Source organism: Mangifera indica, chromosome 17 (genome assembly GCF_011075055.1).
Source record: "Mangifera indica cultivar Alphonso chromosome 17, CATAS_Mindica_2.1, whole genome shotgun sequence".
NCBI classification, from domain to species: Eukaryota; Viridiplantae; Streptophyta; class Magnoliopsida; order Sapindales; family Anacardiaceae; genus Mangifera; species Mangifera indica.
Genome location: NC_058153.1, coordinates 5938796 through 6043693, shown reverse-complemented (window position 1 = coordinate 6043693; position 104898 = coordinate 5938796). Strand labels below are relative to the sequence as shown.

Below are 104898 nucleotides of genomic sequence, written 5' to 3'. Positions count from 1 at the left end.
CTAAAAGGTTAAAATCTTGCTCTTATAACTTGAAAATCTTATTCCTTCACTTTGAATATAGGAAGGTAATTGATAAATATATAAATTAAGTGTTTAACTGTAATTTTTCAAGTCAAGCTCAAGTCAACGACATCTATCTCAAGCCTCCAAGTCTCGAGCTCAAACTTGGCATATACCTAATTGACCCGAGTTAAAGTCTTACACTACTTTACTTGGTTTGGCTTGATCATCTTGTTTAGTACTGATTATATGATATTCAAGCAATTATAACTTTATAACTATCCCCTTGAATCTAATCTAGTAAATAGCATTATACCCATCCTTTTGAATCCAATCTGTTAGTATATAAAGGTGAAAGTGCAAGTTTGTCAAACTTGTTACACTAAAGTGTTATCTTATAAATGAAGTGACCTTAGCTAATATTTAATGGGAACTGAAGGACTAGTTAGATATTTTACCACATATTTATATAAGCGGTGGTTTATGTAATTTTTTAATTACAATTTAATAAAAATGTCTCTATTAGTTTTCTTTCTCATCTCATTCCAAAGAGTTTTTCACTCTTTTTTTGTCTCTTTCATTCATTCACCTCACTAATTAGGGTTAGGTCTATGTGTTTTGGCCTTTATCTTACCTCGCATATCCTATCATGGTATCAAAGCACTCGACTTGCATCATGTATCTTAGAGCTGTAGTGTAAATCTTTGATGAGGTATCTCCAAGAATTCATTGTGGTAACAATCTCTATCTCAGACTCTCTGATGATGAATGTTTTATATTTGGTTGTTGTTTGACTGCTTTATGAATCTTTTACTTAGATTTGTGTCTTTTGTGATTTTTTTTTTTTTGTTCTCTTTTGATGAAGTATGTTGTAAATATGTTACTAAATGCATATATACCATTGTTATCTGATTGATATGTGAAAAGTTTAGTTAGATCCATGATTTCTTTGTAATATTTTTGGAGATCTTTTTTTTGTTGTTGTAGATCTATGTCTGCTGGTATCTGTTGTTGAGATAGATTGTAGATTTGTACCTGCTATGTGATTTTCTTGTGTTCTTGGTTGTATAAATTCTTTTTCTTTAAAGCTTGATGGTTGTTATTCGATTTTAAATGCATCTGCTACTATTGATTTTAGATCTACATATTTTTTAGTATGTTTAACCTAGATCTATATTGTTGGGGGCGTATTATTTGATGATGCAAATATATCACATGTGGATAACAATTTGTTGATAACTAAGTCTTTGTTGTTTATCAGATCTTTATGATTTAGTCCTTGTAATTTTTTTTATCCTGTAAATCTCACTTACCTTGGTTCTTTTGATGTTTACTTGAAGTCTCTTAAACACTGAATGTTTTTTTTGGTATTTCTTATAAGTAGTATGTTTTAAGCCTGAAGTGTATGATAGATCTATTTGTTTCATGTATAAATCTGTGAAGTTGAGTTGTGTTCGTTGATGCACATGTTGTTGATGATTTTTTTTTTTTGTGTAAATCTGTTAGTTGAATAATTCTTCTACATTTGTCAATAACATAAACTTTATCTAGTGGTATTCTATAAATTTTGTTGCTTTGCATAGTCTTGTAGACTTGAGTTTTCTTTTTCATATAAATGTTCTTTTTGTTTCTCTGTTGTCAATATTTTTTTTTTGTGATTTATCTTAGATGTATGATCAATGTGTGACTTGCAATGACTTGCATTATAGTTACATAAACTGGAAACCTAAAGGTGTAGTGTTACTGGTGCGAGAAAGGAGGTTTATTTAAAACCTTGTACTTGAAGTGTAACAAGGTCTTGTAACTTTGATGCATGTTATAACAAATATTGTAACAGTCTTGTGTTTGCAATATTATGTGGTTATTTTATGTAGTTATTCCGGTAATAATTCAAGTGATTTTACTGTAGTTATTTATGTAGTTGATCTTTTAATAATTCAAGTGTTTTACTATTGTTTGTTGGTGCATTAAGTTGTCATTCTGGTTTTGAGCTGAATTACGTTCCAAAAATCCTTTTCTTGAGCCTGTATAACTCTATTCTTAAGGAAAACTCAACCAATTCTGTTGCAGAATGTACCTCTACTAGTTTAGGAACCTTTAGTTACTCATCTTATTTGCAATCCATTAACCCTAAACTTGATAGGACTAATTTCAACTTTTTAATATCTTAAGTCTTGCTTACTATTGATGTCTATGGCCTAGATAGTTATATTTTAAGTTTCTCAAACTATTTTTCTCCTTACATACAAATGTAAATCATTAAGAAACTAAATCTTGAGTACTCACTTTGACAAAAGATTGATAAACAACTCATGAGTTGGCTTTTGTCCTCTATATCTGTATGTATGTTTAGGGTCATATCTAAGTGTTAACATGCACATGATCTATGGGTCACTCTTGAAAATGAGTTCTTGTTAAAGTTTAAGTCTCAAGTCCTGCATGTTAAAAACATACTGCAAAGCACAAAAAAGAATAATATGAACATTACTAAATACTTTGAGAAGATAAAGAAGTATGTTAAGATTCTTATGTCTGAAGGGTATAACGTTACAGATGATGAAGTCTTGAGTCTTATTTTAGATAGACTAGATTTTAATTATAACTCAATTGTAATTACTCTCAATTCTAGAATTGTGTTTAGATATGATAAACCTATTCTCCAATATGTTCAATACCTGTTTTAAAAAGATGAGCTTAGGCTTGTTAAAGCTTAGAAGCTTAGTAGTCTCTCACATCTAGTGTGTCTATTGAGTTTCATGGTACCTATTTTATTGATCTTGTTACACTTTTTGATAAACTGTCTAATCATATAGAAAGTACTCACAAAGCTCCTCATATTAAAGTTATTACTCATCAATATCCTGAAAAATCTGTCTCACCTGTTCTCTTAAACTATTCTCAACATCCTACCAATAATCAAACTCTACCATCCTACTATAATCAAACTCAATTTTTTGGTCCTTTTAACTATATTCAACCCCCTAGTTATATGTCTTTCCTTATCAACCTTATAGTGGTCTTACTAAAGGTAGAGGTAGAAATAATAGAAGAGGTCATGTTATAAATATGGGCACACTACTATTCAGTGTTATCACAGGTATAGTCATAACGACGGTACTTAAAATGTCATACTTTAATTCTATCCTGGACTTGTCCTTGTATCTCATTGTCAGTATTCTCATGATGTTTCTAATCAATCTTTATCTCATGATCCTTATCAACACTCAAGGTAACCTTATCTAATGTCAGTTCCACACACACCCTAGTATAGTATAAACACCTTATCAACTCAATACACTATCCTTGGCCCTACACAAACATCTTCCAATAGACATTAAACTTATCTTAGAGTTACTATTAGCCCAATATCAGTCCTCATAATTCTGTCAGAGCTTCTTCTATTACTGCTATAAGTGTCCCCCATACACCTATTGTTAGTCTTACTGTCCTTTAAAATGGTGTTTGGTTATGGACTCAAGAGCTACTGATTATATGACTACTAATCCTTCTCAAATTACAACAACTTTTACCTATCAAAGTATTGATCAATTTCAAGTGGGAAGTGGTGAGAATCTCATTTCTCCTATCTTTAGTTTCTAGTCATCCTTTTAGTTATTGTTTCACATAAGTCCTAACTATCTTACTCTCAAAGTGTTTGGGTGTGTTGTCTTCCCTTATATAAGACCCTATCAGTCACATAAGTTTAGTTTTCACACTGAAAACTATGTCCTTGTTGGTTATAGTCTAGCTCACAAAAGATACAAATGTATGTCCTCCTTAGGAAAACTTTATATAACTAAGAATGTCAAATTTAATGAAATTGTCTTTCTTTTTTTGTATGATCCAGATTTCATACAAACAGGTTTTCCTTTTAGAATGGTTTCTCATAAATATGAAGATAGGTATACTACAACCTATAGGTTCCTTTTTCCTCAAATAGGTAAGTCATGTGATCTTAGTTCCCTAGTAAATTATTCTTCAGAGACAAATACACCAGGTTTAAATATTTTTAGTGTTGACCTATTAGCTTGTGCATTTGATAATGTTCAGTATTCCTCTAAAAACTACATTACTTCTCTTGTTATATTAACATTTCTTCAAGGTCAACCTGAGTCTACTAATTCCATATCTCATTCTACTAAATCCAACTCTACTCAATTTCAGTCATCTATTCCCGATTCTACTCAATCCAATCCACTTGTTTTTGCTCCTACTAGTCAAAGCCAACAATCTAAACCTCTTATTACCAATGCTCATCTCATGTTAACTAGAACTAAGATAAGAAAACCTCTTAAATCCAAACAATGCATTGTCTCTACTGTCACAAGATGTTTTGCACCTGTGTCTCTTACTTTCTTTATTGTCAAAACTAAACGTCAAATTGTTACTAAAGCTTTACTTGATTTAAACTAGAAGCAAGCAAGTTGAATATGATGCCTTGGTTGCTAATAACACCTAGACCTTGGTTCTTTTTTTTGATGGCATGCATGTGATTGGGTGTAAATAAGTGTTTAAAGTTAAACACAATTCTGATGGTTCTATTCAAAGGTATAAAGCTAGGTTAGTTGTCAAAGGGTTTCAACAAACACCTGAGGCGGATTATTTCAAAACTTTTAGTCATGTTGTTAAATTTGTCACTATTAGAGTGATCTTGAGTGTTGTTATAAATTGCAATTGGAAAATTAGACAAATTAATATGAACAATGGTTTTTTAAATGGTGATCTTACTAAGGTTGTGTTCATAAGTCAACTAGAAGGTTTTTTTGGGTGTTCTATGAATGGAAAATAGGTGTGCAAGTTAAATAAAGCTTTGTATAGACTCAAGAAAACTCGAAAAGGTTGGTTTGAAAAGCTTAGAAATGTATTGATTCCATTGCTAATACAAGTTTATTCATCTATAAGTATACTCATGTTATTGTGTATATACTTGTGTATGTGGATGGCATTCTATTAACTAGTAATGATAGTTCTATGGTATCTCATATAATTGTTCAATTAAATCAAGAGTTTGCATTAAAAGATTTAGGTACATTGCATTATTTATTGGGGTTTGAAGCTTTTCGAAATCATACTAATCTACATTTGAGTCAAACTAAGCATGCAAAAGATCTTTTGTCTAAAGCACATATTTTTTAGTCCAAGCCTTGTATCACTCCTTTTACAACTGAAACCAAGCTATATCCAAAAAACAGTGAAAAATTTGAACATCCATCTTTGTACAGGAGTCTGATAGGAGTCTTCCAGTATTTAACTGTCACTAAACCTAATATTGCAGACTATGTTAATAAGCTTAATCAGTTTCTTCAAGCTCCCACTCAATTAAAATGGAAAGCTTGTAAAAATGTGTTGAGATACATCAGAGGAACACTTGATTATGGTATCTTATTTCATAATGCCTCTAATCTTCAATTGAAATGTTATTTTGACTCTGATTGGGTTAGTAGTTTGCATGATAAAAGATCCACTACTGGTTATTGTGTTTCTCTTGGCAAAAACTTGATTCAATAGAGTTCAAAAAAACATAAAGTTGTTGTTTTGTCCCTCACAGAAGTTAAGTATCATGTACTCACTTATACTGCCACTTAAATTGCATGGTTAAAGTTTTTGTTTAGTAAACTGCATTTAGAGCTTTCAAAACCTCCTATCATCTTGTGTGACAACTAAAGTGTAAATGCACTTTCTACAATTCTTATTTTTCATGTTCACACTTAACATATAAAAATTGATAGTCATTATATAAAAGACAAAGTAACTACCAAAAAGGTTGTGGTTCAGTATGTTCCTACTAAATAGCAAAGGGCAGATAGTCTTGCCAAAACTATGTCAGTTATTAAATTTGAGAATCTTCGTACCACTTTAAATGTGTGTAGTGTGGGTTAGTTGGTGAACTCTAGGAAAACGATTGATTTTATGTTTTTTGCAAATCTATGATTTTTTTGTTATTTGCAACTCTGAATTGTGCATATCCTATGTTGTGTTGAAAATATATGAGTTTATGATGTGCTTTTGAAGTTTTTTTTTTTTTTGTCTAGGGTATTATCGGTTATTTGAGCTGCTTGATGAGATTATATGTGTTGTCTTGGAAGTGTATGACTTGCTAATATACTTGTGAGGTTTGTGGTTGATTGCAAAATTTGGGCATGAGTGTGTCTTTGTTCTCAATTTTCTACCTCTTTTGTCTCAATTTTTAATTTTGTTTTTCTACTTTTGATTTATCAATTGTGTTGAATGCATTTGGTTGGGTAATCAGTTTGAGAACAGTAACTTGTCTCTATGTGTGTTATATTGATGTAGAATGACAGTTTGTGGTGTTACATGGAATGGTTATATTTCTGAAGGTTTATTAGTGGTTTTTTCTACTAAGAAGAGTACATGTAATAGGTTATTTTTGTGATAAAGTTTTTTTTTTTGTTTAGTAAATTATTTATATGTTGTGATGTTATGGTTGCATAAAAGTTTATTGTATATTGACCTGGTGTGATAAAAGTAGTTTGGTACAAATTGGTTATATGTTCAAAGAATTGGAGAAATCTACAGAAACTGCTAATCAAAAGGTATAAACAGGGAAGTCCTTTTATTCTCAGTTTGTTTCAATTTCTCATTTGTTTGTCTGGTATGTTGTTTTGAACACTAACACTGAAAGGAAATTGTAAGCCAATGGACAAAACTACACATCTGAATATCTGAGACAGGTATAAACAGATAGTTCTTTATTATTCTCTAATATAACTTGAGTAACTCTTGTTATCATTGCCATTGCGTATACTTCTTATGTAAGCTGTGAGAAGTGAAAAGAAAAAGGAAGAGAGAGTTAATGAAAAAAATAGAGGATGAGGAAAAAAAAGAGAAAAAAGGAAGAAATGAAATGAAAAGAATGAAAAAAGCAAATTAAAAAAGAAAAAGAGAAGTAAGACGTGAAAAAAAAAAGTAAAATGAAAAAGAAAAAGAAAGAGAAAGAAAATGATGAAAAACAAAGAAAGAAAAAAAAAAGGAAAAAATGAAAAAAAAAAAAAAGAGAAATAAAAGAGTCAATGCCTAGTTTGTTCTCTTATACTCTTTCTAAACCTATACTATTTTGCATTGTCAACATGATGATCCAAGGCTCACAACCTATCTGGGAATGAACAGTAACTAGTAGCCCTTACTTTCCTCAAACTACCAGTCTTCAAATTGAGGTACACTTTAGGATGAAGAAAGAATGCTGGTAAAAGACAGACTTATAAAGAGGGTCAAGCTTAAAGGGGGATATTAGTATGCAAAGGTGAAAATACAAGTTTGTCAACCCTGTTACAACAAAGTGTTATCTTGTAAATGAAGTGGTTTTACTTGCCATTTGATGAGAATTGAAGCACTAGTTAGATATATTACCACACTTGTATATAAGTAGTGATTTATGTATTTTTTTAATTACAGTTTAATAAAAATATCTCCCTTAGTTTTCTTTCTCATTTTGTTTCAAAGAGTTCTTCGCTCTCTCTTTGTCCCCTTCGTTCATTCACCTCACTGATTAGGGTTAGGTCTGTGTGCTTTGGCCTTTATCTTACCTTGCATATCCTATCACATTCCAATATTGGATTTCAAACACAATGATAGAAAACAACAAGTTTCCTAATACTATTTCCTAACAAATTCATGAGATAAAGATGAATGAATGAGCTAGGCTAGGAAACTTGTTATATCATGTAATATTTTGTTATGAATTTGATGTAAGACATAAATTAAATCTCTATCTATGTACAAAAACAAAATGCACAAAATAGAATCTAAAATAAAATTTTGCAGAATATTAAAACCAACCTCCCACCATTGCTAGTATTGATTTGTTGCAAAATATTAGTTGCTTCATCCTTGAATGTAATGTCTTCCAGGTTTTTCAAATTCACAAAAAATGGTGTATGTATGTTTAAATTTGTTAAACTAGGGACCTCTCACATGAAAACTTCGATACATTTTACCATCAAGGATATAACTGAAGTGTCAGTAGGGGAGTTACATACCACTCAACCACTTCATTAACTGTTTAGAGCAATTACACGAATAAAAAAACCATCATTCTTTTACTTGGTCTATAATATATAAATCTACAAACTGAAGTAAAGATATAAAATACATGAATTATATTGTTAAGTCCTCTAAAAATGAGTATGATCTTCTATCAATAATAGCTTATTTCATTTCCTTATAATTTAATAAATAAACCTTATGTTTATTCACATAAAATGAGAAAAACAAGTCAACTAAAAAACTGAATAAGAGTTTCATTATACAAATATGTATGTACATCAAATCACATGAAGAATGAACTTTTAGCACAATTACAACATAAGACCAACTTCCATTTGCACACATATCCTTAAAATTCTTTAATGGTACATCTTTTATCAAAGGATTAACAATCATTAATTCAATGTTAACATATTTTATTATCACTCTCTTTTTTACATGTTCTTTACTTAATGTCAGTATATTTACTTTGACCACTATTTTTGTTATTTTTAATCAAGAGAACAACATTGGAAGTGTCATAATAAATCTTCAGTGGCTTAGTATAGAATCTAGAATCCTAAACCTAGACATAAAGCTTTTTAACCATGTATCATGTAACATTGCCTCAAAATAAGAAACGAACTCAACCTCCATGATAGTTGTATCAATTAATGATTGTTTGACACTTCTCCAAGAGATGACTTTGCTAGCAAACACAAAAATGTATCCAAAAATTGATTTTCTTGATAATTATACACAACTAACAAGATCCAAATTGGAGTAACTAATTACTTTCAAATTATTAGTCCGTTTATACCTAAGCATTTATTTTTTGGTTCTTTGAATGTAATACATCACTTTTTATGAAGCTCTCTAATGGTCTATACTTAGGTTACTCTAATATCTGTTTAACATCCTAATGGCAAATACAATGTTAGGATTTGTATAAACTTAAGCATACATCAAGATTTTAATAGCTAAAACATAATAAATGTTATGCATTTGTTCTTTTTCAAGTTCATTTTTGGGCATTGATTCAAATTAAACTTGTTACCCTTTACAATAAGTGTTATACTTGGTGAACAATCCTTCATCCAAAATCTCTCTAAAACCTTATTAATATAGGTTTTTTGAGATGGACCTAGAAAATCTAGAGTTATGCTCATGTAAATCTAAATGCTAATGACATAATATGTCTCACCCATGTCCTTCATATCAAAAATTTTAGAGAGATTATTTTATCTCATGAAGCAACCCTTTGTCGTTTGTTTCAAGTAAAACACCACGTACATATTAAACAAAGAAACAATTCTTATCTATTGATATATGTCTTGATTCATGATATTTTCTATGGAACCAAATGAAGAGATGACATCATGAAATTTCAAATACAGTTAATGGGAGACTTGTTTAGTCCATGTATAAATTTTTTATGCTTGCATACCAAATACTTACCATCATTATAGGAGAATCCTTTTGATTTTTTCATATACACCTCTTCCTCTAGATCCCCATTGAGGAACCTGTTTTCAAATCCATTTGATATAGTTCACAAAGTCAAAATTAGCAACCAATATCATAATAATACGGAAAGAATCTTTTTTAATTTCAAGAAAAAAAGTCTTTGTTAATCGATTCCTTCATTTTGAATGAAACTTTTAACAACGAGTTTTATTTTATATCTTTCAATATTACTTAATGAGTCTTTATTTGTTTTAAATACCTATTTACACGTAATAACCTTTGACTCATTAGGTAACTCGACAAGATTCAACATTTCATTACTCTTCATATATTTTATCTCATCTTTTTTATGGAATTGTACTATAAAATAGATTTGTTGTAATCTATTACTTGTGAAAAAGCTACAGTATCATCTTTGACTTTAAAATTATAGTTAGCTTCTTGTAAATACATTATGTAATCACTAGAAATTATTAATTTCTTTATTCTAGTTGATTTTCTTAATATTATACTAACGTCCTCCAGCAAAGCAAATTGTACAACTGATTGCTTAACAATGTCTAGAAATTGTTGAATAACTAGATCTACTAGACTGTTATTAATAGCTTGTGGAACTTGAATAATTGTCTATTCAAAATCCATTTGAACTTGAGAAGTGTTATGAATTATGATCTATCTATTACTTAAATTGAGAGATTGAGTATTTGAATTATCCTTCTCAAAAACTAAGTTGAGTATTTAAATGATCCTTCTCAAAAACTAAGTTATAAGACTGATCACTTCCACTGATCAAATCATTCTCAAGAGATTTAGCATTTCTTGATTCTATAATTCTAGTTTTATGTGATAGACAATAATTAAAATCCATAACCCCTAAAATGTTTAGCATATCCAATGAAATGCCCACTTATAGTCTTTAGGTTTAATTTATTTCATATAGATTATAAACTCTTACTTCAAAAGGGTATCTCCAAATTTGTATATGATGCAAACTTAGTTTCCAACCTTTGAATAATTTAAATGGTGTTTTAGAACAACCTTGATTAGAATTTGGTTTAATATATATATTTCCATTTTAAGAGCTTCAATCCTAAGTGATTCAAGAAGTTTGTAGTTGTTGAACATACTTTGCACCATTTCAATAAAGTTTAGTTTCTTTGGTATGGGGAACCAAATATAATGTATTGGACAACAATTTTATGCTCTTTAATTAATCTTCCAAATAAACTAGGTGTTTGTCTATCCTAAGTGTATCTATCATAGTATTTTTATCTCTATCGAATCTCATGAGCTTAATTTGTTTTTCACATTGTTTCTCTACTTCTGTCTTGAAAACTTTAAGGGCATTTAATATTTCGTTCTTGTTATGAAACATGTAAAAATATATGTATCGTGAATAATCATTAATGAAACAGATAAAATATTCCTTACGATAAGCGTTGATACCTAAACAACAAATATTTGTATGTATATTCACAAATATGTCTGAACTCTTCTTAGCACCTATCTTTGACTTCTTGGTTTGCTATCCTTTTATGCAATTTATACAAATATCAAAGTCAATAATATCCTGAGTATTAAATACTCTATTATTCATTAACCTTTTAATTCTCTCTGTAGAAATATGTCACAATCTATGATGCCATAACAGATAGGAATTTTTATTCATAATATTTTAATGCCAACATTATTTTAAACATTTGTTAAATTAAATAAACGTTGGTTTGTAAATGAATTTGAAACAAACCATCAAATAATATATCATTTCCTATAACTGTAGATTTATAAAATAAACTGAATATAGTTTCAAAAAATGTAAAAGAATATCTAAAGGGTACAAATCTTGAAACTAAAATTAAGTTTTCAGGAAAACTTGGAATATAAATGTTTGTTCCAAATCTAATACAAATTCAATATCTAAAATTAATTTACATGTGTCCATTGCTTTCACATGTGAATACATTTTGTTTCCTAACTTTATGTATTGTTTACTAGCCATTGGTTTCCTTTGGTTGAAAAAACCTTGCAAGATATTTGAAATATAGATAGTAAAACTATAATCAATCTACCAGTGTTATGAAAAACATCAACCATATTAGATTTATAACATATGAATGAGATTGAATTATCTTTTTTTTTTTCAAGCCAAGCTTTTAAAACTTATAGTAGTTTTGGATTCCTTCTTGTATTCAATTTGAATGGATATTTTATCCCTTCTTTGTGCTTAGCTTGTGTTTTCTTCATCTTTCATTATGTTGTCATATGTGTATTTTCATCTATTTCCATTAACAACCTTCTTTTCTCTTGTACACTTTGACATGTATAGGCAAATCTCACGTCAGCAAAATATAAAATAGTGGTTAAGTTTATATGTGTATCTCACATCATTTGAGGATGTTAAGTAAGATTGGTTAAATAATGTATAATCTTCTTAAGTTATCAAGATATGTTTTGGGTTACGGAATCCAAAAGTAAAACCATGAAATAATATGTGTCTAAAATAGACAATATCTTGATAATGAGTCATGTTATTAGACCAGAATGTTACAAATGATATCAGAGTCACTTCACGTGTCCTCTTTAATAATAGTATAGTAAATCCCAGCGAAGATGTAAAGTTGTATAAAGAGGGTAAATGTGACACTTATATCTATAAAACATGAAAGAGTTGTTAAATTTGTATATGTATCCTATATTGGTTAGGGATACTAAAATAAAACTGGTAATTCCTTTGTCGTTGGAAATTTTGTTAAAATTCCTCCACAATTCCTCCACAAGTGCTGGAAAAACAGATATTCCTCCCTAGTTACAGTCACAAAAGTTTAACATAGAATTTTAGTATATTTTAGTTTGGACCCATCGAGTCCAGTCCAATCCAATCCAACCTTTGAATTAGGCTACAACTCCAACAACACATCCCAACCGAAGCTTCGGGAAGATCCAACCCAAATTCAATATAACAGATGGGTCAATCGTCAACGCACGCAGGCACTTCCCATTAATTTTCTATTTCTTTCTTGTTTTTCTGCAACCTACGCGAAACTTCGCACCTCGAAGGAACAACTCTCAGGACTCTGGCATTCCAACTGCCCTGCCCTTTTCCTCTTCTGCATTCTCTCTGTAATTTCAATAAACACTTCTTGTGCAATGGAGGATGGAGGAGAAAAAGTGTCCTCTCAACAACCACAGGGAGCTTCTTATACTTACTGGGTCAGAGAAGCCACGCCCGACGCCGTGCCTCTCCCTGTCCCTAAAATGCTTTCCCAAAATGATATTGTTTCTCAAAATTCAGACCCCGCAACCCTCGGCTCTGTTTGGAACCGGGTATTTTATTTTCTGTTGCTTATACTATCTGGTTCTTTATATAAGCGGTTTGTTCAGTGATTGTACGGAAAGATATTATCTGTTTATCTGTTTTGTTATGTGGGGTTTGCTTGTTGTTTCAGTTACTTGTGAAAATGCAGTTGTTAGATCCAAGATTTCGGCTAAGGAAAGAAACTTGATTGTCGTGTTCCTATATTTGTTCGTTCTTAGGCAATAAATGGTGTGATGCCTGATCTTGATGCTCGGTGCGCTGTTGAATTGATTTTGGTTGGTTTTTCAGTTTCTCAATTTCTAGTACAGTTTTTGGATTGCTATTAAATTAATCTTGATGTGGAATGCGTTGGTTTCGGCTGGAGATTTGTTGAACTATGAAATATCTTGGGTAAAAATGACATATCTGTTGGTTTTGTTTCTTTTTGAGTTTTTGTAATTTTAAACTTTTAGTAAGCTGGGCAATATCCTCTGCTGATGGTTAGCAGTTGATAATCTTATCAACTTTTTGAAGTATATGAGCACAAATTCTTTGCTTTGTATACTCGGAGCTTAACATCGATAACTTATGAATTTAAATTTTCATTCTATGAAAGTTTTATGTGTGTGAATGTTGCCATTATTCTTGGTTGAATTTTTATATGAATTGATTGCGTATTTCTGTTTGTGTGGTTTGTATCTGCTATAGGCAGGGACCTGGGAGGAGAAAAGTCTTAATAAGTGGGCAAGCGACAGAATTAAGGTTTGTATATTAACATCTGGTAATTGTTTTAACCTTTTCTTCTTTTTCTAACTTAAAATTTGTTAGAACTTATTTTTAGATTTTGTTGTGAGGTATTACCTGAGTATTTGTCATGGTTAAGCTATAACGTATTGTGTCTTCTAGTTGTTACTTCTAGAACCTATTTTGCTCTCTCCACATGTTTTGGAACACTGACTTAACTTTTCTTTGTTTCTTTACTTTGAGCAGGAGTTGCTTATCACAGTGGGCACCCTTGAGTTCACTGGCGGCAAGGCGGAAATAAAAGAAGTGTCAAATTGCATAGGCGATGTAAGTTCTTGCAGCATGGATCCAATATTTTTGGATTAGAGATTTATGAAGCTTCCAGTTTTTTTTCCTTAACTTATTGTGTTGCTGAATTTTATATGTTATCATAATCATATTATATTTATTGCTTTTTCTCTTAGTATTCCGGTAGCTCAACTTGTTTTTGAATAAATGGAGTTTTGGGCATGCTAGATCACACTGAAACAAGAAAATAGTCTATGATTGTAGAATGTTGGTGTAGAAAGCATTAACTTTCCTTTATTCTTCTCTTATCTCTCAAGTAAAAGGACTTGAGCTATATAAAATTTAGGTTTGTTTATTACACTTGTTGCTAACTCTTCTTGAATATCAGCCTCTTGTATAGCTTAAATTACTTTATGGTTCCTTAGTTGTTTTGAGTAATTGTAGTAGCTTGTGTTTTCTTCTTGGACTGCTATAAATAGCGGAGGACCTCAATGATGTTTATGATTGTGTAATTTATTATTGTTTTGTGATAGCTTAATCAGTTATTATTATTATTATTGTGAAAAGAAATCCCCTTTTTACTAAGATTTGACAGTCTTTTTCTTTTTTCTTTTTTGGTAATATTACCGAATGTACACTTTTTTATTGAGCAGGCATTTTTGGTGACTGTTCGAAACAAGAAACGTGTTGGCTACACTTATGAGTTGACGCTGAAAGTCAAAGGTAAAGATGTGTGCATATCGGTCTTCATTCTTTTTTTCAGTATATATATTGTGTTTATTTAACTAAAATGAAATTTTCATTAGGAGAATGGATTATTCAAGAGGAGAAAAAGATGGTCAAGGGCCGTATAGAGATCCCAGAGTTCTCATTTGGTGAGCTGGACGATTTGCAGGTACATTCCCTATATATAGATTTTACTTTGTTGACTTAGTTATAATGTTGAAAAACACTTTGTTTTATCTACTATGTCATAGTCACTGACATGTGATTGGTTGCATTAAATTGAGCCTCGGAAACGTGTTTGGTGGACTAAGCCCTTGCCTTTGCATTATGCTCTGTGCATGCTTTTAGGTTGTAAGACTAATAAATGTCCATGAAGTTATCAAATCAATTTGTGTGTAACATATCCTAGCAAAAGTAGATAGTGCTCGTAGAATCTGGAATTTACACTAGATTTTAACATAGTTCTTCTTAATGGTTTATAAAATGGTTTTGGGGTGTTATTAAAATTAAAACGCTAAAAAGTTCTTTTAAAACTTTGAAGAAGATGTTTTCTTTAAACCCTTAGTTCTTTGAGAGAAGATAAAACAAAACCCTTTTGCTTACAGTATTAGATGATTTTTACTAGACACAAACAAAATAAAATCTAATTCTCATTATATATAGAAAAGATTGCAAAATTTGTTGAACTCAGTAATATCATGATTGTAGATGTAGAACTCTGTGTTTGTTAATCTGTAGTATAACGTTAGAATACTTGTATTGTTTATTTTCATTTTATCGGAAAACATAGTGTGTTCTTTAGAGGAGATACAGAACTTAAAAGAATTTTTAGAATTGCATTAGATCCCCTATTGAAATTTGAATAATAATTAAAAGAAGTTAATCTGGTCTGACAATGTGACCATGTGTGTCCTTGGAGCTCAAGGACTCCATTAGTCTCGCCATATACCATAAAGATCAATTGATTGAGTTACAGGTTGTAACTGAGCCTTTATGTCAAGTCATGTTTTCCAGCCAATTGGCATTTGAGCAACAATTAGACCCTTAACAACCAATTTATCTTGCTTTGGTTTCAATTTTTCTTTTTACTTGACTTCACCTTTGCACCCCATATGCTCATGATTGTGAGCATTGAATTTGTCCAAGGAATAATTCTCTTACTATAATATACAATATAAGTAAAGACTCTAGAAAATAGTTAGACAATATTGCAAATCTAGGCTTGAGATTTCTAAAATACTTTTAAGTAACGTGTGTGTGGATGGGTATAATCAACAGCCTTATGTTTTAGATAAAATATAACACTTATATTGAAGAGTTATGGATGGTATTGTTTGAGTGATATGGGCAAACCTTCATTTGTGAACATATGAATAATGAGAGGACTGTTAAATGAGGAAGGGGGAAGAAAACTAAATTTTTCACCGTTACATCTCTACTGCTGTAAATAGGAATGAGAAATGCACGTTTCAATGTAATAATAATCATAGGATGCTAATTACTCAATCAGATAAAAGGAGATGATGTGTTTAGCCGTAACCGTTGGTGTTTAGTCAGTTGTTTGATTATGGCTTTAGTAACTAGTTTATTTAAATTAAAAAAAATAAAAACAATAAATGTGTTGTAATAAATTTGCAGTACTGATGTAAATGTGTTCTTTTGACTGTTAGTTTTTTAGGGTTTGAGAAGTTTGTAGGAAGCTTGAATTTAAATAGAGCTAGTTAGTGCATAATTGAGTGAAGGTGTGACTTACTTTTACTTCATTATGTAAATGAAAATTACAAACTCAATTTTTCAGGTAATATTGTTGTTCACCAGAGATATTATGTTAGCAAAGCTAAGTGGTGATTGTGATCTTGTAAAGCTCTTGGTTTGTTATGAGATTGAGGAGAGAGGAGAGAGATTACACATCACTGAAGGCTGAACTTAATGTTTATCAATAGTGCTGTTCCCTATTTGTGGACAAATAAATATTTGTCAATATTATTGATCGATATTGTCCTTATCTTTTCAATCTGATGGTTGAAATAAGTTAAGATAAAAGAGCTGTTGATCCTATTTCACTGGTGAAATTGGAAACTTAAATGGAACCCTTTTTCTAAGGTACGAGGCTTTCAATTAAACAAATCCAAAAACTATGCTTTGCCAATCTGTCCTCTCTTTAGATTCAATCAATTTTTGTGCTATCCATGAATTTGCACATTCTGCAATCTAATTGTGGTAGTTGTTGACCTTATGAGTTAGGATTGGCCTAACTTTGACATCATTCACAGGAGCTTTTTAATATGAGAGTTTGAATTGTACTCTGAGATTGGTCAGTCTGGTCCAATTGACAAACATGCTTACTGTATTCTAGACTTCCATTATAGTCTACTTGGACTAGTTTAATTTCATTGTTTCCTATCCAGAAAAATTAAGCTCCTAAGCAATTTTTGAACTAACATTTTAGCAGCTCTTTAAACCCTAGTTAATCTTCTTTGCAGCATCTCCCTTTCAAGTTATTTATGTTTGACTTAATGTTGTTTTATTTCTGAGCTTCAATCTCTACATGGTGTTTTATTCATGGAAAAAAAAATGAAAAAAATAAAAAATAAAAAGTTGGGTGGATTTCAAGTATTGTTCTGTGCGGAATTATAAATACCACTTAAGAAGGGCACTTGAATTCTGTACCTATAGTATGTTTAGGGCATCTGACCTTAGTAGATTGTGTGGGTCTACAATTATAATTTTAGTTGGTTGCTTTTGAATCTCAAGCCCTTCTAGACTGAAAACAAGTTTGTGATGCAAATCTAAATTTCAGCCAAGTTTAGCCAGACCCATCCTTGGATGTCATGTTCCTGCATTTGTTACTTGGACTTGTCTTTTAGTTATAGGTTGAGCTTTCATGCTGGCCATAAAACAATTGTAGGATAGAATACTTATTTATAAACACTGGAATGAGAAAAAATTTTAAATGTTTTAGGTGTGACAGGTTTGTAGAGCAGAGATGGACTAACTTTACCAGATTAACAGTTATTCTTTTTTCACTTTCTCACATGCAGATGGAAGTAAAGCTTAGTGATGAAAAAGATCTTTTGCACCAAGATAAGAAGCAAATCTGCCAGGATTTAAAGAAGTTTTTGCAGCCTGTTCGTGAGAAGTTGCTTCAATTTGAGCAGGAACTCAAAGATAGATAGGAGTCAGGTCTTAATGGGGTCATATTAATTGGAAACCCTGCTTTTGAACACAATTGTTAGACTGTAACTCTGTTATATAACTTGATTTTCCTCCCAATTCTTGCAAGGGAACACTAGATAATCAAGTTACATTTTTCATGTAATCCTTGGAATTTACTCCCACTGATAAGGGATTGATATAACTTCATATCAGGTTTGCGTGGGCTGTTTCTTACATTTGATATTGGATAATATTTTTGATCCTTGAATCTAAAAATTTTCGTTTCATTTAAATGTTCAGAAAAACTAGTAAAATGAGCTACTTTTTGGTCCATGGAGAAGGGAGATTGTCTTTGCAGTTTATTTTAGTGGAGTCATGAATTTTGCGGCCGATAGGGCGACCTTGAACATCAATCACAACTTTTCCAAGTCTATACCCAGAAATGGTATCCGAGCCTCAATTATGATTTCTAGAATTCTAGTCATCGAGCTCTTGCAGTTTATCGCTAATCCTTCTAATCATTTTTTATAATTATTTTTGCAAAACTAAATTATTTTTTTCAACAACCTTAAGTTAGCAAAATTAACAAAATATTAAAATTTTTAAGATGAAAGTTTAAATTTAAATATCTCTATTATATTTGTAAAATCTTAACTTATATAATAGAGTAGTTGTGAATTCAATCATTATGTTTTAAATTTACTTATTCAACAAATACGCCAAACTTCCCAATTACCAAAAAAAAAAAAAATTTGCTACAACATTTCTACAACTTCATAAACATTCTGCTGGAAGAATGTGATTAAGTACATGGTCTTTTATGAGTACATGATGAAAACTAGGGCTGGATTCGAGCCGAGCCGAGCTCGGCTCGCAGCCAGCTCGGGCTCGGCTTGCTTTATTTAGGGGCGGCTCGAGTTCGGCTCGAGCTCGACTCGAGCTGAACTCGGCTCGGCTCAAGTTCGGCTTGTTTTTTGCTCGACTCGACTCGTTTTTCATATCAAAACGACATCGTTTTGTGTATATATATGGATCAAAACGACGTCGTTTTGTATAAAAAAATTTTTAAAAATTTTTTAAAAAATTTGTCTTGCCAAGCCGAGCCAGCTCGAGCTCGATCGAGCCGAGCGAGAGCCGGCTCGTTTCGGGCTCGAGCCGAGCCGAACCCGAGCTCGAGCTGGCTCGGCTCGAATCCAGCCCTAATGAAAACTTAACTGGCTGCAATACCTGAAACTATAAGCTATAGTTACAAGTAAGCAAGCCACTCAAACATGGAGATAAAATAACACAACCCAATTTGAGAAGGCATAAGAAGATGAAGTTGGATTGATCATGGCGCCAACTTAAAGATGTGGAAGTGTTTCTCAAGGGTGTTGCAACAGCAAATACACTGGAGTAAAACTCATAATCTATGATAATTTCACTACATATGCTCATGTAACTGTTATCTGTTAATAACAGGAAACAAGAAGCAACCAAAAACTGAATTTTCAACCACGAACAATTAGGACTCATCAGATACAAATCCACTATATTTTCACAATTGCAGTCCTTTCTTCTCAAATCTCGTTAAAAGATAAATTACATAACTCACATTCTAGTAAAAAGAGCAACTATCCAAGAATCTTTTTTTTCTTCACTAACTCACATTATTGCTGTATTTCTAGAGAAAGCATCCTTGAACTTAGAAGAAGGTATGGAAGCTTTACTCAGCCAACTGCAGTACATATAAATTACGGTCACCTGATAAACAAAAATTCCCAAGAAGGGTCTTTAAGGCTTTTCCTTATGATGGGATGACAGCAGGTGACTTCTGCCTTTTTGGTGGTGGATTTCCCCCAGAAAGCACCACATATGAGTAGAAACACAACATGGCAGCACTGTTTTAGACCAAAAAAATAAATGTTTATTCATGTTCCAGTGAAAACTTTATATCGGTTACCAAGAACAGTAGAACATAAGAATTACCTTATGGCAGCATATAAAGCAGTTGGAATTAGCTTCTTTGTCTGCATCCAAATGCCATAAATAGTTAGAACAAAAGAAATAAACTACCGAATAGGCGAATAGCAATATTGCAATGATGTGAATACTACCAATGTGTAGGTCTCGAAGTTCTTCCACAAGAGGATTGCTGAAAGAACTGCAAGGCCACAAAGATGAGGTACCATCAGATATGTACTGAAAAATGTTCATGCTTCTATAAAAAATGTGAAACCAAACTATATGGTTGCATTTCAATATTGAAAGCCTTTTTGCATATACATAAATTTTAGGCAAATATACGACACCTTCTTCAGTAGATATATAGCATTTTAATTACAAATCATAAATCACCACTATTGAGCTATCACAATTGAAAAAATTCATTGTAAATTACATTGCATTGTGTAAAATCTCAACTTATGGACCAATCTAATCTGTTCCTCAAAAGTGAAAACTGCTATTTGAATATCATTTAAAGTATGTCTTTAGCCTCTTTGATAAATGTTGGCATCCACTTTAAGAGTGATAAGGCTGTTGAGAAAGGCAAGCACTCGTAAGTACATTAAATACTGTGATAGAACCACAGTTTGAAAGGCATATGATAGGATCCTGCAGAATCAATCACTTCCAATCCAATATCTCAAACACACAACTGATATTAACAACACCCAACTTTATGGAATGAACACAATCTAATTATATTATCAACACTTTAAGGCAAAAGGAAATACAAATATTAATTAGAGAGCAGCTACACCCTCCCCAGGCCTGGTATTTGACAGACAAGATTCTATCCCCAAATGTTTTCCACAACCACAATAATTTCATGCTTGATTTCTGCTTCTCACCCAACCCTCTCTCCTATCCTTTACTCCCCCCATAACTGCCCACAGAATTTGTTGCCAAGTGGGCTTGTTGTCCCAAGTGATTCCTCCTCCCCTTCGTGTGCCATCTGTGCTCCCAATTTTCTTGTCTCTCGTAGGAACGTATATCTGAGTCCTAACTGTACACAAAATATGTGGTCCCAAAACCAACCAAATGGTGCAGGAAAGGAATGTGGTCGAAGGAGAGATTCTAATGATAAAAAAGATGCCTAATGGACCAATAAGGTGATAGAAGCGATGAAGTTTGTTATGGGAAAAAAATATAGGCTGGAAAAAAAGAAAAAAGGAAGACAAGGAAATAGTTGTAAAAGGTTTGGGCAGCAGATAGCTGATGAGAGGTCACGGCTCCTTGAACTGTCAGATTCAACTAGTTGATTAGGTTTTACTAAAGTTAATTTTCTTGGGTAGATTGTATAAACAATACTGTGTCTAGAAATATAACTTCTCATTGGAGTTGTTTTCATCTTTGGTTCTGTATTGTGGATTGAGGTTTGTGTGTTGGTTATTCCATTGACTTTGTGTGTGAAATTGGTGTGTATTGTGGAATTTGGAGTAGCATGTTCAGGTATTCATCATACCCTTTTAGTCCTTAGTGCTCCCAAAGTTTCAATGCTCAGGCAAACCTATTGCCTATCTACAAAAACTAATTACAAGTTGTCCATATCCGCAGAAACTAATCGCAAGTAGTCCTCAACCTTCATTGTGCAATCTCTCATTGGTGTACAAGGTTTATTTAAACTATCATGATCCTTTCTAACCTCCCCATATCCTCCTTTTTGTCATTAGCTCAAAGCTTAGCAAGGTAAGGACCAAAAAAAGTGCATTTATATAAACTCCATCCATTTGTGTGATCTCCAAAACATGATATACCCGATTCTTGCTTCTAATTTTAGAGAAGATTGTTAGAGCTCAAATGCTATTTTGGGCCTTAACTATTGACTTAAACCTTCTAGAATTAATGGTAACTCAACATAGGAACAAGGATTTTTGACCAGTAAGTCTTATCTATAGAAACTGGCAGATATGACTATTTTATAACACAAGGTCTCTACAAATATCCATTAAAAATAAACGGGAACAAGTACTACCAAATATAGATTTTTCTCCTTCCCATTCATTTGTTTCCAGTGTGTTTCTAGTGACAAATAGCTCCACGATCTCAAATATAAACTTTAACTTAAAAAAAATGGTGTTATGTCACAGAAAGTCATAACCTGCTTGTCCTAGTATGTGTGGTAAACTTGATTTTCCTTGCCTCCAAGTCTTTAAGCTGAAAGTGCTGAGAGTTAGCAAAGCCCCTCCAATTATGATATTTCTAAATGTTGCAGGATTTCTTGAGAATATAAGACCAATAAGGCCCCCACTTAGAACAAGACCACCTGTGACAAAGTAGAAATTAAGGGTTTGCACAAGACCAACTGCCTTATTTCATAAAAAATTAAAGAAAGCAGCATAACTAAAATAAACAAATATATGTCAACATTATTTTCAGTTGTGGCTGTTTGGAGATATTGAAAAGCAAAAGATAGTGAAAAAGCAAACTTCAGTAGAACAAAAAAGAGAAAAAAAACTTTCTGTTGTGAATTCTGCATATTCTTCAGTTTACACAAGACACCAATTCAGAAATGAAAATCAATTCTAGATATTAAATGATAATTCCAGCTCAATTTGGATTAGTACATCTTTCCAAGTTCCTTCACCACTGAAGAGTACATGATCAAACTTTTCAAGAAATAAAGTTGACTCACCATAAGGAATTCCAAAACAGAAATCATGGATTTTTGCTCCCCCTTGCTGCTTCGAGACTCCATCTTCTTGTACCTGCTCATTTGTTCCCACTACCACAGCAGCATGTTCTTCTTCTACCGTTGGATACGACTTAGTTGTCCCTTCAACATATGGTTTTGATTCATCAGCTGTGCAACTATGAGTAGTTTTAATCTGAGAACTTGTAGTATTCCCGCCTCTCCCATCGACACTCATTAAAACCCATGACTGAGAAGTAAGGACAATTACCATCATTTCCATGCAATTACCAAAATAATCAGTTTCCTTAAAACACATTCAGAAAGGAAAACCCAAAAATCATTCCACAAGCACGTGAACACTAGAGGAGTTCAACTCCAACATAGCCGACATCAAAAAACAGGTTTCAACCATCTCACAGATTGTGTCATTGCACAAATCAAAAGCCTTTACATGAGATAAAGTGCATTTTGTAATGGTAAAAGCACTTCCAAAAAGCCAAAATCCTTTCTGTATTTTTCAGCTAAATAGACAGAAGTGCTTCTTATCAAAATTAAAACAATGAATGCGATCTCTAAGTTATCAAATGAAACAAACCCAATTAAAAAATGATGCAAAATCAGAAAGTACTAATGAATATATAAGCATTCAAATTATCATAAAAACTGAAGTTTGAAACAATGATAAAAGAAATACCTTTTGAGGTCGAAAAGTTGGGTACAAAAGAGAGCGCTGTTGAAGGCTAAATTTGCGGTGGATTGCTGAGAAAGAGGAAAGCTGAGAGCTTGTGACTGCCATGAGTGTGAAATATGCGTTCGCTTCCGATCCAATGAAGATGTTAAATTTTTAAGTGCCTCATTTTTCATATTATTGTGCTAATAATATGTATCTGAGTGTATGACCCAAGGTCACATTTCAGTCTTTGACTTCCACACCAGCATTCATACTGCCTTGAAAAAGTTCAATGGGTTAGAGTTAGGGTGCTGGGGTCTAAAAAGGGTCAATCCGGTCATGACACATAAATAGGTTTGGAATGAGCGGGGTTGGTTCGGTGTAACTTGATTCGAATTCATTTTATACAAACTTAAGCTGAATTCAAATCATAAAATATAACTTGTTTAAAAAATAAATCAAACTCAAACCAAATTAAATTCGATTTAATTGAACTCGCGAGCTAATAATTAGCTCGATTTGGATCAAATTGAATCATAGTTCATACGAACCAACTCAGATTTTTATTACGTATACAACAATGAATGTGTTGCAATCTCACCAATTTTCAGTGTGATTTACAACTTTTTTACCTATTTAGTTTGTCCTTTTAACTTTTTAAAAAAGAAATGTCTCTACAACAATATAACATTTCTCGCCTTCTCTTCCCCATTTTCCTTCAACACTCTCTCTCTTCTCGACCATCTTCTTCCTTCCTCTTTATCACTTTCTCTCTTCTCTACCATTTTCTTCCCATCATTTTCTTCCTTCGTCTTTATCACTTTCTCATACTTTTTTTGCTTCTCTTTTTCACACAAACAAGAAACAACCAAAAGAATATAGCAATAACTTTGATGTCTTGACGAAAGAGACAGAAAATGTGAGAAAGAAATCTAGTTGGTCGAGAGTATGAGAGAACCATTTTCTCTTCACATCTCTCCAACCACTTTCTCTTGTGCTCTATGAACTTTGGTGTGGCTATCATCTGTAGGTATTTAATATTTGGCAAATTTGGAATAAAAGATAGAGCCACTAATTTGACTACTAAATTCAAGTTACAAATTCAAATTATAGATTCGAGCTATAAATCTCAAAATTTTCTCTCACGCCAAACTAAAACCTTCATTTTGATTAGCTTGTCGAACTCTAATTATCTCTAAATCATTCGAATCGAATTTAAGCTAACCTATGTTCAAGTTTGATTCAATTCGAATCCATCTTTACACATAAAGTGTGTTTTAGACAGGTAATTTTGCACAACTCATTTACACATAATAACCCATTTAATTAAGGCCAAACAACTCATTCCCATCCCAAGTTTAGTCCATAGTCAAACTCTCATATGCTAAGTTTCAAAAATTCAAATACCCACCTAAATCAAATTATGTTTTTTAGAAAAAAAATTATGGTGTAAAAGTGAAATAATAATTTTAACATTTAGCAATTTTAAAAAAATTTTAAAATAACGTTTTTACATATAAAAGCCAAATATTTTATACATGACAATTTAACCATAAAAAAAGTTTGAAAACTCACATATTAAACCCTAGAATTTTTTTTAAAACACTAACTATGGCGCTGCTCCTTCAAAAATCATCCATTCACCTTCATATATTTTGAAAATAATATTATTACCTCCATATTTTGTAATATAACATTCACACCCCTCATATAGTTTGAAAATTTTTAATGGTCCCAATAATTTGTAACATGACAATTACACCCTTAATTTGTTATGCTCTATTAAGTTCTTTTCGGGTGTAAATGTAATTTTTGACACTATTAAGGGCATATCAAAATTTTAAAAAAATTAGAAACACCCTTAATTTTGAATTTCCAAAACCACATAAAATTATCATATTCACCCATATATTTTAAAATTACATTATGACCTTTATAGTTTGTAATTTGACATTTACACTATTAAATTATTGTATTCTATTTAGATATTTAGAGTGTTAATGTTATTTTGAAACTATAGAAAGGCATTAAAATTTTAAGATTTTAAAAACACCTTTAAATTTTTTTGAACCTCCAAAAAAGCCCTAAATTTTTTCATTCACGCCTTTAATATTTTTAAAAATTACAGTTTGCCCTCAACCATATAATCATACGTCATTGAAACCTCTATCTATACTTTTACTAATATAATTATTACTATCACTTATCATCATTTCCAACTTAACCGAGAAGAGGTGATAGGAAGAAAAATAAGTGGATTTTTATGTAATTTGGATATTTCAAAAGTTTATTTTTAATTTTTGTTAATTCAAAATTATATAATAATTTTAAAAAATAAAATAGTAGGGATGAACTGATAATTTCACTTTCTAACATTTTTTCCCGAGTTTGATTTTGGATAAAATAATGTTATTTATGTCAATTAGAGATGTAAAAGGAAAATGTAATTTACTCCTATCATAATTATATTGTTAAATAATGTAAAATTGTGTGATATTGTGATTCAAAGTTTTAGTGTTAGACTATAAGTCAACAATATAATTAATTTCTCTTTTTGGGTATTCAGATTTGTTTATCTTTTTAAGGTAAATAATTATGAAGTTAATGCATTGTATAAAGAACAAAAATCTTCTAGCGTTGTCTCCTAATGCATTAACACTACACTATTTGCTTCTGCTATACAAAAATCCCAGATTGAGCAATATTTGGATGAGTTGGACCATAGGATTTTTATCTTATTGGAAAGCAAATCAACTTCGGTATCTTGACCTTGCTTTCATGACTCTGATATTTTTGAGTATTCTTGTATCTACAGTTAAATCTAAGTCTATACCCGATGGGTTGGGTTACATTGCCTGTAATAGCCAAACAATAAGCCTGCATGTTGTGGTGACTTGTGATTATTGTCCACTTGACAAGAAACATGTCATGTTGTTTGACAGACATTATCGACTAGAGTGCATTAGATGGTTGTGTACAAGTGGTCTCAAGGTTAGGCAACTATCTCGTTATCAACCGGTGCCATGTTGTTGTTAGGCATATTAGCATCTAAGGATGCAACTATAGGCTCAAGGCATCGGTTTTGTAGAACAGGGTGTCACATCTTTTGCTTTGAATTGTTTTATTGTCTTCCTTGTTGGGTTTCCATTGAGAGTCAACAAGTTCAAGGCGCATGGTGTGTTGGGAAGGATTAGAGATTCTTTGATAATTTGTATTTCATTGTTTCTATTGCCAACCGGAGCTATTAATGTCTACAGGTGGTATGGAGACTTCCACAGTTGTTCCCCTCTTGGGAACAGGTCCTATTGGTGAAAAGGATGCTACTGGATAACATTACGTAGTTTTTGGGCAATGGCAAAGGAATTGCCTTCAGTTAATTGTATTTGGGAAGCCAAATTATGATATGGCTGTTGGGTGTCAACTGTTGAGGTTGGTCGAGTAGGAACCATAGAATGGGATAATTTCGAGTCATTATCGGAATGCTTAGTGTCTGAGTATCCAAGGCTTTCCTATGCCACTTACTACAAGCCATTAGAGAAGGCTAGCATCTTGAACAATTAAAGTCCATAATGGATATATCTAGAGATAAGGGCCCCTTTTAGTGCTAATTTATTGATAAGATTTCTCTGTCACCAACTACAACATGCAATTCTTAACTTTGCACAAGTGAGACTATGGTAACAATACTGAGGATTTAATAAAAGATCTTAATGTCTATTATAGTGTGATAAGACATAACAAAAAAAAAAGATAAACAAGGAATTTTTACGTAGTTTGACCCAATGATTGGAAACATGCATCTATAATATAATTATTAGTTTATGTTACAAAATATTTTGAAAATGATGAGTATAGGAGGAAGTTTATATGGTTATTAGTTATACAACACATCAATGTGTCTATATATTCCTAAGGGGATATGTATGTGTCTCTCCTTCTACTCATATTGGTTATTTATATTTATAAAACGAGGGATGAGAAGTTATATTTAAGTGTGAATATTCAAAAGTTGCTAAGTATAATTTTAAAGATTTATTCTTATTTTAATTGAACTAAAAATGAATATTTACAACGATTAAATTATCATAGTTAGAAATGAAAATATGACTTTCTTGTGTTGACACTGAAGAGAACCGGAAAATCATCTTGTAGTTATTAAATAAATTTATTACTAAGCGAAAATCTTCTCTATTGCAAAATACAAGATCTATTTACGTTTGTAGATATACAGTGGACAAGGGTTGTACTTAATTGATGGTGTTGCAACTTGTCACCAAACATGGTTGCTCTGACAGCATCAAGGGAAGGCTTGTCCAATCTTGCTATTGTTATCCGACGTCAAATATCTTCTATGTCAGGGAGTGGAAGACGAACTCCTTTGGCGGCGAGAGCAAGAGGAAATGTTGTGGTGGGAGTGAGTTGAGGAAGATGATCTGTTGTGTTGTGGGGAAGAAGAAAATCTGATGTCATAGGGAGAGTTAAGTGGTCATGGGAAGCCAAGCATCTTCAAATCCACCACCTCCTGTGTCTGGAGAATCTTATTTGTTACAAGGATCAAAGCTTTTTTCAAGATAGCCTCTTTTAAAGGGTTTCGCTATTATTACAATCCACAAGCAATGCAATATGCACACAATTGGGTAAACATTTACTATTTATAATCGCAGATTGTTCTAAGATGACCAGAAAATTGTTTGCAAAAGAAGAGTAACTTAGTTTTGTACAGACTTGAAATGACTATCCGCTGCACTGAAATCTAGAAGACTGAAAGATATTGAGTAAAGTCCTTTACTTTGTTAAGTAATTGGTATGGACAAATATCCTTTTTGTTAATACTCAGTGTGTCAAAAGTAAGCTCCCTATTCTTGTGTCTCATAATTTGATGAAGAAGCATCATCAGTGACCTTCAAAATCTGTTCAGATTCATCTTTGTCTTCCCCTACTTTTGTCACCTTGTAATCCTTTGGAAGCACATTACAATTAATGGTGTGCCATACCGATCTCTGTTCTTGGAACAAACTGCAGAAAGAAGGCTAATCATCAGAACAGGTACTGCAGCACAGAAATTGGTATGCCAATGTAAAATAATATGCATGATTCCTTTTGTGTAAATTGTAATGTTTACTTTCACTTTCTTTTCCATTCAAAGTGGGAGGTGATTACAGTACAGGTGAACTGCCAGAGGGTGCGATGCATGATGAGATTGAGCTTAAACAACAGACAAGCAAAAGTACGTTGCAAGCACACATGCCTCTACAATCTAAAATTTTTCCTCAACTAGAAAACAAAAAGAACTTTCAGCTAGAATGATAAACCGAAAGAAGCAATCAGAAATATATTTGACAGAGCAACAATTATTATAATTAAAATGTTCAAGTGGCATGTCAAGTGTATGCAAACAACTTTTGCGAAAGCATCATTAGGCAAAACTATCTGCTTGAAGAGCAACAAGCATTTGGATATGCTTCATGTATTCAACTTCCTCCACATATGGAAATAAATTATTTCAGGAAAAGAGAGAGTACTTACAGATGCTTGCAAAGCATTGGGCACTGTATGGTAATTGCATACTTGCATGTGGATAGCTCTGTAATGGAACTAATCATAGCTCTTGGTTCTGAGCACACAAATCTCACCTGAACATAATAATAAAAAGGCAAAACAGATGAGAAAGGACAAGGAGAGAAAGACCAAAACCAAGGAAGACTTGATCACTCATACCTCAGTCTCTCGGGGCTGATTTGTGAGATCACAGATTGTTCCATTTGTGAACTGATGAGCATGGTACCTAGATGAAGCATTTAGCATGATAAACAAATCTCCCATTTTGTTTAAAGATTATTTATCTAATTCACCCTTTCGATGAAATTATACCTTTGTGATGCATCTTTCGAGCGAGGGTCTTTCAGCGTGGAAATGTCAGAGAGATTCTGGTTGAAAGCAGCTGTTGCCTCTTCATCATACACACCCAAGACAAATTCCTGAACCACCTGTAGCAAGTGAATTCATGAAAGAACACGCTGTTAGGCCTTTATTACTCCTTTTAAATCCAGAAAAGAAATGAAAAGTACTGAAAATGAAACTGAATATAACAGCTACTTCAACTGCAAAATGTCCTTGATCTTTATTACCACTAGTTCTTCTATTACACAACAAGCAGTGCAGAAATGAAAACAGCATAGCGACAAAAAGTTGAAAACAACAAATTGGATCAAGTGAGTGGGATCCACTAATGTCGATTCCCAAAATATCATTTGAAACCCAAAAGTCAGTAAATGAAATTCATATTGGCTGTATGCATTAAGCATATCCAAATGGTTGTTGTGCAGGACATTCTACAACAGAAAATATCGAGCAGAAACTTCAAACGCAGTGAAACCAGCATAGCAAAAATGGTGCTAGAGAAAAGCAGGAAAAGATCATTTAAGGAATTACCCTTTCATCTTCCAAATGAACTTGTCTAAACCTTTTCTGGTAGCAAAATTCATATGACCACCAACCTTCTTGCTGCATTTATGTACGACCAATGCATTAAGTATAAAAAAGGCCCATATACAATGATAGGAAGGAAAAAGAATATTTCAAAATATTTCTTAAAAAGATTCAGAAAATATTTGACACATGGTTCAATATTAGAAACAAAAAAGAATAAAAAACTTTCAGGTGACAGATGCTAACTCTGATAAAGCACCGGTCCTTCAATGGTTCAAGCAGTTCATCAGGTGTCTTCAATTTAACATGTTTCTCAGTTTCTACAATCATGCTGCTTGTGTTATGCTGTGATACTGGCTTCCCAATGTTGGTTTTCTCCACCTTAGGCAAGTAGCACAAGTAATTATGCCCATTTTGATTGGGCATAACCACTGACTCCTGGCCATCCTCCTGCAATATTTTCAAGGCTGCACATTAGATTATGATACCTACTATTTTTCTGCAGCAAAATTCAGATAATAAACTCACATATGGACTTAGGAAGGATTTAGAATAAAGATTCTACATCAGTGCACCTGACAGTAAATAATGGATAATTCTATAACAGAAATCATCAGGCCAAACAGCTAGTTTCAGTAAAAATGAATGCAGGATAATTGTACTGAAAAAATTAAAGAAGAGCCTGGCTCATCAGAGATAAGTTTCTGTCAACCTTCTTGTCTAATCATGCATTGTGAATATCATAATTTAGAAAAATTCTAGCAACAGGATTGGGTCCTATCTCTAAAATGTTGATTTCCATCTACATTGAAAAGATTGTATTTGTGAATATATGTGTGTCAAGACGCTTAACATGACATATTTTTTTGTTCCACAGCAGAAAATAACTAGCATTTAACATTTTTTGGACTTTCCTAATGTATTGGAAATTATTTCCAAGGGTACAGAAAATTAAGTTATGTAGCATACCGGAAAATCAAACTTTGTGAAGCCCATAAGTAATTTTCCAAAATCTTCCAGAAACATCAGCTGACCACCAATACTCACTATCAAAACTATCATGACCAATCAACATGTTATTTTCACTTTCACTATTGGTCTATGACAACTGTAGGCCACGTCATTAGAAAACTGTCAACAATTTTAACAAGGATTGATTGTCACAATTGATCATAGACAATCAATTCACTAAATCATCATTTACTACATTTGATCACTTTGGTCCAATTTTGGTTGCTAACAACTATATCAGCCATTTATCAATCATGGGCCAGAGAATATTCTTAAGACATACAATTGCCAAAAAACTTGTGTGGAAACAAACTGTTTTGAGTTCCATAAAATGTTGTTTGAAAGAGAAAAGAAATTCAGGAAAACAAAATCAGCTCAGTTGTTTCTCCTTATGAAAAACTTCAATACAAGCAATGAAGTAATTGTAATACTCTAAAGGTTTACATCATCAAGGTTAAACACACCCCACAATGAATACCAGTGATGCTATTAGATGGCAATACAGTCCTTGATTTCCAGCATAATTAATAATAGAGCCATAATCAGTAATCAAGTTGTTCAAGAGCCATAATTATTGATATAAGAGGTGAAAAAAAAGACTCAGGTGCAGATATCTGCAACAAAATGAAGTACGTTCAATGGTCATGCACTCTTGGATCATATTCGCCATGGCCAAGTTATAATGAGAACATTGGGAGTAAAACTCCAATATCTAGCGATACTTACAGGATGAAATGGGGAGTCTTCAGAATGGAATTCGATCTTGTATTTTGGTTCACGAGAACTGCGACCAAATGCAACACCTGTAAACACATTAAATACGAGAAAAGTAAAGTAAAAATAAAATACCCAACACACCAAGATTTGAACCTAAGAAAATGGGATTACAACTACAGCAAGTGATAACATTTAAAGTGATCAGATGGCATAATGTTTATACAATGACTAAGTTTTTTAGCATATGAAGCACCCAATGGCACAAGAGCCTAACCATCATGTCTTCTTATGACTGATAATACACCTAGAAAAAATAACCTTAAGGCAGTAAGTAGAAACTACTGCATTATTAGTAATCAGCCGCTGTATACAAGCATCTCAATCAACTAACAGCATAGTACCAGTTTTCTACAGGCAAAGAAATTATGAAACCCAGATAATACTGTCTTAAATATCCCCATTTATTGATTTAGACCAGTAATACTGAATTTAACAATCAAAAGATGAACCAGAAAGATGTCTTAACTACATAAAGTTGGCTCTAGGTAGCCTGCAGCAAACCTTAGCCCAAAGCAATGGGTCCTTCGAAATAAAATAGGCCATAAGTGCAAAGCACTTCAAATTCTAAAAGAGAAAATATTGGCTGCTCCAAACGACTAGCATATTTAACATAACCAAGCCAGACACTCTTTTGGTGGCATCAAACCTAGTCCTTTCAAAAGCACTGAATGTCTAATTCCAACAACTTCTTGACATGTTTATTCGGTCCCAAACCCAAAAAATCTCCAACAAACCATTCGTGAAAATTTTCAATCTTGCAAAATTTTCTAACCTTTTAATAACTAAGTTTTAAACAAAACTCATTTTTCTTACGGTTTTTCTCTAAAAATAAAACAAAGCAAGGAAGAATGCACATAGGAAAGTGAACTCCACTCCACCCAAAAGAATAACAAGAAAATATAAAACAGAGAGAGAGAATACTTTGTCGCAAATCATTAACAGCAATTAGCCGTGGACTCAAATCTCTACCAAGAACATAAAAGACAGCAGGGAGAACATAAACAAATTACCAACTAAATTACAAAAAAATCCAGAACTTAAACCCATCATAATCTTAATCCAAGTTCAAATTATCAAGCTCTAGGTAAGCTCCATAAAATCCCAATTCTTCAATAGCTCACCTAAAACTCTTCAAAACAGAAAATCAACACCAACCCCAATAAAGACTACACATAATTAATAAAAAAATATGTTACATCAAAGAAATTGACACAAAACCCAGCTATAAAGATCAAAACATCAATGAAACTATTAATAAAACACAATTACTAAATTGAAAAAGAAGTTCTTTATTGGATAAATATACAGACAAGTAAGCTCAGAAAGGAATAGAAAACCATTAATCCGATTATAACGAGAATTAATAAATAAAGATGGAAAAGTGAGTTATTACCTAACTGAGTTGGGTAGATTTGATCAGCTAGTACGTACTTGCAGACGAAATATGAAACAAGAAGAACAACACGCAACAATCTCATAATTTTGTTTTGTAATAAAACGATAAAAGCACAAGAGAGAATATAAATCTCCCTAACCCGAATTATGAAATTCAGAGAAGTCCAGAGTCCGCTTGGGAGAGTTGTGTACTTGTATCGGTGACGGTGTTGATGACTAGACTCCACGCATATGATCCAATCATCTTTTGCCGTGTCACAAAGAGCCAATTGGAGCATTCACATGTAAGTCATGTGACTTTTTTCATTTGCTATTAGGCATGCACATGGGCCAGCCCAGCTCCGGCTTGGCCCACGGGGTTCATAGGCTGGGCTGGGTTTCTGACTCATACAGTGATGCGCTTTCAGGCAGGCCTACCTATAAAATTTTTAAAGTCCGGCCCTATATATATAGGGCAGGACCTAAATTGTCTATTTAAATAATTTTTTTAAATATTTAATCAAAAAATTTAAATACAAATTATTTTTCAATTATTAAAATTGAGAACAGCACCTCAAACATTTTATTTGTAGCGTCTCACTTATGACGAAGGAATACAATGTTACATGATGAAAAATATTATAACATAATACAAATAAATTAATTTATATATTATATAATTACAAACATAAATAATATATATATCATATCATTTATATAAATAGATTGAATTCATTTGATATTAAATCTATTTGTAATAATAAAATTAAAATGACAAAAAAATTATAAATACAAAGAATTATTATTTATGAATTCAAATAATTTTTAAAAGAGAATTGACGAGAGAAAATGAGAGTATATTTCTCAAGTTTGTAGTTCAAGAGAGTTATTTAGTTTTTGGGCTTAGCAATTTGAGACACCTCACCCGTTGTAGTTGAATATTGTACCCATTGGCTAGAAAGATTTAAGTATATATAATACAAGTGTATAAGAGGGTAAATTGAGATATATAATAAAATATATGAGATATATTTTTTATATGATTTAATTTAATGATCAATATCCTTTCCTTTCTCTCATTTCCTCTTATTCTACTTATATACACATTTTTTTGGAATAAAAAATACATTTGAAATTTCTTTAATGTAAAACTTTAACCTATGATTTAAATTTAAATGGAAAGAAATTATACCTATATCAATAACATTGTTGTTTATGAAAGAAGTTAATATATTAACGGATGGTCATTATAAAGGTGTTATGTCATAAAATCCGAATGAGCTTCTACTTTGATGAAATTATAACAATCAAAGAACTTTATTCTTTATGAATCATAGAGCTTAAGTTATTTAATTGCTAATTGCTTATAGATATGTTTAGACTTTGAATGATATTTTATTAAACTATAGGTTTTTAAGATAGAGAATTACTTAATTGTTATTGATTGGTAGGGTTATACTCAAACCGAGTCAATTTAAGTTCGAGTTCAGTTCGAACGAGTTTGAAATGAGTCAGCGCTAGCCGAGTTTGAGATCGAGATCGAGCTCGAGTTGCTTGTCATATTTTTCAATTAAAAATTTTGATACAAAACGACATCGTTTTGACCAATATGTATTAAAATGATATCATTTTAATAATAAAAAATAAATCGAATCAAATTTGAAGTTAGCTTTCATGAACTCGATGAGCTCAAACTCAACTATATATGAATCAAACTGAGCTCGAGCTATTGAGTTTGACTCAGCTTGAATCTTACCCTATTAATTGGTTACCGTATTTGACTATATTTCAAAGAGTTAACTTCGACGTGGTCAAACATATTCTAACCTTGCTAATGTATCTGAGGGAATATACCTTAAAGAAGCTGTTATTCCTCCCTCCCATCTTCCCCTTTTAATGTTGCATGTATCACACGTCTTCCTTGACGGCACAATCTTGGAAGGGCAGTTGACAATGTAAAGGAAGCAAAAGGTCAAAAAAATGAAAATAACAAAGAAGCCTCCCTCAAATGCAATGCAGGCACGTTGAACACACGACCATCATCACGTGAAAACAAGGCCAAAAGTTGACATCATTGGAGCGGTGACTTGTTTGTTTTGTTTGTAGAAATTTCGACCTTATGCATCCTTAAAACAGGAGCCTTGCAGTTGGCATCTGCCGGCCCTTTTGGGTTGTGAGAAAAGTAAAAGAAAGGTGTTTGGTTAGTTGGCTTTTATCAGAAATCACATGGGTGGACGTAACACTTTCTTTGCCAGTACATTTCCTTTTCTTTTGTTTTTCGTTTCGTGGGGTAAAGTGGTAGCATTGGTTTCATACTTTATGGGGGTTGTCCTTCTCAATAAAAATAAAAAAATATAATATATTATTATATAATTAAATATTATTTTATTTTTAATTTAAAATCATTCAATTATTTAATAATATATATTAAATATATACTCAAAATACATATATATAATTTTATTATTTTAATTATAATTTCATTATTTGTTTTGTATGATCATTAAAAAAAAAAAGATAAATCCTATGAATTTCATTGATTTATAGACATCAATGCTCTCGTAATCCCCATCACTTAACTTCTAATAGTAGCAAATTAAAGGGGTCAACGGGTGATCCCTTGGCCCTTAATGAATGTGAAAAATCATTAATTTAAATATAAAAAAGAAATATCAATATAATTTTTATAATTTAAAAATATATATCAATATAGTCTTTATAATTTTATAATCACTATTTTAGATTATTTTAAATTTTATTATTTTTTAATAAACCTTTTATATTTTACTTTTACTTCTTCAACCCCTTAAATTTAACTAACTTCCACCTAGGATTAATATAAAAAGCAATTAAGAAAAATAAACACTCTTTTTTTTTTTCTTTTGAACATAAATAAAAAATAAATATTATATAACATAATTACAGATCAAAAATTTTTTTAACGAAAATTCTTATTTAAGTCAAAATATTATTTTTTAAATCAAATTAATAATATTAAATCTAATAATCAATCATATAATTATTAAATTTAATAAATTAAAATTTTAATTTTAATATATTATCACAGAAAACTTCCTGTTTGTTTTCCCTCTGCAACTACTCGTTGCTTGTTAAATAAATCTTTGCCTTTAACGTCCCCAGGAAACCTGGATTCAACGAAACCAGGTGGACCCACTTGTATTTTCCATTTTCTAAATTTTCCAAAACAAAAACTTTTTTATATATATATATTTTTTGGAATATTTGTTTTCTTAGGCGTGAAGGAAAATCTGCACGTTTTCCTTTTACATAAAACAAGCCAAAACCATATCCCAATTTCTCACGCTTTTTCCTTGAAATTTCGAGCTCATTCGCAATAAACGGTTCATTTCCTAGATAAGTTTTTATTTGCAAATTGTTTCAATTTCTTCAAGTTGTGGAACGGTGTTTGTTTAGCTGAATTGAGTGTTATTTTTTCTCTCTGAATTGGGATTTGTTTATTCTTGAAAAATAGTTGCAAATCCTGATTCGGAGAGATAAAAATGTTGCTTTTCTTGTATTTTTAATTTTCACATTTGAGCTCAGAGGAGACACTTGGAAGTTTGAAATTGTTTTCTAGGAATTAGGAGCCTACTAGGGATTTAATTGCATATTTTTTGTGGGTTTTGCAGTTTAAAAGCTTTACATTAGTGTCTTTTGTTTTCTGATTTGTTATTTCTATTGTTGGATGAGGATCTGTATGAGAGTAAATATTGAGGCAAAACTAGTGGTTTGAAGTTGTATTCGTGTTACTTGGTTCCTTTATGGAAGTTCATGTAACATAGGTTGTTGGATTGATGGTATTCGTTAGCTTGTAGGAGAGCTTGGATTCAATTTGCCAGTGCTCTTTAGTTTTTGAGGGTTTATTTTGATTGGATAGTGAGTGTTTAGGCTTGAGTAGGTTGACTTATTTTGGGTCAGTTTTTTTTTTGGGGGGGTTTCTTCGGGTTGTTTGATTAACCATGAAGAAGCAAAGTGGAAAGAAGAAGAAACAAACAGTTGATGGCAATGCAAAGCTAAGTAATAGTCCTAAAGCTTATGACAAGGACATGTCAGTTTTCATTGCCATGTCTCAAGAATTGAAGGACGAAGGTAACAAACTGTTTCAAAAGAAGGACCATGAAGGAGCTATGCTGAAATACAATAAAGCCCTCAAATTACTTCCAAAGAATCATGTAGATGTATCCTGCCTTCGGAGTAACATAGCAGCATGTTATATGCAGATGGGTCTGAGTGAGTATCCCAAGGCAATTCATGAATGTGATTTGGCTCTAGAAGTCACACCCACATATAGTAAAGCGCTTCTAAAAAGAGCTCGGTGTTATGAGTCTTTGAATAGATTGGATTTGGCATTCAGAGATGTTACTACAGTTTTGAATCTGGAGAAGGATAATGCTATGGCATTAGAGATTGCAGAAAGGGTGAAGAAAGAACTTGAGAGTAGGGGATTAAGGGTGAATGATACTGTGATTGAATTATCTCCAGATTATGTTGAACCTCCTATTGGCTCTTTTGCGTCGAAAATGGTGAAAGAGAAAATGAAAAAAAAGGGCAACAAACTTGAGCAGAAGAAGATGGCGGAGAAAATTGAAGAGAAGAAGGTTGATGAAAACATTGAGTATAAGAAGATTGATGAAAATATTGTGGATAAGAAGACTGAGGATAAGGTGGTTGTGGAAGAGAAAATTAGTAGTACAAATAAGGAAGAGCCGAAGAAGATTGTAAAGTTGTTGTATGGGGAGGATATAAGAATGGCTCAGGTGCCACTTAATTGCAGTCTTATGCAACTTAGAGAGGTTATAAGTGATCGATTCCCAATCTCCAAAGCTGTTCTTATTAAGTACAGGGATGAAGAAGGTGATTTAATCACAATTACAACTGATGAAGAACTGAGATGGGCTGAATCGTTAGCAGAATCGCAGGGTTCTGTCAGGCTTCATATAGTAGATGTTAATCCTGTACAGGATCCACTCTATGAGAGATTTGAGAATGGGAACACCGGAAAAGGCATGGCAGCAGAAAAGGAGTCTTATTGTATAAATGACTGGATAATCGAGTTTGTTCAGCTTTTCAAGAACCATGTTGGTTTAGATTCTGATTCATACTTGAATCTTCATGAACTTGGCATGAAGGTATACTCTGAGGCTATGGAGGATACTGTTACAAGTGAAGAAGCCCAAGCCCTATTCAGCTGTGCAGCAGATAATTTCCAAGAGATGGCAGCATTAGCACTGTTCAACTGGGGAAATGTTCACATGTCCAGGGCAAGGAAGAGTGTTTACCTTGCTGAAGATGCTTCAAAAGAATCTGTACTTGAACAGATAAAAACTGCATATGATTTGACACAACAAGAATATATCAAAGCAGGCAAGAGATATGATGAAGCATTAAGAATCAAACCAAATTTCTATGAAGGTCTTTTAGCACTAGGTCAGCAACAATTTGAGCAGGCAAAACTTTCTTGGTATTTTGCAATGAGTAGCAATGCTGATTTATATACATGGCCTTCTACAGAGGTTATACAGCTTTATAATAGTGCTGAGGAGAATATGGATAAGGGCATGCAGATGTGGGAAGAAATGGAAGGACAACGCTTGAGCGGACTTTCCAAACAAAAGGATGTTGATAACCTGTTGCTGAAAGTTGGGTTGGATGGTTTATTTAAAGATGTATCAGCAGATGAAGCTGAAGAGCAGGCTACAAGCATAAGGTCCCAGATAAACCTCTTATGGGGTACCATACTCTATGAACGATCCATTATGGAATACAAACTTGGGCTCCCAACCTGGCACGAGTGTTTGGAAGTTGCAGTTGAGAAGTTTCAGCTTGCTGGAGCATCTCCAACAGATGTAGCTGTTATGGTAAAAAACCATTGTTCTAATGATCATGCTGTGAAAGGTAACACACAATCTACCAATTCAAAATCTTATGGCTGATTATAATAACATCTATGATATATATCTGCTCAAATCTATCATTTCAGGTCTAGGGTTTAAAATTGATGAGATAGTTCAGGCATGGAATGAGATGTATGAAGCTAAAAAGTGGCAGAGTAGGGTTCCATCATTCCGGCTTGAACCATTGCTCAGACGGCGAGTTTCAAAGCTTTATCATGCTTTAGAGGATGCATGAACCTCTTTTTTTTTAAGCAGATCTTGAAGGGTAGGTAATGCTCATGCTGATTCAATTTTTTATTAAACAGAAAAACTTTATACATGATGACGTTCTGCAAACAGTATGATGCAAAACACTGTTTAAGTAGAGTTATTGTCATGATGCATGATAATGTATATTAGGACCACATGTTTCATAAAGAAGCTTTTATCTAGCAGATTTAGTTAGTCATCTCTGCTCAGCAGATGCTCATAACTTAGTTGTTTTGTTGCAAGAAAAATTATGTTGGCAGTCCAAATTACTATTTAAATCTTAGTTCAGCTTTCGCTTTATTAAGTCAGATGCATTGCCTATGAAGAATCTTATTATGGTGTTTTTTGAAGCTAGGTTTTTTCTAATTTTCTACTGTTTCTTTTTCAATTAAAAATTTGAGTTTTAACATGTTCTACAAATTGCATGATTATATATTGAGAAAGTACTATTTCATAAAATTAAAAAATAAAAACAATAAGAAAAGAGAAAGCTAGGATGATTTTATATGAGAATCTCCTAGTCAACATTTCATTTTTAGGTAGCTCATCTTTTGAAATGCTTTGTGATTTGCTTTTGATTTACAATTGAACACTCTTATCAAGCCAGAGGATAATTGAACACTATGTGACAACAAATAATACTCCTATTTATAAGGTGCTTTATTGCTAAGTTCAAACTATTGTACAATTTGAAGGTTCACTATCATATGATACTGTAGCAAGAACAAACTAAATGAATAATTAGCCCGTCAAAGAAACCAGTTAAAGTAATTGGGTAGGAGTGAAAAGATGCCTTTTAATTCTTCTAGGTGGCTTATTACTTGTTAGCCTCTGCGTATCAGTATAGAGATGACTAAAATTTATAACGATGTGCTGATATGCTTTTCTCTTTTTGCTTCTCTTTTCTATGTTTAAGTTTTGGTGGGGAAAAGCCTGTTAAATCTTAAGTTGTATGGAACCATCACTTCAAAATCTGTGAAGGTTCAATCATCGTAATGCTTGATGTTTAACACTCTGAGAATTTACTTTTAGCCATTCTAAAAATATGCCTGCTTAAAGGAGATGGAGCAGGGTTGTCTCAAGTATTCTTAGAATTCAGAATTTTGTTTTTTATGAGATTCCCTCGGCAGAATTAATTCCATTAGTAAGCAGAGAACAATTATTTTGTCTCAAAATATATATGATAAACATGTGATCCTGAATGCCAATGATGCTTTCTTGCCCTGCATCTAGCTTCATATATGAGCTTGGGAAATCTATCTCAAATTCTCACTGTTTGCTAAAATGTTTTATCTTTCATACCTCTTTATATACATTGGAGAAGCATTTATATACGCTGTGATTAGTTCATGGTGCATGCTTCTTTGTGTAGCCAAATGCTAACAATCATTTCATTTACATGTCTTTAAAAATGGTTACTATCTGGTCAGTGTTTGTTTTTATGACGTATCTTTGTTGTCATTTTCAGATAAATCTCATATTTGATTACATTGCAGCAACAAATTTCTAGTTGTGTTATGACTTTGGCTTATCTGTTTTTTGCAGGTTTTCTTTGTACTTTAACTTTAGGTTCAGACTTTCAGCTTCAGCAATGTACTGTTAGAAACGAAAGAGGACAGTTTTTTTATGTGGGTTTGCATTTTGAAATTTGTTCCTAGACAAAGATTAAACGTTTTCTTTTTTCACACATAGTAGGAGACAAGATGTAGTAGCAGGAATTTACCCTTTTTTATTAGTTTCTGCCTTTACCACTAGTTGAATTTGTAAACCCTAAAATTAGCAGAATATTTGAATTTGTAATTCATTTGCAGGGATCACAATAATTTATTGTCTGTGTGCCTTGATAAGTTGGATTTCGCCCAAGAGACCCTTATTTTTACAAACTTGGGAATTGATTTTCTGCTTTTTCACACGTTTGATTGCAGATTTAAGCAATCTATCCTGTTAATCAAGATGTGGTTTGGGCCAAGTTTTCAGTTTCATAATCTAAAATTGATATCAGAATGTGATCTAGACTAGTTTCATGTCAGGAATTTGGGATAAAAGAACAATAAAATATAAATATATACACACATTTTAAATGCACAAAATATGTTATTATATAATTAAATAATTTTAAATTAAAAATAAAATAACACCATAACACTTTTTATGTATCCATTTAGTTTGTTATGTTTGTAGTGTATTCGTTCACACCAAAATTCTCAGCAAAGATAAGCAACTTTGGAATTTGTAACTAAAACCATTGGCACATTTATCATTTGGTACTCTGAGAACCATTTCAGGGTACACATGCAGTTTGCTTTAACATAAGTCTCCCATGTACAACTTTTTACAGTAAGAAATTCAGAATCAACTGCAAGCCATCATATATACATATCTGATTCTTCCATATATATTATAGGCTGTCTAAATACTTATCACTGTTCCACCAGAGTCATCCATGCTCATGGCACACAATTATTTTTAAGTTATTAACCTGTACATAAAGTATACTGAGTTGACTAGAAGGCCATTTACAATCACACCATGTCTACTCTGGCCGGTAATTGACAAGATTAGGAAGGGAAGCTATCTGCAGTTTCTTGATTTCAGATGCTGTCACCTTGCAGGACTCCAGAGATAATGAGCGAAGATTCTTCAGAGGCTTCAGATACTGCAGCCCTTCATTGGTTATTTGAGAACTTGAAACATTTAACGATATCAATGCAGTCAGTCCTGGATTGACATTGAAAATTGCAGACATTTCAATGGAGATTCAAAATTATTTACAACTAAACTCATTTACAGAATCTACTGCAGGACACATTGTGATAGAAATCGTAAGGTAATGATTATAGAGCAGTGTAAAATCTCTAATAGACGCAGCAAGTTATTTGGCATAAATATCAGCACAGTTTAGGAGAGTAACTTTCTACTACCACACAGTTGTCTGACATTGGGACTATCATGAATCTTAGCTCATTTTTTTTTACTGGGAAACAAAAGAATTGTATTCAAACTACAGAAGACAAAAAAAAAAAAAAGATAAACAATGGGGACAAGCTAACCAGAAAATAGCGTAGTTTGCCGGTACGAATTGAGATATACCATACACTATATAAGAAGAGTATTAAATCAAAAAAGAAAAATTGATCTTGGTTACAATTTTTCTGATAGAAAAAACATCATTCATCTGCTATTCTAAATTGACACTATCTTTATCAAAAGTGACCCATCACATCAATACATTATAAATGGAATATGACTCCTAAGCAATACCAAAAAAGATCAAAGAGATATGATGTTGGATCATGTAATATTCACCTTGAAAAAAATTAGATACATCATGTCTCAGAAGCACAAGGGCTATAACTCAGTAAAAGCACCTTGATTACACATATGCCAATGTTTTTCAGAGTCAATATACACTTGAAAGATTTTGCCGCATATTTCGAAGTTAAAAATATGAGTTCCAAATTTTTTTAAAAAGTTAAAAATGGTAAATTTGTCATGGACTTCTTCAGAGGTTTGACCTAATTATTGGTAAACCCTCTCATCCAAGAAACAGAAGAAGGCCTATAGTGAAAATGCTTCTATTAAATTTTTCAAAACTCAGATAAGTTTATGATCATTCGAAAACTTTATGCAACATTTATGTCACTCAAGCCAATAATATTTTCCTACAACAAAAAACAAGACTCGGTGACACTGTAATATTCCCTCATAACAATCTAATTCTAAAAGGAGGCCATCATGTCATATTGTCATGGAAACACATTTTTCGAGAATCTGGTAAAAGCGTCATGAGCATGCAGAATGAGACAAATCAAACCTAAACCTCATAATCTTTTTCATGTAGAACAAGCTAGAGAGTAAGGAATTTAATGGAATTTCTCAAATACTAATATCATTCTCTTTCACAAGTTAACTACAACTTTTCTGAACAAAATAATGGATTTCCTCATCTAGAAGGGTTGATCAATTTCCTATTAAGTGTGGATTTGTTTTCTATTGTTGTAATATCATATAAATAGAGAATATATAGGGTAAAATAGGAATGTCAAGATATTTTTTCTAAGTTAGATAGACGTAGTTAATAGTTTTCTTAAATTAGTCAAGATTCACTTCCTATATAATGTTATTCTTTTTTTTGAATCAATATATTGAATTATTTTACAAACATCTCTTTTCACATGGCATCAAAACCTATATTAGGCTTTTAAAATTTTTCCGACAGTTCCAAGTCCTTTTTTTGGTTGTTTCTTCGATCACCATACTTTTGTCATTTTCCGGTGGTCATGCTTATATACCAATGTGACCGGAATCATCTCGCTGTCAAACCCATCAAAAAAGCATCATTGTCCACAACCTCATGCACCCCAACGTGCCGCTCGTTCTCTTGGCATCTTCTGTCACCAATCTCATGTTCCGACAATCTCAAAGACACCAACTCTCCCATTTGGCCTTAGATGACACCGGCAAGTCTATTTGTGGTAATATCGCCATTATCAAACATCGGAATTTGTTGCATGTGCTGACCCTTTTTCTCCTCTAATTGTGATCTTTGATCTACTATTCCGATGCGCGTGGGACTACATCGCCAACACCATCCTCTTCAACCAGCGTCAAGGAAACTTCTTCGGTCAGCCACACTTTGATTCATCGTCGATAGCCTCCATTATCACCAAGAAAGGGTTTCTACCGATTTTTCTTTCCCTCTAGGTTGTGTTCAATCTGCCAACCTTGTCTCCAGTTGTGTTTTCAATAGCTTCTACTAATTTTTGGTTGATTTCTCGGTGTGGTTCGCATTAATATGGCTTTTGAGAACTCCAAATCCAGTATGACTTTTCCATTCACTTCTTCCCTTGCAATTACAATTGAGAAGTTAGTTGGCAGTAATAATTATGTTTTGTGGGCTGCTTCAATTGAATTGTGGTATATGGGACAAGGTATTGAAGATCATTTAACAACCAAAACTACAGACATTAAATCTGATTCAACTCCCTGAAATATAATTGATGCTGCCCTGTGTAGTATGTTATGGAACACTATTGACACACAACTTCAACCCATTCTCAAGCCCTATCGAACATATTGTGAAATATGGACCCAAGTCAAGCTTCTTTATACTAATAACATTCAACAATTATACTCGATGGTGTCTAATTTGGTTCATCTAAAACAACAAGGAATAAGTATGTTAGAGTTTCTTGAACAGATGGCCTCTCTTAAAATTGAATTCAACTCACTTCTTCTTGCCAGTAAATTAGCCACAGAAGACTTAGCTCAGCGGAATAAATTTTTTATGGTGTTGACTTTAGCTACTCTTAGTCCTAAACTTGATTCTGTTCGGGATCAAATTCTCACCAGTGTTGTTATACCATCCCTTGATGAGGTCTTTGCTCGATTGTTTCGTGTGTCCTCTCCAAGTGTTATAATAGGTTTCTTGAGTTCTTCCAACCTTGACACATTTGTTTTTGCCTCTCATACAGAACAAGGAGATTGTGGAAATGTTGCTTCAGTCGCACACACGAGTCATCCAACAATATGCCTCACTAAGTTTTCCCCTCCTGGCCCATGGGTCCTTGATTCTGGTGTTTCCGATCACATTTCTGATAACCTTAATTTACTCTCTCATTGTACTGAATCTGAGTCTTTACCTAAGGTTACATTAGCCAATGGATCAATCACCTACACAACGGCCCTTAATCGTGCTCATTCTCTTTCTTCTTAACCTTTAAACTCTATTCTTTATCTACCTGCATATCCGTTTAATCTCATTTTTGTTAGTAAACTTACTCATTCCTTAAACTGTGCCATTACCTTCAGTGATGACTCTTTTGTTATACAAAACCACAGTACAAGTTGAACGATTGGCACAGGACATAAGTCACAAGGTCTTTACTATTTATATGTACAACTTGATTTTGTAGCCTACTGTTAGGAACCTAACTCTTATTCAACCAAAACACAAAAAACATAATAAACTAAAATTATTTCATTAATTAAAACATTACAAAGATAAACCAAACAATTCGAGGAGTTCGGGACATTCCATTTTCCGACCGTTCGAGGCGCCGAAGACCTCCCTAAATCAGCCAAGAATGGCTGCCCTCAAACCAAAACCCTAATACATTTTTTCCTTCTTCTCTTTTGAAACTTAAAACACATATTTATAATAAAGAGTGACTGTTGGATTGAAGACAAGTGTCCCAATCCTAACATTTCCCTCCCTTTCAAAATCATCTTGTCCTCAAGATGAGTTTTTTTTTTTTTTCAGTTGTTTCCGTCAGTCCAAAACTGTTTCCCGCCCACTGTTTTTACTTTTTAAATTTTTTTTTTTCTCTTTCCAACACCCCACATCTTCTCTTCTTTTTCTCTGTCCAAAGCTGTCATTTACAACTGTCTTTTTCAACTGTCTCCTATTTTCCCAAGCAAACCACAACCACAAGCCATCGCCACTGCCCTCCAGCGCTCTTTTTATTTTTTTATTTTTTTTCTCTCTCCTTTCTCTTTCTTCTCCTTCGTCCTTCTTTCTTCTTCCTTCTGCTTTCTCTGCGTTTGCCTATGTAAATTGTAATAAAGAGTGACTGTGGTTGTGGTTTGCTTGGGAAAATAGGAGACAACTGTAAATGACAGCTTTGGACAGAGAAAAAGAAGAGAAGATGTGAGGCGTTGGAAAGAGAAAAAAAAAATTTAAAAAGTAAAAATAGTGGGTGGGCAATAGCTTTGGACAGACGGAAACAACTAAAAAAAAAAAAAACTCATCTTGAGGACAAGATGATTTTGAAGGGGAGGGAAATGTTAAGATTGGGACACTTGTCCTCAATCCAACAGTCACTCTTTATTATAAATATGTGTTCTAAGTTTCAAAAGAGAGAAGGGAAATTGTATTAGGGTTTTGGTTTGAGGGCAACCATTCTTGGCTGATTTAGGGAGGTCTCTCGCGCCTCGAACGGCCGAAAAATGGGAGGTCCCGAACTCCTCGAAATGTTCGGTTTATCATTGCAATATTTTAGTAAATGAAACATTTTAATTTATTATGTTTTTTGTATTTTAATTTTGTGTTTTGGTTGAATAAAAGCTGGGGTTCCTAACACCTACACAATTACCGAGTCTCCGATACTCCTTTGCAATCATCTTAGACACCCCAATATCTCCAAACTATAGAAGATGATTCCTGGTCTTCCTTCTTTATCTTCTTTTCAGTGTGAGTCATGTCAACTTGGAAAACAATCTCGACAATTGTTTTCCAAGCGAACCAATAATCAGGTTGCATCTCTATTTGAGTTAGTCCATTCAAATATCTAGGGTCCCAATCGAGTTGCTTCTATTTTAAGATTTTAGTACTTTGTCACTTTTATTGCACCTAGTCATTGTTAATGAAAAATCGTTTTAAGATATTTTCTATTTTTAAATCTTTTTGTGTTGAGATAAAAACATAATTTTCTACTACTATATGTACCCTTCGTAGTGACAATGCTTCTAAGCACTTTTCTACTCCTTTCATTAAGTTCATGTCTTCTCAGCATATTTTACATCAATCTTCTTGTGTTTATACCCCTTAGTAAAATGGGATTGTCAAACGTAAGAATAGACATCTCATCAAAACCGCTTGCACCCTTCTTATCCATAATAATGTTCCCTTTCAGTTTTGGTCAAACGCAATCCTCACTACTTGTTTTTTGATAAATCATATGTCTTCTTCAATGTTCCAACATCGAGTGCCTCACTTTATTTTATATCCTGAACAACCATTATATGCTCTTTCCCCTCATCTTTTGGGTGCATTTATTTTGTTCATGACTCATTTCTTTACCGTGACATGTTAACCACTCGTGATCTCAAATGTGTATTCCTTGATTACTCCCATCTCCTGAAAGGTTATCGGTATTATTCTCCTAACACGCCAATATTATCTTTTTACTGACATCACTTTTTTGAGTCATCTCCTTACTTTTCTTCTTCATTAGATGGTCAACGTATCATAGAAATCTTTCCGTTACCAGCAATTGTCTCTTTGCCATATTCCCTTTCTCAATTTGCTCCTATGTCTCCTGTGTCTCTTACCACTAAGGAACCCTCTTCACTGTTTGGTCTTGATCTTGTTCCTCCTCCTGCAGATGACAATGTTGATCTTATGCTACCACTTCTTGCTCCAACCTCCTCCACTACTGAGGTCCTACCTCTTACGGATTAGTTCCCTATTGCCATACGCAAAAGTATGCGTTGCACTCAAAATCCTCACCTTATCTATAATTTCCTTTGTTTTCATCAATTATCGTTACCTTTTTATGCCTTTGTGTCTACTTTGTCTTCTGCCTCTATTCCTAACACTGTTTGTGAGCCACTTTCTGATCCTGGGTGGTGACAAGCAATGGTTGATGAGCTGACTGTTTTACATGCCAATGGTACTTGGGAATTGGTTCCTCTTCCTCCTGGACACTCAATTGTTGGTTGTCACTAGATATATACTGTTAAGGTTGGTCCAGATGGTAAAGTTGATAGATTGAAAGCTCGATTAGTTGCCAACGGTTACACTCAAACATATGGTCTAGACTATTATGATAAATTCTCTCTTGAAGCTAAGATGTCCTTTGTTCATCTTTTTCTGTCTATGGTTGCTATTCAAAATTGGCCATTACATCAGTTGGATATTAAATAATGACATACAAGAGGAAATTTATATGGAGTAACCGTCTCGCTTTATTGCTCAAGAGGAGTTCAAATTAGTATGTAAACTTCGTCGTTCTTTGTATGACCTGAAACAATCTCCTCGTGTCTGGTTTGGTCGTTTCAGCACTGTGATTCAGGAGTTTGGCATGCGAAGAAGTGAGTTTGATCATTCTCTATTTTATAAACATACTTTGCAAGGAAAATGCATCTATCTGGTTGTTTATGTGGATGATATTGTTATAACAAGAAGTGATCAAAATGGCATTGAGCAATTAAAGCAACACTTGTTCAGACACTTTCAAACTAAAGATTTAGGACCACTTAGGTATTTTCTTGGCATAGAAGTCACACAATCAAAATTTGGAATTGTTATCTCTCAAAGGAAGTATGTTTTGGATACTCTGAAATAAACAAGAATGTTGGATTGCAAACCCATAGACTCTTTTATCGATCTTAATACTAAGCTCTTACCTAGACAAGGGGAGCCTCTTATAGACCTTGGGAGATATTAAAGGTTGGTTGATAAACTCAATTATCTCACCATTACACGATCCGCCCTTTCGTTTTCAATCAATGTTGTGGGTCAATTTCTCCAGTCTCTGTGTGATCATTATTAGGATGCAATTGTTCAGATTCTATGGTATGTCAAGGGAGCCCTAGGAAAAGTTCTACTTTATGAGAATAAGGGTCATACACAAGTTGTTGGATATTCAGATCCTGATTGGGCAAGTTCACCATTAGACAATCTACTTCTAGGTATTGTGTATTCATTGGAGGAAATCTCATATTCTGAAAAAGTAAGAAACAAAACGTTGTGGCCAGATCAAATGCAAAAACAAAGTATCGTACTATGACATTAGTTACCTGTGAACTTGTCTGATTGAAGCAGTTAATTCAAGAGTTAAAATTTGTAGATATCTCACAAATGTCACTACTTTGTGATAACCAGACTACACTTCACATTTCTTCCAATCCAGTTTTTCATGAGGACAAAAAACATAGCAATTTATTGTCATTTTGTTCGTGAAAAAATTATGTCAGGAAGCATTACCACAAGTCATGTTAGTTCAAACAATCAACTTGCCGATATTCTTACTAAATCTCTTCAAAGTCCTCGAATTAATTATATTTGTAACAAGTTTGGTGCATATGACTTATATTCTCCAACTTGAGGAGTGTTGAAATATTTGTTGTAATATCATGTAAATAGGAAATATATCGTGTAAAATAGAAATGTTAAGATATCTTTTCTAAGTTAGATAAATGTAGTTAATAGTTTTCCTAGATTAGTCAGGATTCACTTTCTATATAATGTTATTCTTTTGTTTAAATCAATAGATTGAATTATTCCACAAACATCACTTTTTACACCTATTACTTGTTCTCCTTTTCTAAATTAGGTTCCAGATTATCACTGAGTAGACTTACAATATATATATAGATTCGCAGGAAAGGCAACAGAAAACTGGGGTAAAGCAAAGAAAATACTGACCAAAAAACTGGAAAACAAAATAAATCAAAGGTCTCAGTTTTTGTTTCCATAGCTGTTCAACATTTCTGTAATCGCACAAAGAAGATGGATATACAGTTGTCCAAAAACAAGGTGAGAGGTCTAACCAACAGAACCCTTCAAAAGTTGGTAAAATTTTAATTTGGCCCTCATATTTGGTTACTTTTAAGTAATTTTCTCCACTTTTAGTCTACTAATAATAATTACCTAATCTAGGCGGCCAAACCAACTTTTAAGAAGTCTAATGCTACACATAAAAAGTTGGATCCCAAATTTGTATCCCAATCCGTGTGATAGTTGACAAGTCAATTCACTTATCCTTTAGGGAGATATTAGCAAATCAACTGCTACATGGGCTGGGATACAAATTGGGATTTAAAAAAATGAAAATAGGCAAGGAAATAATCAAAACCTAATCAGAAAAAGGATCCACCCACAAAATAAAATTCACTCAGATTATTCCACTAGGAAAGGAAATAAACCCTAGAGATATTATTAAATCCCTAAATCTCTACACTGTCCTGCAATTAAGCTTAAAAGTAATTTTGATTCTATATTACAAGTTCAGAGACAGGATAAACAACTGGAACCTAGTGCAAATATGTTGCTTAAACTGATCGTGCAAACATCAATAAAAATTATAAAATAGTTAAAACACAACATAGATCCTACAACAGACTCAATTATGCCAGTGAGGCATCTATGAAACTGGAATAATAAATCACGTTTGTTTAACAAGAGGCATACTAAATGCATATATTTTGAGAAAGAAAAGTAGAACGCACCAGAAATCATTTCCAGGGATTTGTTTGACAGATCATAATTTTGTGACAGGTTCAACAGCTTCAAAGAGGCAAGTTCCTTAATATTCTTCACACCAGAATCAGTTAAACCTCCACCACATATTTCAAGGGATTGGAGGTTCTTGAAGCCTATTTAGCATGAAAATAAAGAAATCATTCGTTATGCAGACTGGAAAATATTGGTTCTGCAGTCTCTTTCACATTTAAACTATCATATCTTAAAAAAGGGTAAAGATGAGTTATTTAGGGAAATAAAGGGCAACAAAGAAAAACTTCAAATGGCCAAAAGATGAAGTCATCCATAGCTCAGGTGGGGAAGGATCTTTTAACATACATCGTAAACTCTTTGTTCCAGAGTCTGAAATGCGTGCCCCAAATAGATCCAGATCTGTCAATTTAGTCAAACCTGCATCAGCAAAATAAGAAAAATCAAATACTAAGAATATATCTGTAAAAGCATAATATAGACTTCTTAATAAGACAAAGCATAATCTAAAATAAAAACTATAGACAGAAGTGAGTCTGAAGCAGAAATATTTTTTAAAATAAAAAGCCATTTTAACTTCAAGCCAAGCTCTCTAGGTAGAACTAAGGGCATGCTTCATCAGATTCAACTAGATATTCTCATGACAAATACTTCATCAGGCTCAACCAGATTTTCTGATAACAAATACAAATAGGGCTGGATTGGAGCCAAGCTCAAGCTCGGCTCGACTTACATATAATAGAGCTCGAGCTCGAGCTCATTATGCTGGAGCTGCAAACTCGGCTCGAGTTCGGCTTGGCTCGTTTCGTTTAATTAATTCATTATTAAAACGTCATTTTAACACATATCGGTCAAAATGACATTGTTTTGTATCAAAATTCTTAACTCAAAAAGTTTGATGAGTAAGCTTGAGGGCTAGTTCGTTTTGAGCTCGTTCAAACCGAGCTCAAGCTCCAGCTTGAACGGGCTTAGTTCGAGTCCAACCCTAAATACAAATCCATCACAAAATTGTTAAAGCATAATATTATTGTTATTGATCGTTATAACTTTTGAATTGAGTAACAAAATAGTATCAAAATTAATTTAACTAAGTGAACTTGATTTCAAATGCCACCATTGCATCAATTAAATTATAAAAAAAAAAAAAACTACGTTTGTCTTTGAATTTTTTTTTTTTTGGATCCACCTGCATCACACACCAGGGTATGTTTTTTAAACTTTGCAATAAAACATTTAAGGCAATATTTTAAAAGACAAATAGAAGAAGAGGGAGAACGGTTGGGAGCGGTTCTGTATTACACTAGGAAAGGCAACCTGAAATAAATAAATTAACATACAAAGTAATATACAAGTAGTACGAAATTTCTTTCCATCATAGAAATACAATAAATAAATATTACTTACCTCAACCAGAAGATATCACAACTTAAAACAAAACCAGGAAAAAAAAATCTACCAAGTATCAACCTAGATGCATAAATTGTACATGAATATTGCTTACTTGTCAGAACTGCAAGCCCAGCATCTGTTACATTGCGTACATCCAGATTAAGAGATCTAAGAGATGTCAATCCAGACAATTTTTTCAAACCACTGTCAGTTACCAAGGTGAATGACAGATTTAGGCTCTCCAGATGAATCAGACCTAAGAATAGGGAATCGCATAAATCAGCCCATCCATTCAATAAGCTACATCAAACAAAATAAACATTCACTGAAAATCAAATGGAGATGATCAACCAAAAAAAATTATCAAGGTGATAGATGGTATATTTCTCCAATATTCACAATCACTAAATGACTAAAACAATTTCAAACATGCCAAATAGTAAGAACTTCAGCAAGCACAGAAATGCCACTGTTTTAAAAACATGTACATTGTAAAACAACCATGGTGACACAATGACAATAAGATATGCAAAGCAATGCACCTCATCTGATAAATCATTCTATCATTTCTTTTCTTATGTCAACATAAAAAAAAATCATGTTTAAACAACAATTCCCATTAGATGAAACAAATTATCTCAGTTTCAACTTTCTCTTTCTGTCAATATTAACACAGTTTGAAACATTTATACCAAAAAATTATCAGATGGTACGTAGAGATGGAGTCCCGACCAGATAGATGGCAGAGCCCATTGCTTCCAACTTCTGTATCAGACAGCTCAAGAATTTTCAAGAGTGTAAGGCCTGAATAGATGAACCAAATATGCAAAATTATTATTTGATGTAGATTATTAGAAACCTTTCTCTTTAATTTAAAAGCCAAGCAAGCACTATCACCAAAGTAAGCACTTTTTGTTGCTTTCAAGGTAGTATAAAAAGCATGTGAATGACAAAATTTCATTGATCTATCCTGAAATCTTATAGAAAGATAGAAGATACTATTAGCTCAAGAAGGCAAACACATGCATAATTGTATAAAGACAAACCACTCAATAAAACAGCACACAACAGAATGAAAAAAGATAAATTAGTTTTAAAACCAAAACAAAACAAACCTGTCAAATTAGCAAGCCCCTCATCACCAATCTTACATGAATCCAAGTTCAAGCTCTCCAGATTTGTTAAACCTGAAAATAAGTAAGTACAACGTGAATTGATTTATGAACAATCATGAAAGACAGAATTTTGTAACACTAATAGGACAAATGAGATATATATATATATATATAGCTCTGTTTCTCAAATTTTATTAACAGTGCTAAATTAAAGTACTTGAAACCTTGGGAATCATTTGCTTGTTACATGATTAAGATTTTATTGAAGCTATAAGTTAGAGCCAACGATTTAGGTGACTCGCAGTGGAAGGGAATCAGGAACACAGGTGGCACACAAGAGAAGTTATGAAAACATGGAAACATAGAAGGAATAAGAGTGGGATTGAGGAAGGAGAGAAGGAACGTGAAACATGGCGAAAACATGCATGGGCAATTATGAAATGAGCAACTTGTTAGGAACTTGACAAACTCTAGAAACAGGAACAATCAACCAATGTAAGAATCAACAAGAAAATTATAAAAAATTGTATTTAACAATCACAAAATATTCCATGCTTAATTACAATAATACTATAGCAAAAGATCCTGCTCTTACCTAGCATTCTGTTAGAAACCCAACCTCTAATTCATCTACAACAAGAAAATAAAACACAAAAACATAACAAACTAAAATTATTTCATTAATAAAAAGATTACAAAAATAAATTGAACATTTCGAGGAGTTTGGGATTTCTCATTCTAGACATTTCAAGGAGCCCGAAATCTCCTATTTTCCAACAGTTTGAAGCACCAGAGACCTTCCACAATCAGCCAAGGATGGTTGCCTAAATACAAACCCTAATATTTTTTCTTCCTCCCTCTTTTGAAACCCAAAACATATATTTATAATAGAAATTGACCATTGGATTAAGGACAAATATTATAATCTTAACATTCCCCTCTCCTTCAAAACCATCTTGTCCTCAAGAGGAATATTTATATATTGATTTTTTAAAATTTTATTTTTCCGATTTTTTTCATTTTTCATTTTTTCCTATTATTTATTTATTTATTTATTTTTATCTACCTACCCCCTCTCTCTGCTACTTCTTTACCTCTCTTTTTTCTTCCAATGGCCCCACAACTTTTCCTTTTCTCTTCCCAAGAAACCAACCTTCTACCTTCTCTTTTATTTTCCCAACAAACCAGGCTCTTTCTCCTTTTCCTAACAAACCAATAGCCACTGCCCTTCACCCTTTTTTTAATTTTTTTTTCTGTCCTTTCTTTTCTTTTTGTGTTTTTCTTTTCTCTCTGCTTTCTCATTTCTTCTCCTTGTCTTTTTCTCCTCTTCTTTCTTCTCTGCGTTTTCTCCCTTCTGTCTTTTGTAATTTTTTTGCTTCAAGTTTTTGCCTGCGTTCCATTTTCTTCTCCTCCTCCTTTTTCTATTTTCATTTTCTTCTTCTCTTTTTTTCTTTTGGGCACTTTTCTAGCATATAGCCACCAACTCATTTCTCTTTGTGATGATTCTTCTTCAAGTCAGCCTCCTTCGTCAACATTTTCCGATGACTCTTCACTTTTCCGACCATCATCTATCTTCCCTATTGAATCGAATGCTCTGATACAATTTTATCAGAAACCCAACCCTAATTCATCTAAAACAAGAAAATAAAACACAAAAACATAATAAAATAAAACTATTTCATTAATAAAAAGATTACAAAGATAAACCGAACATTTTGAAGAGTTCGGGAGCTTTCATTCCAAACATTTTGAGGAGTTCGAGACCTCCCATTTTCTGACTGTTTGAAGCACCAGAGACCTCCCATTTTCTGACCGTTTGGAGCACCAGAGACCTCCCATTTTCTGACCGTTTGAAGCACCAGAGACCTCCCACAATCAACCAAAGATGGCTGCCTAAATACAAACCTTAATATTTTTTCTTCTCCTTCTTTTGAAACCTAAAACATATATTTATAATAGAGATTGACTATTGGATTGAGAACAAATGTCCTGATCCTAACAGGACTTTGCTCTTGTCTAGCATTCAAGAGGATAGACTCTATTGGCTTTTGAGAGGACAACTCCCTCACTCAGTCAGTGAAAGACTGCCCAAACAAAACTTGATTTCTCCCCTCCTCTCTTACCCAATCTCTTTTTTATGCTTGCTCATTTCATAATTGCCCATGCATGTTTTTGCCCTATTTCACATTTCCTTCTCTCCTTTCTCAATCCAATTCTTATGTTTTCCATGTTTACGTAATTGTCCATAAGTGCCCATGTTTCTATGTTCTCATGATTGCCCAAAATTGTTCATGCTTTCATAACTACCTTTATGTGTCACATGTGCTCTCTATTTCATTCTCTTACAGATCATCTAAATCCTTAGCTCTAACATTACCCATCACTTTGAGGATCACATTGTCTTCAAGATGGGAGAATTGGAAAGCCCTCTTCTTTCATGAAATGTTGGACAGATATCCATTTCTTGATTTTTTTCACCAAATTGATCCTCCCCATCCTTAGAAATCGTAGTTGTTATTATACCAGTTTTTAAGGAACCTAACAAACTCTACAAATAATTAATTGGAACAATTAATCAATGTAAGAGTCAGCAAGTGTACTAAATTATATTTGACAGTAACAAAGTATTCCCTACCTAAATACGATAACACCCTAACAAAGGGCCCTGCTCTTATCTAGCATTCGAGAGGCTAGACTCTATCTATTTCCACTAGCTTTCGAGAAGCCAACTCTCTCCCTCAATCAACCAAATGTTGCTTAAAAAAAAACCCAATTCCCTCTCTTCTCTTTTTCCCCAACTCTTTTTATGCTTATTCATAACTACCTTTGTATTTTGTCTGGGGGATTCTGCATTTTTGGTTTTTTTTATTTCAAAGGGATGGATAATGTTAGAGCCAAGGATTTAGGCTACCTACATAAGAGAATAGGGAGGACAAGTGGCACACAAGAGCAATAGTGAAAGCATGGACAATCAAGAAAGCATAGAAACATGGACAATTATGAAAACATGGAAAGAATAAGTATGAAGTTGAGGAAGGAGAGAAGTAAGAATACATGGAATATGGTGAATACACGAATGGGCAGTTATAAAATAAGCAATTTCTTAGGAACCCTACAAATTGTGTAAACAATTAATTAGAATGATAAACCAATGTGAGAGTCAACAAAGAAAGTGTAATAAACTGTATTTGAAAACCACAAAATATACCTTGCCCGAATATAACTCCAACAAAATACCCTATTTTTGTCTAGCATTCGTGAGCCTAGACAATCTCCACTTCCACTGCCTTTTGAGAGGCCAACTCTCTTCTTCAATCAGTCATAGGTTGTCCAAAAAACCCACTTCACCCCTCTTCTCTCCTCCCCCAATCTCTATTTTGTGCTTAATCATTTCATAATTGCCCATGCATGTTTTCGCCATGTTTCACATTTCCTTTTCTTATTTTGTTTTGGGTACTATGCATTTTTGGTTTTTTTCATTTAGTTACAATTTATGAGGTTGGTGAGGATCAATTTAATGAAAGATTAGAATGCGAAGTAGATATTTGTCCGACAATTCATGAAATAAAGAATTTTCTAGTTTTCCCACCATAAGAATAAGGTGGTTTTCAAAGGGACAGATAATGTTAGATTCAAGGATTTAGGTGACTCACTAAAAGGAATAGGGAGCACAAGTGGTACACGAGCATTTATATAAGCATGGACAATTATGAAAACATGGAAAAATGGAAAGAATAAGAGTGGGATTGAGGAAACATGTAACATGATGAAAACATGCATGAGTAGTCATGAAATGAGCAAGCATAAAATATAGATTGGGAAAAGAGAGAAGAGGGGTGAAATTGAGGTTTTTCGGGCAACCTTTGGTTGTTTGAAGAAGAGAGTTGACCTCTTGAAAGCTAGTGAAAGTGGATAAAGTCTAGCTTTTTGAATATGTTAGGATTGGGATATTTTTCCTCAATCCAATAGTCAATCTCTATTATAAATATATATTTTGGGTTTCAAAAGAGGGAGGAAGAAAAAATATTAAGGTTTGTATTTAGGCAACCATCCTTGACTGATTGTGGGAGGCCTCCGGTGCCTCGAATGGTCAGAAAATGGAAGGCCCCAGACTCTTCAAAATGTTCAGAATGAAAGCTCCCAAACTTCTCAAAATGTTCGGTTTATCTTTGTAATTTTTTTATTAATGAAATAGTTTTAGTTTATTATGTTTTTGTATTTTATTTTCTTGTTTTAGATGAATCAGGGGCTGGGTTCCTAACAAAATGGTATCAGAGCATTCGATTCAATAGAGAAGACAGATAATGGTTAGAAAAGTGAAGAGTCACTGAAAAATGTTCACGGAGGAGGTTGACTTAAAAAAGAATCATCATAGGGAAAAATGAGCCTATAACTACATGTTGAAAAACTGCCCCCAAAAAAAAAAGAGAAGAAGAAGAAAACAAAAACAGAAAAAGGAGGAGGAAAAGAAAATAAAACGTTGGCAAAAACGTGAAACAAAAAAATTACAGAAGACAGAAGGGAGAAAACGCGGAGAAGAAAGAGAAAAAGACGAGGAGAAGAAAAGAGAAAGGAGATAAAAAAAAAAAAACAAAAGAAAAAGACAAGGAGAAGAGAAAGGAGAGGAAAAAAATAAAAAAAAAAGGTGGAGGGCAATGGTTGTTGGATTATTGGGAAAAGGAGAAAGAGTTGTGGTTTGCTGGGAAAATAAAAGAGAAGGCAGAAGGTTGGTTTCTTGGGAAAATATGTAGGGCCATTGGTAAAAAAAAAAGAGAGGTAAAGAAGTAGTAGAGAAAGGGAGTAGGTAGATAAAAATAAATAAATAAATAAATAATTAAAAAAATTAAAAAAATAAGAAAAAGAAAATAAAAAAAATTTCAATATATAAATATCCGTCTTGAGAACAAGATGGTTTTCAAAGGGAGAGAAATGTTAGGATTGAAACATTTGTCCTCAATCTAATGGTCAGTCTCTATTATAAATATATGTTTTGAGTTACAAAAGAAGAAAAAAAAAATATTAGGGTTTGTATTTAGGCAGTCATCCTTGGCTGATTGTGAGAGGTCTCTGGTGCGTCGAACAACCAGAAAATAGAAGGTCCCAGACTCCTCGAAATGTCTAGAATGAGAGGTCCCAAACTCCTCGAAATGCTCAGTTTATCTTTATAATCTTTTTATTAATTAAAGAATTTTAGTTTATTATTTTTTGTGTTTTATTTTCTTGTTTTATATGAATTAGGGGCTAGGTTTCTAACAAGTCCATTGCTAGGGTTTAATTGCATTTGGATAAGGAATATCTTGTAATTGTCAAATATAGTTTATTATACTTGCTTTCCTTATTGACTCTAAAATTGGTTTATTGTTTCAATTAATTGTTTGAAGTGTTTGTTGGGTTACTAACACTATACATGCCACTAAAAATAACAGTTACAGGCTTTAGATCTGCAAGAAGACTATTAACTAATAGGAACAATGATCATATTAGGCATTTGAGTAAGAAATTAGCTACTATTATAAACTCCAAAACTTTCAGTCACCAAACAAGACATTAGCATATTTCAATCCCAATTCCATTATTAAATACTCAGAGATTTTATTAGCATGTCAACATTTGCAAAAATTTTCCTAGGAATTTGAATTTCTACACATTATTCTAAGCTAAAATGGGCTTAAGTTTATCTAACGATCACAAGAAGTACACATTTCTACCTTAAGATATCTAAGTCTAACAAATATTGGATTGAGAAGATCAAAATTCCAACTGAACAATCCTAGATAGGAAACTAGACCTTCTACAGACACAAGATCTTTCAAACTGCTAACATGATGAAGTGGTACCGAATTCAAATCACACTTTCCAATACTTTAATGGATGAATGAATAAGAATGTGATTATCAACACTTTGACTCTCCACATAAAAGTTCTAACATCTGCATTTCTTTTTTGTGAAAGTGCAAATGTCGCTTTAGGCACGAACACTAAATTGGTCTACCAATCTTTAGTAATTTAATTATCGAGTAAAATGATTTCGGAATACGGAATGGTCAAAACCTTCAAGAATTAAATTCACATTACCTCCCTTAGACTGATGCCACATGTTAACATAGGTTATAAAGTAGTATCTATACGGATTTGTACACTATTCTATGTGTGTGAGGGGAGGAGTACCTTTCAGATGCACCAAGCAAGCATCTGTTATATTGTTGAATGCCAAGCTCAATCCTTTCAAGTTTTTTAGTCCTACAGATACATAGACATTAGAGTAATAAAAGTGAACATTTTTTTTTTTCCTACACAGCACCAAACACGGTTCAGTAACAAAAGTTTTAATGTTGCTTACCAGAAAACTTATCACATCCATCATCTGATAGATCACATCTATTAAGATTTAAGCTTGCCAGGGCTTCAAGAGCTACACAAAGAATATTTTCTTTAAACAAACAAATCAAAAGGAAAAAATTAAATAAACTTCTAGAAATAAATTAACAATAAAACTATGTGTAAAAACAATGCACACAACTTTGTGCACAAATAATGACATATTACTATGTGATTGGGTATTGTTTTATCTATAATCATAAATGCCACCAAAGATTTATAACAAATAGAAGGGCCAAGGAGAAGTTTACCTGAGATTGAGTCCAAACATGCAGCAGTAACACCACATCCTTCCAGGTTCAATAAAACAAGCTTGTGAAAACCTGGCATACACATATGAAGATCCAATAACCAGCCTTAAGTTAGTTTGTACACAGGACTAAATACTGTGACTAGAAAGCATCCAACTATGATAAAATAAGCACTTTAAAATGATCAAACCAGTTTGAATTCCTCAATGAATGCATCATTAAAAAGTACTTTCAAGTTGGAAGTGAATAGCCTCAAGTTAATCTAGACACATATACATAAGTTTAAGAGAAGGTTGTTATCCGTTAGGCAGCACTCTATAAACCAAGCGAATTAAGACAGTCAACTTGAGAACAATTTTTAAAGTAGGTGCCCTAGAGTTAATCATTTTGGCTTGTTTGTATCATTTTTGTATCATGTTTATTCAATCAATAAAATAACATTCTTTATCTATTTGTGCATATGCACTTTATATAAATGTTGAAGATAAATGGTCTTAGAATGGTAAAATCATAATAAGAGGATCATGCATATCTTGATTATGAATCCCTAATGTGCATATTACACGGTTATTTTAAAAACGTCCACAATCTCAATATTATCCTGCCCATGGGTACAAATAATATGATGAGACATCATAGTGTTAAATGACCTTACCGAAAAGTAATAAATTTGTCAAGGTTATTTAGTGACAACTTGGTGCAATACATAAGTGTTTGTTGATTGCAAGGCCACGAACTAACTAGCTCGAGGTAACTATATAAATGATAACTCTAGTCTCTATAAAACAAATCCTCTAAAGGATAATGGGTATATGTGAGCCTTTGATTTAAGATCACCCGAGTACCTTGTACACCAATTGGTGTGATTTAATGCCACTTAATTTAGTTTGTAAGTTAGGGCAATCAAAACAGTAGTTATTTGTTGCGTTGAAAAGCATACAAAGGCTATGATAAATTAACATAAGATTTATTACTCTTGGGTTTGGGAGAAGATATTTTAACGCTATTTTTATAAATGACACAGAGCACTTAAATTTGTGGCCACAGTGAGATAGAATTGTCACTCAATCAAATGTTATTCGATCATTGTTAAAAAAATTAGAAAATATAATTGAAGGTAGAAACTATTTTTGTACCTCACCCTTGATGAAATATTAGTTGATGAAAAGGATTCAATAGCACAGCAACCAAATCATTGACAAGTTTATATCTTCCACTAACTCTTCATCATTTAGGTAACTATGATATCTTATTAAAGGCCAATTTTGGTTTATGAATAGGAAATTAATTGATTGTAAATCAGTAATGATTTACTCACTGCCAACATAACGAAAAACCTATGGGAAACACACAATAGTGAGTTAGAATGCAAGATTTAGAAACTAGGGGCTATATAGAGTGAATCACATCATGTTTTCGAAATGGTAATTTTCATCTCTATAAGGTTGTTGGACTGAAATGAGATTTATTCTAACTTCAGGGAACAAATTATGATAACCCAACATCAGAAAAGCTATGATTATATTTGTGAGGAGTTGACTAGGGTTTGACCTAGGGTGAAATAGTGCAAGGCTAATGAATGCACGATTGTACCTTGGTGTTATTTAAACTAACTGTTTTTGCCCTAATAGCAGAAAAATAAAAATAAATATATTTTTTTTATTTCGATAAACCCTTGTTCTCTCACATTATTTCTCCACCTCAGACACCCTAGCAAACGTCCAAAGTTCCTTCTTCGTTCTCTTATCTTTGAGGATCGATTTGTTGCTCCCGTGTGGACTTTTGGACATCATTTTACCCTTGAACAAACAAGCAAGGACTACACAGAAATTTTTCCAAATTGACGGCGCCACCAAAGTATTCCAAAAACCATCCATTTGATTTTAATGCACATCAAATCCTGTAATCTGATCTTGGTGTTAATTCAAGTAAATATTCATGTTTTAATATGTCCTCCGGTATGATTACATGACATTTTGATCTTGAATTTCCAACACAATCATGGTGTGGCTCGGGCCATCAATTGGCAAGCATTTCTCCTTTGTCATTTAATGTAATCATTAAAAAATAAATTGCAACTTCATATCAAATTGCAACCTTTTTACATTTAAAAAAATAGGCAAAATAATTTCACACAAGTCATCAAGCTATCGAAAACAAGCATTTACTAACCAATCAACACACTGTCAGCATCCGGCTTTGCCATCTCCATAATGTAGGAAATAAGAAAGAGACTGCTTGTCAATTTAGCTTAGCCATAATGTTAGAGTTTAGCTTACGAGGACAAGGACACGAAAAGTAGTGTATCAACCACAAACTTTCTTTGATCTTAGTATATATGATTGATAAGAGATAAACTTTCTATAATACCCTTACATATCACATGCAAAATAATGATCAAAAGTAAATGGTACGAAGCAAACAATAAGATAATGGTCGTAAAATGAAGGGAACAATATACAATAAAGATAAATGAAACCAAGCTCATGATCTTCAAAAAGAAATGAAACCTTAAAAATAATTAAACTAAGCAAACAGAAAAATACCTCTTAAATAAGAAATTCCAAAATCTGTAATGTTACAGTTGGAAATTTGTAACTCCTTCAACTTAGTAAGACCTGACACATGTGAAATTTGACAGTAAATACATTAGCCAAATATAAAATAGTAAAAGACAAAATCAAGAAAAATTTGCTTGGTCTTCAACGATAAACTTAAAATGTGTTAAGAATTACTTATAAGAGTATTAAATGAAACACACTATTTTGGGAAAAAAAATATCAGCTGAGAAAATCTTATTAACCTTGTAGGATGAATAGGACTTTTCCCCGTTTCTTCGAGACCAGATTCTTGATTTCTTAACTTGAACAATATGGAAATTGAACTTTCTAGTTACCAGTCCATTTAGGAAGTATCTCACTTAATAATTCTATGTTAGACACCAGGCTTTAAGAGTTAGATCTTCAGGAAGTTTTTTCTTGTACATCATAGTCTGACAGGTTGACAAAAGGTTCACTGTACCATTAGATTTCAACAAAGATGATTTGGAAGCCAATGTCCATAGTCGTGTTACAATTTGATCATGGGCAATAACCTTGATAAAATTAACACCTAAGATTTTCCAAAAGATTTGAAAGTAGTTCTGTCCCTGCCTAGTGTGTTTAGAGAACAAAGATAAAAGTCAACAAATAAATAACGGGCAGAGCATCAATCATAAGTCAACCAAGCTAATTTTAAGTGGATAATACAGTGTATACCATTCTTTATTCAAAAATCAAAGCATAATTATAAAGAAAGAACCACAGATGCCTCAAATGCTGCATTTTTGTGTCTAACCAACATTAAACGTTAAAGGCCTACTGACATCTCACCATTCAAACAGGACCACTAAATATCCAAAGTTGGAATTCATAAATGGAACAGCCTGCTGATAGATAATTTGAAATATATTTTAACAAATACCTGAGAAAGACTTAATGTCCGAATCTGTAACACACTTACAACACTTGATATTTAGGGACTCTAGTTTCATCAAACCTGTAAGAAAATATAAAAAATAATAATAATAACTTATACTTTTGTGCAACTTAAACAAGCCTGATCAACATGCTAACATAGCAAGTTTATAAAAGTTTTGATATATAAATAACAGTTTGCATCTGTTCCCAGTCATATTAAGCTGAAAATAAAATGGAATAAAAAGGGGACATAAATATAGAGATGACAAGCTGCCCAACATTTTGGCAATCCACAATAAACCAGGAAATCAGACTATTTAGCGACTACAGAACACCAAAAAAGTTATCAAAATGCTAGCTGTTTTCTTTTTCCCACTCTTTTTCTTTTTGTAAAAAAATTTAATTAAAAACACAAATGAAATACAAAAACAAAAGAAATTGAAAAATTCAACCGATAAGGTAAAATATAGCTATTACAATTCTCAATCAAAGTTCTTAAATCATCTAACAAGAGCACCTCTACTGTGTCAATAGAAATAAGTGGAAGGTACTTGAAATTGCTAGAAGCCAGTACCCAAAATAATGCATGTGTGTTGTTTTATCTTTAATTTTCAACTGTCCAATCACATGATGACACATCATCATTTGTGCATAAAATTGTGCACATAGCACTACTCATAAAAGATTGTTAATCTTTTGCAGGAAATCTTCAAAATTCTTCTATTCCCTTTCAACAGAAAAAAAAAAAATTATAAACAAACTTTTGGTACACTACAATTTTCATAAAACCAAAGTTTTCTACCAATCCAAAAGCACAAAATCTGTTGATGTATCAAAAACCACACGCAGCCTCAATCAAACTAATATTGCTAAAAAGCTATATCAAAACTTTTCATGCTCTAGGAAGTAAAAAAGAAATGAAAAAGATGTTCCATATCAGTCTTACCCATCACACACCAAAAAGGAAATAAAAAAACAAACATTTGATCATCATCTTTGCACCAAATAAATTGTCTTGATTTTCCCATGAACCATACGTCAAGCAAGAGCTTGAATCTTACTTGGAAAGTCTGTTTAATTAGTTGACATAGAACAAGAGTTAATTCTTTACAAACACAGAATTTTTCTCAAAGAGTTAACCAGTACATCAAAGAACCATGAGTTTCCACCTAACTTGGCAATAAATCTTTACAGCTGTCATCATCAGAAATTAACTGACACAGAACAAACCTTTAAGATGACAGAATCCTCCATGAATCCCTGAACACCTCTCCAAGTCCAGCTTTTCCAAGTTCACTAAGTTGGATAAGGCACGCATCCCTTCAGCAGTGATACCATTGGTCTTTTTAAAACTCAAGGATGTCAAGTTCAAAAAACCTAGAGAATGAGATTACACAATTATTCACGGTGCCACACCAAAATGATGATAACCAGTCAACTAAATTTAATCAACAACTCCAGAGATAATATTTTGAAATAAAGGTAGTAATAACACAAAAGGTTAACTAAAACTTTAGTTTTCAATTTTCATCCAAGCAACAACAGATCAGCATCAAACCGCATGAAAGGCAGGATTATTATCCACCTTGTTAGTAACTATTTATTACTAATAGTACATGAAAATTAGATGGAACACTTATTGCAGCTTAAACCTTGACTAGAAAGCCTTTTCTTCTATGGCATCAACAAGCACACAACTAAACATTATTATTCTGTGTTTGGTTATTAACCATTGCTGAGAAGCAGCTCTTAAATGATTGTTTAAGAGAATTTACAAATATAAATAATCAAACATTACCACAAAGCAGCTCTTAAATAAGTGTTTAAGAGAATTTACAAAAATAAATTCCCAAACATTACCCCGTAGCAGCATGGCTGATTATTAGACGCTTGATCTTAGTTACATGATGGAAATGATAAATAAACTAAACACAAACACATCAAGAAATTTATAAACATACAGAAATCAAGGAACGACATAAAATATCACCAACCACATTAACAAAGAATATCTAATTAATAGTAAGATGACCATCATAATCAAAATATAAAGTAACACAACTATTTACACTATGCAAAAGTCTAATGTAGAAAAAATCACCACTAATTTGTTTCAGTCCAAGTTCTGAAATTTTGTCACAACAGTTAAAGGTTAATGCTTGGATGTTGGTACAATCTTTTAAGAGACCCAACCCAGTATCTGTGACATCAGAACCACAAAGATCAACAGAGAGTAAAGACAACCCCTGTGAGGCAATAACATCCATCCAACTATCCTTCACTCCAGGATATTCACCCAAAAAAACATCCTGCAAAGAGAACACAGAAAGCTTATAAATTAAAAGCCTCCATCAACAACTAAACATACTGGAAAAGCTTAATTAAATTCGGTACATCAATGCTCAAACCACCCACAAAGTATTACCTGTAAAGCACAATCTCGGAAAGCTTCCACAGAAGCATCAGTAAGACCATGAGAAAATATTAATTCATTGAAGATTTGTTGGCTTATATCTCTTGGCAGCTTTGAGAATGAAGTATATTTGTTAATATTCTGCAATGGTTGAAACATGTAAGAAAAGCACAGGCAAGAGAAATCCTCAACCAACCATACCCAGGGAAAGCAAGAAAGTACCTCACATATTTTATATATGCACAACTCCATGAGAGATGGACAACGAACTCCTCCTGGATTAGTTTCCATTGCAGGGTGAGGAAACGAGTTCCGCAACCACTTTGAACTGCCACTTCTCAAATACAATCTGGAGACCCCTCTTTGTATACCATCTTCAACAACCTGTTGATCTCCTTTCCTTGAACAAATTCCCCCCATAGGGTGGTAATCTCGCAAATTCTCAATTGATCTCAAAATATGCAAAGAAGAATGTATTACAATACATTTTAGAACAAAGCATCCAGCTTTATTACACCTACTTTACCCGCAGAACAGAAAAATGACACTACTGAAAGCAAGTTCTGAAACCCGGAATCAAGTTCTTACCTAAAAATAAAACACAGTCCACCATGCCATCTATACAGATAAATAAACAAATTAATTAATTAATATTTAAAAAAGAAAAAAGGTAAATTAGCACAGAATCCATTACAAAACATATATTCATCCTCAATCAAAAACTTTTTAATCAAACATAAGAGTTATTTTCAACCAGTAAATATTCATAAAAATAAAATAAAATAAAATAAATCAACAAAAAGACCGAGAATCAGCAAAGACAGCAAATCATTTTGCAGCAAAAAAGGTAAAGAGAGGTGAGAGGTAACCTCCTTATGGTGCTTGCTTACATTAAAAAAATAAAAAAAGGAACCCAGATGAATAAATAGCAAGTAAGTAGTGACAAACATAAAGTAGAGTTGGAAGTGGTACACACATACTGATGATCAAAAGGAGTTGAGAGATGCTGGTAACAATCTAACCCAAATGAAACAAACGAGTTATCTGAAGAGTGATCACTCACCTCACACCCACAACCCTATTCCTGTTTGTGGTTTCATCCCAATACAATCACAATTTATTGTATGATCAAAACAAGGGAGCTGAGTCAGAGCGAGGAGAAAGGAGGCTTGCCCAGGAGTAGAAGGAGTGTCACCGTTTGATGAATGAAACGTGGAAATAAAGATGGTTGATGATCAGATAAGATAGGAAGAAGTGGGTCCCAGTCACGCGCTCCGTATATTCGGCTTCGGCGGGAGAAGAGCCGCCTCATTTATTATTTTATTATTTACTTGGATAACACCAACCAACAATTATATTTTATTAAACCACTATACCCAGCCACCCACCCACACTGCCAATGTAGAATATTTTCTCACATTGCTTATCGGGATTGGTTTTGAGTTTTTTATATATGATATATCAATATTAAATGTTGAATTTAAAATTTTATTTATTTAATATAATTAATTTAACTTTTAAAAAGTTTAAAAAAAGTAACATCTCATTAACAAAAATAAAGAAAGATCTTTTAAATTATTTACAGATAATCCATTTTGAAGAAAGGTTTTATTAAATGTAAAAAATTATTATTTTATTAATTTACTTTTTTACCATTTATATTATCTTATTTAATTTATAATAATAAAAATTTTTAATTTATAAATATATTATCCAAATAATTTTTATTTTATTATAATTATATTTTTATTTATTAATTTATTAAAGTAAAAATAACTTATTTTTAATTAATATAATAAATAATATTTTAGAATAATTATGTTCCAAAATATTTAAATACAATAATATATTAATATTTTTTTGTTATCTCTACTCAAACATAATAATTATTTTATACTTATTAATTTTTATCAAACATAATAATAATTTATATTCAATAATCTTATAAATAATATATCTTTAAAATAATCTTTCAATTTTGATAATAAAATATTATTCAAACCAAACACACCTTAAAGAAACGTTTGATTTATATAATGTTTTATTACCTTATAGATTATTTAAAAGATCTTCGAATATAAATAATTACTATGTTTGATAAAATTTAATAAATATAAATAAGTATTTGATTGAAGGTAATAAAAAAATATTAATAAATTATTTTACTTAAATATAATTATTTGTAAATCTTTTTATATTATTTATTATATTAATTAAAAATAAATTTATTTTTCTCAAAAAATTAATAAATAATAATATAATTATAATAAAATCAAAATTATCTTAGTAATCTTTTAATTCCTAAGAAAAAAATAGTAATCAAATTACCACCTATATTATCTATCACATCAACATTGGTAATAAAAAATTATAATAATTTTTTATTATTGACAAACCAAACAAGATAATGTAAGTAATAAAAAATAAATTATCAAGATAATTTTTAAATCCTGAAACCAAACAACTCTAAAGATTATAATAATTTTCAAGTTCATAAAAAAATAAAAGGCAAGATTCATCATTGGCATGCTTATCTCCACGGAATCAAGAATATAATATTTTTTGTCCTTCACATGAACATTTAGACAAATAATTAAAACACAAAAGATGCACCCCAAACTGAAAACAAAATTGATGATGTACAAGTGGGAGATTCTTGCAAGAAATAACCAAGACTTTGCTTGTAACTTGCAAGCATAGAACTAGAATCTACGTGCTTTCTTATCCAATTTTCCAATGACCAAGAACCCAACATCCCAAATCATGTAATGTAAATATAGGTAAGAAAACAAGTGCTAAAAATTTTTACTGCTAAAATAAGGGGCCGTCCACCATCATTAATATTTACATTGTGCAATGTAAAAACACCCAGAGGGGATAGGGAGGTCTCGCAGAGCAACTAAATTAATCCACAAAAGTGAAAACAAGTGTACAAGAACTGAACACCCTTTGGTAACAAAAAAGAGCAACAATCATTATAACTGTTGATGCTAAAGCTGATGTATGTTGATAATATAACACAATGCACATGAATCTCAGCCTACGATATATCGTGCAGATACAATTTAACGCACAGAACTGCATCCGAGACCAAGACCCAATCCAATTGGGATGCTCTCAGATCTAGACTTACTATGGTTAACATGGCTGCAATGGGGGGAATGCACATGTCCATGCCCATGTCCATTACCATGGCCGTGACTGTGGCCATGAAGTGTGTTGGAGTTCTTAGAATTCAAATTAATGGCAACATGGCCATTGCCATTTGCATGATGCATATGGCCATTGCCATTTGCATGATGCATATGGCCATTGCCATTTGCATGATGCATATGGCCATCTCCATTTTGCAAGTCTGAATTTCTTGACATCTGCATCATTCCAATCCCTTCAGCAGAATCTTCAATCAACTCCACATCTTCGTTGTGGCCACTGACTAGGAAATCAGAACAGTTCTTCCGGCACCCATGATCGTATGGGTTTCTAAACCTACCACCAGGACCTCTAAGGTAGCTGTAGCGTAATGCGTTTGCCATTTCATTTGTTGTTATATTGCGGGATATCTGTCACAATAAATCAAAGTGTTCAGAACAAGTTGCATTGCAAACATAATTTTTTAATATCACATGGAAAAGATAAACTAACTGAAAATGTTTGAAGCTTAAAACTAATGTATCATATACTATGGTTCAGGGAAAGTAAACTGCATCCCCAATCATTTTAATTCTCCATCCCATCAGGTGAGAAGATTCTCTACAATATCTGTGCTCAGTGTAACTGCATAGCTGGTTGAGACACATAATACTTATTAAAGACTTAGTAGCCACAATACAAAAAACAGTTCATTGCTTCTCAGGGTATTATGGAATCAATGCCTTAGAGTTCAAGATATTAAACGAAAGTAGACATTTAGTTTGATAAAAACAAAGCAAGAATTATATCAATAGGAAAAAATAATTCACAAAAGGTTACCAAGTTATCCACACAATGCTGGCACTACTAAAGGATGTACATCGTCCATACAACATGGAATAAAAATTTCAGGAATAAATAAAACTCAAAAATTCATATCTAACCATCATATACTATATCTAAAAAAATAATCCAAAATCCAAAATATAAGTTTTTGGAGACAGAGGCAAGTCAAACTCAAAGAATTAGCATCCTCCATAGGGCTGGACTCGAGCTAAGCCAGCTCCAGCTCGAGCTCGAGCTCGGCTCGGTTCGAGCCCGAAACGAGCCGGGCTCTGCTCGACTCGATCGAGCTCGAGCTGGCTCGATAGATTTTTTTTTTAAATTTTTTATACAAAATGACGTCGTTTTGATCCATATATATTAAAAACGATGTCGTTTTGATATGAAAAACGAGTCGAGCCAAACCGAAAACGAGTCGAGCCGAACTCGAGCCGAGCCGAGTTGAGCTCAAGCCGTCCATAACTAAACCGAGCCGAGCCCGAGCTGGCTGCGAGCCGAGCTCGGCTCGGCTCGAATCCAGCCCTAATCCTCCATGCCAGATTTTTAAAAAAATTTTCAATCAATTTCAGCAACACGATCATACATGTTCTCAAATGAATTTTAAATATTATCCCTTCTCTTTATACACTCATAAACTGCTTCAGTAATAGCAAATAAACTGTAACCAATATCTTCCACATTAATACTAAGGATATTGACATAGCCTCATAAAAAGAGGTTAATTTGAAGCCCAATATCTCCAACCTACAAAGAATTAAACTTTTGGGGGATAAAGCAAATAAAGGCTGCATTCATTGATTGACACAAGGTAAACAGGACTAAAGTCTACCAACTTTAAAGACTTTTAGGGATAGAGCAAATTAACAGGCCCCTTGTATTATATCACCCCAGAAATACATTAAATCTTTTAGGAAATCACAACTCTTCTGACAAGCCAAGGGAATTCAGCCCGCTAAGAAATTAGGTAACATTGTCCACCATTTAAAACCTTTTCTCCCTCTCACACACCTTCTCCCTTAAAAAGCAAGTAGGTCTGCCATAAAAAAATCATAGGAAAGCTACAAGAATAAATAGTAAACTCCTAGAACAAAAACTACCAAACAATAATTTACAACCAAAAGGAAGATTTAAGGGCACAAGAGATGAAAGGAATTTAAATGCAAGACAAACACCAACATAAACAACTGTCCCATTCATGATGCAAAAGTGAACATGATTGGGATTATAAAAATAACTAATAATTACAGCCAAATAGGCACACCCCAAAAAAGGACATCAACCTGACACATTTTTATGATCCAGCGGCTAAATCAAGTTTTCATTAGACAAGTGAAGCTAATCTGGTGAAATTGTCACACTATAGCACATTACATTGCATGTGAAATACTGACATGCAGCTTACTACAAGCACAGGCATACCTGAGAAGCTTGAACAATTGTTAAGACAGCCACACCAAAAAAGAGGAAAAAATCCATAGTAAGAAATGATATAGCCCCAACATGGTGAGTGCTAGCATGGTTTATCCATGCTCCAAATGATGAGGGAGCCACTGGATCAGTCAAAATTCCTGCCTCCAGCAAGACAGTTTAAAATTATTAAGCCAAAAGAAAAAAAAATCAAACAATATCTTCAAATATTACCATGAACACAAACAAGTTAGATGCATACTTGTAAAAGTAACTGCACCAGTTACCAACATGGCTGAAACTTCTAAAACAAGAAAAAGAAAGAAATCCCATTTGTTTTTCTGCATTACAGATAAATAAACAATCAAGTGAGATAAACAAATTAAGAAAAGAAACTTGCACAATCACAATGAGAAAACAAGACACAATATTACATCACTATACAAATTTCTTTTCATATATGCATGGCATCAAATTGAGAAATAGTACATAGATGGAACTAAACTGGGAGAGGCTGTAAACAAAGCTTCCTGAATATAAATTGGTCATGATTTAGTTAGACTTCATGTGGCTCATCAAAGAGCTCACTATATAGCAGCAGAAAAAAAGTAAACCATTCCAGGAGGGAGTACAAGGTCAAGACAAAATGGCATTTTCTAGGGTTTCTGCCAAATCACCTGCAGTAGACTTAGGTCCTCCCTAATAGAACATTTGGGTTTTGTATATAGTCACCAAGGAATAACGTTCCTCAGATTAGATGAACTTCAAGGATGGTAGCAATTCAACAAACCTTCAGAACTCAAATGAAATAAACTTGATGAGCATTCTTTTGTGGTGGAAAGGAACAGCCAAAGGCTGATTCACAAAATAGCTATTTGGGAGAACCAGTTGTAGAGTTGGTGATGCTCTCTTTGGTGGTAAACATGGAACTGGCCCAAGTTTTGGTAGAGGATGTGAAATATCTGATTAGCCAAGAGTGCCATTGACGGCATGGGAACAACTTTGGAGGACTTGGACAAATAAGAGGAAGTAATGACCAAGACAGAATTTTCCAACATTTTACTTTTATGAAGTATTATTATTGTTCTTTGGTGGTTCAATACAAGGATTTTCAGTGAGAAATCAATATAGTGTTTTACTTAAAAATAAAATAAAGAGATAGTGCACAGCTTCCCAGTAAGTTGAATGCCCAGCATAACAAACTAGATGTAACCAACCCACCATGATATCATCCTCAACCATTTCACATTTAGCAAATTGTAAACAGCCAATTGAAAAAGGAAAAGGTTAAACATTTTCCGGCATTTTACTTCTATATAGTATTATTATGGCTCTTTGTTAGTTGAACATAAAGATTTTAGGTTGAACAACCAATAAGGTGCTGTTAACTTATATAAAAAACAAAAATAATTATAATTTGAGAAATAGTACACTACAAAGTGAAATGTCATAAATCAACAAAACAAACTAATTGCAAGCATCTAGCCCATGATATCATCCTAAACCATACAACAAGATATGCAAACAGCCAAGTGATATGGAAAGAAATTAAACTTTGTCTGATCAGGATGTTTATTACCACAGACATGGCATGCGACATCAAATGAATTCCAATCTTCATTAAAGATTTTTCATTGCCATCGTGTTTCATCTTAATGCTTCATCATTAATAAAAATTTTGATGTAACTTAAGACACAAAAAGTGAAATTTATTAACTCATAAATGTAAGACCTTGCCAATGCAATTGGATACCCAAGGACAATGGTGGTCAAATTGCTCAACACAACGATCACAGGTGGAACAGTGCTTTGCACGAAGAGGTCTCACAATCTGATACCAATATAGAAACAAGATAAGGAAATAGTGAGGAAAAGCAAGTGTTAAATTCTATCACATATTAACAGAAAACTTGACAGAAATAAGCACCTTGCATGTGGCACAGAGCTGAGACCAATTTCCAGCTAGCAAAGCAGGATTATTTATCTCAATCTTCAATAAAGGTTCCTAGTAAAAGATGAAGTACAATCATGTTAGTAAGAAAATAAGAATTATATAAACCATGTTAAAAATATTCTTATGCTACAGGAGATTGCATCTAATAGAAACATACTGAATATAGGGCCAAAGACAAAAACAATAAAACAGACAAAGCCATGGAAAAAAACAAAACTTAAAACAATCTTAATGAAAAAGAATAAAACTCACATCATCTTTCATTTGTGAATCATGCACATTCCTCCGGATGTAACCTGGATCCTTTCTACAAAAGGTGAGAAGTAAAACAATCAAATTAGATTAAAAACCATTCAAGAGATATGGTACATTCTAAATCATATTAAGTGAGATTTAAGCAGCCCAATTATCCTAGGACACAAAACCATCAAACTCAATAAATACCTTAAGCAAAAACTATGCCAATCAAATTGATAAAAAAGAATACTGATAGAAGTCCAATTAAACAAGTTTATACCAAGAGAAGAAAGAAACAAGTCAACAAGTTTATACAGGCTGCAAGAGAAAGAAACAAGGAGTCATAAAATGAGGAGCTAGGAGAAGAAAACAAAGAGCCAAGAAAAAAGAAGCCAGGAAGCAAGAACGAGGAGCCAGGAAACAAAAACAGAGAGCCAATTAATAAATACTGTATAAATTGAGAAGTGAGGCTTTGGCCTTTCTCAAGTAGAATCAGAATTCAAATCGTTTCAATTGTCTGAGTTTACATTTCAGCTTGCATTGTTTGATTTTACATTTGAGTTCTGTACTAAGCTTCATTGAGTAAACAGTTTGCTGAGATCCTTCCTTGAGTTTGATAACTTCTTTCATTGTTGAACTGTGGTTGTGGCGCTAAATCTTTCTATGTTCTTGTTCTTTGATTGAGGAGAGTGGATTGTAGTTCTGGAATGGCAGTACAATTTTGTCTAAGTTCCACACCAGGTTCGTAACAAATACACTAAAATATTTTTCCAGCTTCATAAATCCCAACCCACCCTAGTTAAAATCTAATCTAGAAATAAGATAACACCATAATGTTGATAACTAAAGTACGGAATGGAAGCTGAGCCTGTTTAGTGGAAACTAGAACCCATAAGTAGAGCAACTAGGAGCTTGCATTACTCCTGCTACTGAAAAGAGTTCATGATCTTGCTTCTTTGTGGGAACCAGATACAAACTAATCTGAAGGGATGACTTTTTCTTCATTCAAAAGGATTGGATAGCTGCACCTTAATTTTAAGATTTTAATAGTCCTACTTTGTGGAGTTTGTAAACTATGTTAAATCCATGTTCATTTTTCTTCTATTGTGAAGACTACTGGTTTACCCCTTTTTACATCAATGTTGATTTATTAACAGCCTGTCTGTTAAGACCAACTAGATGTAATGTTGTCTGACGCAACATAGACAAGCTCAGATGTGATATTGTTTTATGACATAAATGTAAGAGCTGGTTAGAAAAATAAAAAAAGGGAAATTAATTAATTTAACATTTCTTAATTATACTATACAATTTTAACCTTTTTTTTTTGCATAATGCAGACATAGTCACAACCTGAATTTAACACTCGTTTTACTCTCATCCCTAACCTTAAAACCCTAGTTTCTCAAACTTATTTTCATCCATATTCTTATCTAAAACTCAGTTCAAAATCAAAGAAATTCTGCATCTAATCATCTTAATCTAAGTAGCATTTCTTCATAATGTTTGTTATTTTGTTTGAAGATTTGAAATTAAAAATTTGAGATTTCTTTGCATAGTGATGAATCCGAATTTGTTAATGCATAAGTTGTTGTGATTTTTTTTAGTTGTTTTGTAGTTAATTTAGTTATAAGAATGGTTTATTAATATCAAATTTACATTAGAATGAAAGAATACATACTTTTCTAGATTGAATTAGTGGAAAATAGAATACTTCGATTTTTTTGGAAATAGTAGGCAGGTAGGAATGGAGTAAACAAGTAGGCAGGATTTTTTTAAATTCAAAATTTTAAACTATTTTAACTTATTTCCATATATATGAGAATCTATGGGGATTTTATGACATTTTACTTTCACACTGTTTTAAACTGTTATGATATTTTTAAACTACTATGTTATTTTAGAAACATAAAATCTTCATAAATTCTAATATATTTGGAAATAAACCAAAACAGTTTAAAAACTTGACTTTAAAAAAAAATGGCCTAACCCATGCCTACCCACCTATTATTTCCAAAAAAATTAAAGTATTCTATTTTCCACCAATTCAATCTCAAAAACTAGACATTCTTTCATTCTAATATAAATTTGATGTAAATAAATCATTCCTATAACTAACTAAATTAACTACAAAACAACAACAAAAACCACAACAACTAATGAATTAACAAAGTAGGATTCATCACTACACAAAGAAATCTCAAATTTTCAATTTCAAATCTTCAAACAAAATAACAAACAATATAATTAAATGCTACTTACTTAGATTAAGATAATTTTGACGTAGGATTTCTTTGATTTTAAACTGACTTTTAAATGAGAACATGAATGAAAATAAGTTTAAGAGGTTAAGGTTCTAAGGTCAGGGATGAAGGCAAATCGGGTATTAAGTTAGAGTCTTGACTATATCCGCATAATGCATAAAAGGTGGATTAAATTGTATAAAATGATTAAAAAAGATTAAATTAATTAATTTCCCTTAAAAAATGTCCTCATATTTCTCTAGAGACAGGATTGGGCAGAACTTTCCAAAAGTGTTTACAACCAAAGTTGATGTTCTGACCAATTACAATCATTATTATTAGATTTTTCTAATATTTTAAAAAAACCTAAAAGTTGTGTAAACATATAACCATAAGGATAAATAATCATTATTTATTATATTAACGCTGAGAAAAATCTAATGAAAAGCAGCCCCAAGAACAATAAGAAACTCATAAAAAGGGTAGCCTGACATAAACATGGGCAATTTATCTCCATACTGGGATAACTGAACTCAACATAATAGCCAGGCCACGGATCTGCCCAGTATCTTGCCAATTGCTATAGCATAAAAGTATTAGATGAAAAATCTAGAATAAATATTTTAGTAGAAATTTAAGGAAACCATTTATTTTGGGTTGGATTTTATTTTCCTATAGTTGATTTCACTTCTAGGAGGATTTAATTAGTTATCTGAGATAGATTTCTGTTTCATATTTTGTTTAGGTCTTGACCACTGCATAGGTAGGCCTTATGCTGTTTCTGCAACGATTAGGTTTCTGGAATATTTGAACATTGATAAAACAATGTTAAGAGGCCACAAATGCATAGGGTAATATAATTCGTACTTTTTGCAACATTCAATAAAAACAATGTGTTGGACAATCAAGTTTCATCATTCAAGGCATCAAATAAACTGTCAAATAGAAAAGATAAGGTCAACAAACAATAAAAGGAAAACAGCAAACATGCTCAACTCAACCTACTAATACTACAGCTTCAAAATTTAAAACCTAGACAGCGTTTAGAGCATACCTACTACACCTATAGAACAAAACTAATCCACCACTTGCTAGGAAAACACCCAACCATGCAAGAAGGCCAAAGCCAGCAGTTAACTTCGGCAAATTTGATGCTGCAGAAAACATTAAAAAGTGAAAAGAGCATCTGCAAAAAGGCACAGAATGTTTACAGAAAGCTCAGGGCAAATACCCATGATGACAGAATGCATATAAGTCACGAGTAGCAGCAAAATCAAACACCAAAGTATAGGTGCAAGTCCTAGTTTTGAAAGCTTCCCAAGAGTACTGTTCCCATCAAATCGTTTATCAAGCAACTTTCTAGCATTCCCCTGTCAAATGAAAAATTGCAATAAAATACACTTATGACCTAGGCAACAGCCAGCTATACAAAAAAATTATACACACACACACACACAAACTAAAAAGCATCATCTCAACTCTAAGTAAGTGTTTCTAGTCAACATCAAATCAATTGTATGTTTCATCAAGTGATAAGAAGCTTGTTTTCTCCAAATCATTTTTATGTAGACCATGGTAGTCAGAAGCAATTTAATAAGTGACATAAGTGTACAAATACATGCTTAATGTGCTAGCTTCCTACAGGGCAGTCCAAGATTTTGTAAGACTAGGAGAACAAGTCAATAAAATGCTTTAAATCATGATCCTCGAAAACTTTCAGAAGCTTAAAGGCTCCTTTTAAGTATAGTGTGAAGCATATCAAACCCAAAGTATGATACCAGAGGAAAATAGAAAGAACTGCAAGGAATTCGAGATGTGATACCTAGAATCTATGATTTCCTCTAAAATTTTTATCTTTTATCTTTGAATTCAAACTTCTTTACTACTATTCCTGGATTGCTATTCTCAGCTCTATAAACAAATTTGTAAGGTAGAGAAAAGACAAAAAAATAAAACAAGTTATAGCAAAATATCTTACGTTAAAAAATTAAAAATAACATAACACAAATATTTCTTATTATAAAAGTAACTGTCAGCAAATGAACAAAGCATATCCTAAATCCAATGAGGATATAAAATGGGGCAAATATGAACAAGAACAAAAGGTATCACAGAACACCAAGCTTCATTAATTGCAAGATACATGATCATTAATGGGCAGCCAAAGTACCAAATAGACAAGATTTCCAACACTCTTTCTACATGTATCAACTACCAAGTGTAGTTGTAGTCTGCAGCTTTGGGCAACTAAAGTACAACCCTGGTAAATGCTGTATGATACTTTTCTTCCACTTTAACGCCGTGTCTAAAATTACAGTAATAATTTCCCTTTCAACTGTCTTGAAAAGAAGTTGGTCCCTTTGTCAATAAACATTCATCAGTCAATGTTGACACTATAAATGCTCCTAACTCTAAAAGGTCGGATATTTATGAGAAAACAAGGAACAATTTGTCAAAGTAACATTACTAACCAATGTAAAGTGTTATGGAACACCTACAAGGAAAAAAGCAACTTGTCTGTGATTCTTATCAGAAGCAAGCTGTGCAGGCGTCAGGCCAGTATTGTCAGTAACAATTAGGTCTTCCTTCTTTCCAGCCTGTACTAACACCGTGCATGCCTCCAAATTACCCCTAATAGCAGCCCAATGAAGTGGAGTGCAACCTGAATTTATCCAAGTACAGAAAATGATCAGAAACCACATATATTAATTGTACACACCAAAAGATTTTCTGAGATATAACAGATTGTTTCACAAACTACCCTGAGGTTTGCCCAGATTCCAGAAAATTTGAAAGCTTTAAATTTTCTACCACTAACCACCCTCTTTTAGCTTTATTTCCATAAGACTTATTTTATTCATAAATTACCCTGCAAAGATGGTTTGAGTCGAGATAAAAAAAAATCAAAATTTTCCCGCACCATATGGAATTTGAACAATGCTCAGGGTAATTAATTAATTGACCTGGTTGACGAAACTGACTCTATATATAATTAACCGATGAAATCCAAGGCAAAACAAACACTTACCTTCTTTATCTTGGCGTCCTCTGTATGCATCCAAAAATAAAAGTAGGCGTATACAATCAGCAAAACCCTTGTAAGCAGCCCTAAAATTCAATTAGTCAAAAATAAATATCATCACTTCACTAAACAATCAAGAGAATTCTTTGTTCAATGGTTAATATAACAAAATTAAGGACAAAAATATATTGAAACTAACATGAAAAGAATGCGCATTCAACTCTAGCACGTTGTAAGCAAGGAAAAGCTATGAAACCCAAACATGGAGGACTGGGGAGGACAATAAACTTGGTGCAATATCTCTAAACAATTTCAACAGTGCAAAAAGATCTGACATAAAGGTGTGGGGAAAGTTCCCATGTACCAGTGTAAAGGGCTTCTTCCATCATTATCAGGAGCATCAGGATCAGCATTCCATTTTGAAACTATGTGATAGAGGAAAGCTGTTTGACCATATTGAGCTGCAACATGTGTAGTCTGCAACCAAGTCCAGTTAACAATCAATATGCATACATCATTTTTGTCCCATTCTGATAAGACACTGGCAACCATCTTGACATGTTACAGGCTGGGAAAAAGAAAATGTATGGTAACAAGAATGAACAATAAATTATGACTAATCACATGTGCCTAGGAACCTTAGTTGAACATAAGTCTGTCCCTGAAGTGGCAATTAATATTTAAATATCAATCCATAAGACTTAACATTCCTTTGCACTATGCATAAGAATCTGAAGCTTAACAAAAGAAGGATGGTTCATCGTCACCAGAATACCAGAGTAAGAAAACAGCAGGAAGCAAAAACATCTTCATAGTTAGTAAAGAATTAAAGAATTTACAGGAAAGATATGAGCAAGAACTAAGAAAGATGTTATGTCAATTCAGCTCATCAAGTTCTGCATGAACCCATACCATGGGTTTCTTATTCCAAATGCATAGATCCCGACTATTGCGGTCCCAAAGATCACACCAGATCCAGGGTGAAGGTAGGAGATAGAATTAAGCTGCTACACTACGTCCTAACCTTATATTTTTACAAAACCACCCTGGTGATAATGCTAGTTGCTTTTAACCATATTTACTTGGGCTAGGGTTTTTTCCCCACGTGCCCACTGCTTGAAGCCCATGTCCATCTCTCCCCCTTGCATTCTTTTTCCTCATAGGAAAATAGAGATGTAAATTGATAATTTTCATAACGGTATCACTACTTCACTTACTTATTGTGATCACTTATCTGCCATCTCCTTTATGTATTAATTTGTTTTGGATAGCCTGTCATCTTCTTTAACTACTTTATTATCTCTGCACCTTTTGACTTATATATCCATCTCCCAAACATAGACTTTGCAAAAGCCACTCACCCTTGCAACACCCCTCTTAACTCTTGAGTTGCTTTAAGCAATCAGACACACAACATATATTTCAGTAACATGCAGTATTGCTAACAAGTAAATTTTGGAGCCAAGTCCAGCTTAAAAAAATAAAACTCTAAATAGATATCCTAACCGCTACTTGAATCTACTCAACTAGCAGCCTAAGGTACGAAAAAGACAAATTTAAAGTAGGGGCACTGTGAAGGTTAAATAAGGTGATGCACACAGCTCCCCTGTTTGGTGTGAAGTTTGGTGACTGAAAACTACAAGGAAGCCAGCAATGATCCAATTCTCAACCAATGTAAACCAAATAATTGACAAAGAAATGAAGAAGACGGTTCTAATATATATTGAATGTTGGCTGTGGTTACAAGAATAACAAGGCTCTTACAAGGACATTCCCCCATAAACAAAAAGAAAAACTATAACACTCCCACTTCTAGCTATTTGAGAGGTCAAAATCTTTCCCTAGAATAGTCTAGCTTCTGAGAGGCAAGACACTCTCCCTTCCCAGAATTCTCAGCAAACAATCCTTCTTTTCTTCTTAACCTAGAGTTACCTTTTTATTCCATTTTCTCTCTTCTCCCTTCAGCCACGTGGCCCTCTCCCCTAAGTGGCCCTCCCATTTTTGAGTCAACATCTTATTTGCTTTTTTGTGCCCCCAATTGTCCCCCAACAGATTGCCTCCCAAGGCACAACACAAGGCCCTAAAAAAAAACTTTGGAAGCTAACAATTAGACACAAAACAAATTAGAGCCACCCACCGGAAGTGTTGCCAAAACACAGAATTGACTTATGAGATAGCTTTCTGAATTAGGAAGTACACCTTAGTGAATTTTGAAGGTAGAAAATATCAACTTAAGGCTGATGCTGGGCCTAGCAATAGGGTTTGAGTTTTGCAACCTTGGGCTGGTTTAAATTTATTCCACGCAAAAGCAGTTATTACCCAAATTACATCACCCAACACTAAATGAAAATCATAGCATAACATAAGATGGTGCTACTCCCTTTTCACTAACTAGACCACCCACTTGCAAAATCCCTCCATACTCTGGCTTTATTATTCGGGGGCACAAAACCATAATTTAACCTGGCTAACAACTTCTATGGCTAAATATTTTACCATTCTGATAGTATGAGATGGAGAGAGAACACGAGGTCAAGATGCTAACTGTGCTTTTCATCAATAGAATTATATCACATAACATAAAGTCAAAAAATTAAGGCCAACAATCCATGAATCTAATAAGATGAAGTGATCTTTAGTTGAATATAATGGTTTCTGCAGAAAAATCAAGAAATTCTTTCATGGCATAGAAATTAATCAAATTTTTCCATTCAAGCATCAAGCAAATTTGCTTAGTCATAATCCACTAAATGGTGAGTCTGTGTCTGCTTATGCAGTCCAAGATACTAAACACCTTCCTCAAGTGGTCACATAACACACAACATATAAGTACGCTGAAACCACTCCGAATGTACTTATTTTCACTTAAGGAAACAGATGTAAACTATGCCCCGCTTAATTTTTCAATGCAAACTAGAGTTCATTTTGACATAGTAATGATTCTAGAGCTTTCTAAATAACTTTTTCATTTGGTCATACAGAACACAAAATAGAGTATATCACATGCAAAGAAAGCAAAAATAAGTTGGAAAGCTAGTCAAACCTAGGGAAAAATGAGCCTTCATGGAAATAAAATATTCAGTGCATAGAAATACATGCATCTAGTAAAGTCATAAACTACACAGATGAACTGAAGTAAACACGAACAAAATTTCATGCCTCATTTATGTGATGCACATACTACATCCTACTGAATTTTCATCCAAGAACCAAAACTAAAAGCAGACCAAAGGTTGATATATGAAAAAAGAAGAGGCTAACCTGATAGCCATAAATATCAGCTGCATTAATCCGTGCACCCTCTTGAAGTAGAAGCTCGGCAACTTGGATTGCACCTCGAACTGCACTCCAATGCAATGCAGTCTGCCCAGTATGATCTGCAGCATTTATATCTCCACCATGCTGCCATATAAGCAGCACCCAGGCAATCAATTCAATAAAATGAAACCCTAAATAAAAAAATTAATCAATCAACCCTATACTTCATTAAAAAATTTAAACCACCTCAATGATATACTGAGCAGCCGCGGTCCGATTATTAAGCGCGGCCCATTGAAGAGCATAGTAGCCTAATCCATCCGGCTTGGAGACAGAGCAACCCTCGGACTCAACCAACTTGTGAAGCTTTTCCAAATCTCCATAGGCGGCAGCCGTGTAGATGTCGTTACGAAGACTCTCTTCATCGACAACGACGCCGTTTGATTGGTGATTCTGCGATTGAGACGATTGATCAACCTCTTCGACGACCTCGATCTCCGAAGACATATCAAATTTAGAAACGAAACGAAACGAAAAGAAACAAAAAGGGTAATTTCGGATATTGTTAATAATAAAGTAACGACATTAAAAACAGATCGTAAAGATTTGAACTAATCGATTCCATTAAATTAGACTTGGTTGATTTAAGTTGTGAATGAAAGAAGGATGAAGAAATTAGGGTTTTCAGACGAAGGAGAATGTGAGGGGGACTTTGGTGGTTTGGCCGTCCGAGTTGACTGGGAGATGGATCAATAAAGGAAGAGAAAAAGGAGGGCCAAAGGATTCACTCGCCTATGAATATCCGAAGACTGCTTTGTTTTATGTTTGAAATTTATTCAAAATTTCATTTTCGATTTTCTGTTTGTTGTTTGTAAGGCTAAAATCATTGTATCCATAGCCGTTGGATCACCCATTCAGTTTATAGAAAATAATCGGACGGTTCTATTATGGTAACAACAACACGTTAGTCCCATTTACATCGGTACATTCCGCTTTATAAAAAAATATTATATTCTTGAATTAAAAAAATTGGTTTTAATATATTCTTGAATTAACATGCGAATAAGTTTTCTAAAAAATCTATTTTCATTTCAATTTTCAATTAAAATATCGATTTAATTTAATTATTAGATAATTTTGAAAACTATTATGAGTAAGGAACCAAGATCCTTATGAATGTTATCATGGAGGAACAACCAAGAATCAAAGGTGGCAATGGAGATTTGCGGGAGGAGATTTTATGAGTTATGTGTTTTGATTGGGTTTAAGGTTAGAGAGTTAAAATTAGGGTTTAGACTTATTGTTTTGACCAAACACAATGTTGATTTTATTTTAAAATTTTAATAAATTATTATAAAATTATTATAAAATAAATATTATATTAATAATTAAGAAAGAAAGTTGATAAATAGATTATCTATATATTATCTCTCATATTATCTACATGATAAAATTTTATTAATTAACTAAACAAGAAAATAATGTCAGTTTTAAAAAATAAACTATTACCTCAAATCAATGATACCTTAAGGAAATGTTTAGTTTGGGTAATGTTTTATTATTAAAATAGAAAACTTATCTTGAAAATAAATTACTTGAAAGATTACTGGATATAAATGATTATTATATTTGATAAATTTTGATATGTATAAATAATTATTGTATTTGGTTAAAGGTAATAAAAGAATACTAACAAATTATTTTACTTAAATACCCTTAAATATAATTATTTTAAAATATTTTTTATATTATTTATTATATTAATTAAAAATAAATTTACTTTTTGTCTCAAAAAATTAATAAGTAATAATATAATTATAATAAAATCAATATTACTTTGGTAATCTTTTAATACCTAAGGTAAGGTGGTAATCAGATTACTATCTATATTACCTATCACATCAGCATTGGTAATAAAAGATTACTTTAATATTTTATTACTGATTAACCAAACAAGGTAATAAAAGATAAATTATTAATGTAATATTTAAATCCTGTAACCAAACAACTCCTAAGAGTGAATTTGATTTAGGGTTTTTTTTTAAACTAAAAATGAAATAGTATCAAAATGATAAACTACTTGCAAGATTAATATGTATAAATTATCATTATGATAAGTAAATTTTGAAAGTGTAAATAATTATTGTGTTTATTGGCAATAGTAAACAAGTTTTAAGATATAATTTTAGTGAAATGTCATCCTATGTTATAATAAAACAAATGTTAAATTGCATGGGTTAACCAAATTGTAGTAAATAGAAGTGAAATGCGGTGGGATGAAATTGTAATAAAATAATGTTATGTGCACAAATAATGTGAATAATTTTTACACAAACAATGATATATCGTCATGTGATTGAATAATTTTAAAATCAAAAGACTTATTCCCACCCAAGGTATGGTGAAATCCTAAACTTTGGTCCTCCAATTTTCAAAAACCCAAACACCTATTGATGATCTGAAAAACTAACAATTTTTTCCCAAAATTAAGTTAGGATTAAGGGCAAAATCATTATTTAACAATAATATTTAAAGTTTATATCATTTTACCCCTTAATTTGAAAAACTAACAATTTTTTTCAAAATTAAGTTTTGAAAAGTGACATTTTTCCCCTACCTAGGATTTTAGATTTCGCCAACTTATTTTTGGCCAACTATGGCCGATCTCTCTCCCCTCAATGTCGTCTCTCCCTTCGGTGCTCAATATTAAATCAACGATATCTAGATTCGATGGAATCCAGACAAAATTCAGAGGAAGAGTCAAAATTCTTCGTTTGGATCTTCGTCATCTAGACAAAGTTAACTTCATTTGGATGACAAGGACGACTATCCAAACAAAGATATCAACCTCATCTAAACCGTTGTTATCGTCCAAATAAAGTCAACTTCGTTTACATGATGAAGATCTAGACTAAGAGTTTCGACTTTTTATTTGAATTTTGAATGGATTCTATCGAATCTAGATATCGTCAATCCGATATTGAGCACTAGAGGGAGAGACAACACCAGGAGAGAGAAAAATTGGCCATCGTTGGTCAAAAATTCATCAACAAAATTGAAAACCTTAGGTCAAGGGGAAATGTCACTTTTCAAAACTTAATTTTTAGGGAATTGTTAGTTTTTTTGAATTAAGAGGTAAAATAATATAAACTTTAAATATTATTGTTAAATAACAATTTTACCCTCAACCCTAACTTAATTTTGAGGAAAAATGTCCACGGGTTCACCCATATCAACAAGATCGAGTACAAGTTTATATATGTTTTATCCACATGAGTTGATCCATGCTCTGTTTTAATTTGATTCATCTATTTGCTAGTACTTACAACTCAACCACAAAACCAAAAAAGTTGGGACCATAGAGGATGATTTTGGCTTTCTCAGCCATTGAAATGTGACAAATGGGAATCCAAAAGATGGCCTTTTGTCCTTAAGAAACAAATGTCCACCAATGATAGCTAAGTATCTGACCCAATTTTCACGAACATCCGATCCGACAAATGGTACGCAGCGGCTTGATGGCTTTTTCTCATAAGTCAGGAGTTTGTTAGATTTATAAACACCTCGTGGGGTTTAGAAAACATTCTGCTCTTGCATTCTCTAGAACACAGCCTTGACCAGGAGTTTTATAGTAGACTTAGATAAACAATGCTCGTTGGGACCACCGGAAGATGTGGACGGCTTGGCACCTAATTTTCCATAGAATTAGTGACCAAGTTTCTGTATCACCATTGACTTATTTATTATTTTATATAATAAATTAAAAATACTTCCCATAAAAAAAAAAAATCAAACTTTTTGACTTTATTATTGAAAAAAAACTAAGTTTTTTATATTTATTTAACAGGTCAAGATTTCTTTATTTTTTATTAATTATAACAAATTATTCACTTAATTTTAACAAAATTAAATATAAATTATATGAAAATTTTTTGTTAATTGTATTGACATGGTCATTTTGAGATGTTAATATAAACATTTTATATAATAACAATAAACAATTAATGTGTTCACGTAAATAAGTAAGAAAAAGGGTTATCTCGAGAATTTGGTAAATCACAATTCTCCCCATTTAACAAGGATTATTTAGGTTATTATTTCTGATTAAAATGAAAATTTCATGTTATCAATTTCTAATGATTATAAAAGTTATTTTTTTTTTACATGATAAAATATAAGTTTAGTCTTTTTAATTTTAAAATCAAAATTTAATCATATCAATAAAGAAAAATAAAAGTTTGATTATTTTAATAAAAAAGTTCAAATGTTTTAATTTGCTCCTTTCTCGTTTATAGATGGACAACTTTTCAAAAAACTGCTAATTTTGTTTTGAAAGAAGTTGCATGTCAAATCCTCTAATACCTTTCAAGTTCAGCTCTAATTTACCTATCCTTATTTTCCTCCAGGCTTCAGCAGAAGGCACAAAATGAAATTCCTTGACTGAATCGGAGTGTTCTTCATAATTATAACGATGCAGCGATTTTCCAGGATGTGGGTACAGATTAAAAGTCTGAAGAATCGTCTTGTAACAGGGTTTTTGAAAGTTAGAGGGTGGGAGTTTGAGATTTTACTATAACTTAGGTGGGAATAGGTCTTTTGGTTTAGTTTTAAATTAGAGATAAAATAACACTCAATCATATGATACATATCATTGTTTGCACGTATAATTTTATTAAAAAAAATCCAAAAACTATTGAAAGGAAGTTGTTGTTTGTCTCACTTTATCGACCTTCATATCCTCTGGTCTCACTCCGTTGACTTTTGTCTTCTCACGCTCTCACTCTATCGACTTTTATCTTCTTTTCATCTCATTATGTTATCTTTCATTTTCTCTTGATCTCACTTTGATACAATTAGATGATTTCATGCAGGCAATGGGCGGTGAAAAGATGGTGGTTGTATGGACGTCGGTAGGTTATGGTGGGTGCTGGTCGACGATGGTATGCATATTAAGTTTGGGTGTCTAATAATTTTAATTGAAAATATTTTTTTTGTTATTAAGTTTGGATGCCTCATAATTTTAATTGAAAATATATTTTTTGTTTTAAAAATTATATAAATGAGAAAAAAATAGTTACAATAGAGGCATTTTTGTACTTAAAAATATTTTTATTAATGAAGGTAAAATAAAATTATGACAATAATAAGATTATATCAACACATTTTAATAATTAAGCTGGATTTGTCTGTTTTAAAAAGCTTATGGTCCAAGAATTTAAAAAAAGCCCAAAGCACTTATTCCTACCAAAGGGTCAGTGAGATTTCAAACTCCCACTTATTAACTTTCAAAAGCTCAAAACCTCACTCATCCCTAATTTCTATTAGAATTGTCCATTAAATTAAGGATAAAACTATCATTTTACTAGTAATATTTAAAAATTAAAATTTTATCTTATTTTTCTTTCAGGTTTTGAAAACCGATAATTTCACCATATTTTCAAAACTTTTCTAATTTTGAAAAATGAGTCCCCCCCCCCCCCCCCAAAAAAAATCCCTAAGGTTTCTATCTTCTCTCTCTAGCCATCACCTTTAGCAATGGCAACCATCTAACAAGAGAGAAAGAGACAACGACATCTTTAGGTTCAGGAAGCTTCACCGTTGATGAAAAGATTTGAGAAGCTTAGAGGCAGATATTTCTAGATGTTTATGAAGATTTTTGGACAGAGATTTGTCTCAATGAAGATGAAGAGACATCTTTATCTCATCGTCGAAGTCTATAAATCTGTCTCTTTCTAGTGAACTTAAAGGCTACCACACAAATCTTTGTCCATAAATCTTTATCAACGTCCATAAATCTCCACCTTTAAGTTTCTCAAATCTCTTCGTTGACAACAAAGCTTCTTAAACCTGAAGATGTCACTATCTCTTCTTCTTTCATTAGATGGTTGTCATTGCTAAAGGTGGTGGCAGGAGAGAGAAGATATAAACCTTAGGGATTTGGGGGACAAAAAGCCACTTTTCAAAACTGAAATTTTTTTGAAAATATGGTGAAATTGTCAGTTTTTAAAATATAGGAGAAAAATATGATAAAATTATAATTTTTTAATATTACTAATGAAATTACGATTTTACCCTTTACCCTAACAAACAATTCTACAAAAGTTAAGTGATATATAAGACTTTGAGTTTTTGAAAATTGATAGATAGAAGTTTGAGTTTTCACTAAACCTTATGTGAGAATAAGTCTTTCAACCAAAAACAAAAAAGCTAAACCTTAGGTGAGAAGTTGTTCTCTCTAGTCCCTAATCAGAAAAGCTAACACAACAAATTGAAGTTGGCTTTATATTAAAATCCAGTGGGGGGTGTGACTAAAATATTTGATTGAAATATTGTTCTTCATCTTTACCAATTCTACCATCACTTAATATCCAAATATTATTGTGATGAATTTGTACATTTTATATTATCACATAGTTTTCCTATACCGTTGATGTGTTAATTTATTTTATAGATACAAATTTTACCACCATTTTTTTTAGAGATATATATATATATATATATATATATATATATCTGTGTTTACTTTTATCATTGATTCATGATGATGATAAATAAAAGACCAAAAATCTAAATTATGAATTAAATAATTATCTTAAAGAAATATATATTTTTTTAATCCGAACCAATTTTATCATCATCGTTACTTATTGATTAAAAAAAGTTTGACCAGATTGATATAGTAGAAATTAGACATCTCAAGGGGTTGGGTTGAATGACATGACTCATTATTATGGGGACCGTGTTAGGTTTGTAGACCATATGGGTCATCTCAAGACCCTGAGATAAGACTTGCAGTTTAACTTAACACAATTTGAGAAAAATTAGTAAAATAATAAAAATAATTAATTAAATATCAAAATATTGTAACTTGGTGAATCAACATGCAAAAACATGTAGGTCATGACTCATTAAAGGCCCGTGAAGGCACGTCCGAAGGGGTCTCAGGCCATGCCAGAAACCTTTCAATCCTAGTGACCTCACCCAACATAGCCTCTAGACATGGTGGGTTGTGCTAAAACCAACTTAATATGATCCATCACCATCTGTTGTAGAAATTAATCATGGTGAAATTTCTAATTATCAATTAATGTTCGTAATCTAGAATTTTGTTTAAGATAAAGTATGATAATAATGTTAATGATCTGTTATTGAATCCTAATATCCATTATACTATAGGATATTATAAATATAGAGAAAAAATGACACAAAGTATTTTTAATGTGGTTCAGTTTTATTGTTCAAAAACCTATTAAGTGACATTAATATAAAAAAAAAAAAAATCGTAAAAAGGATGCAATTTCGAACAAGGGTTTAAGCATTGGGATTCTCTTTTTGTGTGTATAGGAAATACTAGCTCATTCCCTTTGTATTAGTTCTTCACATTTATAAGATGGGGAGAAATTACATTCAAATAATAAATTTTAAATAATTCTAATTTAAATATAATTATTAAAATTTATTTTTACTCGAATTAAGCTAAAATATAATAATTTCATTAACAGCATATTCTTGATCGAGAAGGAAAAAGACAACTCTCCCTTGTAGGCATTGAAGGAAAGAACTGGAAAATTATCTCATCATCAATATTTATGAGGTGTAGAGTTCTTTTCGCTGCCTTGGTCTAGAAGGCTTAATCGTGTTCATGAGCCATTGGCGGATAAAAGATTTATATTGTCATTGTTACGTAATTAGTTGCTAATTCTATTCATTGGTATTTATTAGAGCAGGAAGAATTTTGTTGGGCAGATGCTCCGCAAGTAGGAAACTATCGTACAGAATGCTTTATGTTCTAATTTATTAAAATTATTTGAAATTTATGAAATATTTTAAATTTTATTGAATTAATTTATGGGTTTTGATTGATTTTGTAGTGTTGTTAACAATTCATACGAATGATCTAGAGTGGTTTTTCCTTTGCCAGTAAAATATAAAGTATCTCAATGGACAAAAATTGAATTAAGCATATTGAAAGCAACTAGAAAAGACCGAAAATAAAATTGGGAAATAAGATTATTGGGATGAAGAAAACTCTTGTGTTTCTCACTATGAGAGTTTGAAAGAGAAAGAGAACCAATTGGGTTACGCATGAGCGTTGTCATCAAGCTTACAGTCGGAAACAACAATTTTAGAATGAAGTAGTGATAGTTGATGAAGAAAGGAAGGAAAAAGAAAAGGAACAAGATATTTTCATAATTTTAATAAAAAAATAACGATAAAATGGTAATTGACATTTGTATTAGATATTTAAAATAGTTTTATAATTTCACTATAAAAAAGATAAACTAGTCATTTACACTGACCTAAAAGCTTAATAGATCAAATCAATCCAACGAGGAGAGGTATTTGACATGACACGCATCTAAGAAGAATGATGAATATGCATGGGTGGCACAAGAAACAGTGTTTGATAGTGTGCCACATGTGAAGGTGATTGGGTGACTTTTTAGAAGCACGTGGCATATCAATTCCAACATGTGTGGATATGTGAAAAAGGAGACTTGTTTTTCTTTCATGATCTATCTAGAGTTCAGGGCGAAATTAGATACGTTAATTGGGCAGGCCCAATGGAGGCCTGGGCCTATCAAATCGGGTTTGGCCACAATAAAACCCGGTTTGACACTATAAAGTGCCAGACCAAACCCATGAGCCTATCAGATCGGGTTTACGGCTTTAATATTAGGTTCATGGGCTGACCCGATATTGTTTATAAAATAAAAGTTTTTATTTTTTTTTCTGGGCAACAGAAGCAGATTCTGCTTCTGCCAAATAGCAGATTGGCTTCTGCTTAATTTTTTTATTTTTTAATTAATTTATTTTTTAAAATAAATCTATTCTATTTTCCTTTATTTTCACTTTTATTTATAAATATTTTAATCTCTCAATCTCAATTATTTTATTATATTTTTAATCTCATTTTCTCTCATTAACTTTCTTTCAAAAAATATATGAATTCGTAAATAATAATTCTTTATATTTATAATTTCATTTTTATTTTTATTTTCTCTTATTTTAATTTTAATTTTATCATTACAAATATTATAAAATATCTAAATTCACAAATAATAATTCTTTATCTTTGAAGAATTCAGAAATTTAGATATAGAAAATAAATAGATAAATGTTATATAATAGATATATTTCATTTATATTTTGTAATTTATACCGTATGTAAATTAATTTATTTGTACTATATTATCAATTTATAATATTTTTCATCATATAACTACGGTATTCCTCTGTCACAAGTGAGAGATTATAAATAAAATATTCGGGATACTATCATCAGTTTTAATAATTGAAAAATAATTTGTGTTTAAAAATTTTAATTAAATTTTTTTTAAATATTGATTAAATGGCCCGGGCTGACTCGATTAAAGCTCGGCCCGACCCAATTAAGACCCATTATTATATGGGTTGGGCCTTGATGTTTTAATGGGCCGATCCAAAGGCCCATGCTGTTTGGGCCTTAGGCCCGATCCATTGACATCTCTAGGTGAAATCAACCCTTTTGAGAATACACTAAAAACCCTTTAATATTTATAGATGTTGCCCACCCTTATTTTAATTGAAATCTTTTATCATTAGTACATTTTATTCAATTTAGTTTCTTTATTCTATGAATGATGATGTGTACTTGAATAAAATCTCTAACTTTGAAATCTTATTTTATGAATTTTATTTGTAAATTCTATCTTCTTGGTATAGATTATTTAGTGAATTGCATAATCAAAATATCTTCATTATCACCAAATAATTATTTTTAATCTTCCGTGTTCAGATTGTTTCATGTTTCATTGTTTGAAATTCTCAGGTTTTTTTTTCAGGTTTTTTTTTCCAAATAAGTTAATTATATTTTCATCATTATTTTTATTGATTATTTTTATCCTATCGACATGTAGTTTGACTATTTATTGTACATAATATAATTATGTATTATAAACTTGTGTAATATAACTTTTCTATTTGTATATATTATTAAACATGCTTATCATTTAATTTTTCATTATCGCACTGTTTTTTCTCGTTTTAGATTTAATTTTTTTTATCTATTTACCATTTTATTTTTTCATTTTATTGCTATTTTAAATTTTATCAAACACAAGAATCAATTAAATTAAAGTTTTGATAGTAAACTTTCTTGAAATGATCTCTTGTCCTTTTGGTTCATTTTGACATGCATGTGAAATTTTTTTTTTAAGTTGATATTTTGATTATTCAAAACTTCCTATTTTAACTCTAGTAATTACATTTAAAGAAAAGTTAATAAATTTTTTTATATGAGATTTTTGAAGCTTTAATCATATGTGTAATTTTTTTTATTATCAGCTTTAATCATGATTTTTAAGGGTTTTTTTTTTTTTTGCTCTTGCCAAATTTGAATGATTAAATTTGAAAATTTTTAAGCAATAAATAATAAAAAAAATTGGAAAGGTATATCAATATCTATACGATTAAGGATTTTATTTGTCTTTTTTTAAAGTGTTATTCTGTCTCATATGAGATCCCTCTCAATAAAAAAATTATTTATTTGTTATTGTATATAAGTAAATTTACATCTATTGTAAATAAACTTCTTAAAATTGAGTTAGATGTTAATTATTAAAAGAGTAATGCTATGTATACCTATTTTTTATACATAATTTATATACACAGTGATGTGTTATCATATAATTAGATGATTTTAAATCATGTGTCATTATATAATAAAAAAACATTCAATCACATGATAACATCTCATCTGTGTACATAAATTGTGTATCAAAAATGGGTACATATAGTTTTATTGTTATTAAAATTATGATGAAATGGCAAAGACCCCTCTTAGTAAAAATTTTCATTCTGCCATTGGTTAGATTGTAGCCTAACGAAATTGTCTAGGCCTATATCATGATAATTTATTTTTTTACATTTGTATCAAAATTATTTTTAATTAACAAAATTATAATTTAAGTGTGAATATGATTTATTTATTTAATGAATGACAAAATATTTTAATGTGATCATAATATAAAAAAAAAGGATTTCTCTGGTTGATAATGATATCTAAATATATGAATGTGAATAAAGAGATTAACTTTCAGAATTTATTTATAATTACTATTGAAACATAATTATAAAGGATATTAAATTTTAACCACATTTCTTTTCCCTTATTCATATTTAGCCACCATTGATCCCATTATACATATTTAGTCACACATAAAAAACTCAAAATACCCCCAAAAACTGGGCCAAGCATTTAAAAACTCTTGGCCAAGTTTTCAAAAAACAAGCCAACCGTCAATTCATCAAGCCCACCTTTGACAAGCCAAGCCACCAATCATTCGTGGACAAATTAGGCTGGCAACACATCACTGACGCATCTTCGCTGACAATCGACATCGACAAGCCGGTTTTCATTATAATTCAAGAAACCCACCACCGATTTTCACTTATCTTCACCAGTTTTACTCAAACTTCATACTTAAAACACTAGAAAAATGGTAGAGCAAGTGAGTATTAGACCAAGTATTTATAAATTTTCATTTACCTTCGCTCGATTTGTTTAGGTTAATTTGAGTTTTTTTATATTTGATTTTATTACATTAAAATAGCGTTTTAGTAGATAGAAATGGTTTATATGAAATTGGAAAATTATTTGTGATGTATGATTTGATTGATTTGTTGGTGAAAATTTTAGATTTTTTGGTGATATGCGACCAACCAACCACCTGACTAGCCATATTTTCTTTTAAATTTAGTTGGTTGGCCGATTAAACACCTGACCAACCAACCAACTAAGCATTCGACATACCCCAAATTTTTTTTAGAAATTTAATTGGCTGGCTAGCTACTTTTTTTTTTTTTTTTTTCAAAAATTGATTTGTCTAGCCAGCTAAACACCAAACCAACCATTTAAAAATTCAGAAAGTGAATGAAATTATTCAAAAGGTCACATAAAATATTCAAGAAGTGATGGATTACATAAATTATGAAAGAAAAAACATTAATTAATAATTTAACAAAAAATTAAGAACTTTGCTTGTATTTACTAACTTAGTTGTTCTTTTTTATGGTTCGTTTAAGAGATTCTCTGTTAATGAGTGAGATAGTGAGTTTAGGTTCTACGTTGCCCACATATTTCAAGCCATGTGACTATCAGATTGCTACTAAACGCAATTACAAGGATCCACTTTAGGCTAAACATGACTCAGAGAGAAACTTTTAAAACAACGTGTTTTGAGAATTTTTTAAACATAAAAAAGCATTGGAATAGTTTCATACTCATGTGCTCGATGTTATTCCGTCTTATAAACTGTGAGAATTGTATAAAAGGGTTGTGGTTTAGAGTGAATGGTATTGATGTTTGCTTACTCAAGTGGAGTTTGCCTTGGTGACAAGGCTAATTTTTGGCGATGATATAGTTGTGTCATCATATGTAGACATCTCAAGGGTCTTCTGATTGAGGCAATAATACTTTTCAAAGGTCACATGTAATACCCTCAAGTATGTTCCAAAGACACTTATGTCTTTTGACCTTGTTTTGAGATATTTCCAGTTTTAAATACACACACACACACACACACACACACACACACACACACACACACACACATATATATATATATCTATATCTCTAAAGAGAGAAAAGACAAAAAGAAACATTTTAAGCTTTCTTTTCCATCTTTTCCTGTCTCTTCCAAAAGAAGGCAGTTTTCTTCCTGCTTTTGCTGTGTTTTTGAAGAAAAGTGGATGATTTGGAAGGGTTTTAGAAGATAAATAAGGAAAGAAAATAAAAGGAAGCACTTTGAAAGCCTTGGTAACCAAAAGATCTAATTTTTTTCCCTTTACCTATATTTATATATATTGGATGCATATTATATGAATATGTTATATGAATATGTTAGTGTGTTTTGATATTGATTTAAGGTGGTTTTGGTGATAAGAGGAGGAAGACAAAGAGAAGGGAGTTAACTTGCAAAGATTTGACTTGAAACAAGGTAAGAGGTATTATCTTTGATATGTTTCATATTTTATACTTTTGGTTCTTTGGATCTATGTTATAAATGATGATTTTGGAGTTGAGAAATTTTGTTTTGCCATTTGGGGTATCTATGTATGTGATTTTGCTCATGGCAGAGAGTTGGATAATATTTACAATTTTGCCACTAATTTCATCCCACGTTTTGATTGTCTTATCTGATGAATCATGAATGTTATTATAGTTTGTTGGAAAACTATTTGAATCCTCTTTTCAATGATATATTGCTTGTATAAATTAGAGACCGTTTGGACTATTAAATTGCATGAACAAATAAACAGTGAAGACAATTTTTTGCCACTGAACTCATCCCACGTTTTGACTGTCTTATCTAATGACTCATAAGTGTTATTATAGCTTGTTGGAAATATCTTTGAATCCTCTTTTCAATGATATATAGCTTGTATGAATTGAAGACCACTTGGACTGTTAAATATTGTATGAATAAAAAAGACTGTTTTACCCAAATAAACAGGAAATACAAGTTTTTGCCACTGATCTCATCCCACGTTTTGGCTACCTTATCTGATGAATCATAAGTGTTATTATAGCATGTTGAAAATATCTTTGAATCCTCTTTTCAACGATATATAGCTTGTATGAATTAGAGACTGTTTGGACTGTTAAATTGTATGAACAAAAAAAACTGCCTTTCCAAATGAATAGTCCCGTGAACAGTATTTCATAGTTTTTGGAAAGAAAGAAAAGGAGGAGAAAAAGGAAAAGAAGAAAGAAAGAAGGAAAACAAAGAAAGGAGAGAAAAAAAGAAAAGAAAGAAAAGCAAGAAAAGGAATTTGGAGCTCAAGATTCAGGGGTTGTCCCAAAATTATGGTCTGGTGAGTTATAAATAGTTTTATATGAAAGCAAGATTAGTGAGATATAAGGTACACATGCATGCTATGAACTATGAAGAGGCACTTTACACTACAAATGATTAGTAGAGCACAATTTAGATTCAAAAAATGGTATAGTAAGAGAAAGGAAAAGAGCTCGAGCTTAGAAAAGTGTTAAATCTCTGTAGTCAGCTTCCAAAAAGTATCAAATAGACACCAGATAGGACAAAGTATGACCCAAATAGTAAAGAATGAACTAGATTATCCCCTCGATTTTTTATGAAGGCTATGATGTGAGATTGAGTCCTGAGAGTGAGTTAGAATAAGAAAAGAGGTAGTTATTTAATTTTTTCCCCTTATTGAGTATTTTTATTTCTCACTTCTTTTTCTTTCATGATTGTAGGTACGAGTGATCGAGGTAGCTGCGAGGTAGGGTCAGGTCAGCGAAGATAGACCCAGGCTAGGGCTGGTTACCTATGGTTTTTATTATATATATATGATACTGTTGATTTTTGGTCCTATTCAGATAGTTGTATAGTTGTATCTAAGGGCATGTATATGATTACTCTATGATCTTAGATGTTTTGGATAAGTTTTTATATGGGATATATACATCTTTTGTTCACTTTTAGATTTTCAGTTTTCTTATAATAACTTCTAAATACTTTTAATAAAGCGTTCATTTTAAAGTATTTTAAAAAAAATAAAAGCTCTGGATTTAATTCGTAACATTTCACCTTCGATGAGTAGTACTTCTGGGAAGGGATGCTACATCACATCTATTAATTATACTGATATAAAAGAGAAAAATAGGGTACATTACTAGGGTAATTATGACAAGAATGCAGTGAAGGTAGACGTCTTGTACTTTTTTCATAATGGTCTACTATGGGTGGATAGTAAGAAGTTCATCCAGGATTGGATCATACATTTTGTAGATGAACTTGACACATTTAGTCAGTAACCGGGGGGTTTCCATTGTATGGAATGCGACATTTGATTCTATGTGCCCTGCAATACACAAGAGATACAAGCACATGATGCAAGATTATCCACCTTTCGTTAACATACAACCATCTATAAATTTTTCGATAATGGTATTTGTAGAGGGAATTAAAGTTATTTGCATCTTACCATCCCGATGTAACAATAATTATCATATATCAAAAGTTGGTATGATATGGTAGAAATATTGCATAATACTTTACATATTACCATTGATACAATTTTATTTAGAATTAATGATACAACAAAGGTGTATGTGAAAAAATTCATAAATTTAAGTATATTTATGATATTTTTCAAAATTATGATGGGACAATTAAACTTTTGTATTGTTATATTATTATTTATCATTATTTTTAGAAAATGTAAATTACGATATGATATATGATACGAAAAAAATAGGTCTTTGATACATAATATGTAGTTTGACTACCATAAAAGAAATAATAACACTATGCGTACAAACATATTGTTTGAACTTATTTATACAAACTAATATAGTAGCTTGTGATTGGATAATGTGATTGTTTTTTTTTTTTTTTTTTCACTTCAAAATCATTCAATCAGATGTTACCATATCAAACTGAATGAATAAGTTTATACAATTTGTTTATACATGTAGTATTACTCTAAAAGGAATTGTCTTTGTCAATATTAAGTCAGCTATAATTTGTATCAATAAAATTATGTATATAAAAAAATATGCACAAACTTATACATAAACGATGACATGTCACTATATAATTAAGTTATTTTGAATTAAAGATAAAATAATACTCAATCATATGGTGACATATCATTATTATTATTTTAGGATCTGAATCAGGGATGATTTGAGCTTGGATCAAATACTTTGTTATAGGTTGATTTTGAGCTTGTATAATTTAGGTGCAGTATCATTATACGGTTATAGACAAGTGAACAATATTGTCGAAAAAGTGAACAATATTGTCGAAAACATGAACAATATTGTCAACAGGATGAATGATATTATAGGATAAATAAATAAATAAGATGGATTAGTGAGTTTAAGAGTGGAAAAAGTGGGTTTTCTTCTTTAACTTTATCATAATCATCAACATAAAACTGAGTCATTAAATACTAGAGATCTTCATCATAAGACTATTGTTATTGTTACTTTTTTGCAAGTTTTAGGTGTTTCCAAAAGGCAATTTTTTCCTAGAAACGACTTTCTGGATGACTTTTTCTACTAGTTGAAGATTGTTTTGCCTTGTGAAAGTTGAAGAAATGGCAATAAAGGTGATGATGAACTTGAGAAGGATGAAAATATAAGGGGGAAAAGGCAACTTTTGAAGAAAATCCATGAAAACAGAGAAGATGAAACTGAATGTGAAGGGAATTATGGCCACTTTGAACAAAATGAAAGTAGAAATAATCCCAACTAAAAAAACATCAACTTTGAATCCCAAACTTATATGCAATTTACTAGTGGAACATAAAAAAGTAATGGTTACCAACAACCTTATACACAATACGTAAATGCTAAAATCATTGATGAATTCTATTTGATATGTCCATCTCTTATTGTGGAGAAACCTTTATTAGGCTCGTACACTACAATACTTAAGTAGTGGGCTTTTTATTGTCTTTTCATCAAATGAATTGTGTAAAATCATGAGCTTAAAGCTTTATCAACCTCGTACACATGAGGTTTTAGTAGTGGGACATAAAAAAAGTTATGGTCTAGGATCATAACAATAACCCTACATTGTGGTGAAATCAAGAAAATGGTTAGAAGACAAATAAGAATACAAAGAGAGTAGAAAAGAAAAGATGGTGAATTGACATATTCCATCTTTTGAAAGTTCCTAATTCTATCGATAAATATATATGGAGTTCCAAATTAGGTTCTATAGTGAACAAACTTACACTAGTTTAAGTAATGACATTCTCATCACTTAATAAACTCTTTCTTATTTTCTTCAGCCTCTTTGTTTTATTACATTTTCAACTTAATGTTGCTTTTAACTCTGCACAAGAAGCACATGCTCTTCTCAAATGGAAAGCCAACCTTCAAACCTAGAGCCATTGTATCCTATCTTCATGGACACTTTATCTTATTAATGCTACCAACAGTTCAACTCAACATGTAACCAAACTAACATATTACACTAATTGGTTTGAAGTTTCTTATGACCGTGCTAAAAGCATCCCTAGATTGCATCTATCTTTTTTGGGTTTAAAACGTATTGTAATACCCTCAGGTATGTTCTAGGGGTAATTATATCTTTTGACCTTATTTTGAGATATTTCCCATTTTAAATAAAAATATGTATGGGTGTGTTTATATATATATATATATACAAAAAGAAAAAGAAAAAAGAAAAAGAGATAAAGATATATATATATATGGAAAGAAAAGTCAAAAAAGGTAACCTTTATACTTTTTCCATCATTTTCCCGTCCCTTCCAGAAAAGGCAGCCTTCTTTATGCTTTTGCTTTGCTTTTTGAAGAAAAAGGAAGGATTTGAAGGAGTTTTGGAAGACAAGTAAGGAAAGAAAAGAAAAGGAAGCACTTTGGAAGTCTTGATAACCAATAGATCTCTTCTTTTTCCCTTTACCTATGCTTATATATGTATTGGATGCATGTTATATGAATATGTTAGTATGTTTTGGTGTTGATTTAAGGTGATTTTGGTGATAAAGGAAGCAAGACAAGGAAAAAGAAGCCAACTTGCAAAAAAAATTGGTTTGAAATAAGGTAAGGGGTATCATCCTTGATATATTGCATGTTTTAGGCTTTTGGTTCCTTGGATCTATGTTATAAATGATGATTTTGAAGTTGAGAAATGTTGTTTTGCCATTTGGGCTGTCTATGTGTGTGATTTTGTTGATGACAGAGAGTTAGATAATATTTATAGTTTTACCACTAAGTTCGTCTCATGTTTTGGCTGTCTTATCTTATGAATCATGGGTGTTATTATAGCTTTTTGGAAAGCTCTTCGAATTCTCTTTCCAATGATATATAGTTTGTATGAATTAGAGATCATTTGGACTATTAAATATTGTATGAACCAAAAGGACTGTTTTATTAAATAAACAGATGAGACAGTTTTGCCACTAATTTTATCTTAATTTTTGATTGTCTTATCTAATGAATCATGAGTGCTATTATAGCTTGTTGGAAAGCGCTTTGAATCCTCTTTCCAATGATATATAGTTTGTATAAATTAGAGATCATTTGGACTATTAAGTATTGTATGAACCAAAAGGACTGTTTTACCAAATAAACAATGAAGAAAGTTTTTGCCACTAATTTCATCCCATGTTTTGACTGTCTTATCTAATGAGTTATGAGTGCTATTATATCTTGTTGGAAATCTCTTTGAATTCTCTTTTCAGTGATATATAGCTTGTAAGAATTAGGGACCATTTGAAATGTTAAATATTATATGAACCACAAAGATTGCTTTACCCAATAAACAGAGGAGGTAGTTTTTACCATTGATTTCATCTCATGTTTTGACTATCTTATATAATGAATTTTGAGTGCTATTATAGCTTGTTGGAAAGCTCTTTGAATCCTCTTTTCAACGATATATAGGTTGTATGAATTATAAACTATTTGGACTATGAAATTATATGAAAAAGAAGGCTGCCCTGTCAAATGAACAGGGTTATGAACAGTATTTCATAGTTTTGGAAAGGAAAAGAAAGAAAAGAGAGGAAAGGAAAGGAAAGAAAAGAGAGAAAAGGAAAATAAGAAGAAATGAAAGAAAAGCAAGAAAAGGAATTTAGGGCACAAGATTCAGGGGTCGTCCTAGGAGTATAGTCTGGTGAGTTATGAATAGATTTAGATAGAAGCAAATTAGTAAGATATAAGGCCCGCATGCATGCTATGAACTATGAGAGGGCACTTTACACTACACCGCCCATAGTAGGGCACGTCTGTAGTAGGTTACGTCAATAGTAGGACATAGACCTACAGTAGGATCCACTCGCAGTAGAGCATGCTCGTAGTAGAGATTAATTCAGATTCAGAAATGGTGTAGTGAGAGAAAGAAAAAGAGCTTGAGCTTAGAAAAGTGTCAAATCCCTATAGTCAGCTTCTGGAAAGTATCAAATAGACACCAGATGGGATAAAGTATGACCCAAATAGTAAAGCATGAACTAGATTATCCCCTCGATTTCTTATGGGGGTTATGAGTGAGGTTGAGTCTCGAGAGTGAGTTAGAACAGGAAAGGAAATAGTTTACTTAATTCTTTCCCCTTACTGAGTGTTCTTATCACTCACTTCCTTTTCTTTCATGATTACAGGTACAGGGGATCGAGGTAGCTGCGAGGCAGGGTCAGGTCAACGTAGGTAGATCCAGCTAGAGTAGGTTATCTCTGGTTTATATTACATACAGTGGTATGTTCTTATCGACTTTGGACCTTTTTAAGATGATGGTACAACTGTATATGATTACTCTATGTATTCAGATGCTTTTAAATGAGTTTTCATATGAGTATATACATCTTTTGTTCACTTCTAGATTTTCAGTTTTCTTAAAATAATTTTTAAACACTTTTAGTGATGCGTTCGTGTTAAAGTATTTTAAAAGATTAAAAAAAAATAGACGATCCGGATATTAATTCGTAATATTTCTCCTTTGGTAGGTAGTACTTCTAAGGAGGGATGTTACATGTACACTCGATAGATTTTCTTTCTTATTATTCCTTCATTTTGCATATCTTGATCTTGCCATTAATGAACTCTTTAGAGTTATCCCTTCACAAATTGGTAATATTTCCAAATTGAAATATCTTGACTTATCAACTAATCAGTTTTATGAGAAAGTACCAACTGAAATTGGTCTCTTGATACATCTAGAAAACCTCAACCTGGTAGAGAATCCATTGAATGGTTCATTAATTCCTAAAGAAATAGGTAAACTAAATTCTCTCATTGAACTTGATCTGATTGAAAATGGTTTAGAAGGTTCAATTTCCATTTATTTTAGAAATTTTTAGTAAATTGTCTTGGTTAAGTCTCTATGATAATTCATTTTCAAGTTTCATTCCCCTAAAGATGAGAAACCTTTTTAATTTGCTTAGCCTTTACATGCATAAAAATAGCATCACAGGTCCAATCCCTACTAGTTTTGGCAAACTAAGAAAACTAACCACGTTCATGTTCTACAACTAACTTTCTAGCTCTATTCTTGTAGAAAAAAGAAACCTAAACAAGCTTGTTAATTTAGATATGAGTCTAAATATACTCAATGGATCTATTATTGATTCCTTTAAAATCTGAGCAAGTTAGAGATTTTATTTCTTCATGAAAACAATCTTTCTAGTACTATTCCCCATGAAATTGGAAATTTTATTGAGTTTGTCTATATTAGAATTAGACAACAACCACTTCACTGGTCATTTACCCTATAATATATTTGTTAGTGGTTCTCTAAAGAGGTTTAGTGTTGATGACAACAATTTTCTTGGCCCAATTCCCAAAAGCTTGAGAAATTGCATAAGTCTAATAGGACTCTATATGCAAGGAAACCAATTTTTTAGAAATATATCTGTAGTTTTGGCACCTATTTAAACCATAATGAATTTTATGGTGAAATCACGTCAAATTTGGTAAAGTGTTCAAATTTAATCGACCTAAAGATGACAAGGAACAATATTAGAGAAAACATATCAGTTGAGCTTGAAACTTAACTAATTGTAAAACAATTGTTGTAGTGTTCTATGAATAAACTCAACGAGGATGGTGATTGGCAAACCATGAGCTATCCTTGCCAAAGCATTAAATGATCTGACAATATTGGTAGTTATGATGTTGTATCGAAGCATGTTGAAATAAGCTCGCATATATTTATCAAATCCAATACCGGCCAAATAGGTTGTTGCATCGAGATTTATTTGATAAATATACCTTATGACATCATCAAAATCAGAGATGCAATATGCCTTTACAACCCTCCAAAATAATCCTTCAATTGATTACATTTTTTTTCGCATTAAACACACATGTTGCTTTTTATGTGGTAGTTACAATAGCCATGATAAATATTAGATAATACATTTAACATTAACAAAATTATTGTAGGGTGTTGATATGAAATAATCGCCACATTTGGGATATCATCGATGTAAATATATAAGTATGTAAGGAATAGTGTCTATGACTCCATATCCTCATTTCCCTTAATACCGAATATCAATGGATAAATATGGTTATTACCATCTTTTCTAACAGTGATAAATAATCTATCAAGGGACTTTCCTTTCAAATATGTAACATCAATACAAATGATTGAACGAAAAAATTATTGAAACACCCATACTGAACACCCTAATGCTATGAAAAAATACTTAAACTGGTTAGTTGCATCTGTATCAATATGTGTTGTCGTGTCAAGGTTTCGTAACACGAGATTATGATAATACTCTAGTAAGAGGATAAAAGAATCCTATGGTGATCCTTTTAATGCATTTAATGTCCATGTCTTCGCATGCCACACTTGTTTGTACAATATGTTAATCTTATATCTATCTGTCATATTGGCGATGATCTCTAGGACACGTGCATATTTCATCCAAATAATGTAACTACCATAAGTCAGTGTCATATTTCTTTCTTGCTTATGCCCGTTATTTACATTGTTGTTGGTTTCTACATCTAATCTCCCATTATATCGTAGTTGACCAAGCTACTTTGTATTGAAAACTTGCTTTTAAAGCAAGTCTTGCAAATAAATCTTGCATTCTTCATTGTTATTATAAGGCTAAAGGACAATTTCCCACCCAAATTATGTTGAATTCTCAAAGTTTCTCCCGTTAACTTTAAAAATACCATTTACCCACCCATGGGCTGTTAAACTTAACTGAGTCCGTTAGTCATATCATTACCCCCTTCAAACCCTAAAAACTAACACTTCTCCCCTAACCCAAGTTTTTAAAAATCACATTTTTCCCCTTAGGGTTTCCAAACTTCGGATCCAAATTTTTTGACGATGACCGACGATCTTCAAGCACCTACTCTCCCTCTCCGATGACCCCTCTTTCTGACCGTGTGTTGTCCGACGATCTTAGGCGTAAATCGCCGTCAGAAAATGTAGATCTAAAATTTGGAAACCCTAGGGGAAAAAATGCAGTTTTTAAAAACTTGGGTTGAAGGGAAAGTGTTAGTTTTTAAGGTTTGGGAGATTAAATTTAAGTTTATTTTTAATATTACAGATAAAATAACGATTTTGCCCTTGAATCCGTCAACCTGACGTTTTTTTTAACAGCCCATGGGTAGATGAATGGGGTTTCCAAAGTTAACGGGTATGAATTTGCAAAAAAGCATACCTTGGGTAGGAAATAGTCCTTTGGCCTTATTATAATAACAAATTAATTTGATCCTCGTATTGGTCATCTATCAACATTACCAAAAACATTGTTCATAACATCCATAGCTATTGACAAAATCCATTGAAATAGATTAGGGACATCAATATTTACTAAAGATGCTCCATGATAAACCAAACCATAACGTGTCACACTACACATTGACCCCGACATTATGAAAATTCCTTAGACTTCTCTTAACATATTCTCTTTCATCTAACTTTTGCTCTTCCATCGGTACATCATACATCTCATCAATACCCATAAACCTATCAAATTCTTCTTCAAAAGCCTCACTCTCATTAACATCATCGTCATTGAGATTATTTAATTCTTCATCCTTTGGGACACTTTGTGATTATGTCTAATCGTATATTGAATTATCCTCAAAATTTTCTTCCTCAACCTACTCTTTATCAAGATTGTCTCTTTCTTCGATTTGACTTTCTATAACATAAAAAATGTGTTGGTAATACCTTTTCCCTGTTACCATAAAAAAAAATTCAACATCATCATCATCCCAAAGCTTATCTGAGTTTCCAAACAAATCATTATCTGTATATATACAAACATTTGATCGTCCTTGATTGATTCTGAGATGCTAGCAGATTTTCTCAATCAATTCTTCATAATCAACTCTTGTATCAACCATAATGTTGTTATCTTCAGTAACCCAATGTTTTTTAAACTTAGTTATAAATGCAACTTTAGCCATTTTGAAATGAAAGTAATACCTACAATACAACATGAGCAAAGATATAATTTAATAAAAAATAATTAATATAATAATATTTAAAATTCAAATGAACCAGGCTAACCAACCTGTCTAGCCAAGCCTTAAAACTCATATCACAGTAGTTAAATTTTCTCACAAATATTTTATCACAAAAATGTTTGTGTTCTATTTGATCTATTGGATTTTTTAGATAAATTAATAAGTACTTTAACTTATTCAACTTTGAAACAATAACTTTTATCAAACAATTATGAATCATTAGACTAAATCACATTGTACATGCTTTATGAATTTTAAAGCTCTAACTTTATAAATAACACTATAAAAGTTTAGATCTATACTTACTTGGATCATTCTAACTTTGATGCAAAATTTGAACAATTTAGCTTTTGTTGTTTTGGCAAAAAGTGGATTGCATGTGGTTGAGATTAGACCACATTGTCGACAAAAAAGTTTCCATGCAAAAAGAAAGTCAAACCAAAATGTGACTAAATATATATAGTGAGATAAAAGGTGGCTATATCTATATAAATGGGAAAATGTGGTTAAAATAATTAATATCTCAAGTTATAATCTTAATATAATTTTTATACTCACTTTCAAATTATATTATAGTTCTCTATCATTTGACTTGTATTTGAAATAATAAGAGTTTTTTTTGGAAAAAATATGATATCTTTGTGTGTATATATATATGGCAATATTGATTATTTAATCGCATACATTCTATTTTATAAACTCTCACTAAATTAATAAGACATACATCTTGTTTGCTGCAATTAATTTAGTAAATAGTGGTTAAACCTTTTTGTGCACATAATTTTCAAACCACCATATTTTGTCAAGTTTATTTGTCATTTTATTATACAAACAACTTCATATTATGATAATAATATAAGTAATATTATGTGTACTTACTTTAAATATTCAAATGAGTATATATTTATATGTGTCATTACGTGACTAGATATTACTTCATTTTTAATTCAAAATCACTCAATCATGTAATGACACATATAAGTGTATACTCATTTGTGTACTCAAAGTAGATATGCATAATTTTATTGTAATAATATAACACCAAAAACTTCCAAAATAGGAAAAACAATTTGTTACCCCAATTATTAATGGTGAATTCAACTTGGGATCAAGTATTTCATTTAACTTGTATTTTAAGTTTTAACCATAGGTTATACGTAAATC

At 32.2% G+C, this 104898-nt stretch overlaps 6 protein-coding genes and 2 long non-coding RNA genes across 21 annotated transcripts; 2 read left to right on the top strand and 6 right to left on the bottom strand.

The window, feature by feature from the left end:
• The first annotated feature begins 12413 nt into the window (after positions 1–12413).
• On the top strand, positions 12414–17871 carry LOC123200929. 2 transcript variants are annotated; one of them, XM_044616314.1, is made up of 7 exons: positions 12414–12774; positions 12985–13041; positions 13454–13507; positions 13736–13816; positions 14431–14500; positions 14584–14672; positions 16302–16652. In XM_044616314.1, the coding sequence occupies exons 1-7, from the start codon at positions 12598–12600 to the stop codon at positions 16425–16427; spliced, it is 654 nt and encodes a 217-aa protein (XP_044472249.1). In that variant the 5' UTR covers positions 12414–12597; the 3' UTR covers positions 16428–16652. The 2 variants fall into 2 exon arrangements, with proteins under 2 accessions (XP_044472249.1, XP_044472250.1); XM_044616315.1 differs by lacking the exons at positions 12985–13041; positions 16302–16652 and adding an exon at positions 17545–17871 and having other exon boundaries at positions 12426–12774.
• Positions 17872–19050: 1179 nt separating this feature from the next.
• Positions 19051–23209, bottom strand: LOC123200076 (protein FATTY ACID EXPORT 1, chloroplastic-like). The gene is made up of 6 exons (XM_044615183.1): positions 22972–23209; positions 22278–22524; positions 21744–21908; positions 19756–19802; positions 19628–19668; positions 19051–19539 (listed from the first exon to the last, which is right to left on the bottom strand). Exons 1-6 carry the CDS (start codon positions 23071–23073, stop codon positions 19446–19448), a joined length of 696 nt encoding a protein of 231 aa, XP_044471118.1. The 5' UTR covers positions 23074–23209; the 3' UTR covers positions 19051–19445.
• Positions 23210–27580: 4371 nt separating this feature from the next.
• Positions 27581–32773, bottom strand: LOC123200902 (protein OS-9 homolog). Its single transcript, XM_044616282.1, has 8 exons — positions 32558–32773; positions 31114–31190; positions 29623–29826; positions 29380–29451; positions 28819–28934; positions 28666–28732; positions 28474–28580; positions 27581–27963 (listed from the first exon to the last, which is right to left on the bottom strand). The coding sequence occupies exons 1-8, from the start codon at positions 32640–32642 to the stop codon at positions 27804–27806; spliced, it is 888 nt and encodes a 295-aa protein (XP_044472217.1). The 5' UTR covers positions 32643–32773; the 3' UTR covers positions 27581–27803.
• Positions 32774–35770: 2997 nt separating this feature from the next.
• Positions 35771–40549, top strand: LOC123200639 (protein PHOX1-like). Of its 3 annotated transcripts, XM_044615937.1 has the most exons (4): positions 35771–37986; positions 38071–38454; positions 38540–38718; positions 40248–40549. In XM_044615937.1, the coding sequence occupies exons 1-3, from the start codon at positions 36519–36521 to the stop codon at positions 38686–38688; spliced, it is 2001 nt and encodes a 666-aa protein (XP_044471872.1). In that variant the 5' UTR covers positions 35771–36518; the 3' UTR covers positions 38689–38718; positions 40248–40549. The 3 variants fall into 3 exon arrangements, with proteins under 3 accessions (XP_044471872.1, XP_044471871.1, XP_044471870.1); XM_044615936.1 differs by having other exon boundaries at positions 35774–38454; positions 38540–38722; XM_044615935.1 differs by having other exon boundaries at positions 35776–38454.
• A 382-nt stretch (positions 40550–40931) lies between these two features.
• On the bottom strand, positions 40932–65882 carry LOC123200640 (F-box/LRR-repeat protein 14-like). 9 transcript variants are annotated; one of them, XM_044615941.1, is made up of 17 exons: positions 65727–65882; positions 65252–65281; positions 64886–65114; positions 64676–64804; positions 64352–64559; positions 63481–63627; positions 62255–62329; positions 61339–61410; positions 58793–58864; positions 58504–58575; positions 58332–58403; positions 52164–52235; positions 51741–51852; positions 51161–51348; positions 50008–50079; positions 49656–49802; positions 40932–41420 (listed from the first exon to the last, which is right to left on the bottom strand). In XM_044615941.1, exons 3-17 carry the CDS (start codon positions 65081–65083, stop codon positions 41236–41238), a joined length of 1821 nt encoding a protein of 606 aa, XP_044471876.1. In that variant the 5' UTR covers positions 65084–65114; positions 65252–65281; positions 65727–65882; the 3' UTR covers positions 40932–41235. The 9 variants fall into 9 exon arrangements, with proteins under 9 accessions (XP_044471876.1, XP_044471878.1, XP_044471880.1 ...); XM_044615943.1 differs by having other exon boundaries at positions 65640–65871; XM_044615945.1 differs by having other exon boundaries at positions 64886–65122; positions 65644–65871.
• Positions 53602–56608, bottom strand: LOC123200641. Its single transcript, XR_006498647.1, has 2 exons — positions 53996–56608; positions 53602–53961 (listed from the first exon to the last, which is right to left on the bottom strand). It is a non-coding gene; the product is annotated as an uncharacterized LOC123200641 (long non-coding RNA).
• Positions 65883–67440: 1558 nt separating the features above from the next.
• On the bottom strand, positions 67441–81585 carry LOC123200449 (protein S-acyltransferase 24). Of its 3 annotated transcripts, XM_044615646.1 has the most exons (14): positions 81006–81584; positions 80763–80903; positions 77866–77978; positions 77508–77587; positions 76978–77141; positions 75711–75849; positions 75534–75633; positions 72252–72306; positions 71973–72050; positions 71778–71876; positions 70308–70386; positions 70058–70206; positions 67983–68226; positions 67441–67928 (listed from the first exon to the last, which is right to left on the bottom strand). In XM_044615646.1, exons 1-14 carry the CDS (start codon positions 81264–81266, stop codon positions 67729–67731), a joined length of 1902 nt encoding a protein of 633 aa, XP_044471581.1. In that variant the 5' UTR covers positions 81267–81584; the 3' UTR covers positions 67441–67728. The 3 variants fall into 3 exon arrangements, with proteins under 3 accessions (XP_044471581.1, XP_044471580.1, XP_044471582.1); XM_044615645.1 differs by having other exon boundaries at positions 67441–68226; XM_044615647.1 differs by lacking the exons at positions 70058–70206; positions 70308–70386 and having other exon boundaries at positions 67441–68226; positions 81006–81585.
• Positions 79201–80755, bottom strand: LOC123200450. The gene is made up of 2 exons (XR_006498570.1): positions 79701–80755; positions 79201–79592 (listed from the first exon to the last, which is right to left on the bottom strand). It is a non-coding gene; the product is annotated as an uncharacterized LOC123200450 (long non-coding RNA).
• Positions 81586–104898: the final 23313 nt, after the last annotated feature.

Excerpts from the sequence above, each read along its gene's own strand:
- LOC123200929 (XM_044616314.1), top strand. The coding sequence starts at position 12,598 with ATGGAGGATGGAGGAGAAAAAGTGTCCTCTCAACAACCACAGGGAGCT. Across the intron at positions 13,042-13,453 it reads GCGCTGTTGAATTGATTTTG|GCAGGGACCTGGGAGGAGAA; the intron begins GTTGGTTTTTCA and ends TATCTGCTATAG. Across the intron at positions 13,508-13,735 it reads GGGCAAGCGACAGAATTAAG|GAGTTGCTTATCACAGTGGG; the intron begins GTTTGTATATTA and ends TACTTTGAGCAG.
- LOC123200076 (XM_044615183.1), bottom strand. The coding sequence starts at position 23,073 with ATGGCAGTCACAAGCTCTCAGCTTTCCTCTTTCTCAGCAATCCACCGC. Across the intron at positions 22,525-22,971 it reads CAACTTTTCGACCTCAAAAG|TCATGGGTTTTAATGAGTGT; the intron begins GTATTTCTTTTA and ends CTTACTTCTCAG. Across the intron at positions 21,909-22,277 it reads CTGTTTTGGAATTCCTTATG|GTGGTCTTGTTCTAAGTGGG; the intron begins GTGAGTCAACTT and ends ACTTTGTCACAG.
- LOC123200902 (XM_044616282.1), bottom strand. The coding sequence starts at position 32,642 with ATGAGATTGTTGCGTGTTGTTCTTCTTGTTTCATATTTCGTCTGCAAG. Across the intron at positions 31,191-32,557 it reads AATCTACCCAACTCAGTTAG|GTGTTGCATTTGGTCGCAGT; the intron begins GTAATAACTCAC and ends ATGTGTTTACAG. Across the intron at positions 29,452-29,622 it reads AGGACCGGTGCTTTATCAGA|CAAGAAGGTTGGTGGTCATA; the intron begins GTTAGCATCTGT and ends ACATAAATGCAG.
- LOC123200639 (XM_044615936.1), top strand. The coding sequence starts at position 36,519 with ATGAAGAAGCAAAGTGGAAAGAAGAAGAAACAAACAGTTGATGGCAAT. Across the intron at positions 38,455-38,539 it reads TAATGATCATGCTGTGAAAG|GTCTAGGGTTTAAAATTGAT; the intron begins GTAACACACAAT and ends CTATCATTTCAG.
- LOC123200640 (XM_044615941.1), bottom strand. The coding sequence starts at position 65,083 with ATGGGGGGAATTTGTTCAAGGAAAGGAGATCAACAGGTTGTTGAAGAT. Across the intron at positions 62,330-63,480 it reads AGGATTCTGTCATCTTAAAG|GTTTGATGAAACTAGAGTCC; the intron begins GTTTGTTCTGTG and ends ATTTTCTTACAG. Across the intron at positions 58,865-61,338 it reads TGGAATTTCTTATTTAAGAG|GTTTTCACAAGCTTGTTTTA; the intron begins GTATTTTTCTGT and ends TGTGTATGCCAG.
- LOC123200449 (XM_044615645.1), bottom strand. The coding sequence starts at position 81,266 with ATGTCTTCGGAGATCGAGGTCGTCGAAGAGGTTGATCAATCGTCTCAA. Across the intron at positions 72,307-75,533 it reads TTGTTCTATAGGTGTAGTAG|AAAGGATCCAGGTTACATCC; the intron begins GTATGCTCTAAA and ends CACCTTTTGTAG. Across the intron at positions 68,227-70,057 it reads CAATTGTTCAAGCTTCTCAG|ATATCCCGCAATATAACAAC; the intron begins GTATGCCTGTGC and ends TTATTGTGACAG.